Here is a 120,938-nt window from a genome sequence, read left to right as displayed (position 1 = left end):
TTTTACTTTTAATTCGACTGTAAAATTTCTTTCATTTTGACGTTATCGTGTAACCGTGTACGCCTAAGTCGCAAATGTAAACAAACACTTTGGTGGGTCCGGTGGTGCTGGTGAGTCTAGGACGCAAAGCAAAGCCGACCGCGGCAGCAGCCAGGACCCGAAGGTCAATTCCCGCGAGGACTTGGGCTAGATTATCGAAGAGATGTCTCTGCCGAAGCGTTGCATGAACAACGAGTTTGTGTTGAAGAAGATTAACGTCTGGGTTTTGGACAAGTACGGGATAGTTAATTTTTACGATGGGCCTCCGACGAAGAGGAGGACGACGAAAAGCTACATAATCGGAGGTGGTCAGCGCAGATGTTGCACTCGGAGCCGGCGGTTTACAGCACCGGTGAGTATTGAGAATGTGTGCAGTGGCTAGCCAACTTCACTTACTTTCCTTCTCTTTTAGCAACTTCCCGCCCACAAACACCCATGTCGTGACGGCGCAGCTTCAGCCGAATAAATTTCGACAGTGAGCCAAAAAAAAATCTGTGTCATTCTCGAAGTAGGATTACCGTGCTCAAAATCGAACTCCGTTCCGAGGGCCTCGTCAACTCCATGTTCCGGATGCGCTTCCAGGATCGGGAACTCCCCGTTCAGGCACTTTACTTTCCAGCCGGGAAACGTCGACCACCCTTCCCGAATCAATGGCCAACTCCTCCAAGACTGTCCTGACTGAGGCCGGAAACGTGACCATCGTGTTACACTGCTGTCGTGCGTCCATCCGGAACCGTCCAGCCCGGGGTATTCGGAAGTGACCGGTGGCGTACCGTATGAAGCAGAAGCTAGTGGAGAAGCGTTAAATACAAAAAAGTGTTAAAAATTTTTCAAATAAATGTAAAAAACCAAGCACATTTTTCTGAAATTATCCCTGTAGTGCTAAATGTTTTGTTTTCTTGCCATAAAAGGTTTCTTTTCCAATTAAAAGTAAAATACATTTACCAATACAACGATTTTGTTCCATAAATGCATGGTAGTATCAAAAACTTTCCAACTTTAAAATTGAAAAGTTTGAACTTTCCCAGTCACGACGTTCTAGCAGGATTCTAGCAGAATTCTTAGAGAGCTGGATATTCTTAGAGCATTCTAGCAGAAATGTTCCACCGTTCTAGCAGGATTCTAACAGAACCAGCTCTGCTAGAATATTTCGTGACGGGGTTCTAGGGTATTTTAACCATTAGTGGACCCCCTAGTAGAGCCGAAACACATTTTTTACAAATTTTTAATATTTTAAGCACTTTTTCATAACCCTCTGTACAAAACAATGAAATCTGAAGTCTTTTGAACAATTTTGACTATTTGTTTCATCAGTTATTCGTTTTTGAGCAGAAAAATAGCCATTTGAAAAAAAAAGTTTTGTTTGCCTGTTGTGGACCCCCTTTTCCTATAGTGGACCCGGGTCCATAATCCGATTGTGGACCCGGGTCCACTATAGGCAAACTGTTATTTTTATACCAAATTTAAACGATTTTGGATGTTTTGATGCATGGTGTAGGTCTAATGATAGATGTAATGAATGAAAGATGGATTGTGCTCACTTTTCATCATAAACAAATATGTTTTGTTAACAAATTTGGCTTTAAACAACAAAAAAACCTAACAGACATTTAAACACATTTATTTCCGAAAAAGATCAGAGAAAACGTTTCAAAATCCACTGTAAACATAAAAATAATTTAAAAAAGTAATTTTGATGCACATTTTTTCATATTAACTACATAAATGGTTGACCGAAACTATATAATAGATTTGTTTACAGTTGCTGATAAAACCACGCATATTTATTTAAAAAAATGTTTTGTTATTGATTTATTATTATAAAATATTATTTCAAACTGCAATTATGATGCTTCAGTTAAGTACAATTAACTATAGTTTTGATTAATTATAATTTTTTACGGCTTCAGCATTTTTGGTACTTTTAACATGAAAATATACTTATACTTATACTCATAATTGAAAAAAATATGCGTTTAGGTTGATAACAACAAGCATTTATTGTATGTTTAAGAGAAACTTTTGCTTAAATACACAGTTTTCTTCATTTTTAAAGGTTTAATTAACAGGGGTCCACTTTTGGAAAAGTTTGGATTTTCGTTGTCCTATATTGGACCCCCCTAATTTTTGCTCGAAAATGAGCAGTTCTTCGCTTTATTTTAGTAAAGTTCCTTAAACTTACATTATTTCGACTTGCTGAAGTTAAATGATCAGTCAAAAATGATTGGATAGTTAATTCAATAATAAAATATAAATGCTGTTTTGTTGTGAAAATGCTAGTGGCCATGGCTGATTTCAGATGTCGAACTCAAAACACTTATTTTGGTGAAAAGTACGATTCAATGTCAGTCAACATTGTTTTAAATGATGCTGAACATGCCAAATAAAAGATTTGTAGACAACAACACGCTTGAAATTGTGATTTTATTGAATTTTTCATCAAAAACGTTTCAGAGGGTCCACTATAGGAAAGGGGTCCACTAATGGTTAACGTACCCTACGAATATCCACCAACGCGAACTTTTAATCCAACGAACGATCTTTTTAAATTTAGAGTAATTTTTCTTTGTGTGAATTGGGTTGAATTTTCGAGTAAAGGGGCATCTGTCAAATTTTAGTCAATATCACCCAATTTGGGTCCTAAAATGAAGCTTAGATTGCTGATATTATTGTTTACAGCGATAAAGCTTATTTTTCTGAGTTCAATGACCCTTTGTACGTCCACAAAAAGTTTAAAATGGATTTTTAAATCAATTTTGAAAAATTTACCTCGCGGTCCTTCTTGACAGAAAAGCTTCTACTTGACAGCTCGTTCCAAGGGGACAATAGTTGATCCATCGAAAAAATGTTGTCTTGTCAAAAAAAAATTTTGCATTAAAATGAAAAAAAGTGATCAGAAATGGTTTTTAATCGTGTTTTTTACCGTTGTACATAAAAATTGACATAGGGCTTTAGTACCCAATTCCACGAAAACTGAGTGATATTCACCCAGATCTGAGTGAAATTCACCCAAATTGGACAGATGCCCCCTTTACTCATTTCTGAGTAGGTTCGGTTTTGACGAAAACTGAGTGATTTTAAACTTTCTCAAAAGCAAGCCCATGCAGCAAAAAACAAAAATTTCTCACCAAATTTTCCCCACCCCTGCAGAGAGTTCATCTCAACTGACAGAGGGAAATGAATTCGCGGTTGCATTTTGTGAAAGGTGAAACGTAAACATCTCGGTCGAAAGTGGAATCTCAATTTTTACCAGATTTCTTTGGTAAAATCATTTAAATCGCTATGTTATAAAGGTATATTACCGGTCATTGCAATCTTAAGTAGCTTATTGTTTTAAATGCAATCAATTTCAGCCGCAATAATCCCGAAATTTGCCAAAAATGAAAGTATCCGTTTGAGGTTAAACCAGCAAAAAAATGGAGTCAGCTAACGGGAGCAGCACCAGTGGCACCACCGACAAAAAGCCCGACCTCAACGCCCTGGTTCGAAACATCGTCAAGATCCTGCTGTCCACGTCCAAGTACTTCCACTGTCCGTTTTGCGCCGACGAGTACCTGTTCGAGTTCACCCTGCGCCACCACTTGCTAAAACAGCACGAAGAGGATCTGTCGAAAATTGTCCTCTCCCCGGACAACAGCATCCGGTTCTGCAAGAGTAACATCTGCCCGTACTGCGGCGCTCTGTTCTACTACATTTCGGCCCTGCCGAAGCACATCGTCAACAGCCACAGCCGGGACTGTTTGATCAAGTGGCAAACGATCGAGAAGGAAAACAGCCTCCGGAAGCGGTTCGCGGCGGAACCCAGCATCAAATGTATCCCCTGCTCGCCCGGCCTGAGCGACCTGTTCGAGGAGCTCAACACGGGCTCGACGTCGGGCCGGAAGAAGCGCAGCCACCGGCGTAAGTCCTCGCCGCTGTACAAATCGGCGCTCAAGAACGCGAACCGGATTTCCGCCTCGAAGCGGACCGCGTCCGAGTCGTGGGTCAGCTGCGACTTTGAGTTCACCATGGCGAGACCGGCGGCGGCGGATGGCTCGAGGAGGTCGACGGCACGCCGCGAGCTGCAGTTTGACGACTCGCCGGATTCGCCGGCCCAGCAGGAGGCTGGGATTTCATCGGTCAAGAAGCCCAAACGGAACCGGAAGCGATTCCTCACGTTGAAGGCGCTGAAGCCCAAGTTTGGTCTGCGGAAGTACGTGCTGTCGAAGTTTAACAAAAAGTATCACTGCAAAATTGTGACGAGCACGCCGAACAACTTTTTGGACGATAGCGAGGCGAACGGCGAGGACGATTCCCGGCTGCACAATCAGGAGCGCTGGAACCGGATCCACTACGATTGAGAGTATTATTGCTTTTTGAGTATTTTTTTTATATTTGTATGTTACCCAACATTTTTTGGTGTGGTATTTTTTTCGATTGAATGGTTCGTTTTTAAGAACCTTTTTGGTATTGCTTTTATATATGGTATTATAAAAATATAACACAAATCTCTAATATATTACGAATTTCAGCATCTCAATAACATAAATAAAAAAATGCCTTATTTTTATACGCAGCTTCTCGAAGGTACGAGAGTATTATTAACGACGTATTGTATTTCAAACTCGCATTTTTATATACAAAGTAAAAATTAACATCTACAAAAGATGTTGCTGTTTTTTGGAAATAAATTTTGACGCAAAAATCAAAAATTGCATTTTTATTACAACTTATCCTTATAAAACAAGTCTTCAAAAAATAATAATTAATCGTCTTTTTATATTTCAGAACCAAAAACACAATAAAGGTGCAATATAAGGATTTCCCGGTGACACAATCAGTCGCATACGCTCGTCAGAGAATAAGGATAATTTCTAGGAAAGGAAAATGTATAACCGTTGAAAGTAAATCGCGAACCAACCAACGGTACACCATAAATACTGATTGATCAGATAGAATTCAGTTTCCTAGAACACGATGTTAACGGCGGAATTCCTATATGAGCGTCCACGAGCCTGAAGTTCCGTGGATGTTGACGTCGTATGAATCCCAGACGGAGATATTTGTTCAACATGGTAACCATCCTGCGTTTACTTCAATTGATGCTGTCATTTCTGCCACCTTACTGCCCGTTCTATAATCCACTAGAGCTAGTGTTTGGCTAATTCAAAGCAATCTGCAACTGTACAACGTGAAATGTTCTAAGCAGTGAAGCAAAATCTAAGCTTTCTTTAACGACAGAGTATCGTAAACCGTAAGGCTAAGTGATCCGCATTTTGATACGAGATGTTCAGTATATTTGGCCCAACACTATTGGATGGCTACATAGACTCTTTGTTGCAAATACATGTTTTTTTGGACACCGAAACCACACGATGGTGCATCGCACTGACTTATCTGATAGAATTCAGATTTCAGGAAGTGTCAATGATGGAATTTTTAAAAGCGCGTGCACGCTTCACGTGTTTTTTTTTCGAAAGCTTTGCTGTGGCCAGCTGGTGTTATTTCTGCCAACATACTGCCCTTTTTTCAACCCGATAGAGCAAGGCGCTTAGCAGATTCAAAGCAATTTGCAACGGTATTGCAAAGAATGTTTGAAATTACGCAAATTCTGGATTTTCTTCGAAGACAAAATTTCGTAAATCCTAAGGCAAATTGATCCGCAGTTTGAAATGAGAGCTTCAGTAGTATATTTCGCCAAAAATTATTAGATATTCTGAGACACTTAAACATAAAAAGTCTCTACGAATCTATAACATCGACGTCCGTACTTGAAAAGTGGTTCCTCGGTCAAGTTCATTGTGGCGTCGAGGGGGGAAAAGCAATGGCTCTATTTACCAGACCAAGTACCAGACATAAAAATTTTTCTTTTGCAATTTAATTTTCTTGTGAAAATGATTGATTGTATTTTCTTAGTACGAACCGTCGAAAAATGAAGATGAAGATTATGTAGAAATTATTTGTTATATGTTTCTTGTCATTTCTAAACATCTCCGGCTCTGAATATTTAATTTCATCTGAGTTTTGGGTAATGATTTTTAACCTTATTTATTTTTAATATTATACTGGATTAATTCAATTCTTAATATTGTAAATCCGAGTGTAAATCAAATATTACAAACTTTTCCCGACATTGGAATGTGTAACAAAAACGATTATTGGGGCTTGTTCTGGTGGGCGCCAAATATGACCTTGATTGGACGTGACAGAAGCTGGCCTTCACTTTCGAATTTTAAATGGGATTTAATCCGTAGAAATATTTTTTTTTTTCTAAATTTAAACATTCTTGGCGAAAATAAAAAGATCAAAACATTCCAAATTCAAAGCTTCAGAAGTTAAAAAAATCTAATTTTTTTTTGTTTTAATAGTTTTTTTCAAACAACAAAAATCAAAATTCATATTAAATTTTTTTCAAATTTTCTAAAATTGTAATTGAAAAAATCTGAACATCTGAAATTTTTTTAAAAATCTGAAATTCAAAACACCAATAATTTGGGGAATCTAAAATTTAAAGATTAAAAAAAATCAAAATTGAAAACCAAAAAATATCAAATTCAGATCAATTTAGAAAACAAAAAAAACTCAAATCTCAAATAATATTAGAATTCTTAAATTCTAAAATTCTTATTTTCTGAAATTCTTAAATTATTAAATTCTCAAATTCTTAAATTTTTAAATTCTTAAATTCTCAAGTTCTTAAATTCTTAACTTTTTTTTTCAATTCGCTTCGAATTTATTCTTAAATGCTTAAATTTTTAAATTCTTAAAATTTTTAATTCTTGTATGCCAAATTTTTTAAAGTAATATTTTATGTTAGAAATTTTGAAATTATGAGAAGAAAATATTTTAAATATCGGAAATGAAATTTCTTTCGGAGTTAAATTTTAGCGAGGATTTTGGAATACAAACTGTATACAAATTCTTAGATTTTGAATTTTTAGACTTTCGAAATTTCAAATTTATCATAGTCAAGTGATTTTGATTTATTTTTGAGCTTATATTTTTGAAGCTATTTTTTTAGATTTTTAAATATTGTATCTTCTATTTTTGAGCCTTTAAACCTCGCTTTAAACATAAAACGAGTTTGATTTTTTATCAAATACTTTCTGAACTAGTTTTTCTTCATTTAAAAATAAAATTTCTTAAATGTCTTATATGGCGTGGATTTCGCGCGGTTTCGGGTTTTAGGTCGGCGCGGATTTTTTTCGACTCTCCCGTAACAACTCTGTAGTCGGGAATTCTAAGCATACCTGTTTGAAAATTATTTTTCAACTCTCGAATAATTTTGTAATATTTTGTACAAGTTCCAAATTGAATTCACTCAATTCTGCTTTGGCAATTAACTTTAAATTTTAGGTTCTTTTTACTATTTCAATATATTTGAGTATGGAAAAGCTGTTTAAGACATTCAAAATCCTAATGGGTTTTGGATGGCTTTGACACAGACAGTGTTATAAATGAGTGATAGAAAAGCTATCAATGGATTATTTCTGCACCAAAAACATCCGAGAGTATAGCGGCCTCTCTATAGCTTGTGAGATCACTTCTTGTGTCTCGTGATTCCCAGCGATGTCATTCTCTCTCTATCACTCCTCCCCTTTTCCTCGACTATGCGCTCTCACCGCTGAGTCTCTCAATCTCTCCGAAAACTGCAAACGCGAGATGGCGATTAGGAGTCGACCACGCATGACGTCCCGTTAAACTGCGCTTGCGAAATTGGTTTTGTGGCGGCTTTTGTGGTTAACCGAGCCACGTAGCCCAGTGGTAACGCTTCCGCCTCGTAAGCGGTAGATCGGGGTTCAAATCCCGGCTCGGACCAACACAACTGGTGATCTTTTCCCTTCTGGAATCGATTGCTTAGTAAAGGGAAGGTAGTGTATCGTCACAAACTGGACCTTATCACGACACCTTAGGGAGGCGACCTATGGAATGTTAACATTAACCTTAACATGTTAACATTAAGTTGAGAATGAAACTGCCACTGAATCCGCTTTGTAAATGCCGGCCCCGATACTCTTCAAGGGTGTTCCCCTCAGGAACTGGGAAAGATTTACTTTTACTTTGTGGTTAAACGTTGTTGCGGTTGGATGATAGTCAAAGCGGGAATGAGAGAGAAAAGGAAAATGCCAATCGCGAGCGTGTAAACACGAAAACGTGTTCGGCTATTTTCGGCGCTGAGAGTTTCAATAAAGAGAGAAGAGCAGTTGTATTTGAGGCATGAATGTTCAGGCGGGATAATTGTAGTTGCAGAGAGTTGATATTTTGATATTTTACCAACCCTGGACACAGATTTTCATAATATTTTTTTATGAATCAAATGATCTCTATTAATTTTTGTTTATGAAACTATAGGCAAAGTTTATGGCCAGCTTAGAGTTATGATTCTATTTAATGTTATCACATAGATTGAATATTTGAAAACAGATTGCGTGATTTTCAGGTTTTGGAAAACTTAAATATCGAATAAAATCCAAAATTGAAAAAAGTGTTAAATAAGTAGGAAAACAAAAAATCATATCAAACTGAATTTTCATTTACAAAAAAAAAACAATTTAATACTGACCACTAGATAAATTAACATTGATAAAAAAATTCAATATCAAAAATAAAAAAAATAAAAAGGGCACTGGCAAAAAACTTTTTTTTAATGAATTCCTTGACATTTTTCAAAATTCTGTGAAAGAATAATAACAGCAATTTTTGTTTTAATCGTTCTTTGATTTGAAATGATGATGAAGTTTAGATGATGAAAAGATTTAGAAAGTTTTTTGATAGTGCAGCAGAGGAAGTCAATCTCAAAGCATTCGGGAGCTTTGGTGTGGTGTTATTAACGGGCGATAACGGTAAGCTCGTGCAAACGTTGGTGTTTTAGACGGAAAAGCATACCTTGGTGAGTGTCTTATAACTGGAGAGGTCAGCGTGTATTATGCGACACTGGGAACCCTGGGTGAGTTTGCTTGTGTGCATGTATGTGTGAGTCGAGTGATGTGGGTGCATGAATGGTTTTGTGAAGAGTCATTTGTGAGTTTCCACAATTGGTGAACTCTATCATTTGGCTCATGTATGGATGGAAGCATGAATGGATTTCATTTTATTATAATTTTTTTATTGACCAATTTATTTTAATGCATCAATTTATTATAACTTATTCATACTTTAATTTATCCTAGTATGTATCTTATATTTTACATATTTTTCCTCACTTTCCCTCTTCTTTTTCTTCTTGCCTTCTTTCAAGTCGCGTAAAAAATAATATACCGGTCGTTAAACGAGAATGTCTAACTCGAGTTCATGCGTCGTTTTTACGGATTCGTTCTCCTCTTACTCTGATCTTATTTTTCCGAGAATTATAAATATAACGTAAAAGATATAACTACCTATAACGACTTCGGCTTAAAAATGCACCATTCGTAAAAATGTACCATTCGTGATAGTGTCACTTTGTTAATAACTGCTCGAAACGAAAACTTTCAGTTACTATTTTTCGCAATTCTGTCGGTCTCGTAGATTACTATTTTCGGATCATTTCGTCTTAAAATCCTGCAACACGATGAAATCATTGCAAACCTCACTATAAAGTTTTGATATAATTCATTTGGAAACCACAGGAAATACAATTTAATATATTGCTTGAATAGTAAAAGGAGGAGCCCTTCTCACAGCGTCGTTGCTCGGAAGGCACGCCGACGGGGGAATGAATGATAATTTGGCGCCGCGTTCGAATTAAAACTATTTCTAAATCAATGATTGTGTATCTTTCCGCAGCCGGCTGCCTAAGATTTTTAAAATTTCAAAAGATAAACAAATTGCTCATGCATGGTCGCATCACCTACCACAGTGAATCCTGACCTCATACCCATCTTACTAACCCCTCAAAACTCATGTGATACTTTGTCGGAGACGCAGTCGATTTGGCGGTCCCATCACTCAAGTATCGGACTAACATTCCCATCCACTTCCCCGTGTCTTACCACTGGTCGTGGCCGGCGTCGGTATTGATCAGCATGATAGGGATCTTTGAAAATTGCGAAGGGGTGATGATTGGTTCCTACTTTTCATCTGTGGTCCACGGAGCAATTTTTGGGGGTCCTGGTCAATAACGAAGTAGCAGCTACGGGTAGACACCAATGCTATGCTATGCTATGAAAAGATTTAGAAAGTTTTTTGTTCTTTAAATAAGAAACTTCATTATTTGAGCATTCTGAAAAAGTCTGGAAAAAAGTCGGGGGATTTTGAAAATGGAATTTTAGTGGTCACCCTGATTAAACAGCCTACAATTCCATCGAGCACCTCATATTTAGATTACAGCTTGTTAAATGCGGTTCCATCACCAATTTTGCGAAACATTTTGTTTAATTAGTCTCATTTGATGGAATTACATTTCCCGAATCCTCATCCTGCCAAACTAAGCGATTCATTGGCAACTTTCATCTTTTGCATGAAAATTTGGTATCAAAGGCAACCAATGCTTTTATGTCACCTCAGTGCAAACCTCAGTGTGGTGTTAGCGTTTCAATCTCAGTAGTCGATGATCAATGAATTGACATTCGGTTACCGTTAATGTAGCAACCTTGACGAACGGTTGTGCATCCTCACCTCGGTACTTGTTTACGATATTTTGTAAAAATTTGAAGATTCTGTATACCAAGTCTGAAAGGTTGTGTTTTAGGTGACTCTGTTGTGAGAATGTCGGTTGCCAAAAATAATGGTTAGAATTGAGCGCCGAGCAATTCAAAGGTTCTTTGTAAGCGCACTTTAGTGGATTTTTTAGCATCTCAAACTCATACGACGATGGTAGCAATCATCATTGGAAACAAGTGAAACACCAAATGAGTTTCTTTCAGCATTAGAGGATTTGAGAAATAAAAAATGCGATTTTGCGAGGCTAGCTGGCCATCTTTTTATAACTTTGCCCGAAGCTGCTTCGAAGACCACGTGTTAACAGTGCTAAGAGTTTAAAGCCAAAAGGATTTGCTATGTTCTTCGCGGTGAGTGTTCAAACTGATAGACAGAATAGATTCAAGCGATTTTGAGACGTTTGAAATCTGACGTCCGTACTTGAGAAGAGATTTCTCAGCAAGTTTCTCAACATATTTTGTGACTACTTTTTTCCAAACAGTTGGGCTTTCTTTCGTGTCCGGGAACAAACCAACAGCGCATAACTCTTCTGTATGTTACCAACATTCTAAGTTTATTCAGATGCCGGTCCATACCGCCGCGGAACATGCTCCAATCAATCTGCAGCAGCAAACTTTGTCCTCGCGTGAATGTTTTGTTTTCTTTAATTTATAATTGTGCAGTGGCCCCCGTTAGTTGGCCAGCCACCGCTCACTTTCCGGCTACTGTCTCTCTTGCTCTCGCACTCACTGTTCTTTTTTTCAAATAAGTCTCTTTTCTTCTGGTTCACAGAACTTTACCAAGCGGAGGGGTTGGGGGATCGTTTACTCGAACACAAACTCGTAGTACGACGCATCAAACACCTGAACTCGCACGAAACCGTCCTCGCCGCCCGTCGCGTAACTCTTGCCATCGGGGTGGAACGCCAAACTGTTGATCGGACCGAAGTGGCCCTTGACGCGGGCAAACTCCTCCTCGTACACCAGGTGGAACAGGCGCGAGTCGAACTTGCCGGACTTGGTCGAGGTCGTGGTGACCTCCATCGCTTCCTGACCTCCGCCGAGGACGACGTGCTCGTGGATGGGGCTGATGGCGGCCGAGTTGACCGGTCGCTCCGTCTTGTACGTCTTCAAGCACATCAGGGACTCGGAGTCGAAGAGCTTGGCGGTGGTGTCCTTGGAGGCGGACACCAGCATCGTTCCGTCGGCGGACAGCTGCATGTCGTTGATGACGCCGGTGTGGTCGTTGACCGAGTTGAGCTCCTTGGCCGTGCGCAGATCCCAGATGCGGATCGAGCCGTTCTCGTGCCCGGTGATGACGGTTTCGTCCAGGGCGCCCCACAGCATCGACGTGATCTTGGTCTGGATCGACTGGTTCATGGTCAGCTTCAGCACCGGGCTCTGGCTGCTGATGCTCGAGTCCACGTTCCGGACGTCGATGATGAACAGCTCGCTGTTGTGACCCATAGCCTTGTCCGTCGAGTACGAGGCCTGGTTGCCGGAGAAGCTAAAGTTGGCCGTACGCGCCGCCGAGTTGCACGGAATCGTCCCCAGCACGGAACCCGTCTCGACGTCCCACAGCCTACAAAGAAACAACAACATCAGTCACTTCCAACAACGCTAGGGGTTCAACACTCACTTGGTGGACATGTCACCGGCGCCGGTGATGAGCCGCGTCGTGGTCCAGTCGACGTCCACGCACCAGACGGCACCCTGGTGGCCATTGTACGTGCCGAGACGTTCGCCGTTCAGCGAGAACCACACCGACGGCTTGTGGTCCTTGGCCGTCGAGAAGATCAGATCGCCCTCCCGGTTGTACTTGATCTGCGTGATGGCACGCTCGTGCCCCTGGAGCATCAGCGGTTTCTACGGTGGAAAAAAAGGGTCAATTAATGTTCCGACGCAAAGTTTGAGGTTAGGTTCGACGATAAAACATTGAACCCGATTTACACCCCTCAAACATCTCTCTTCCAACAAATTTCATCACTCCCGACAGCACTCGAACCTTCCCGCACCGAATACGTACCATGTTGGCGTCCGGACGTGGGTTTTGGAGCAAGATTTCACCTAAAACGACGGGAAAACCTGCCCGTGTCGAGAGACCAGCAAATGTTTGCAACGAAGAGGCACGAAACGTCAGCGAGTTTGCGAACCGAAAAAGCGGCGCACGTCATTTGAGGTCGAACTTGACAGGTCGAAGTGCGAGTTCATTTTTGTAGCCCACGCAGCAAAAGTTAAGTAACACCACACTCAAAATCGAGCAAGTTTGCTTCTTCGTGCAGCTGCTGTCAAAACAGAAAAATAAACTGGAAACTCAAAAAAAAAACTGGTTGTGCTTTCAGCTGCACAAAGGAGATCCAAAAGAGTTGCGAATATTTTTGCACAAATTCAAAAACTCGTGCGCGTCGTCACCCAGTAGGGGTCGGTTCGCGAGATCCGGAACAATCGCGGAGTTCCGCTAGCGTCGCGTCGACCACCAACTCGCAGCTGGTTTCTTGGACGGGGCTATCGATTTTTCGTGTGTGTGTGTGTGTGTGCGTGTGTGTTTCTGTTTGTGTGCCCGTGGTGTTGGAATCCGTGGGGGCCACTTGGCTGGACCCGACGAGTGCAGCTGGGCCGAAAAGGAAAACATCTGGCGAAGACAGGACACGGTTAATGACACGGCAGGTGTTGTGAAGAGTCCGAAATCGATTGGGAGTTCAGGTGGAGGAAGGAAGGCCCACAACTGCCGAGGTCACCGGAGCGGGGCTTCGCACCTGGAAGGATCCGAAAAGTAGGTTGAGAACCAGTTTTTTTTTGTTTTTATGTTGTTTTTCTTTTTGTCCATTGGGACTACTTTTGCATTGTGATGGTTCTGGTTATTGGAACATCGAAAGACATTAAGGTAGAAGAAACACAAACGAGAATACAAAACAATAATGTAATGTATTTAAATTAACCATAACAAAAAAGAAACAGAAGGAAAAGGATAATGCGACACGCGATGGTAAAAGAAACAAGCTTTCTCTTGAGAGGGTATTTGGAATTGCATAATTATTGACCTGGCCTAGCCTTTGGTGTTTGGTCAGCTTTGTTGATTGAGAAACAGATTTTTTGTTCATTTTGCAGTTGAGTGTAATTTGCCAGTTGAAAATCTTTTTTTTTTTGTCAAATTTAAGTTTGTGTCATTCAACCAGAAAATTGCATTGTTTAAATAAACTTTTTCTTATCAAGCTTTAATTTTGTAGACATCCTTCATGTTCAAACTCAGAACCACAAATTGTAAAATGGATTATAATTCTCCTTTTGAGGAAATTCGATTTGGAATCGATAACCTTTTTTCATGATCAAATAATGTTTTTAGTGTACATATGCGCAAGAGAAACCTTGTTGCTGAATTTTCAAATTGAGTTTATATTATAGTTTAAAGTTTGTTTAGCGTTTTCGTTTGTTAGAAGGTAATATTCAACTAAAACTATGTAAATTTTACCTCAAACTTCGATCAAACCACTCAAAACGAGCAAATCAACAATGGTTCACAAAAAAAGGGTTAAAATGTGTCTATTTTTAACCCTTTACTGCTCAAATTTTTGTTCGAAAAATTTTTTTTTTTCCCTTGTTCAGGAGGTCATTTTGAACAACTTTTGTTCTACAAAAACATTAACTTCTATTGTTTTATGTTTTTCTTGTTTTATTTTTAATATTTTAATTTGCATTTATCTTGTTTAGTTTATGCTTGTTTTTGGTAGTATTTGGCCTATTCTACCACCTGATATAATAACATTTTACCTATCTATTTTTTTTTCACATTTTCATAGTCACTATTTCAATTTTTTGCATGTTTCACATTTTCTGTTATAGAATGAAGATGTCTTCATTTAAATTGCAAAAAATACGTAGAGGCATAGTCTGGGACACTACAAAAATTACTGTATACTTCATTTTACTGAAAATATAGGAAATGTTGGTAAAAAAACACAACCAAATTTGACCCTTAAAAAAATGGCATTTTTAAAAACATTGACAAAGTGACATAAAACATGTTAAACTTCCAACCCTGAAATTTTCTAAAATTTTAAGAGTTCTTCTTTACAATGCTTTTTAAAGATCAAAAATCGGTTGGAATTTTTTTTTTTTGCGATTTTTTAGTTCGAAGCCCGTCTAAAGTCTGGGTTAGGTTGAAGAGGGTTAATTATAAAAATATATTTAATTGATTGAAAATGTAATTTCAAATGTTTGAAATGTAACTTAAACATTTTTACCGAATTCGGTATTTGAAAATTTTAGATCGGTAAACCTTCTGTCAAAATGAACAAAATTTTACCGAATTTTGATTTACGATAAACAATAAGTGCATCTCCAGCGCTAGTGGCAAACATCGAAGCAAATCAAATTTGCCCCCGACGTCAACCCCACCGCAGTACCTGTCGCGGTAGCAAATTTGCTCTCTGTTCTTCGGGATTTCACTTTACTACGGTTTTCAGCCTGTTTGCTACCGCATCAAATGGAATTATGCACGGGAAATCGAATCAAGCTAGGAAAAATCGAATCAAGCACAAAAAAAACAGAAAATTTAAAAAAAATAAAAATATCAAAATATAAAAATAAAAAAGTAATTAAAAAATTTTAAAATGTAAAAATTTTAATTAAAAAAAATCATTTAAAATAAATTTAAAATCATGAAGAATTTAAAAATTAAAAAGATCGAAAAATCTAAAAAAGTTAAAAATTTAAAAATTTTGATAACTTAAAAGAAAATAAAAAATTTAAAAATAAAATCTAGAATAAAATTCAAACCAAAAAAAAATATATTAAAAAATTAAAACATGAAAATTTAAATTTACATAATAATATCTAGGCATTTTTGGTAACGTCCTATAATCAAATGTAAACATTTAGTGTATCCCGCTTAATCCGATGGAGTTGTGAGAGGGACATACTCAATGTTTGCATTTGTTTACAGGGCCTAATAAAAAACGTTACTTAATCCACCTTAAGGTGGTTGGTGCCTTCCTCGCATTCATGTTGTATTTTAGGTGGTATTTACAAATTAATTTAAGAGTTTTTTTTAATTTTTTTATTTTTTTTTCATTTGTTTTTTTTATTATTGATTTTACTTGAACAGCAATTTTCAATTCTTTTTCTACCAACTCTTCAAAATAAAGGTGAAAAATCTCATGAGTTATATATTTCAGTAAAAAGTTCGTGTAAATCTTTGTCGAGACAAAATGATGCAGCAACATAATTAATACAGATTTTTTCCAGAAGAGACGCAGACACTGCTTAAGCGATGTGGCAACCGGGCGATACGCATGCAAGGGGGTGTGGTTGCCAATCCCCCGTGTGGTCAAAAAGTCAAAAAAGCAAAAAGACCCGGCCTTTGAGGTTATGCAAAAATCACCCTTTTTTGTAGCTACAAAAAAACTTTTTCTTGGCATAACTTAAAGAATACTTCACTAAACAGAATAAAATTTAATAGGGTCTTAGGGGACCCCAAAACGAACAGAATAAGGCGGATCCGGCCAAAATCGGTACAGCCAGTTCTGAGATAATCGTGTGGAAAAAAATCATGTCTACACACATCCCCACAGACATTTGTTCAGAATTTGATTCTGAGTCGATAGGTATACGTGAAGGTATATCCAGGAGTCGTATTTAAGAAGTTCATTTTTCGAGTGATTTTATAGCCTTGCCTCAGTGAGGTGAGGAAGGCAAAAAATACTAAAATCAATTAATAAAAAAAAATAAACGATATTTTTTAAAATAAGAGCGAAAAAAAAAACAAATTAAAACAGATAAAAAACCGAAAAAAAATCGAAAAATAGATTCTCTGACATTTTTAATAAGATTTAAAAGTTTTATAAACTTTTAACATTTCTAGGAATGAATCAACGCATAATTATTGATTTTGAAGGTAAACGAGAGCAAAAAACCCTAGCGGTGGGGAAGACGGATTTTTTTCAAGGTGGCAAATTTGATCTCGGTATTCATGAGCCGAGTGAAAATTTGATTTGCACCCCAGCGCTGCAGATGCCCTAATGAACTTTTTTTTTACCGAAATTCGGTAATTTTGAGTTTACCAAACTTTTCAGCAGTTGAAAATTCTGTAAAATATACCGAATTCTTTACATATTGAGAACTGAATCGACATATTTCGCTAGGATTCTAGTTTTTAGTTTTTTTGTTCAATTTAATTTTCATAGGTTTTGTCGCTTTTGAGTCCACTAAACCCGAAAATGGATTTTACGTATATTTTTTTATTTGGCTCAAACTTTGTGGTGGCCTTGTCATGACCAAACAAGTAATTTTGTGTCATTGGTTCACCCATAAAAGTCTCCATACCATTTTGGCAGCTGTTCATACAAAATGGTACGTACACGCTTAGAATTTTTTACCGAATTTGATTTTGAGTTGAAAAATCGGTAAAGTTTAACGATCTAAAACTATCTGTCAACATGAACAAAATTTTACCAAATTTCGGTAATTTTTTACCGAATTTAGTTATTTTCAGTTTACCGAACTGTTCATCAGTTGAAAATTCGGTAAACTTTAACGAACTCGGTAAAAAAATGTGTAAATATTCGAAAATCTGAAACTTTTTAAGGAATCTTTTGATTGATTTGGTGTCTTCGGCAAAGTTCTAGATATTGATAAGTAGTGCCAGTAGAACCAGGGCTGCGGAGTCGGGTCATATTGCAAGCGACTCCGACTCCGACTCCGGCTTTCTGAGTTAAGCCGACTCTGACTCCGGCTCCGGCTTTCCACAAATTGTTGACTCCGACTCCGACTCCGACTCCGACACCTAATCTGTATTTTAAATGTTGAAAAAAAACGCATTTTCAGCACAACAACTTTCTGAGTAAATTTGAATTTTGTTGTTTGGAAAACTGGAACATTTTATTTAACTACTTTAAATTTACACTAATTTTTTTTAAAAATAATTAGCTAGCTACACTAATTTTCAATTGTTTTTTTTCAGCAAGTTTTCATTTACTGAAAATTTCAGTAGTGCAGATTTCAGTAAATTTAACTGCATTTAGTAATGAGAAATAGGTGTGCAGTAACTATCAAAGATTCCCTGGTTTTGAAATAAACAATCTCAAAGTAACTATTTTTAAAGCTTTTTTGAATTTATTTGAGAAGACGTACATGGACATTGTGTGATCCAGCCCAGTACACACTTTAAACATACAAATCATGAGAAAATTCTAATATTTGAAAAATAAATTAAATGAAATCAATCACTCCAATTCAAGGCATATTATTTAAGGATCAACACTTTAAGTGTTTATCTAATAAATTCAATGACTCGTAAATGCAAAGTTGCATGTGCGAGGCATAAGAGCGCTGGTTTAATTGTATTTCAAAATAATTTGCAACTTATTTTCGATATTTTTTGTCAGCTTGAAATGTTTTCAGCACGATACTTTGATTTGTTTTCATTTACATACAAAATGATCATGTTGCGTTTCAAGTAGAAGATTGATATAATAGTTGATAATGCTTCACAAACATAATTATTTTTGTTAAATACTGATAGTGAGCTTTCCAATCACAATACAAATGCTTCGAAAACATCATGGTATCTGATAAATATCTTGAACCAAAAAATAAATTAAACAAAAAAATGCCAACGCATTGCACGCAATTCAATAAATAAATTTAAAATATAAAAAATCGGAACTAACCTGAATTATAACAAATATTGAACAAAAAATAAGTTCGTAAATTATAATAAATTTTTTGACAACTCCGACTCCAGCTCCGACTCCGGGTCTATCAGAAATTTACGACTCCGGCTCCGACTCCGACTCCAGCTCATACAATTTAGCCGACTCCGACTCCGAGCTATTAGAGTTTTGACGACTCCGACTCCAGGTCCCCAAAAAGACCCGGCTCCACCGACTCCAGCTCCGACTCCGACTCCGACTCCACAGCCCTGATAAGAACTACACTCCAGACTCGATAACCCGAAGGTCTTGGCAAAATTTCACTTCGAACAAAAGCGAATCAAGAAAAAAAATATTTTTCCATTGTCTTATTGTTGCGCTTAAGTGTGACCTTTAAGCACAGAGAACATATGTACATCTAGGCTCGAACTTGTGAGTAAGCGAGTGAGTAAGCAATGTTGCACTAAAAAATGCGACCAAGACTGTCAGACCAAAGAGTAAAAAATAAACAATCTTGGTCTTTGACGAAGGTGCACACAAAATAAAAACAGAAAATTTGAAAAAGAATTTTATTTTTTTGGTTCAATAAATGATGAAATAGTGCGGCGTCCTGTACACTGACATTTAAATAAGCAGTTAAGAGCCTTATTCGTCCATTTTAATTTTTGATCTCGTTTTCGGTTTACACCTAAACAATCTTGAAATTATTTATGCGAATTTGTGATTTTTCTCGTTCAATCATTCCCTTGCATACAATCTTGCATGGCTGAGAATACTTGACTTAACAATATAAAATGGCTCAAAAATTTCGACAGAAAATAAATGTTTACCTCGTTAAAATATAAAATTCACTTCGGTATAATTCCTGTTAAATAGAAATAATGCAAAAAATCATTGACCTTTACGAAAACAGAACCGAAAATTCATTCAAAAAATATTTTTTTTAGCGACAACTTAAAATCTGGAGTTTTTTTTAAAAAAGGTCCAATAAACAAAATTTCCAGTTTTTGCTTTTTGGGTGTTTTTGAAACCGCCTTGAGTCAGGGGTATTAAAAAACACTCAAAAAGTAAAAACTGAAAATTTGGTTTATTGGACCTTTAAAAAAAAAAACTCCAGAAATAGTCCCTTTACACATGTTGTTCCGGCGCGGCGCAACAATTGTCACCACAAGAAGCCCCCCGGCGAGATGTAGAGGGCAAGGGTCGGTCGAGGTGCGACGGTGGCAGCAATGCGAAGAAACGTCAAAGCAAAGGACGAAACAAAACAAAACAACCCAACTCAAAGTGAGTGCGAGAAGTGTGATTCTTTCGGAGCGAAAAGTTTTGAGGAAATTGCTGGTGAATTTGAATTTAATTTGCTCAAACAAAACGCGTAAGATGTAGAAAAAAGGAAACTTATAGTCTAAACTAATCTTAAATTATTGTAAAGCCCACTGAGGCTGCAGGTCGGATTGTTGGCTGGATCGCTCGGGAACCGTCGGATTCCAGCAGGATTGAGGTTATCTGAAACGTGAGTTAAATATTAGATGCTAAATTAATAAGGAAAACCCTAAAATGTAAACTCACCTTACCTGTAGTACGCGCCATCGTATCGATCGAAATAATCAAGTTGTTGGAGGATTGTAAAGACTAGGGTGACCAAAGTAAGTCGAACGATTATGAACTTAAACACTTAATCTAATGAATAAATTAGCTTTTAGCCTTATCACTACTGAAACGCCGAGTGTGGCTCAAAAGACCCCGAAAATCTTCCCCAACACATGTTATCTTTGATTTCGTTTTGTATAAATTTTTTTCGCGCATAAAATTGCAATCCTTTGATTTTTTTTCGAAGATTCCAGAAAAATTACAATTTTGTCTAAGAAACATTGAAGATTAGACCTCTGGTTGCTGAGATACAACGGCATTAAAAGATTAAAGAAACAGGAAAATTGAAGTTTTGTAAGTCTCACCCAAACAACCCTCCAAATTCTAATGTCGATATCCCAGCAACTAATGGTCCGATTTTTAATGTTAAAAAATTAAATATTCGTGAAATTTTCCGATCTTGTCGAAAAATATTAAAAAAATAAAAAATAATCAAGACCTACATTTATAAAGGGCTACATATTGAATGTTTAATGAAAATTTGAAAATATTTTTTTTTTGAAAAGATCGGATTTAAAAAATAATAAAAACGAAAATTTTCGGACAAAATTTAACTTTGTGAATGGCTAACCTCTATCGCCCAATTTTTTTCCGAAAAATTTCATTTTTCCCGTGTTTAGGAGATAAATTTAAGCAAATTTTGTTTTACGCAGCGATGGAATAATCATCATCAAAAGAAAATCTTTGGATGTTCATCAAGAGAAAAAATCCGAGGGGAGCATGGCTCTCTTCTCTCGCGCACGAAAGATCGGTAAAAAAAAAACAAAAAAAAAATCATCATGTTGATTATTCGGCGGAACATCTGTTTCACTACTACACTTGCAAGTGTAACGTCACACGTCGAAAAAATTTAATGACCTGTGACATTTTGTAGAAAGACAACATGTGTAAACAAAGTGAAATAAATATTTTTGAGTGGTGCTGACAAGGAAATTCACAAAAAATCATTAGCAGATTGATTTTCTTGGAGAATTTCGGGAGCGATTTTCTTTTACGTGATTTGCCTCCTCTCTCTTTCGCGGGTGAAGAATGTTCGTTTTAGTTTTGGTTGAAATTTCTTAGATAAAGCTTATGTTTGCCAATTTTGCCACTCCATTCCCAAAAGCATAAAAGAAAACATCTCGTTATAATTCCTCATGACTCTGGCTTGTGCCAAGCCTTAAAATAGCTGCTGCACATCACACTTGTTTAATAACATCTGAGCAAAAGCAAAACACACACATTTTTTTACGCTTTTTCCATTTTGCTGTTGTTTAATCAACGACACAGACGACCCATTCTCTGACGTAAAAGCATCGAACACGAGAATAAAATCTCGACCCAACCCCCATCCCTCCTCTCTCACTCTCTCTCTCTCTCTCTCTCTCAGCTGATCAGATCAAATCAGCTTGTCATTATTCTTCCGCACTTCCTCCGCTGGCGACCGCCAAGAGTGTACGTCATTCCCGTTTGTTGACAGTAAAAAAATAATGATTTTTTTGATTAAAAGATAAAATTATAAAATTATTTTTTATTTATTTAATCCTTTTCGTTTTAATTTCAAATGTGTTTTTTTCTCAATTTTGAAGTTTAATTTTTTTACTGTATTGGAGAAGCTTTTTTTCATAACTGGTTCGACCAAAATATATAAATTCGTCGCCGGCATGTGGCTGCTGTGAGGCCTGGCCACTGGTTTATGTTTGTGTTTAGAATTCTGGTTTTTTAGTGACGCAATGATGGAGAAGGAGCACGATCACAGCAGCAAGTGCAGTCATAACGCGGAAATAAACGCGAAAACCTTAAAAATACAAACCAATTTTAGAATTTTAAGATTTTTTAGAATTTTAGAATTTTAGAATTTTAGAATTTTAGAATTTTAGAATTTTAGAATTTTAGAATTTTAGAATTTCAGAATTTTAGAATTTTAGAATTTTAGAATTTTAGAATTTTAGAATTTTAGAATTTTAGAATTTTAGAATTTTAGAATTTTAGAATTTTAGAATTTTAGAATTTTAGAATTTTAGAATTTTAGAATTTTAGAATTTTAGAATTTTAGCATTTTAGAATTTTAGAATTTTAGAATTTTAGAATTTTAGAATTTTAGAATTTTAGAATTTTAGAATTTTAGAATTTTAGAATTTTAGAATTTTAGAATTTTAGAATTTTAGAATTTTATAATTTTAGAATTTTAGAATTTTAGAATTTTAGAATTTTAGAATTTTAGAATTTTAGAATTTTAGAATTTTAGAATTTTAGAATTTTAGAATTTTAGAATTTTAGAATTTTAGAATTTTATAATTTTAGAATTTTAGAATTTTAGAATTCTAGAATTTTAGAATTCTAGAATTTTAGAATTTTAGAATTTTAGAATTTTAGAATTTTAGAATTTTAGAATTTTAGAATTTTAGAATTTTAGAATTTTAGAATTTTAGAATTTTAGAATTTTAGAATTTTAGAATTTTAGAATTTTAGAATTTTAGAATTTTAGAATTTTAGAATTTTAGAATTTTAGAATTTTAGAATTTTAGAATTTTAGAATTTTAAATTTTAAATTTTAGAATTTTAGAATTTTAGAATTTTAGAATTTTAGAATTTTAGAATTTTAGAATTTTAGAATTTTAGAATTTTAGAATTTTAGAATTTTAGAATTTTAGAATTTTAGAATCTTAGAATTTTAGAATTTTAGAATTTTAGAATTTTAGAATTTTAGAATTTTAGAATTTTAGAATTTTAGAATTGTAGAATTTTAGAATTTTAGAATTTTAGAATTTTAGAATTTTAGAATTTTAGAATTTTAGAATTTTAGAATTTTGACTTTTTGACATTTGGATTTTTTGACGTTTGGACTTTTGGAGTTATGTAGTTATGTAGTTTTGGAGTTATTTAGTTTTGGGGTTATCTAGTTTTGGAGTTTTGGACTTTTGGATTTTTTGACTGTTGGACTTTAAATTTTTGGAATTTTAGAATTTTAGATTCTTAGAATTTTTAATTTTTAATTTAAATTTAAGAATTTTCAACATTTTTTAGGAAATTAATTATGTTATACGTTTTAAAACAAACTCAACTGTATTAATTAATTTTTTTCTTTCTCCTCTCTACTTGCAGCTTCTGACCGCATTTTGTATTTTCGATCGAAAGCAAAACAGAAACTAAATAAATAAAACAAAAACCGGGCAGGGCCTTATCTGTTCGTGACGATCGTCCGTCCGTCACACACAACTGGACACTGCTGCTGCTGCTGCTGTGCATGTGCTTGTGGTGAATGCGGACGTTCTCCCTCCCAAGAGAGTAGTTCTGGACATGCGGCCGTAGAAGCTGCCGCGCGCGGCCGTCATTCGTCATTCTTGCCTCGCCGGAGCAGCACCACCAACTGGAGCAGCGCCAACCAAATCGTGGGAATCGAAGCCGACGCTGATAAGAACCGTTGATTTGTTGTGACTGACCGCGGTGGTCGTCATCGCCGTGCCGTGATTCCAATGTGCCGTGCCGGGCTGGCGACGCAAACTGTTGTGACGCACACGACGACGGGCGGTACGATTCTGTGGAAAAGTTTGAATTATTGACCACCTCTCGAGTGAAGTGTTGGAGAGTGTTGGGTTTAGTGAGCCCAAGTGATTGGGCTGCCAAGAAGGCAGCGAAATGGGGGGATCCGTGAGTCAGGTGTTCCGGTCGGGAAGTGCGCTGCTGTCGAACCGGGACGGCCACAAGGTGTCGGAGACGACCGTGGACAAAGTGAACACGATATTCGATGCGCTCCGGGCTAATCCGAAGATTTCGATACAGAGGCTGGAGCCGCTGCTGTTGCAGATTCCGAAGGTGAGTGGAATGAGAACTAGAAACTATAAATCTTCAAAATCTTCCTTCAATATAATATTCTACGTTGTTAGACAATGTTGGACAAATCTAACGCTAAATTCAAATTTGCCAAATTATGCCTCATACATACATTACTGCCCATCATTGAAGAAACGGCTAATATCCACTTCTTTCAAAATTGAGATTATCCCGGCATGTGGCAGAAGGCGCTCCAATGTTTCTTCTGAAACTTGAATTTAACTAAAAATTACATTTATCTAAAAATCAAATGTATTAATTTATAGTCCATTCGAAATTTAAGCATTTGAAGACTCACGAAACAGGTTTCGGTTGATATTTTAACAAAATATTAATTTAGTGAAGTTTTTTTTTAATCTGTGCACCTCAAAAAATGTCTGACACATGCTCTAATGTGAAACACAGACAAATCTATGCATCTGACATCCTTGCATTAGGGTGACCTACGCCGTGTTAAAGGGGTCCGAAAAATTAGAATTTTCGTAGATTTTTGAAAAAAAAAACACATTTAAACCGATTTTAGCTGGATTGGGCGCAACCTAAAGGGTAGTAGAGGTAGGCTTTTAAGGAAACATAGTTTCAAAAATCAAGCATAACATTTGAAAAGGGCGTATGAAAACCAAAAAATGGGGTAACAATGGATCTGGGGAGTGAGATTGGGTCATACAAAAGTGATGAAATTTGTATGACCCAATCTCACCTTCCAGACCCAATGTCATCCACGATGACAGTATCAGATTGCTCGAAAAATTTTACATAATGTATGCATGTATAAACGGTAAAAATCAACTTTTTACTGACACTGCGATAACTTTGAAATTTGCCTCTATACATTTTTAAGCAAAATTTGCGCCTTTAAATTACGGAAATTTTTATACCCAAAAAAGTATAGGTCATCGCTCAAATTTTAAATTTGTCGCAAAAAGAACAAATTTTTGAACAAACAGTTTTTTGCACATCATAAATTTTTCCAAATTTCGTAAGGCCGTTGCAAATATTTTTTGAAGTTTATGTCCCTCGACTCTGACCAAAGTCGAGGGGGAGAAAAAAGTATTAAAATAAAAATTACAAGCCATACTTTCACAATTTTCATTGAAAAATGTGTTTTTTTACAATCAGTTTTCAAAAAATCTATTTTCCGACGATTTTTTTTTCGCGGTAAAATTTTTTTTTGCAGTTCTGTACATTGGAATTTTACAAAAAGTATTAAATTTTCGACAGAGCCCTGGCATGCTAAATATGATTTTTAATGCAGGGAAATGCAATTCAAAGTGACATATACTTTGAAAAATATTTGAAACGGCCTAAAAAATTTTGCGTTTAGAAAAATCTTAAAAGTACATTGACCTACAAAAATGACAAAAATTTCTGCGCAGACTCAACTCGAGGGGAAGTATGAAGTTTGGGGTTCCCAGAAACAGGTGCACTTTGAGTTTTTCAAAAATATTTAGACAGGCCCGAATGGTTTTTCCCTCAAGTTTTGTAACGAGAATTAGGACGGTTCAACGCTGTTGCATACAATCCAAAAATTGCATGCATTATGTGGGAGTAGCGAACAGCACTAATTCTCCATACAAATTTTGAAGAAAAACCATCCGGCCTTGTCTAAATATTTTTGAAAAAATCAAAAGTGCACGTGTTTCTGGGGAACCCAAACTTCATGCTTCCCCTCGAGTTGAGTCTGCGCAGACATTTTGTTGGTCGGTGTATCAAAAAGAGACATAATTTCAATGTACAAGATGGTCACTCCTTTTTTAGTACTAAACTTCAAAGTTTAGGTTTCTTTCACTATTTTGAACTTCTTAGAATAAAAAGGTTTGTTTTTAATCATTGAAATCCTAATAACTCAGCCAAGATTTTGATTTATTTTTGACTCTTTTAAAATTTTCAAAGAACCTAAATGCATAATATTAAATGTTGCAATTAGCCTATTTTTTTATTCTCTTAATTTTATTAATAGCAGGAGTAAAAGAATGTGGATGCTTAGCATGATTTTTATTCTTCCAAAAAAACCTAAGTTCGAGGGAGGTCATGTTATTCCATCGGACACCTTATATTGGCATATCCGCATTTTGACGTTCAAACGCATCTTCTTTTAAGGCATTTTCAACTGTGATCGATAAATGAGCAGGCAAGGTTCCATCAAAAGTTTTGCAAAATAATAAGTTTAAACAGTGACCCAATGCAAGTTGATTCGAATATGACCGAATCCTTAATTTACCTAGCTCCAAGAATTTCTGCTTTTTTAAACAAAATCTAAACCTATCCATTTCATAAATTGAAAACATTTTAAAAATTCTCAAAAAATGTCAATATTTAAAAAAATCAAATTATAAGAAATTCAAAAATCAAAATTTAAGGGTAATTCTCCGCCAACTCACACAGCAGTTGCCCCGACCCCTCTTCGATTTGCGTGAAACTTTGTCCTAAGGGGTAACTTTTGTCCCTGATCACGAATCCGAGGTCCGTTTTTTGATATCTCGTGACGGAGGGGCGGTACGACCCCTTCCATTTTTGAACGTGCGAAAAAAAGAGGTTTTTTTTCAATAATTTGCAGCCTGAAACGGTGATGAGATAGAAATTTGGTGCAAAAGGGACTTTTATGTAAAATTAGACGCCCGATTTGATGGCGTACTCAGAATTCCGAAAAAACTTTTTTTCATCGAAAAAAAAACACAAAAAAAGTTTTAAAAATTCTCCCATTTTCCGTTACTCGACTGTAAAAATTTTTGGAACATGTCATTTTATGGGAAATTTAATGTACTTTTCGAATCTACATTGACCCAGTAGGGTCATTTTTTCATCTAGAACAAAATTTTTCATTTTAAAATTTCGTGTTTTTTCTAACTTTGCAGGGTTATTTTTTAGAGTGTAACAATGTTCTACAAAGTTGTAGAGCAGACAATTACAAAAATTTTGTTACATAGACATAAGGGGTTTGCTTATAAACATCACGAGTTATCGCGATTTTACAAAAAAATGTTTTGAAAAAGTTACTTTTTGCGTTTCTCTTTGTTTCGTCGTCCGTGTCTGTCGCGGTTGACCATGAACGGCCATGATCGATGATGACCAACTTTTTCAAAACTTTTTTTTTGTAAAATCGCGATAATTCGTGATGTTTATAAGCAAACCCCTTATGTCTATGTGTCATTTTTTTGTAATTGTCTGTTCTACAACTTTGTAGAACATTGTTACACTCTAAAAATTAACCCTGCAAAGTTTGAAAAAACACAAAATTTTAAAATGAAAAATTTTGTTCTAAATGAAAAAATGACCCTTCTGGGTCAATGTAGATTCGAAAAGTACATTAAATTTCCCATAAAATGACATGTTCCAAATTTTTTTACAGTCGAGTAACGGAAAATGGGAGAATTTTAAAAACTTTTTTAGTGTTTTTTTCGATGAAAAATACGTTTTTTCCGAATTCTGAGTACGCCATCAAATCGGGCGTCTGATTTTACATAAAAGTCCCTTTGACACCAAATTTCTACAAAGCTAAAAAAGTAGTAATCCAGCTGCGTGTAAAAGTGCTGGGTGTTAAATAAATATTGCATTATTTTATATAATTTTATGTAATTTTACACCCTTAAATATGTAGCCCATCAGTATGGGAAACCTATTTGGCCAAAATGTCAAGCTGATATATGCGTTTATCCTTTCAGCTTTTCATCGGTCTGAAGGTGCTGGGTTTGAATCCCGTCGGTTGCAACTTTTTTTTGTGTTTGCAAAGTTTTTACATGCAGTGTGTAATATTAAGTGTTTATTTTGACGAAGGTGATGTGCATGCTTTTGCATGCGATTTTACCAACGGATTTTTTGCTGCAAATTATTGAATAACACCTCTATTTCGCATGCTCAAAAATGGAAGGGGTCTTACCGCCTCTCCGTCACGAGATATCAAAAAACGGACCTCGGATTCGTGATCAGGGACAAAAGTTACCCGTTAGGACAAAGTTTCACGCAAATCGAAGAGGGGTCGGGGCAACTGCTGTTTTTTCATTTTTTTGTAATTTTTTTAAATTTTGAAAATTTTTGAACTTGTAAAAATGAATGTTTTTTTTTCTTTCTTTTTTTTATGGGACATTTATGCAAACATGAGCAGAACAACCCCTTTTTGGATCAAACATCATATTTAAGCGATTATTGATTTTAAACTTAATTTTCTAAACTTTTTGACGAAAGATGTAATTTGGTCCGAATAGCTAAAAAAAAATCGAAATTTCGAATACTTCATCTGTTGGGCAGCAAAAATTAAGATATTATGGAATGAAAATAAACTATTATAACTTTAAAACTACTTCGTATTATAAAAAATGTGCTCGAAAAAGGCAAACCTATTTCAAAAACTCGTTCAAAATATTTGAAAACATGGAGTTGTAATGTCATAAAAAATGTATTTCAAGTAAAAAGCAGATTTTTGAGGAATCTGCAATGTTTATTTATTTATTCATGGGCTAGAACCAGTAAGATTTGATCTGGTAAAAAAATATTTGCAATATTGGAAAAACATATTTCCTGGATTTTTTTTTTAATTTTTTTTGCCATGATAAACATAATTACTGCACTATTTCTTTTCGTTTCAGCGTAATATTATTCTTTATCATATTTTCTCTAACTGATCACAGAGACAAATTTAAAAGTAATTTTATGGTTTTGGAGCATTGATTAATTTTACTCACTATTCAAAAACTGTGATTAAAAAATAATACGTACCTACTTCTTAACAAAAAATACTAATCAATATTTTTTGATATTTTGAACGAATTAAAAGACAGCGTATAAATTTAGAAAATTTAAATATTTTCTTGAAGTTGTATTTTTTTTACAAGCAGTCAAGGCACTGATTGATCCTCATACTTAATTTGACCATTTAAGTTGCTATTCTATTCTATTTTGTTGTAAATATTTATCAGAACCAGGGTCAGAACAATTTTGGATAAATTTCAAATTTCCCGGGAATTCCCGGGATTACAGTGGACTCTCTCTATGTCGATATTGAAGGGACAGTCTAGAGCGGGAGGTATCAAATTATAGAACAAAAAATCAAAGCATGCTTTTGAAGAGGCTGAAAAATAATTGAAGAAGGTGCAATATTGATATCTAAAAAAAAGACAGCCAGAGAGTCGACTGTACTATAAAACCACGCAAGAATCCCGATTTTCAGGCCTCATTTTGGCATAACAAACAGGAAAAATAATTAAAAAATATTTCCAAAGCCAATTGATTCAATGTCTGAAATAGCGATCTCGAAAAACCGCAACTGACACTGATATGCATTCCTTTGCAGTTTTCTGCATCATCAACCATAAGGTGTCGTTTTTAAAGAGCCAGGTAGCAAAGGAAGAGGGGAGTGCTTCCCATTAGTTCCGACCACACGTCGTGCACGTCATCCGAACCCGAAACGGCATCAACGTCGTCGTTGGGTGGTGCATTCCGCGATCAGCGATCCCCTGCCTTGTTTAATTGCCATTTTTTTTTGCATGTGATCGCCACTGCCACTGCCCCCTTTAGTCAGAATTTGTAATCAACTTCTGGATCGCGCTGCTGCTGGTTTGACGCAATTGCCAGAGCGGGGAACCTTCTGCCACATACTCTTCCTGCTTCCCCTCTGGTTCGGCGGCGTTCCGTTGTTTTTTTTGTATATTACGCGATACGCGATCTTGAGTGCTAGGGTGGTCACCTGGAAGTATTAAAAAGTTAAGAACTATTTGTTTTAAAATTTACATTCGATCAGATTCCCAAAAAATACGACCACCCTAGCGCGGAATTCAAATTGAGCTGTCGGCCACTGTTAATTAACTCCGTTGTAGATTCACAGTCGTCGTTGGAGTCGTCATTCGCGGCGGTGGCGGTCGGGACGCGCTATTTATAACGATGTGTTTATTATTAATCATATTGTGAGTGGTGATACGTATCCCCGTCCCCACAGTATTAGGAGAGGAGAGGGGTATGTGCAACTGGAACATCGACTTGACTGGCGGTGGCAAAGTCGGGATTGACGTATTTGCCGGGATACGACACGTTTTGCATACCGATTTGCTTGGCATGCAACCCTTGCGATATCCCATTAACGCCTTTTAGCAACATGTGGAGTTGAAAAACGAACAATCGAGTCGAGAACTGCAACGAGATGAGATTTTAGATGAGATTCCACAGTGTTGTACTGGGAACTATGCAATTTGCATTGTTTTGGGAAACGTGAAAAGTAAAATGTGCCAAATCGGACCACTTATTAGCATAGGGTCGTTGATCGGGTTGCATGTGAACTTTAAGTATAGATCACAATAAACGTGACTAGCCTAATTACTAATATGTTTCTCTAAGGATTTATCTATTTATTTTTTGCGGTATTGTCCACCGCCCTCCCCGGTCCCCCCTCTCGACCTCACTAATAAAATAAAATATATTTAATATTTATTGTTCTTCAAAATTGTTTTACATTAAATCAAAATTCCGGAGGCATTTTTATTATTTTTTATTATATTTGCATTTGCTTAAATTCTTGAAATGCTCAAGCCAATTAATCCCTCAAAAGTCACTCTGAAAAAAATGCTTGCTCACTCTTTTAAAAATTATAAATAAAATCTAGGGTTCAGACTCTTTCACTTTTATTTTTTATTCTTATTTTTATTTTTTTTATGAGCACAAATGGAACGCGACGCAAAACTGTCTCTCTTTTGCTTTCCCTCTCACTCCAATCGGGTAGTACAGCGATTGGCTCAGAGAGACTCCAAATAGTCTACGATCTGCTTTGCTTTGATCATTTAAGAAATGGCTTAAAATCAATGTTGCCAACAATATTTTGAAAAAATCTAATTGACCTTAAATGTGGTTCGCGCTGGTAATTTGTGAAATTCTCTTCTCTCTGAGCATGTTCTTTTGAGACTCGAGTCGACGGACGGAGTAGGCCAAACGAATTCAAGAGGTAGGATTTGTATCGCTGTTAAAGCGATTGACCAAGACGCTTGCAGCTAGCGAGTCAGATTCGCTCGCGAATGGTTGGAAAAGTTTCGTTCGGCGATGAGTGAGTGATTTCTGTGATCTTTGAACCGAAAATCCGGTCTGTTTAGGGCGTCCAATTTTCCCGGGTTTTGAATTTCCCGGGAATCGGGAAAAAATATTTTTAAAATCCCGGAAATTCACGGGATTACGGGATTTTTTTTTTAAACTGCCGCAAAATATATGTTTTCATTAAATTTGTTATGTTTTCATCTTTAAAATCATATAATTAGCTCAATACTGGTAATTGATGATAATCTATGCTTCAATGTATACAAGAATAACAGTTTTTAGTTAGCTAAAAAAACATTTAAAAATTACAAAAGTTGAAAATTTCATTGAAACTAATCTAATCTAATCTAATCGAACACAAGCGCAGCCAGTCCGAAGAAAGCATCCTGGAAGAACTTGCGGTTAGATTACGCCTCAAGCCCTTTCTTGTCTATATTAATAATTGCAGTACATCCGAGTAACCCCAAAAATGTACAGCAAAAATTAATGCGGCCAGGCCTACTGCGTTGCATTAACCGCAGAGACAGATTCGGTGAACGGATCACATTTCATAGAATCAACAGGGGAGGAAGGATGCGTGGACAAACCGTACCAAACGCTCCGATTCAGTTAGGTGTGGTGTGTAAGTGTAAATTGGCAAATAATTATATTTTTAGGAGGGAAATGGAATTGGGCAAGTTAAAAATTTCATTGAAACTGTAAAAAAATACAAGAAACGAAAATAAATAAAATGATACCATTCAATGTAAAATTTTAGAAAAGTTCAGAATTTCATGTTTTATATAAAACTTATTGCGCAATTCTCACTAACTTGGACTTCGCACTAAATTATTGCTATCGATCGCACTATTGCGACTTGTCAAACTTGCTTGGGAAATTTTAATTTTCTCAAAAAATTATCAAAGCGATCCGATGTTGCTCACCTGTCAATCGCAATTTTAAAGTGCGAATGTCCAGTTTGGTGGAAACTGCGACTGGAAATGTAAATAAACAACTGCTGGTTGCCTAGTTTTTGGAAAATTGTTGTCAAAAGTGCGAGAGAAAAGTGCGGGCCAAATCCAAGTTACAGTGCAAGGATCAATATTTTACAAATTATCTTTAAGTCATTACCATCAAATCGGGGGAAATCGGAACTGTAGCCAAATTATTTTAGAGCAATAAATTTGAAAATCGGTGTACTTATTGTTTTGTAATATCAGAACATTATGCAAACAATATTTGCTCAACAGTTGTCTTAATTTGTTACCATTGTCCTACTATTTTAAGCGTTAGGCCTTTTGCGGTTTCTTAAATTTAAACCATAATAGTTTTCCCTTATAACCCAAATATATGTTGATATACGCCGAATACAAATTTGGTAATCATTTAACATTCTTATCGATTACTAAGTATTGAACTGTTCTTTTATTTCCTCAACCTTATCTGAGTTTCCAGACAGAAAAATGTTTTTTTTTCAATTTCGGGAATTCCCGGAACAAAATATAAAATAAATTTCCGGGATTTTGGTCTCGGAAATTCCCGGAATGGACGCACATAAATTTATTTCATATTCTTATTTGTGTTCCGGTGTTGTTAATTCTATGAGATTTTTGAATTTTTAAGTTTTAAAATTAAATTTGAAGGTGATGTCATGATTTTTTTTTCGTTCAAAATTTTTGTGAAAATAACCTAAAATGTCACAAAAAGGCTGAAAAAACCACAAAAAAACCTATTTTTGCTACATTTTTATTTTTAAAACCGCTGTATCTTCATAAGAATTGGACATAGTACAATGGTCAATATGAAGACTTTTATGTAACATTGTCTGGGGAATCGATTTCCATTATCGATTTTTGAAAATTTTGACGTTTAGACCACTTTTCAAAAAAAACAGTTTTAGTAAATGATTTTTGATTTTTTTAGGAGAGACATACCATCCTGCATTTTTCGTGAGCCTTTTTGTCTTTTTGTCGAAAAAAAATCGTGACATCACCTTAAAATTTAAATTGAAATAAAAAAAATAAAAATTGAAAAATCTCGTGCATTTTTCATTCAGTGTATTTTTTTCAAAAAGCTCGTTCAATTTCCTACAAGTTTGTCTTTGACCACTTTTCGATACGATTCAACGGCTCCGATATACAGAAACTTTTAAAATTACAAAATACAAAAATAACTAAATGAAGGCGTACCTTCTCAAATGTCATTTTTGAGTACAACTGGCTTGATATATACACAAAAATGGCTTATAAAGGCCTAGGATAACATTTCTAAAAAGTTTCATTGAAATCGGACAGGGTCGGGTACACAAGTACCAGAAAAAATCCTGATTTGAGCTGGAATTGCTCTATTATCTCATGAACAGCCAGTCAATGAACAATTTACAAAATCCGTTGTGGGCCGCATAAAATTGCTTCGTGGGCCGGTAGCCCTGCTTTAAAGTCTTCACCTAAAATTTCTGCTGACTTTGTCAATTTTAAATGCATGCAAGTACATAATTATCTTGTCGGAAATTTGTTTGAAATTTGAGGAAAATGTCTGAGTCAAACTGATCGATTTCGGGCCATGTAGAAATAATGCCAGTTCTGGGGGTTCTGAAACTCAAACAGAAATTAGCCACAAAAACTGGTTGAAACTTTTTTATACAATTATACTCCCCTAAATTCACTGCAAATAAAATAAAAATCAGTCATTGTTGCCAATTTATCCGTGTTCCGGATATCGGCAGTGCGTGGCCGAATGGTTACGCTGTCCGCTTTGTAAGCGGATGTTTCTGGGTTCGATTCCCATCTGCTGCAACCTTCCATCGGATGAGGAAGTAAAATGTCGGTCCCGGCCTTGGTTGTTAGGCCGTTAAGTCATTCCAGGTGTAGGAGTCGTCTCCATGCCATAAGTACAAACAACACACCAAACCAAGCCTACTCCGGTGGAAACGCTGGCGGCGGTTGGACTCGCAATTCAAAGGTCGTCAGTTCAAACACTGGGGTGTAAGGTTCCTTGGAGTAAAAAGAGGTTTGGGTGTTTTCTCCATTCAAGCCTTCGGACTCCTAGGTTCGAGCAGAAACTTGCAATAGAGACCACAAAAGACCCGGGGGTCGTTAATGTGGATGGTTTTTTTTTGATTTTTTGATATCGGTTTCCATGAGGCCATTTTTCAGAACCACTCAAAATGGCCATGCGACACTTCAAACATCGTGGTATCACCCAGATATTTTCCACAGAGTAATCCAGAGGACGCAGTCCGAACAAATGTCATCGAATTTTGTGGTTGCGTTACGGTTGTTGTTGTTGGATTTTCCTATGGGTAGCAGGCGTTATATTTTTTTTTCAGGCGTTTTGAACGGATATTTGAATTAAATCTAGTAGCCAATAATTAAAAATAATTTCCTGTCAAACAGACTTTCGTTTCGTTTTGTAAAAAAAAATCGACCGATCGTGACAAAATTGGGAAGGTGTCCTGTTTTGGCGAGAGAGATAGGGTACGTTATTCATTAGTGGACCCCTTTCCTATAGTGGACCCTCTGAAGGGTTTTTAATGAAAAATTCAATAAAATCACAATTTCAAGCGTGTTGTTACCTGCAAATCTTTTATTTGGCATGTTCAGCATCATTTAAATTAATGTTGACTGATATTTAATTGTCTTTTTTACCAAAATAAGTGTTTTGAGTTCGACATCTGAAATCAGCCATGGCCACTAGCGTTTTCACAACAAAACTGCATTTATATTTTATGATTGAATTAACTATTCAATCATTTTTTGATTGATTATTTAACTTCAGCTAGTCAAAATAATGTAATTCTAAGGAACTTTACTAAAATAAAGCGAAGAACTGCTCATTTTCGAGCAAAAATTAGGGGGGAGGGGGTCAATATAGGACAACGAAAATCCAAACTGTTCCATTAAACCTTCAAAAATGAAGAAAACTATGTATTTAAGCAAAAGTTTCTCTTAAACATACAATAAATGATTGTTGTTATCAACATAAACGCATATTTTTTTTCAATTATGAATATAAATAAAGCTGTTTCATGTTAAAAGTACCAAAAATGCTGAAGACGAAAAAAAAAATAAAATTAATCAAAACTATGGTCAATTGCACTTAACTGAAGCATCATAATTGCAGTTTGAAATGATATTTTATAATAATAAATCAAGAACAAAACATTTGTTTAAACAAACATGCGTGGTTTCATCAGCAAATGTAAACAAAACTATTGTTTAGTTTTCGGTCAACCTTTTATGTGATTAATATGAAAAAATGTGCATCAAAATTACTTTTTTTTTTATTATTTTTATGTTTACAGTGATTTTTTAAACGTTTTCTCTGATCTTTTTCCGAAATAAATGTGTTTAAATGTCTGTTAGGTTTTTTGTTGTTTAAAGCCAAATTTGTTAACAAAACATATTTGTTTATGATGAAAAGTGAGCAAAATCCATCTTTTATTCATTATATCTATCATTAGACCTACACCATGCATCAAAACATCAAATATCGGTTAAATTGAGTATAAAAATAACAGTTTGTCTATAGTGAACCCGGGTCCACCATCGGATTATGGACCCGGGTCTACTATAGGAAAAGGGGGTCCATAACAGGCAAAAAAAACTTTTTTTTCAAATGGCTATTTTTCTGCTCAAAAACAAATAAACTGATGAAACAAGTAGTTTAAATTGTTCAAAAGACTTCAGTTTTCATTGTTTTGTACAAAGACAAGCTACTACAAACGAGTATATCTCGAGCCACAAAATATATGCGCCAGCATTCTCGCGCCAGTATTCGAAGCTCAACTTGACAACTTGTCGACTTGGCGACGAAGCGTCGAAAATCAATGCAGTATGATTTTTTAGCGGTTTTTCCGATTAAAATTCATGCTGAATCGTCATATTGACGAACATGAAAATGATGTCCAGCCATAAAGTAAAACCTATACCTTTCTTTAGTAAGAAAGTCAAAAAGTAAATCGTTCTAAAAATTGGTCGAGATTGCCGATAGATGTCAAATTCGTTTCAGATGCTCACTCATGGTCTGTACTATGAATGTAAGAAGAAATTTTGTATAAAATTAGAAACGAAAAATGTTGGCGAAGGTCACCAGGCGGGGTTTTACCTTTTTTTAGTGATTTTTTTTCTTATGGTAGGTTAGTCAAATGGCTCTAACTCCAGAACCGAATTATGAATCTCGATGAAAATTTTGAAGGTTGTAGAGCTCGAAAAATGCAATTTTTGAGACAGATAAAAAATATGAAAATTAAAAAAATTGGCCATATTTTCATTTGAAAACTGTGTAATTCGTTGGAAAATCTTATCACATCCAGAAAACGGATGGATGTTTCGAAATTTGAACAGCAACTCGCCCAGGTTCAGCACACTAGCTTTCATCTGCATTCAGAAGAATCAATATCGGATTCAGGGGAGCTGAGAACGACGCGACACAAAATTTGGCAAAATTTAACCACACACGAACATCACTCGATCTCTACGGAATTTATTTTCTCAAAATTCGAGGATTGGAGATAGACGAGTTCTGTCAAGATGAAGCGATAGAGCGTCAAAAATCGATGCAGTGTGATTTTTTAGCGATTTTTCCGATTGAAATTTATGCTGAATTGTCATATTTACGAACATGAAAATTATGTCCAGCCATAAAGTAAAACCTATACATTTCTTTAGTAAGAAAGGCAAAAAAAGAATGGGCTCTTGTTGAAATATACTATCCACAGTAGAAGGTCGAGGCAGAACTCTATCAAATTTAAATGAGAGAAGAAAGTGCGAACAAAGAATTATTGTGTAATCGATCTTTAGTAACGGTTGAAGTTTTATTCCACATCCAGTACAACCATAAGCAGTTCCGGGGACAGAAAGTACAGCCTTCTACATCCCAACCTTCTTCTTGCTCTTGCCCCTCCCCCTTGCAGTACGAGAACATCCTGGCGATCCACGACGAAACCGGGTACAACCTGCTGCAGAAGAGTGTCGGCCTGAACCACATCGAGCTGGCCCGGTGGCTGCTGCAGCGCCACCGGCCGGACGTCAACCGGAGTTCCTGCTCGCTGCCGCTGCACATTGCCTGCCTCAAGGGGTGAGTGATGAAGATATTCTAGTGGGGATTTGATTGGATTGTATTGATTGTTCTTTTTTTTGTAGATATGAGGAATGTGTGGAGCTGCTGCTCAAACATGGTGCCAGAATCGATACCGAAGCGAGGATGTGCTTCCCCGGTGCTCACTCCCACAACTGCGAGGAGAGTGGAAAGTATAAAAGTGAGTTCGGTTGTTTCCATCAACATCTTAGAAATAGGACTAACATTCCCTCCCTTTCCAGATCAAGGCGACGACGTGGGCGTCTGCGAGCGGTCCAACACGAAGCTGCAGAACGCGGTCTGCTACGCCATCGACGGCGACCAGATCAACGTCCTCAACATCCTGGCCCAGAAGATGGAGGAACCGTGGATGCCGTTCCGGGTGCGGAAACCGCTGCTGCACATCGCGTGCGAGCGGGGCGCCTGGAAGTGCGTCCAGCACCTGGTGCAAACGCGCTCGGACGAGATCAACCTCATCAAGGACGAGTATTACCCCATCCACCAGGCCGTCCTGCACGACGGACGCTTCCTGGAGCTGCTCATCCAGCACGGTGCCATTACGACAGTGCGGACGTGCACCCAGCAGATGACGCTGCTGCATGTTGGTAAGTTGTTCCGTCCTTCCGATTAAAGATCATCACTTGAACAACGACCCACCTTCTCCTTAGTTATCCTGGGGGCGCGCAAAACCGCCGAGGACACGCTCAACACCATCCGGATACTGCTCGAGCGGGGCTGCAAGGAGCTGATCAACACGCCGGACTCGATCGGCAACACGCCGCTGCATGCGATCATCATGCGGTACGCGCTGGAAGAGGCTAGGTTTGTATCGCATGATCTTCTTTGAAGAAATTTCAATTTAATTGAATGACTCTCTCTCTCCATGACAGGTACGGCTACGACAAGTGGAACAAGTGGGACGTGCTGCATCTGGTGCGCTTCCTGCTGCAGAACGGTGCTAAAAGCTCGATCAACCAGGCCGGGAACAGTGCGCTGGCGAGCGTCTTTCGCCACATCCGCGACTGGGAGGTGTGCTACGAGCTGCTGAACATGCTCATCAAGGAAGGAGGTAGGCGGTTTTGTTTTGTTGTTTTTTTTGTGTGTGGAAAATCTAGAAATTTGAGTTATTTCAGGTGATCCTAACATTGTGGGAAGGGACGGGTCCGTTCCGATCATGGTCTGTCTAGTGCCACTGATCAACAAGGATCCGCTGCATCATTTCACGCACTCGATGAAGGTAAGTTAAATTCAAAACAATCGAGAGTAAAGCCTGAAGGGAGACAGCGGTTTTTAAAGCATTTAAAAGCTTTAAATTTGGCAATCGATGTACTAACTTTGTTGTTCAGAGTTTATCCTATCAAAGGTTTCAAAATATTGGGTCAAACGGTTCAAACTTTAAATTTGTTGTTGCCTTTTCTCTTCGCAAAAATAAAAACTTCTGATGTAGAAAACTGGAAAAGTAAACAAACATCATAATCTGGGAAAATTGAAATTCAAACTAATGAAATTTAATAGATTTTATTGATTTTTTTCATAGACAATCTGAACTGACATTTTGGCTGTATCACGAAGATGACATGCGCAAATATTTCGATTTTCTGAAAAAAAAACTTTAAAAATAATATTAAACTTATTTATTTAAGTTGACCAGTAAATTTTTCATTTGAGGAATTTTTTAAATATCTCTTTTTTTATTTCAAAAAAAAAATCATAGCCTTGAATTATAGAGTTCTAAACTGGGTGCTGAATAGACAGAATGCGTAACGTGATTTCCGAATGATCCTCACTTCAACAGCTACACCACAGCTGTAAACATAAACAAGGTATGAAACTATGTTCAAGCTCAAGCGTGACTTAATTTTTATTGCTGAAGTGATCTGTTTTTAAACATTTTGGGCATATTGAAATTATACTTTCTGCCAGTCTCGAGATAATCAAGTGCAATTATTTTGATCAACATCCAACCACCTGTACAGACATTTGCTCATAATTTGATTCTGAGTCGATATGTATACATGAAGGTGGGTCTAGGAGGTCAAATCAAGAAGTTCGTTTTTCGAGTAATTTTATAGCCTTTCCCCATTGAGGTGAGGAAGGCATAACGCTCCCTAAGCATTTTGACAGTTTGAAATTTTTTGCTAATTGTCAAGCTTCAGGAAACTTATTCACAAAACTCGAAGTGTAAAACAATAGCTGGCCTCCCCGGTTACCTCTCAACACTTCGGGGTTTACTAAATAGTCACTCGTTGTCTTGGAATTTTCAAAAAAGTTGCAGCTGTCGAAATGCATTTGCGCCCCTTTCCAAACGTTGCTTCAGATTTAGAGCATATTTTTTGAAGTTTGCGAGATTATTTTTAACAGTGTAGCAATGTTCTCTAAAGAGCAGTTCTGTACGAAATCGGTCTATTTTTTCTTAATTTTAATTTTTGTATTTTTTAAATCCGGCTGAAACTTTTTTGATGCCTTTGGTATGCACAAAAGAGCCATTTTGCATCATTAGCTGGTCCATATAATTTTCCATACAAATTTGGCAGCTGTCCATACAAAAATGATTTATTAAAATTAAAAAAATCGGTATCTTTTGAAGGAATTTTTTGATCGCTTTGTGTCTTCCGCAAAGTTGTAGGTATGGATAATGACTACACTGAAAAAAATGATACACGGTAAATTTTTTTAGTTATTTTTAATTTAACTTTTTGTCACTAAAACTTGATTTGCAAAAAAAAATATATTTTTATTATTTTTTTCAATTTTAGTTATGTTTAAGGGGGCATCAAATGCCAACTTTTCAGAAATTTCCAGAATGGATAAAAAATCTTCGATTGAGTTATGATTTTTTGAATCAAAAATGATTTTTTCAAAAAATCGAAATAGCGGTCGCAAAAATTTTTCAACTTCATTTTTCGATGTAAAATCAAATTTGCAATCAAAAAGTACTTGAGTGAAATTTAGATAAAGTGCACCATTTTCAAGTTATAGCCATTTTAAGGTAACTTTTTTGAAAATAGTCTCAGTTATTCTTTTTTTTTAATTAGTGCCCATGTTTGGCCACCTTTGAAAAAAATATTTTTGAAAGCTGAGAAAATTCTCTATATTTTGCTTTTTTGAACTTTGTTGATACGACCCTTAGTTGCTGAGATATTGCCATGCAGAGGTTTAAAAACAGGATGATTGATGTTTTCTAAGTCTCACCCACTATTTTCTATTGTTCTCAGCAACTTATGGTCCGATTTTCAATCTTTAAATATAAAACATTCGTGAAATTTTGCGATCTTTTCGAAAAAAATATTTTCCATTTTTTAAAATAAAGAATAACATTTCAAAAGGACCTAATATTGAATGATTGACCCTTTTGAGATAAAAGTCTTGACTTAATTTTTTTAAAATATTGTTTTCGAATCGGAAAATTTCACAAATGTTTCATATTTTAACATTGAAAATCGGACGATTAGTTGCTGGGATATCGACGATAGAAAATGGTGGGTTGTTTGGGTGAGACTTAGAAAACAACAATTTTTCTATTTTTAAACCTTTGCATGGCAATATCTCAGCAACTAACGGTCGTATCAACAAAGTTCAAAAAAGTAAAATATAGAGAATTTTCTCATCTCTTCAAAAATATTTTTTTCAAAGGTGGGCATACAGTATCTCGATTTTTTGAAAAAAAAGTTGGCATGTCTTCTAAAACATATCAGAAAATGAAAAAATAGTGTTTTTTACAAATTAAGTTTTAGTAACAAAAAAATCACCAAAATTGTTTTTACCGTGTATCATATTTTTTTGCATAGTCATTATCCACACCTACAACTTTGCCGAAGACATCATCATTTTTGTATGGACAGCTGTCAAATTTGTATGGAAAATTAAATAAACGAACTAAAATGTGACAATGTGGGAAAGGAAATTAATATGTGATTGTAGACGGTATTGTTTTGATTCACAGAATGAAGAGTCCACACTTTACACACTTTACAGCACTTAACTAATAACCATCACGAGTTATTTCTTTCTTTACGAAATGAAAAAAATACTGTTATACATCACATTATGTTTAATTGTCTGCTTTACCAACTTTGTAGAACTTTGTTACACTGTTAAAATATCCCTTCAAAGTAACAGAAAACATTACATTTTAAAATTTACATTTTTGTTCTATATTAAGAAATACCCTTCTGAGTTATTGAGTTATTATTTTTTTAAAAAAAAAACCTGATCACCTCAATTCTAAAACTCCTTCTTCAGTTTTGAGTTTTCGAACGTAAAAATACAAAAGACATCAATGGACACATATAAAATACATTAAAAAATAGAACGCTCTTTAAGTCGACCTGGTCTTATATACGAATAGTAATCTAAACTTCGGATATTCAAGTGGATTTAAAAGAAGGCTTTTTATGGCATGAAGTTTCTGTGTACAAAAATTTCTTGGAAAGATGTCCTATTGCGCCTTGCAGCAATTTCTAGAGTTTTGTGTCAATCGTGCTAGGCCTAAATTTTTTCATCACACTGCTTTGCAGGACTGAGAACTGTCAACTTTGCGCACTTTGCACCTCAGTAGAGTGCTGCGGGAAAATTTTCATCACAGTTGGCAAACCGAATTTCCATCACACCATCAAAACAAAACATGTGTACTACATCGACTTCTGACCACAATCTAGTCATCAAGCTGTGGTGGCCGAGGCAGATAAGTCATTGAGGTGGTCTGTTAAAGGTTCCTGGATCGATTCTTGTGGTTGCCACTGTTTTTTTGGCGGATTAAGGGCATAATTATATCGACCATCTCGAGCTATGTTCAATGAGTCAGTAAACGGTACCATCATTATCTCGACCCGAGGCCATGAATTGACTGAAAACCTGGCTAAAAACCAATGTAGACGAAAGAAGCCTTTTTTGTTATTTTTCGGTAAAAACAGTAGTACATTCTCTTAACTACCGTATTTATGGTAGAACCGGGAAGAACATTTTTTTCGAAAGACTTTATTAGGCAAGATTACATGTCCTATATAGCATTGGTAAAAAGTTTGAACAAACTCCAGGGTAGCCAATGATAACAAATCGCCCTCTCCGACGGCGAAACTCCGGACATCTGTCTATCTCAGATTGATCCGCATGGGTAGCTTGAATCCCGGGCAGTTGCTTCTGCTCCGCCGTCTGTCACCTTCCCATCCCCTTCCCCAGGAACATAGAGGACGATAATCACTGGCCTTCATCGCCATGAAGGGACCACTCTTAGCAGCGCCGGATCAGCCGGATGTTGTACCGATCCAACAAGTAGTGAAGACGTTCGCTGGTTGTCCACCATCCGCCCAGCAAAAAGACAAAGATTCACCGTAAGTCAAGATCCCGGCGCAACACCGCTGCATCCCGGTACCGAAGACCACGATTCCTCAGTCGAAACAATACGTTGTCCCTCCACTTAGCCGGTCCAAACACTTTTTCGAGCTTTTTGAACTTCCAAAAATAAACAAATAAATAAACAGTCTGCCATAGCAACGGATATCGTCGTCATCACTGTGAAGAAAAATCACTGTGATGAAAAAATACTGTGATGAAAATAATTGCGCAAGACTCTAGTAAAGTGCAAAATGCGCAATATTTTATCTAGCTTGTTTTGAACCTTCGTACGAGCTCATTTCTGAGCTACAGTAGTTGTTCGGTAACTGGGCGTTGTTTAACTGGGCTGCTTTTTAACTGGGCGCTCGATAACTGGGCCGTAGCCCAGTTAAAAAGCAGACAAACGCCAAAAAGCCAAAACAAACCGAAATCACCGAGGGGTTAATGGATGCAAAAATCATGGTCAACAAATAAAAAAACTTTTTTCAAACTTTTATGTAATTTCAAGTAACAATCAAAGAATAATGAAAAGTAATCATTGTCAACAAATTTGAGTAACTTTTATTTTTATATTTCATCAAATATATATTCATCGGTAGTCCCCTCGTTATTTTTCGTTCAGCCCAGTTAGCGAACAGCATTCGATGACTGGGCTACGTTCTCAGCCCAGTTACCGAACAACTACTGTATTCGCTATTTTTGCTTTACATTGCCATGTAATTACATAACATGTTGGGTAATCCTGTTATAACAGCAACGGTCTATCTTTAGACCACAATGTCACCCACTTTTTTGTATGGCTTCTAAGTCACACCATGCTGCATAAACGTAGTAGAATAAGTCGTCAACCTATCCAAACTTACATTGGATTGTTTTTATTTATTTCCTCAACGCCTCTTCCCGCACCCGTCAGGTGTGCTACCTGAACTGCATCCGGATACTGCTGCAAAACGGTGCCAACCCGAACTGCTCGTACCGGGCGAACCTGACGCCGCTGCACGTGCTCATCTTTACCGTGTCGGAGAACTTTACGCTGAACTGTGATACCCAGAAGCGAGCCAACTTTGACTTTATCAAAAACATCCTGATCCTGCTGCTGCAGTACGGGCTGGACTGCAACATTACGTCGCAGCACATCCTGCAGTCGGTGATCGACATGATCGTCAACGTGCGCACGTGTCCGGATATTCTGTGCGTGTACGAGCTGCTGCTGGTGCTGATCCAGTACGGGACGGATCCGAACATTACGTTGAGCAACAAGCTGATGACGAACGGCAGCAGCAGTTCGTCGATCAACTACGTGAACGATTTCATCAACTTGGGTGGGATGAGGGCGGTCGCGGGGGGCAGCGACATCGGGGCCGGTCCCAGTGGAAGTCAGGTGGCAGGACCATCGTCCGCGGCGAACGGTGCCGGATCGGCGGGAGTCGCCAATGGCAGCGACAACCTGCGCAGTTCGTTCCGCAACAACGCACGCAACTACCTGCTGTTTTACTACATCATGCTGATCACCCGGAAGGAGTTCATCCTGCTGGACCGGGAGCAGACCTATCAACGTATTATCCACCTATTTTACTACTCGATGCGGCACGACACGCTTTTCAACTGCCTCAAGTCGCTGCACAACCTGTTTATCGCGCAGGTCCCGAACAAATCCATCGACAACCTGAGGCACCTAATCATCACGCTGTACAAGAAACCCCGCAGTCTGAAGCAGCTGTGCCGGGTGTGTATATACAACAGCCTGAACAAGAAGCTGGCCCCGAGCATAAACCGGCTCAACCTGCCACTTCCGCTGAAGGAGTACGTACTGAATTTTGAAGGGTAGAGAACACCCCACCAACCCCTTCCCAGCTGGCTGTTTTACCCTATCTCACTCTCTATGAACATAAATGTCCACGTTTTTTCAGTGTTAGATATCGTGTAAATAAAGTTTAACAAATCGACGAATCTTTAAGCGAATGCGCCGTTATTCAAATGAACAATCACTACCGATGCTAAAACAGGATAAAACAACAAACAAAAAGTGTAAATCTCTTATAAATATAACTGATTACAGGTCAAGACAAACAGTTGTCGTTGTAGGGTAGTTGATGCAAATATTTTGTCCAACCTCTTCTTCACACACAACACGCACGCGTCTTTGCAAAGTCAAAAAACTTTTGGTCACACACAGAGGTCACAGCAAAGGTGTGTGCGTGACCCAGTTTGGCCGTCGTCCCGTCTTTTGAACTATTACAATAGAATACAAACCAGTTAGAAATATTAGCTCGGATTGGTGCAGTTTACTGTTTTGGTTAATGATGACTTCCTTACTTTTTACCAATGGGGCACGCATTATTTTATGCAAAAACCCTTATTTGTACTTCAATGTTTGATGCTTTCAGTTTGTATTTGAATTTATTTGGGTTTTTTAAAATAGTTTTTTTTTGCAATTTCGAGCAATTATTTAATTGTCAAAACTGTCAAAATTGTCAAAATTGGCAAAATTGTCAAAATTGGCAAAATTGGCAAAATTGTCAAAATTGACAAAATTGTCAAAAATTGGATCATTTAAAAACATGTATGGAGCGTAACACGGCCTCCGACCCCCCTCTCCCCCTACTGCTTTACGTAATAAAAGAACGCTCCCTAAAAAGTGACAAACGTTTGATAGTGTGTATGAACTCCGAGTAAAAAGGGTGTCAAAAAGTTAAAAATACAGTCCAGACTCGATTATTCGAAGGCTTTGTCAAAATTTCAATTCGGATAACCAAAACTTCGGATAATCTAATCACAAAAAAAAAATCGTTTTCTTATTTTTGTTTGACGACCTTAACTGCCGTTCTACGCATAATTGTCCCATGTCATTTTTGGTCGATTCTGACTTTTTGTCATTTTTAGGTTTAGTTTGACGTTTACTTTTCGAAAAACACATAAAATCTAGTACTTTGTTAGGAAACTCATAAAAAACAACACCAAGTCTGTTTGTCCCATCGTGGTACTTCTACGCAGAATTGTCCCACCAAGTATTTTCTTTCGCGGAATCATTAGTTTTACAAAGCATTGTGTCTTGTTTACCTTTTGTAAAGCAAAAGAATAACAAATAAGAGTGATAAACTGCTAACTGGGGCAATTAGGGACATATAGGGTGAATAGGGACCTACGGGACAATTATGCGTAGAAACACAAAAAACGGTCGAAAAATTTCAATCGCGTTTTTCTCAGTTGCACTTTTTTGAACATGGGACAATTATGCGTAGAACGGCAGTTAAGTATGACCAATAAACTACTCTAAGGTGATTTGGTATTTTTTTAAATCCAAGATGGCAGCCAAAATGGTTTTGAAAAAATATTGAAAAAATACATTTTAATTAAATTTGATTGAAATGGGATAGCAGAACTCGAATTTGATGTTATAAATAAGATAATAAAAAAAACACGAAAAAAATGTTTTGTTCATGATTCGATTATCCGAAGTCCCACACAAACCTTCGGATAATCGAACTTTGGATAATTGAAACTTCGGATAATCGAGTCTGAACTGTATTCCAAACATTTTTGTATTTTGTTAGGCTGGTTCCAATTTTTTAAAAAGTTTTTGTCACTCTTCAACACTTGCATCAAAAAGTACCATTTTTCAATTTTGTTTTGTTTTGAACGTTGAATTTACTAAACACATGAATGTTTGACATTAAATTCCATTCAAAAAGCGTTTTTCGGGACTGCAAAAAATGTTGTAAGCAACTCGTTGCGGAACTTGATTTTTTTCGTTGGATAAATGTACGACTCGTGCTGAACTATTAAAACAATTTTTCCATGCACATGTTGAAACTATGGCTTGTTATTTCAATATTTATATTAATCGGCGACGCTGACACGACTTTTTCATCTTCATTCACTGAATCGCAAAACCGTGACATAAACAAACCCGGCGCAGTCGTGAGTGCCCTAGCTCATTGAACAGCTGCAATGCGTGGCAGTAGTCGACCAACGCTCATTCGACGTTGCACGCACACACATAAAGAAACAAGTTTTTACACAAAAAGTTGGTATTTGAGCGTGGAAATGTAATTTTGAATATAAGTTATGGTTGTTTTAAGTGTTTTGCACAGTCTACAACCATTCAATTGTTTACAAATACAGTAGTTGTTCGGTAACTGGGCTGAGAACGTAGCCCAGTCACCGAATGCTGTTCGTTAACTGGGCTGAACAAAAAATAACGAGGGGACCACCGATGCATAATATATTCCAGATGAAATATAAAAATAAAAGTTACTCAAATTTATTAACAATGCTTACTTTTCATTTTTCTTTAATTGTAACTTGAAATTAAACAAAAGTTTGAAAAAAGTTTTTCTATTTATTGAATATGATTTTTGCATCCATTAACCCCTCGGTCATTTTGGTTTGTTTTGGTTTTTTGACGTTTGTCTGCTTTTTAACTGGGCTACGGCCCAGTTATCGAGCGCCCAGTTAAAAAGCAGCCCAGTTAAACAACGCCCAGTTACCGAACAACTACTGTAGTCAAAAAAGTGTTTGAAGAGGAGTTTACGAGTCTGTCATATGACACAAATTGAGTGAGTGTAGCTCATTTTTTCACGCCTCTCATTCTCCAGCAGCCGACCGGCACGAGTCAGATGGCAGTGGTTGAACAGACACAGTAGGCTTACACATCAAATTCTGATGTTCGTTTTCAGTTAATATTTACTGAAAACTGCACTACTGAAATTTTCAGTTAGTTTTTCGCTGAACTTCAGTAAAAATTTGTATGGAGCTGTCAAAGTTTGCTGAAATTTCAGCAAGTTTTCATTTACTGAAATTTTCAGTAGTGCAGATTTCAGTAAATTTAACTGAATTCAGTAATGAGAAATTGGTGTGTACAGTCACATGCTAGCAGTGAACTGACATTTTGGTTTGCTTCGTGTGTACGCTGGGTTGGAAACTTTTTGCAGGCTTGGGTGCTGATAATATCGCGTAAAAAATACGTCTACACACACATACTTTAGCTCAGAATTTGGTTTGTTGAGTCCATAAGTGTATGTGAAGGGATAAGCGCTTATTTTAGAATGTAATTTTTGAGTGATTTCTTAGTCAAGAAGGCAAACTTCTACATTTTCATCCCTCAAGAACAAAATTTCAGCGCATGTTTCTTGCATATTCTGACAAAATGGTTATTATTTAATGCCGCTAGAACAGTGTGATAATTTCTGCAGCCACTGCGTGTTTTCTAGAACAACCATTTCAGGGAGAAATAGTCATCGCAACTTTCAAAAGTGTCTTAAAGGAAATTTTCTCAGCTTTCCAATGCTTCTAAGAGCAAAATGTTTCATTGTGAAATTTCTGAGATATCTTTATTTTAAGTGTTTTGGTTTAAATTCCAATTAAATTCCTTCATGATTTATTGGAAACATTGTAATGACAGTTCAGGAAACTTGTCAAGTTATGTGTTTTATGTGTCATTTACTCATCAAAATGTGGAAAATAAGACAAGAAACAAGTTTGTAAAAGGTTGCAAATCGCAAAACATTTTGGAAATTATATTTTAACTGAGTTTTTGAATATGCGGAATTTTCCAGTAACTTAAATCATAAAACCGTATATAAATAAAAAAATACTAAAATTAATAGATTATTATATCATTTTTGTGTACATATATCACGTGTCTGCTTTGATTTAGCTGATACAACCAAAATTTTTGCAGGTGTTAGATTGGTAAAGGTGTTATTGTTATTGGATTTCTATGAATAAATATGATATTTCCTTAACCAAAAATGAACCAGCTACAAATAACTGTTGTATATTTTCATGAGTATGAAGCAAAACTATTTTTTTTAATATTGTACTGTAGCAATAAAATTGGTGTGTTTCAACTGAGAATGTTTCAAACACCTTCAAAAACATTTTTTTTGATTTAAACAAAAATAAAATATAAATTTAACAAAAAAATCAAACAGAAGCCTACATTACAAGCTATTTGAACAAAACTCAAGGTACTTGTAAATCGTTTTAAAAAAAGATAAGACTTCTATAATATTGCTGATTTCTTAATCATTTTATACAAAGAAACTAAAAAAAACCTTTCATACTCATGAAAAGTATTTCTCCTGAAGCTTTCCACAGTAATTTGTAGTTCAATTTCGAGTAAATAACATGTTTTGGTATTGGTATTCATGCAACTGGTTAATGTTAAGATAAGAAAATATCATATTTATTCAAAAATATCTAGAAATACCCTTAACAATCTCCAACCTGCAAAAATTTCGGTTATATCAGCTAAATTCAAGGTAAATCAATGCAGACAGCTGATATTTGTACACCAAAATGTGTAATAATCTATTTATTCTTGTGAACATATATTTTAATACGATTAGTTTAACACGGTTTTCCACATATTCATTAACTCGGTTAAAACTTAATTTTTAAAATGTTTCACGACTTGCATTCTTTTACAAAGTTGTTTCTTGTCTTATTTTGCACATTTTGATGGGCAAATGACACACAAAAACACATCATTTGACAAATTTTACGAACTGTTATTGAAAAGTTTCCTATAAATCTTGAAGGAATTTAAACCAAAACACTTAAAATAAAGATATCTCAGAAATTTCTCGATGAAACATTTCGCTCTTAGAAGCATTGTAAAGCTGAATAAATTTCCTATAAGACAAATTTGAAAGTAGCAATGACTATTTTTTCTCCTTGGTTGTCCAGAAAACACGCCGTGCAGCACTTCTTTCGAATTGGTGTACCATTTTTGCCTTCCTCACGTTACTGAGGAAAGGCTATAAAATCACTCGAAAAATGAACTTCTCAATTAGACCTTCTAGACCCACCTTCATGTATACCTATCGACTCAGAATCAAATTCTGAACAAATGTCTGTGTGTGTGGTGGGATGTTGATCAAAAAATTGTCACTCGATTATCTCGACATTGGCTGAACCGATTTTGTCCGTTTTGGCGTCATTCGATCCGTCTTGGGGTCCCATAAGTCGCTATTAAAAATTATGTAGTTTAGTTAAGTACTTCAAAAGTAATGCTAAAAAAACGATTTTAACAAAAGTCCGGAAGATTGTAAAAAGGTTGGTTTTTGTAAGAAAACCCGTCATGCATTTTCAGAAAGGAATTTAAAAGACCTTTCCAACGCGTCCAAAACATTGAAGATCTGACAACCCTATCAAAAGTTATAAGCACTTAAGTGTTATTTACGCACTTTTTCGAGGCCGGATCTCAGATATGTTGATGAAAACGTTGTCCGGATCTGTCATGCGACCTATCGTAGGATGGGTATTAGGGTGGGTACGGAATTTGAAAAGTTCTCAGATCAAGTTCTGGTGTGGTTCCCCTTGAAGGGCATACCCATAGGGACTCTCACGCCAAATTTCAGCTCATTTGGTTGAAAACTGGCTTGTCTCAAGCGAGTTCAAGTTTACATGGGATTTACTATGGGAAATTTTGAATTTTCGTTCATTCGCTCCTACAGGCCTGGGAAAAACACGTAGAAACTTCTAGGATGGCCAGAAATGAGCGGAATCGTCTGGAGAACAACTTTCCCTAAGAGACCAGGTCCATTCGTTCAACCCCCATCGAGCTCCACGGCAATACATCCGGGGTTTTCGGAACCAACGGTTTTCCCCAGAAAGCAACAAATTTTCCTTAGCATGCTATGAATGCTTGATGAACAACGCGACGCCACATGTCAAACAGCTACCACGTGGACTAGCATCGCCTATGAAAAATGACTTTTTATTACTTTTTGAACTATAGAATTATCATTTATGGTGATCCTGTTACTATTTAGCTGTATTCTAAACCTCCAAATAAGAAAAAAACTGTTATGGTGCAAATTTTACAATCACGTGGTAGCTGTTTGACATGTGGCGTCGCGTTGTTCATCAAGCATTCATAGCATGCTAAGGAAAATTTGATGCTTTCTGGGGAAAACCGTTGGTTCCGAAAACCCCGGATGTATTGCCGTTGAGCTCGATGGGGGTTGAACGAATCGACCTGGTCTCTTAGGGAAAGTTGTTCTCCAGACGATTCCGCTCATTTCTGGCCATCCTAGAAGTTTCTACGTGTTTTTCCCAGGCCTGTAGGAGCGAATGAACGAAAATTCAAAATTTCCCATAGTAAATCCCATGTAAACTTGAACTCGCTTGAGACAAGCCAGTTTTCAACCAAATGAGCTGAAATTTGGCGTGAGAGTCCCTATGGGTATACCCTTCAAGGGGAACCACACCAGAACTTGATCTGAGAACTTTTCAAATTCCGTACCCACCCTAATGGGTATTCAAAAGACCTTCTAGCGCCTAGAAAACATTGAAGATCTGACCACCCTATCAAAAGTTATAAGCACTTAAGTGTTATTTACGCAATTTTTGCATTTTGGATGGCACCCTTTAAATGTGAGGAAGGCGCCAACCACCTAAGGGTGGATTAAGTAACGTTTTTATTTAAATTTAAAGTAACCGACCTTGGTGATCGAATACATATAATTGTAGACTTTACTTGAAATGTGATATTTTAGCTAAATCAAACAGAGCATTTCTTTCAATAATTCGTACATTTATTTAAAATACGTACAGGTCATATTCGCTAAACCACAATTCGGCAGTGTGGCGCGTCAGGTTGTCTTTCGCGCTTACCAGCGATTGTCTGAATAGTTTCGTTTCTCTGCCTTTTATTCAGCGGTGTCTAGTTTACGGTATACAATCATAAATATTAGGTTAAATAAGTTAAAAACGACATTTTAGCTGCCAATCGATTTTCGCCTTTCCGTGTATCGATTCACTCCAAACGTTTCGTCCTTTTCGCACAGCCTGAGGGAATTTTCCTGCTTTTAATACGATGCTTAGTGGAATTAGCTTGGTAGCGCGCGCTCTCTCTCTCTTCCTGCGCTACCAATTGTCGAAATATGTAATACTTATTTGGCAAATAAGGTTGTTTCGTTGGTTTACCAGCTTATGGCCTACACTCGTCCTACGGGTTTAGGAACTGTCGTCTCATTTCACGCGCTTTCGCTCGCTCGCTCTCACTCACACTCGATCCGATTTTTGGTTTTCAACCGTTCGTCGTCCATGAAAAAATGCTCGATGGGTGCTAAAATGTGCGGCTAATATACGAGTACCTAAACTAATACATCATCCGATACGGTTGACTAGGTTACGGGTAGTTCTGTTTCCCTCTGCGGCAGCAGCAGCAGCAGCAGCATCAAGAAACAAAAGTCTATTAATCTATCTCCTATTACGAGTTGAGGGGGGGACCTGCTATCGTTCTCACTTTCTTCTGTACAAAAGTGCGAAGCAGGTGTGTAAATGTTAGGATACAATAGGCGTCACTTTTTGTTTGTTTAGACACAAGCGGACATCTGATCTTGCCGCTGCTGCTGCAGGGAACGCACCGAAATGCGCGATCGGATCGAGCGATTGAGCATGCTGGAACGAAGTTCGCCACGCGTCGATGCCCGCAGCGAGGCGCCGACCGAGGTCTTGGAGGTAGCGCGCGTAAAACGCTCCACCGGAAGGTCGTCCACGCGGTCGTCGTCGTCGTCGTTGATTTTCCTAGAACGAAACGAACGCGGAAGTGATTAGTTACGGGGAACTGCCGGGTGGGGTTAGTTCTGCTTACTTGGCCAAGCACGGGAAGTCCCAGATCTTTTGCCCACGTCCAAACTCTTCACCGTCGACCAGCGTTTGTGGCAGATCGTGTCCAAGGGTTTCGGGCAGCATCAGGGACAGCAGGCCACCGATAATGCCCAGGATTCCCAGAACAATCAGGGGCAACGATGGTGACACGTGCGACAGATAGACGACGAACGGCGCCACGATGCTGGCCACGTAACCCATAATGTGGATGAAGGCCACGCCCTGGGCACGGACCACCGTCGGGAGCAACTCGGCCGCGTACTGAAGCCCGATGTTGTAGGAAATGTTCACGCTGAAACGACCCAGAATGGCGAGAGTAGCGGAGAACGCTCCAACGGGCACGGTCGTAGCGAGCAAGCTGAACACTCCACTGGCCACCATCGTTCCGCAGGCCAACCAACGACGTCCCCAGCGGTCCAGCGTCAGCGTCAGGAACGTATCGGCCGGCAGTTCAGTCGCAGCGGCCACGGTGAACGTGAAGAACAGATCCAGTCCCAGCGAGCCAACGTTACGCACGTGGCCATCAAACACCAACGAAATGGCCATCCAGATCAGGATCAACAGGATCGTGATGTTACGCAGACGGGGCGTCTTGAACAGATCCAGCACCGAGTAGTTGTTGTTGGCGGCTTCCTCCTCCTGCAGCCGGACGCAGCTGTCGCTAAAGTCCTGGTACACCTTGGGGTCGATCGTCTTCTTGTTGATCTTTTCGAACTTCTTCAGAATTTTAATGGCTTTGTCCACCTTGCCTTGCGAGACCAACCATCTGTAAGAAGCAGAACTCGTTAATCAGCACCCTTAACACAAATCAAACCTTAAATTAAACCAACCTAGCGGATTCCGGTACGAGCAGCGGCGTGAAGATGGCCAAAGCGAGCGGGGCCGACGTGACGATCGCAAACAGCTTCCAGTTGGCGAGGTAGTACGCGATCCAGGGCAGCGCGCACGAGGCGGTCGTGAAGAACAGCGCGATGGACATGTTGGCGACGAAGGTGCGCCATTTGGGGCCGACGTACTCGAGGACTGTGAATTTCAAGAAAAAAAATGAAGATTTAGAAAAGAGTTTTCTTCATGCTTTGACTAAGTTCTGTCTAGTAATAAAGTACCCCAAAAAAGACAATTTGAAATGTATAAGCGATCCGGAAACAGAAACTTCCAAAGTGGTTCTAGGTACACTTTTCAACATAATTTCAAAACTCCACATTTTTGAAGTTGATGTAATTAACCCTCTAACGACCATGGTTACTCCAGAGCACCACTAATTTTTGCGTTCAAAATTAAATTTCTCTGCAATCATACATTTTTTCAACTTGCTTCAACCTACATTTGTTTATATAGAATGTTAACTTATAATCATCAAAATTTCAACAAATTTGGACGATCCAGTTACAAGTAATGTAGAAAAACTTAAAAAATCTCGATTTTGCTCTGGGCGGGAAGGGGTTAAAGATCATTTTTTTTGCTGCTCCCACAGTTAACAATGGGTGCGCATAAGGGTGCCCAGAATATGGGACTTTTTTCAAAACCTCGCTCCACAAGCTGAATATCGTTCCTTGAACTATTTTAAGACTTAAGGCCAAATATGAGCAAAATCCGTCAACATTTACCCATTGATACTCGGAGGTGAAGTTTGTATGGAAAAAATCGAAAAAAATGCATGGAAAATCCAAGTTTCTTATGGGTTGGTCTGTACGGTGCGCTACTTCCATCCAAATGTTCCCAAAAGTGAAATCCCCCCGAACCAAAATTCTGGCTACACTCCTGCCTACATCTTTGTATAACATATCAAAGCTGTAAAACTAGATCTTGAAATTTAAATTAACGATTAAAAAAGTCATTTTGCATAAAAAACATGTTTTTCACCAGCTTTGGGCTCGAATACCAATGGTAATTTCTTTACCTCTGATAATATGTAATTTTACCCCTGATAATTTGTAATTTTACCACTTTTCTGGTGTAATATCACTTTTTCAGTCTAAATTAAGGTAAAATTACATCATAAAAGAGGTAATATTCAACCTTCCAAAATTACTCCTTCCACAATATTTTGCAGTGTGTGGAACTTTTCTCACAAAGTGATGTGCATGCTTTTGCATGCGATTTTACTGTCAGATTTTTTACTGTGTATGCGGATAAAACAATTTTTTATGGATCGAGAAAACTACCAATTAAATCGTCCTTCGTTTTAAATGGAACAGAATGTTTTGTTTTTACAAAATAAATTCAAGAAATCATGCAAAACAACCTAAAAATAGGCTATTCCGTTGATTTTTGCATCAGGAACGAGCAGGATAGACTTTTTTTACCCTTCGACAATGACCCATGTACATTGTTTTGCTTGAAATTTTCATTGAGGCTGTAACCAAAAAAAAATGAATTTGTCTTTCGAAAATTTCGCATAAAAAGTAGAGTACCCAAAAAAATGACCTTTTGCTTCGGAAGCGGAAAAATCGATTGCGGTGAAAAATATTGTTTCAACGCGTTCAAGTCCTTCAGATATCATCATAACTCATCAATAATTAATTGGTCGCTCATCTTATAATAATTTAAAAGTTTAAATAGTCTCAGGTCAACTCTACGTATATATAGGTTACGCTGAGTATAATATTTCACCTTTTAATTACAAATAGTTTTGATTCTATCTTTCCACAGCTGGCTGTCTAAGATGGAGAAGAGGTAAAATAACAAATTTCCAGAGGTAAAATTACACATTTTTTGACATAAAAGATGTACCCCTTCCCAGATGTAATTCCGGCACACCCGGGGGTGGATATCGTATAGAACCCACCCTTGGTAGCAGCCTGTGCTAACTAACATTCCCGTCCCATCCCCTCGAGAACTACAAACTGACATGGCGGGCGCCGTTGGTGGCCAACGACTGTTTCCTATAAGCAACGGCTCTAGTTTTGATGATCGAGATGTTTTATCTTTTCAGCGCATTCATGCATGCTGTTGATAAGGGAAGGGGTTAAAGCGTATGACCGGTTGTGTTGATAGGATATTACGGTCCTGTTCTGCAACGGAGAAGGACAACCATGCTCATGTTCATACAAAAACGACTTTTTTTTTAAGATCGCTGATAACTTAGCAGTATCAAATTTACACTTGATCTCTTCGATAAAGTTTTAGTCTTAAATGTGCACAAGAATTACACATTTGGGTATATTTGAATGGAAACGGTGCTATCTGCTGGTACAATCGTAGACAAATTAGTCATGAATTCGTCTTTTTCCATACAAACTTCTCCCTTGGATATCAATAAGAAATGTTGCTATGAAAAAATGTCCCATAACCTGGGTACCCTTAAAAAACAGAGATGATTTTTTATGGAAAAAAAACTTTAACTTGAGGATTTTGTGAGTGGTCCTTAAACACAAATAAAAAAAAGGAAACATGATCAAAAGATTATTTTTTCAGATGTGATTCACAGCGATCATGTTTTTAGCGTATATCGATTTAAAATAAAGAGTATAAAATTTAAATCATGTTATATTTGAAAAAAAAAAACAATTTTGTGTTTGTATGTAAAACTTTTAATATGTAAACCCAAAATATGACAAAAACCCGTTTTTTCGACACTTTGGCTCAATTCTGAGGACAGATTCAGATTCAGCGAGCAAAATTACATGGAAAAACAAATAATTGGACAATTTTCGAATTTCGTTAGGGTGGTCCCACACATTTTCCCTTGAAAATTAGACATTTTCAAAAGAAGATATCTCAAGTTAAAAAAATACCCCTGGGATTTTTCCAGCGTTTATATGCTAGATCTGCTCTTTCGAGATATGTTAAATTTGCATCTTTTTAACCTTAAAATGGTTGTAACACCTAAGTCAAAATGACATGACTAAACTTAAACCTGAATTGCTACGTTTAAAAAACTGGGTGTTGCTCCGTTTTTTTCTGAATTTGGTCGTAGAAGGCGCAGATTGCGAGATAAAATGTTGGTGTCTTGGACAAGAAAAACCTCTAGAATATTCCTTAAAAATTAGATCGCCCTAATCGTGAACCACCCTAATTTTCAACCAAACTAAAAATTGCCCCTTTCCATTTGCAACAACTCTTCTGAAGACACCATAGCCCAAAAACATCCCAATTTTCGGAAAATCAATTTTTCACTTAATTTTGCGTTCTGGACCACTGTGCAATGATAGTTTTTTTTAGTACACAGAAAATAAGAATCTTATCTGATATTTGATTTTAAATGAGAAATGGAAAAAAGAGCTTTGTGTCGTTTTTAATATTTTGACACAAGCTAGACAAGTAATGAACTTTACAAAAAATTGGTATCTACTATGTTGCTGACCCATGAGTTTTGAACGCCTTTGGCGGCATGTCTATGTTTTTTTTGCTCCCTCAACTAAATCCAACTAAATATCATGTTTGATACAAATGCCACCTGTCTGAATGTCGAGTTATAAAACATCGTCGAGTTATTTTTTTTTTGCTGCCGCATTAATTGTACCTTGCAGGACTCAGCCAGGCGCTCAACGCGCGCGCCCGAGAGGATAGTTGATTGTAAGTTTCTTGAACACTGATCGCTGCGTTGTGGAGGGGGTTAAAACAACATAATTTTAGAATGTACTTACAAACTAAACGTAAGTTATTGGTTGTTGTTCACGCTAAACGAACGAGACGTTTACCGATGCCATGAGCAAAGGGTCTGCCTTCATAGCTAACATGAAGGAAGGTGTACTTCCTGACCGGCCTGCCTGCAGTGCAGTTCCGACGCAGTTCAACACCACTTTTTTTTGCTGCTACACGTGAATGCCGCCTCAAGGAAGTACTCCGCTATGAAATTACGGTGGAAAATTTTCATTGATGACTTTAAGTGTAGAAATTGATCTAATAGAGCACACCGCCGATAATCGTTACAGTCAATCTGTCTGCGGTCATCAAAGTCACGTTTGATCTATTTTTTTGCAGGTTGAGTCGCTAATGAAATGTACATGACCACATTAGCGCCGATTGATTGATTAATGAAAGTTCGAATAAAATATTCATAGAGGAATGTTTTGATTGCATTGATCCCGTGAGCGAGCAGGACTTAATTATTTCCAGGTCTCAAACCGTGTAACAAGCGGTCAATTAGCTTCAGGGTTGCGTGTGGCAATTTGTTTTCGCGTAGGAAAATCGGACGTCGGATTTTCTGTACGACGCAGATCTCTCGCGCGAGAAGGTGTCCTTGGAGTACACCCGAGATGGTGGGCAAGTGTTATTTATAGGGGCAAGGATCTGCCGGCTGGCTGGCGTGCTGAATGTAAAATAATAGCGTTTATAGTTATGATTCGAGCTGTGGCGGGAAATGTAAACCACATTTCGTGCTTAATGATGTTTCCGTGTACGACTTAATTTGCCATTCCTCAACGGGTTAATCAGTGCAAAACATTCGCTGCGTGAGAGCAAAAGTCCTTGCTCACAGCTAGAAATACATTTGATCTTATAAAATACAAGATTCAGTTAAATTTGAAACTACCTTATATTTATTACAAAAAAAAAATAAACCCTATAAAATTGCAGTAGCACACCTGCCACCGTACATCAACTGCTGAATCTAATTACTGTAAATCTCAATTAATAATCGCAAAAATCAACATTGTCTCGCAAACCGCCTACCGGACTGAACCCAGATGTCACATCATTTATGATATCGTAACAAGTAGCAGGGTTGGCAGCAAAAACCGTGCACACATCCCACCTGTATAATTGAACGAGTAATTTTTCACAGAGTTGACGATTAAAATGGGCCCCCCTGTGGAGTGCACCAACCCATGTAGAGGTCCCCCGAGGGGACCTAACCTATAATCGTATACCCGGTGTCCCGGTGATTAATGTTCTAAACCTGCTCGCCAACTGCTGTGTGAGCTTTAAGCTCGCAAGCTTAGCTTAGCACAGTGGCGTGACTGCTGTAGTGTAGATACCTGTCCCATTGAGAGATTCGACAGAAACGTGCACGCATCCTGGTGGCGAGTAGAAGCACTACGCAACGATGTTCGGAATGACAGCGTGCTTGGAAATATTATTTTTTTTGCAGTTTTTGATTTTTATTTCCTTCAAATATTTTTTAACGTCGATGAAAGTTATTGTAAAGTGTGTCAATCGCATAAACGAATCGAATGATGTATAAATCATAGGGGCTAAGTTAATTTTTCATGTTTTTTCCTCAAATTTAACAAAAAGATCTTTTGAAAAATTGATTTAAATAAGATTTATTTGATTGATAATGCTCCTTATGTGTGTATTATTGATAGAACAAACTATAAGAGTCATATTACAGCATAATTACAATAATTTTCTTAAAAAATTGCTAGTTATTCGAATTTTTCCAAAAAATTCCAAAAAATCACCAAAATGCATTTTTGAGGTCAATATTTTGGTCAAACGAGAAGAAAAGTAAAGTTTAAACACTTTTACATAATATTTCATCATTACTCTTAACTTTTGCAACATTTAACTCAAGTTATCCAAAATATCGATCATCTTTTTAGAAAAATCGTTTAAATAAAATACCAGTCACAATTAATCACTACAAATCATTACGCATTATGATCGTTAGCGAAATTGCCACACTTTGCAATACCCCACTTTTCTGAAAATGCTTGATTTTTCATTTTAAACGCGATTTTTCCCAAAAAACTGCTCAAACTGTATGGGGGCTGTCATTCCGAACACCGCTGGAACAACAGCGAACCTAGCGGAAAAAACGTCATCGAATTCTTCAATTGTTAGTGTCAACGCGATTTAGCACTTCTGGGTATGGTAATTGGATCTATTAGCACCTTATCAAAAGGTTTTAGTGAGTCTTACTACCTTGCGTGACATTTATCGGTGCTAACTATGACTAACGAACTCGACATTATCGTAACTTCACACTAGTTCGATGCATGTTTCTGTCGTGTTCGCGACGTCCTAAAATTACTAAAAATTACTTGTTTTAAACAATAACACCTCAAATAGTCCATCAAAACGCTTTTAAATGACAAATTCCAACATGTAATCCGCGCAACCGATACGGCAGCAATAAGATATCTCCGTTGCCAGTAATTGAGATCCATCAAAAAGTCATTAAATGCGTTGTGCCATTTGCATAACAGGAACTATAAAGTCGCGTTCGGGTTGGAATCTTGGGGTGCGAGGCGATCTGATTGGAGCGACCCGTGAGGACCTGATTTTAAGAGCGCGATAAAGTGTCATATATCAACGCTTGACTAATAGGGCGATTGCGGAATGGTCTAGATTTCAACGAAAATTGTTAAATAAAAATCAACATCATATTTCTTTGATTGTGACTTTGAATTGAATAAATGTTTGAAAAAAGTTTATTTATTTATTTAACATGATTTTGGCATCCATTAATCCCTCGGTCATTTCGGTTTGTTTTGGTTTTTTTACGTTTGTCTGCTTTTTAACTGGGCTACGGCCCAGTTATCGAGCGCCCAGTTGAAAAGCAGCCCAGTTAAACAACGCCCAATTACCGAACAACTACTGTACTCTTAGATGATGCTTTTTTAAACAAAATAGTAGTTTATGCAACAAGTTGCAAAAAGAGGATTTTTTCAGCACGAGTCGTACATTTATCCAACGAGGTTCACCGAGTTGGATAAATACGACGAGTGCTGAAAAAATCAGGTTTTGCAACGAGTTCCATACAACATTTTTTGCTATTCCGAAAAACGCCCATTGAGTGAAATTTTAAGTCAAATTTTCATGTATTTCGTCAATAAATCGTTTGAATCAAAAAAATGTTGAAAAGTGTTACTTTTCGAAACAAGTGCTGAAAAGTTCAACTTTTCAGCACCCATTTCAATGCTGAAAAGTAGAACTTTTCAGCATTTATTTAGAAAAGTGTTGCTATTTGATTCTGTTATGTTTGGTACAGAAAAGTAGGCTATTTCGTCGTTCAAGAATGACAGAAAAAGTTAGTAGTTTCACGACGGAATTGCAAAAATATTTTTTTAGCACTCAAAACATTATACAAAACCGCATATTTTTTGAAAAAATACTCATACATTTTTTTTTCTTCCGTATTGTATGGGTATCTAATTTTTAAAATATGGGTATCATTCTTAAAAATATGGAATCGGATATTTGAAATGACATTCAAAAGCTGCAATACTTTTTTTAGGAGTAATTATTTTTTTACAAAACTACATATTTTTGAAGAAAATACTCGAAAAGTTGTTTTTTTACAATATCATTGATTCATTGATTGACATCTTTGATCGAAAACTGAAATCACTATTTTTGTAAACGTAAAGCAACAATTTCATCGATTTAATTTATGGATATTTTTAGATAATGATTTTTGCTTCTTTTAAACAATTATTTAAAAAAAAATGAAAAATACTTCAAATTTTGTTTTTTACAATATGAATAATAAATTATAGGGAATTTCTCCATAATGTTTCGATGGAAATATTTTTTAAATACTCACAAAAATTTACAAAACAACATTTTTTTTTAAAATGCTCATTCATTTTAATCTTCTATACGGGTATCTAAATTTTACAATATGGTTATCATACGATCGGATATTTTGAATATCATTCAAAAGCTATTATACTTTTTTAGGAGTTATCAAATTTTCACAAAACTACGTATTTTTGAAGAAAATACTTAAACACTGTTTTTTTTTTCAATATCATGTATTCAGTGATGAGGATTTTTTCATACATTTTGATAGTCATGATATTATTTTTTTCGAAAATTTCGCATGATTTTCGAAAGCTATAATACTTCATTTGAAAGCACTAACATTTTTCACAAAACTGCTTATTTTCGAAAAAAAAAATACTCAAAAATTAAGTTATTGTTATATAGGTATCACTTGAGCGGGATTTTTTCATACGTTTTGATAGTAACAATCGAACTTTGGATAATCGAGACTTTGGATAAACGAGACTGGACTGTATATGAAAAATTCCCGACCATTTGACACCAATGTTTTGAAAAGCTGGAACAATCAGGATTTTTTTCAAAAAAAAAAACGTAGTTTGGTGAAAATTGAAAGAATTTAAAAAATAATGCTATGGAAATGTATGAAAATTCCCGATCATTTGATAACTTTTTTTTTGTAAAAAACTGTCATTTTGAGTAATTTATCAAAAATACGTAGTTTTGTGAAATTTTCTAGAACTTTCAAAAAAGTATTATAACTTACGAATTTTATTAAAAAATCCTGATCGTTTGATACGTATTTTGATAAAAACTCATATTTTTAGTATTTAGAAAAAATATGTACTTTTGTGAAATTTCACAAAAAATATTACTACTATCGAAATGAAAAATATAGTATTTAAAAATAGGTGTTATTGCTTTTGAAATGTTTGAACAAATTACAATAAAAAAAATGTGAAAAATTCCTTGTAATTATGATTGAAATGGATAGCTGACATCAACCCAATTCATAACCTTTAAAAATATTTTCAACGGCCTTACACAAAAAACTATCCGGGACCGTGGTGTAGGAGTAAGCGTGGTTACCTCTCACCCCGTCGGCTTGGGTTCGATCCCAGATGGTCCCGGTGGCATTTTTCGAGACGAGATTTGTCTGACCACGCCTTTCGTCGGATGGGGAAGTAAATGTTGGCCCCGGTCTAACCTAAAGGGTTAGGTCGATAGCTCAGTCCAGGTGTAGGAGTCGTCTCCCTGGGTCCTGCCTCGGTGGAGTCGCTGGTAGGCAGTTGGACTCACAATCCAAAGGTCGTCAGTTCGAATCCCGGGGTGGATGGAAGCTTAGGTGTAAAAAGAGGTTTGCAATTGCCTTCGGACACCTAGTTTCGAGTAGGAGTCTTGCAATCGAGAACGCTAAGGCAATTCTGTAGAGCAAATAATTTCCAATCATAAAATTTTATATATTTTACTGTGCGGATCTCAGCATTTTTGATGAACTTGATGTCCGGTTCCATTATAACATCCTTTGTTGGAGCTTACAAATGGGCTCTGATTTATGAAGATTTTGCAATATATCTAAAGGCAGAGTAGTGAAGTTATATTGATAGAACAATTAAAATCAACAGCAAGAAAATTACATATTTGGATTTTGTATTATTTAAAAAAATTGTATGTTTTTTATGTGTAATTTTACTTGTTCCACATAATTTGAGGTAAAATTACATCGGAATAGTGTTTAACTCAATAAAAAAAACTTTTAAAAAATAAATCTTTTGACAGTGTTTATCAACTCGTACCAATTGCCTAAATGTATTTATTTATTTATCATGATTGAAAATTATATTTGTTGTGTGTTATTTTTTTTCATTATATAAAGTTATTTGGAAGAGCGTATTATGAAATTTAACAAATTATGACCTCACATTATAATATTTTTAAAATTGACCAGAAACTTGATTCAACATGCATGCCTTCTCATATGTACACAACTCATTAAAATTTTGAGGATTTTTTTAAGCTATTCTGTTCCATACGTTTATAGGACCCTTTAAAAAATCCCTAGAAATGTTCTAAGTTTAAGAAAGATTTACTTAAGCAATTTTGCCATTTAATGTAATAAAGAAGATAATAAAAGAGTTCCCATGTCAGCAACAGGTGCTCGCCTCCCAGGTGCTGTGTGATTCACCCAAGATCCACCCCCTCGTCCGTTAATTTCCCCCATCAATATTCCTAACAACAAAATCAAATTAAACCACCCCTTTCGACGGCAACCAGTTTGTAAATGAGATCTCTCTCTCTCTCTCCCTCTCTCGTGAGGCACTCAATTAGAGCACGCATTCGGTGCGCTTGTTTATCTGGGCAATTCCGGGCCGCACTTTAGCTGACATCCCTAGGTCACCTGTTGCGGGCCGGGATTGACTACAAATTGGGTGTGAATAATTCAGCAGGTGGAGGTGTTGTCACGTTGATTACGAGCGCCGGCCTGGTCCGCTCAACTTGTGACACCTGGTGATGGTGATCCGTCATAGAAATTAACGATTTGATTTAGTTGTTGTTAGGTGCCGGATTAAAATATTCAACCCAGGAAGGAATTAAAAACTGGATCACCTACGACAGGTGGAATTTGCGAGTTGCATTTGAATGAGAAAAACAACATCTGGCTGGTTACCTGTTGAATTGAAAGGAATTGTAATTTTAAAATTGTTTGTTATTCAAGAAATGGGATAAACAGGTGCATAATTTACAAGGATTTGATTAAAATCTCGTATAACTTGATTTTACTAAATTTTATCTAAGTCAATTGTGTCTAATTGAAGTTTCTCTTACAAGTTATGGTAACTTGTACCAGTTTTATGGCTATTTCGCCATCCAATGCAATACCTCCTCCAAGGTTCATCTGCTTATCGTGTGCCGTTCGCATATCATCGCAGACACACTCCATCCATGTGGCGGGCGATGCATTTGCTGCACACATTCACCGTGGTCGTGGTCGACCCTGGCCTTGCCCGGGAATCGCCAAACCCAGCCTGAGCCGGGGCATGCTGTCACCGCTGCCGGGGCCTTTACTCGATCCATACAAATTAGCCCCCAGCAAGCAAGCCTTCTTCGACGAACAACACACCGCGCTGGCGCTGGGGCATTAAACTCCAACTATTTGCCCGAAGTCCGACCGTCCTGGGCCGTTCTCTTTTTTCTATTCCACTCTACTGGCTACTGGTGGACGGCTTCTGGTTAGCTTGTTCTGTGAAAAGAGGCCCGTTTTTGCAGCTCTAGTTCAAGTTCATTGACTACATCAGAAGGAGTGGGCTTCTGGTGCCGGTGATGTTGGTTGTTGTCATGCGGGGGACAATCGGATCGGTAAACCTGTCATTAGGTCTCCGGTTGGTATGCTCTGGTTGTCCCTTTCGGTTCCAGGTGTCACGTGACTTAACGTATAACAAGTCAAAGTTTCAATCGAAATTTCCTCAAAAAAAAAGAAATATGAAATATTTCATTGAAAAAATTATACATTTTTGTTAAAAATATTAATTTTCATTTCATGAATCAATCGATTGTTAACAATTTGGAATATATTCACAGCAAAAAATCCAATGGAAACATCGCATGTACATTACCTTTGTGAAAAAAGAAATTTAATATTGCACCCTGCATGGACAATTTTTATAAGCACAACAAAATGCGACCGACGAGACTCAAACCCAGCACGAACAGTAAGAACTGGTGCCTTAGCCCGCTCGGCCATCAGACCGATGAAAACAGAAAAGGATAAACGCATATATGCGCTTGACATTTCGGTTGTGTAGGTTTGTACTGATGTTTACATATTTCAGGGTGTAATATTACATAAAAATTCATAAAATAATGCAAAATTTATTTAACGCCCAGGCCTTTTACACGCAGCTGGATTAGCACTTTTTTTGGTCATTTTGAATTAAATGGGGTACTAAATTTGGTTTCACGAATTCGAGACCACAGAACGGAAAAAGACGTATTACTTGCAAATTTTCAAACTTCTTAAAAATAGGGAAAAAACAGGTCAACACGAATTTGCAATTATTCCGATAATATTAGAATAAAAAATTGAAAGCCCGTATAAAAAATACAAAAATACAAATTGTAGTAATAACCTCACGCTAACAAGGTAGTTATTAACTATAATTTACTAAGCAATTAATAAGCATGTTTTTCTCTTACTGGCCATCTAAATTTAAACTATTTTACGATCTTTAATTATTTTATTTTTTTTAGACAAAATGGTCAATATTGTCAAAAAGAAAAATGTCAAACTGATCAAATATTTTTTTCATTATTGACTGGCTGTAAAACTAAAATATCAATTTTCGAAGATTTTAAATCGATTTTTTATCCCTATCTCGACTGATAATTTGAGCTGGAATACTTTCATTTCAATAAATTTTAATGTAAAGCAGAAATAAAAACTCAATGTTAAAACGCTGAATTTAATTACATTTGAAGCTATTCTGAAATAAAAAAAAATCCCAAACATTTTCATTAAAATTGTCAAATAAACACCTGCAGCACCTAGGTGTTTCAGCCGGAATTTTAACTTTCAACAACTGTATCTCAGTCAAATATTATACAGTTTCGATGATTCTTGCCACATTTGATCCTGAAGAATCTCTAGAATGGTCAAAGTAGATCCAATGGCTCCAGAATACAAACCATTTCCATTTTTATATGCTAGAGAATTTCGCAAATAAAAATGTTATCAGCAGGGTTGTAAAAATATCCAAAATTTCATTTCCCTTCTTCGTCGCGAGATTCTCAGCACCAAAACTGTCTCGTTTTTACGCAATCTCGTGTGACGTTATTTTTTTCTCGTTCCTGCATTCCACATCCTCTCTCAACTTAGCGTAAAAGTTGCCCTCTCGAGTGCTTTCCTTGTGGTTTTCTGAGAACACAAAAGAATCTTCGGCGAGTGTGCAAAAACGAGTAAAAAAGCAAGAGTGATAGAAATAGAATGCTCTTGTTGGCATTCACGAAATAAAAGAAGTGAACCCACAAGCTTTAGTGACGGTCGCTCTTCCTTCTGATATTTTGATGCATGAATCATCAAATGATAGTTTTTTTTTCTATCACTTATTTGGAACACTGGTTATCAGTTAATTTAGTGTTCGTGCATTGCAATCTTTTTAAGATTCGTTTCGATTTTTTTTACGATGAGGATTGTAATTTTGAATAACTTGACTAAAACAATCAAAACATAGAAAAAAAAACTTGATGTCTGTTCTTAGGATAAATTAATCGATTGTAAAAAAAAGAAAACAAATATTAAATTGCAAATCAGGTTTTCAACATTTCAATAACAAAAGAGTTGAAAATGCATTAAGCACCAGAATAGCTGCGAAAAAGAATCACTAAAAATATAAATATATTTTGATTGATTCAATCTTTCTTAAACTGATTATCGACGCAGAAAAATGAATTTTTGATTGTTTTCAGTTGATTGAACGTATTTCCATTGAACTTTTTGGCCCCTGAATTTAAGACCCCGCGTTGAATAGGGAAAACAATTTTTTTTGTTATTTGAACAAATTGGTAACGTCATGATTCGAAATCCGGACACTTAGTACCATATTATTTTTGTTATAGCTGACAAAAAATCATGTAATAAGTTGGAAATGAAGAAATATCATCAGGATGTAGTATTAACAGTCAGTTTTAAGAGAATGCATGCAAAATATGTCTTTTCTAACAATTTTTCATCAGAATTTGAAAATTTAAATGATTTGTTGTGCTTCGAATCCCGGACACTGATAAAAGCTGATTCGAAACCCGGACACTTTTGCATCGAATTCTGGACACTCGTTTTTGCTAATGAATCGCACAAATTTGAACTGAAATGTTAGTGAATGGCATTCTGTTTGTCTCAAATAAGCTGTTAACATCAAAACAAACGATATTTTATAAAAAAAAAATTGCTAGAATTTAAGGAAATCAAAACCATAAATTTCTGCTTTGCCTTCCCGGTGCTTCGGACGCCTATGAAATATTTCACGTGAAATGTTTCGCATTTTTGGTAATCTCATAATTTTATTTTATTTTATTATTTTGACATTAACTACAGCGTTCAAACAAACTTTAAATGAATGTTGATGTTCGAATTAATCAAATAACACAGTTTTGACATCCATAATGCGAACTTATTTCCAAATAATTGATAAAACAAGATGAGGGGTCCGGGTTTCGAAGCGTCCGGGAATTCGAATCATGACGTTAATAAAATAATACTAATTTCAAATATTTAGATAAAAATACAAATACAATATACAATTTTGTGATAAAATGAGTACAAACAAATAACTTGTGTCTCCTTGAAAAAAAAAAAAGAAAATCTTAGTAAATGTTTTGTAATATTATTATTCATTTAATTTTTAACGTTGACTTTTCTTATTAAGTTTCTACAGCCCTAATTTTTTCTTCGATTTTTTTTTTATTTTTCCCGTGCTTAGGAGGTCAGTTTGAACAACTTTTGTCCTACGGAAAACTTTACTTCTCTTGTTTTATGTTTTTCTAGTTTCATTTTTAAGTATTTTAGTTTTCATTTATCTTGTTTAGTTCATGTTTGTTTTTGGTAGTATTTGGCTTATTGTACCACCTCCTATCATTACATTTTGCCTATCTAATTTTTTCACGTTTTTACAGTCACTTTTTCAATTTTTTGCTTGTTTTTCACATTTTTGCTATTAATTGGCACCATTATCATTTAAATTGTAAAACAAATGCGTAGAGGCATAGTCTGAGACACCTTAAATTTTCTAAAATTTCAAGAGTTTTTCTTTCCAATGCTTTTTAAAGCTTAAAAATTGGTTGAAAATTTGAGTTTTGTCGAGTTTTTAAATCGGGTTGTAGAGGGTTAAACACAAAAAATGAATCTTCAAAGGGTTAAATTGTTATGTGAAACATGTTCTACGGTTGCAAAAGATACGTCAGCAATGTTGCGCATGGTCCGGGACGGCAAACAGCGAGATCAAAACAAGAAAAACCCCTTTCACTTTACGGAAAACGGTTGCAGCTTTAAATTCCGTTGGCAGAGCAAAACACAACAAGCTGAAAAAAAACAATCACCACACAATTCGCAATCGTTAATTTTTCGGAACCAATCCACCAATCATTCATTTGGCAGCTTCCAGTCAGTAGAAGAAAAAAAAACCTGAAGCTGCACGCGGATGATGAATGGAGGAAATAGTCGAGACAGCAAATGGCCATTTGCAGCCGTAATTGACCGTACCGCAGCCTGACCTTGTCACCGCCGCCACCGGTCGCGACTTGCGGTAGAAGCCGCTAGAATCGGAAGAAGAAAATAGGAACTGAAATCTTGAACTTGAACGCAAAATCGCCGCAAACGGAACCGAATAGCACTGTACGGTACACGCTACTCAGAGATGCGTTATGGCGCATTATTGGCGCAACTTTGCAGCTTCTTTGCAATGTCAAGATCGCCATCAGCCATCAGCAGTGTCAGCCGTGGCAGTACTTAGCGGTTCAGGTCGGCTCTAGAATTGCCAACGGATGGAGATGTCAATGGTGATGATGATAATGACGATGGTGAATCATGAGGGTTATGTAATGAAGGGGCAATTACCGAGCCCATCAGATGTGCAATAATTGTTATTAACGGGTTGAGTTATTACACACTCATTATTTTGTGGGATTCTTAGGTGCTTTCATGTAGCAGTACTTGAAGAAGTTATTTCAATTGTCGCTTCAAAGTTATCTGAGACGTGTTATAATTTTTATTAATTACAAACGTCTTTGAAACTTGTCATTCACAAAAAGGGGCCAATATGTAAAAAAATCTGACACTCTTACTCGGGCTCACAAGCATTTTCCTGTTTTCTTGTTATTTGTTTTGAAAGAAAAATATGATTTAAAATAACAAAGCAATCACTCAAGGAAAAGTTCAAAGCTTTTAAAGAACTCCTTCAACTAAACTTTCTTGGGGTTTAACCCTCTACAACCCAACCCAGCCTTTAGGCGTGCTTCGATTAAAAAAAATAACCGAAAATCCATTTTTAACCCATTTTTGATCTTTTAAAAGCATTGGAAAGAAGAACTCTTAAAATTTTAGAAAATTTTAGTGTTGGAAGTTTAATTTCTTTAAGGTAACTTTGCCAATGTATTTAAAAATATCATTTTTTTAGGGGTCAACTTTGGCCGTGTTTTTTACTTACATGTTTTAAGTAATAAGAAGTATGCAGTATTTTTTCTAGTGTTCCAGACTATGCCTCTACGCATTTTTAAAAATTAAAATGATACTGATGCCATTTTATAGCAGAAAATATGAAAAACAAGCAGAAATCGAAAAAGTGACTGTAAAAACATGAAAAAATTAGATAGGCAAAATGTAATGATAGGAGGTGGTAGAATAGGCCAAATACTACCAAAAACAAACATTAACTAAACAAGATAAATGCATATTAAAATAATAACAATGAAACAAGAAAAACATAAAACAAGAGATGTAAAGTTTTTCGTAGACAAAAGTTGCTCAAAATAACCTCCTAAACACGGGAAAAATGAAAATTTACGAAAAAAATGGGCAGTAGAGGGTAAATGTAAATTTTGGGCTTATTGGTCAATATTGACACCACAAAATTGCTTGGGAAACCCATAACCAATTTCAAAAACAAAAAATGCTTGACAAGCATTTTTGTCTCAAAATTGGATAAAATTGTCGTTTTTGAATTTTGGTCATTTTAAAGATTTAGTGTTGAAAATAACTGCACAGCAAAAAATTTTCGTGTAAATTTGTATGTAAAAGCATGCACATCACCTTGATATTGCATGAGAAAACGTGTACATAAAAAGCATGTACGCAAGAAAAAAAATTCGCACACCCCAAAAATAACATTAATCCGGTGAGAGTCATCTCTAGACTGCCAAGTCCGCGAACCAACTCTCTCGGCTATCTATGTTAAAATGCAATACTTAGAAGTTCTGGATACTAATGATTTCAAAAATAACTAGACTGGCGTAGGCGTAAACACTTCGGATAATCAAAACTTTGGCTAATCGAACCATTAAAAAAATCTTTGTCTTATTTTTGATTGTCGTGCTTAAGTGATTTAGAATTTTTAAATCCAAGATGGCGACCAATATGGCGGTGGCGAAATATTGAAATAAATGCATTTTATTGCTTATCCATATAAACAAACAGGAACGTGAGCTGGGGATCCTCACGTTTCTTCCCCCCCTGTAGATTCAGAAATGTGCTGTTGTTTGAACATTCGTGCTCAAACTCAATCCACTTCAACGAATCATCTTTGCGGTTAACTTTACGCAGTTGGTCTGGCCGTTTTAACGTTTGTGATGTTTTTAAGCAATTTATTGCATTGGGGCACTGCAATTGTTAATAATGACAAGAGGATGCTAGGCGTTAATCAACCTAAGGCATTTTCCAGGATGCCCTCGAAAGACTGGCTGCGCTAGGGTTAGATTAGATTAGATTAGATTAGATTTTATTACTTATCAGGCCATCAACTATTCAAATTTTTCATGATTCGATTATCCGTCCCATACAAACCTTCGGAGCGTTTACCGAGTTCAAGAAATATGTTTAGTGCTGAAAAATCAAGCTTTGCAACAAAATACATACAACATGTTTTGTAATTTCGAAATACGGGACCATCCATAAACCACGTGGACAGTTTTTTAGAAAACTCGTACCCCCCCCCCCCCCCTCGTGGACAATTGTCCATACAAAAAAAAAAAACTTTTTTTGTATGGAGCGTGGACAATCGCCAAAAAAGAGGTAATATTCAACCTACCAAATTTTCAACATTGGAATTAAACTTTTTTTTTGCTGTGAGGGGTGACCTTTGGTCTGGGAGGAGAAATTGCACAGAAAAAAAGTTGAATTTTGGAAGGTTGAAAATTTGGTTGGTTGGCGGTTACATGCATGTAAAAAGTCATTAAATTTTATATTACAAAAATGTTATTAAATCCACCAAAAAGAAGATTTTCAATCACTCCTGAAAGTTATATTAAGATATGCCATGATTAAACTGAGTAAGAGTCCATTGAAGTTCAAAATTTTGCCATGCTCAAAGTGGTGTGTCAAACTTTGTTAGCGCTTTTCTCCAAACACTGAGTTGCCAAATTGGTTGTAATTTGAGGTAAAGACTCCCATGTACATGACGAAGCCCGATTTTTAAATTTGGCTTTTTTGACGATTTTTTATAGGAAAAAATAAAAAAAAAATAACTTTTTTTAAAATAAAGTTTTTAAAAATCGGCCTTCGTCATGCGTACGGGACTGCTTCAATGAGTCTTCACCAAAATTTTGAGCCGATTTGGTCAGTGTTCAGATATCGTGGAACCTGTTTTTTTTTAAACAAATAGCTATATCTCGGCAATGATACAACCAGATGATTTCAAAATTGTTTTTTTTTTATAGATGAATGTATATTTTAATGCCCCACAAAATCTTTAATTATTTCCTGATGAATATTACCATCTTTTTTTCTGTGTAGAGAAATGATGCTTTGAGTAAAGAGCCATTCTCTACAAAATCGGTCTCTTTTCTTATATTTTAATTTTTGTATTTTTTAATCCGACTGAAACTTTTTTGGTGTCTTCGGTATGCCCAAAGAAGCCATTCTGCATCATTAGTTTGTCCATATAATTTTCCATACAAATTTGGCAGCTGGCCATACAAAAATGATGCATGAAAATTCAAAAATCTGTATCTTTTGAAGGAATTTTTTGATCGATTTAGTGTCTTTGGCAAAGTAGTAGGTACGGATATGGACTACACCGATAAAAAAAATTGGTGATTTATTTTTTATTTTTTTGTTACTAAAACTTGATTTGCAAAAAAAACACTATTTTTATTTTTTTATTTTTTGATATGTTTTAGAGGACATCAAATGCCAACTATTCAGAAATTTCCAGGTTGTGAAAAAAATCTTTGAGCGAGTTATGAGTTTTTGAATCAATACTGATTTTTTCAAAAAATTGAAAAATTGGTCGCAAAAATTTTTCAACTTCATTTTTCGATGTAAAATCAAATTTTCAATCAAAAAGTACTTTAGTGAAATTTTGGTAAATTCACCGTTTTCAAGTTAAATCCATTTTTAGGTGACTTTTTTGAAAATAGTCGCAGTTTTTCATTTTTTTAAATTAGTGCACATGTTTGCTCACCTTTGAAAAAAATATTTTTGAAAAGCTGAGAAAATTCTCTATATTTTTCATTTTTGAACTCTGTTGATACGACCCTTAGTTGCTGAGATATTGCCATGCAAAGATTTAAAAACAGTAAAATTGATGTTTTCTAAGTCCCACCCAAACAACACATTATTTTCTAATGTCGATATCTCAGCAACTAATGGTCCGATTTTCAATGTTAAAATATGAAACATTCGTGAAATTTTCGGATCTTTTCAAAAAAAATATTTTCAAAATTTTTAAACCAAGACTAACATTTAAAAGGGCGTAATATTGAATGTGAACAAAAATTTTCATTTTGAAATTTCGTGTTTTTTTTAATTTTGCAGGGTTATTTTTTAGAGTGTAACAATGTTCTACAAAGTTGTAGAGCAGACAATTACAAAAATTTTGATATTAAGACATAAGGGGTTTTGTTGGAAACGGCCGGAATGTGGGCACGAACACCGGGATTGTGAGCGTGACAAATAAAACAACTCAATTTGTCGATCGCTACAAAGCTGTAAATTTATTACAACAATTAATAACACATATTTCACAATAGAACACAAAACTTACAACTTCGGCGTCCGCACTACCGCTCGTCCCAAACTGTTATTTACTTCTGTTCTTGACTGAGCGATAGCACGGGCACCGATCGTGAGCACAAACAATTGAACGGAGCACAAAGGGGTCAGCAGTAGTGTCCGAGGGGTGCGACACTTGCGTATTCGCAACAGGTTTGCTTATAAACATCACGAGTTATCGCGATTTTATGAAAAACAGTTTTGAAAAAGTAACTTTTTGCGTTTCTCTTTGTTTCGTCGTCCGTGTCTGTCGCGGGTGACCATGAACGGCCATGATCGATGACGACCACCTTTTTCAAAACTTTTTTTTCGTAAAATCGCGATAACTCGTTTTGTTTATAAGCAAACCTCTTATGGCTATATATCAAAATTTAGGTAATTGTCGCCTCTACAACTTTGTAGAACATTGTTACACTCTAAAAAATAAACCCTGCAAAGTTAGAAAAAACACGAAATTTTAAAATGAAAAATTTTGTTCGAAATAAAAAAATGACCCTTCTGGGTCAATGTAGATTCAAAAACTACATTAAATTTCCCATAAAATGACATGTTCCAAATTTTTTTACAGTCAAGTAACGGAAAATGGGAGAGTTTTTAAAACTTTTTTTGTGTTTTTTTTTTCGATGAAAAATACGTTTTTTCGGAATTCTGAGTACGCTATCAAATCGGGCGTCTAATTTTACATAAAAGTCCCTTGACACCAAATTTCTATCTCATTACCGTTTCAGGCTGCAAATTATTGAAAAACACCTCTTTTTTCGCATGTTCAAAAATGGAAGGGGTCGTACCGCCCCTCCGTCACGAGATATCAAAAAACGGACCTCGGATTCGTGATCAGGGACAGAAGTTACCCCTTAGGACAAAGTTTCACGCAAATCGAAGAGGGGTCGGGGCAACTGCTGTGTGAGTTGGCGGTATTTTGTAAATAAGTCCTTGTGCAATATTTTCACAGATACATTATTAAAATGAAATTACTCTCATTTTGTTAAGAAAAAAACGTTTTTAAACATTGAATAACACTTAGATCCAGATTGAGAATTCGAAGTATTTTAGCAAATTAATTTCTCAATGTCATATAAGATTTAAGTTGATAAAAATATTCGCAGTATGACACAAACAATACGGAAGAGGACTTTGCTTTGAACAAATAAATCATTCCAACATCTTGATTGCAACATCAGCAAGGTTTGATCGTCGCCGGCCTGTGGACAACCCTGGTTGACCAACACGTTCAAATCAGATCGCATCATCAACAGGAACATCGCTCCTTTCAAAACCGCGCGTGTACTCACGCTTCAAGGACCCAATTACGCTCTAGTTACAGACTGCATCCAGTTGTCTAAATAAGCTCTTCCCACGAAAAAAAAACTTCATCAGACACGAGCCGAGTTCCTTTTATGGACCTAGCAAAGTGAGAAATGTCCTGTCAAAGGTCACCCACATGTTTGTGCGGTGTCCAACACAATCGACTAAATTAGTGTCACTTACGACGTGACGTCGTCCTCACTAAATTCCTCGCCGTTAAAACATTTACGCCACCCCACGTCACACATGTGTCGAAGGGTAAGGGAGAATGATTTGTCCCGACTTGTCACAAAGCATTAAATCATCGATACTGCTGAGTGCGTTTTATTGATCACCATAAATTGCACCCACATTTTTTCATGCTTAGTGTAAGTATCTCTCTCCGAGGCCTATATCCTGGAGTTGTGAAGCTATTCTAACGTTCAAAGTCCGGGGTGGCGTGACTAAACCCCCCCTTGCGACCTCCTCGCACTAATTGCTCTCTAATCGCGAGCACTTTGAAAAGGGTCACGACCGGCGGCCTCCTTAACCGGGGGCACAATCTGATCGGCGGCTGTCAATTAGACTATTGCTTAACAAATCAATTGTTTCTTGTCAGTCTCCCCCTCCCCCCATTGAGTGGCGTTAACCGTGGTGTGCATAAATTAAAATTAATTAATTTGTATCCTTTAGGTGTGCTGCGCGACTGCAAGATCGAATTTCGCGATATTCTGGCGAGCACCCCGTGCCAAATGACAACGTGTTCGTTTAGCTCGCGAGTGTCACAGGTGGAAGAGTCGTGTTTTCAAACGCTTCTCACGACTTGAGGCGTACATGATGTTAAACATGTTGTACATGCTCACAAGGGGTCACCCTACATGTGAAGGGACAGGGGTGGGGGAGGTTCTAACTGCAATGTAAACTGACTGACTGTGATTTATAACAGCAGGTGGGAATTCTGAATAGTGAATCATTAAGATTAATCCACATAAAATGGAGTTTTTTGCGAGTAAAAAGAAGAAAATTGTAAAACTTTTGTTTTTGTAAATAATAAATATTTTCTGAAAAAAATATCAGTTTTGCTCCTTTCACGAATTTAACAAATATCAATTAATTTTTGAGATTTTTTTTCTCTAATTGTACGTCTTTTTCAGATTATTTCAGATTTGTAAAATGCATAAATAAACGTTAGACAGTCGACACTTTGGTTGAACCCCAAACTACTTATTTCGTCCTCGACGTTCTCTTGGATTCTTTTTGTTTTAAAAATCTTCTACGGTTGTCAATAATTTCACTTTCTCGTGCGGCTTACAAACCCATTTTCTTTTCGAAACGAACACAGAAAACAATTTGAATTTTGGAATGTTAAAAATTTGTTACACAGAAAAAAAAGATTTTTGGAACGTTGAAAATTTGGTAGGTTGAATATTACCTCTTTTTTGAGTAATATTACATAAAAAATGTGTAAAAATATGAACCTTATGAATATTCATCAAAAACTGATGAAAATTCATCATTTTCTGGGGTAAAATTAATCATATTTTTGACACAAAATCTGTCACCATTTCCTGATAAATATTACTATCATTTTTTTTTCTGTGAAGCTTTGAAAAATATTTAACAGTTTTTGTTTTTGTTTGCTGGACGTTGCTCTTATTCTCATGCTAACGTAATGTTTACAATCATGTTTTTTGCCCCCTGATTTTTTAAATATTTATCTCAATTTAAGTTTTTTGAACATTCTGTGAATTTAAACATATTTTCCAGTACACAGTAAACAACTGTTTGAATTTGGAAGGTGTAATTTTGGAAGATTAAATATTACCTCTTTTATGATTTAGACTGAAAAAGTGACATTACACCATAAAAGTGGTAAAATTACACATTTCAGAGGTAAATTTTTTATTTTTTTATCTATCTTACAGAGAAAAAAATGATGGTAATATTCATCAGGAAATGTTGACAGATGTTGTGTCAAAAAAAGTGTAATAGTTTATCAGAAAATGATGATGATGATGGTTCACATTTTTACACATTTTTTAGGTAATATTCCTCAAAAAAGAGGTAATATTAAACCTACCAAACAATCAATATTCAAAATTCATTTTTTTTTGTGCTGTTTATTTAGCAAAAGTTTGTTTTAAAGCTCCGGTTATAAAATTCTCAAGCAGCCTGAAATATCCCAAATTTGACTACACAGAAAAATAATGATGGTAATATTCATCAGTAAATGATGACAGATTTTGTGTCGAAAAAAATGTACATCAGGAAATGCTGAATATTCATCAGGATCACATTTTTACACATTTTGCCTTCCTCACTGAGGTAAGCCTATAATCCTGCTCTAAAAATGAACTTCGTATAAAAACGTCGTAGACCCACCTTCATGTATACATATCGACTCAGAATCGAAAACTGAACAAATGTCTGTGTGTATGTGTGTGTGTATGTGGGTGTGTATGTGTGTGTGTGTATGTGTGTGTGTATGTGTGTGTGTATGTATGTATGTGACCAGCAAACTAGCTCATGTTTCTCGGCACTGGCTGAACCGATTTGACCCGAACTTGTTGCATTCGACTTGGTTTATGGTCCCATAGATCGAGTTTTATACAGATTGAAGTTTCGATAAGTAGTTCAAAAGTTATGTATAAAAATGTGTTTTCACATATATTTGGACCTCACTTAACTGTATGTAAACTATGTCCGGGTCCACTATCCGACCCATCGTTGGTTAGGTTATCAAAAGACCTTTCCAACGAGTCCATAACATTGAAGATCTGGCAACCCTGTCGCGAGATATGGCCACTTAAGTGATATTGATATACTTTTTTGAAGCCGGATCTCACTTAAATGTATGTAAACTATGTCCGGATCCACCATCCGACCTATTGTTGGTTAGGTTCTCAAAAGACCTTTCCAACGAGTCCAAAACATTGAAGATCTGGCAACCCTGTCTCGAGATATGGCCACTTAAGTGATATTGATGTACTTTTTTGAAGCCGGATTTAAAAAAATAGATGAAACTTGTGTACAGCCATTGTTGTGAGGAAGGCTCCAATCACATAGGTGGATTAAGTTAGTTTTTTTATGTTTTATTACTCAAAAAAGAGGTAATATTCAACCTACCAAATTTTCAACCTTCCAAAATTCAACTTTTTTGCTGTGTAATAATTTAAACATAAAAAGTTGAAAGCATGTTTTAAACAAACAATAAACGATTGACACGATTACAATCGTTATGATTAGGCTTAGTGATTTTTCACGCTCGAAAATTGCAAATTTCACGGGGACCTCAATTTCAAAACACCAAATTTCACGCAAATTTCGCGGAACGTGAAAAATGTTAAAATAACTATAAAAACCTTATGTTTAAATCACAGAAACTGCTTTTTATGCTTCATTATATATTATTTAAATAACCTAAAAACAATTTGAATAAATTTGAACCTGACACAAAAAAAAATTCTCCTGATTTTCCTAAAAGATTCCACCTGGTTAATGGATGGGCTCTATATATATTTTTAAACAAAATGTAGGGCATGCGTATTCTCATTTATTGAACTGTTTTTTTATATTTGACTAATAAAGCTCAAAAGTTTTTGTGAATTTCCTTCATTTTACTGAATTTCATATCAAAGCAAGATTCAACAATCTTGTCCAGCCAAAATAAGTTCAAAACCAAAAAGTTAAATTTTTTGCGACATTTATCACATTAAAAATAAGTTTAATTATTTTATTCAAAATGAAATTTTTAACATTTTTAATTTATGTTACTTGCTCTTGTTAGTGATTTAGTTATAGAAGTTGTTCCAAAATGGATTACGATGCAACACACAGCTGAAAGGAACTCCAAATCTCTGTTAATAATTGCAAAAGAACTGATTTTATCTTGATTATTCACCAAAAAATCCGAATTGAATTGAAAAAAAAATCAAAATGACTCAGAAAAATTAGAAACGTTTTTAAAAGTTTATTTCAAAGCAAAAAATGCCCTTCATTTTAATTTGAATAAAACAATGCTTGATTCTTTTAATTTCTTCGAACTTAGAACTTCTTAACTATACCTTTCAAATAAAATGCTGTAAAAATTTTATTACAGCCAATGAAAATATTACTAAACTAACCTAAAGGAACCATCACAACGTCCTTCCTTAATCTGTTTCCAATAAATTACAAATTACTATACTTAATAAGTTTCTAAAAAAATTGAACAATTCCTCAAATGGTTCATATCAAGCATTTCAATTGTAAACTAATAAAATTTACTTAAATAGTCTGTATGGGTAAAATATTTATTATGCTGTTATTTAAAAAAAAATTTGAGAAAATTGATAGATTTCACGTTACGCCGTCTTCGAAATCTTCAAAAATCATTGATCCTATGTTAGTAATTAAACCAGGGTATTCACTCGCTTATTTCTACAGTATTTTATAAGATTATTTTTATTCTCATTCTAGTTTCATAAATCATTTTGAGAAAAATAGTTACAGTTTTACACAAACATAAAATTTCACGGGATTTCGCGGAAAAAGCCAAATTTCACGGATTTCACGCTGTCCGCGAAATCGTGAAATTTCACTAACCCTAGTTATGATTTAAAAACAATGTTTTGTTTCTTGAATTTTTGAGAATTTTTTTAAGGGGTGGGTTGTAAATCATTTTCATAAATTCATTGATTTTTGCAAATTTTTTTGGTACACAGCAAAAAAAAGTTGAATTTTGGAATGTTGAAAATTTGGTTGGTTGAATATTACTCATTTTTTGAGTGATATTAATCAAAAATTATGTAAAAATGTGAACCTGATGAATATTCATCAGAAACTGATGAAAATTCACCAATTCCTGATGTAATATTACACATTTTTTTCGCCACAAAATCTGTCACCATTTCCTGATGAATATTACCATAATTTTTTTTTCTGTGTAGTAGAATAAATGTTATACAAATTCAAATTTAGAAAATAATATAATCATATAATTTGAAATCAAGTTTCATTAGGACAAAAATACTTCATAGTAAAAAAATGGTAATTTTGGAAGTTGTAAATTTGAAGGTTTGATATTACCTCCCAAATGATGTAATATTACCTTAATTATAGTGGAAAAGTTGAGTTTACTCTACACATCATAAGAAGTAAAAATAAACAAAAAAATGTAATATTACACATTTTCTGAGAAAAAAAAAATACATCTAGGAATGGGTACATCTTTTCTGAACTATTGTGGCAGAAAAGATGTATACATTCCTAGATGTAATTTTATCTCAGAAAATGTGTAATATTACACTGTTTTGTCTATGATTACCTCTGATGATGTGTAGTGTAAATACAACTTTTCCACTATAATTTATGTAATATTATATAATTTAAGAGGTTATCTTATAAAATGTGTAATATTACACATTTTCGTCTATTTTTACCGGATATGATGTGTAATTTTAATTTTTCCACTTTAATAAGGGAATATTATATCATAAAAAGGCAGTATCAACCAATTCTAATTTTAAACTATCGAAATTTTCTATTTTTTACTGTATGGATGTTGAATAAAGTATGAGATCTTCTGTTTGTTTTTTTTTTCTGTAAATATACACTCAACCCCTGGTGGTTGGTCACTTTTTCGTTTGACACGTTTATTATTTTATATTCCGTTGATTGGTCAAACTCAAACTAAAAAGTGACGAACTGTCACTTTTTACACGGGACTCACACTTACTATCAAACCAAACGTTTGGTAGTAGTTGTGAGCTCTGTGTAAAGAGGGTGTCAAACTAAAAAGTGATCCCGTTCGTTTGACAATAATTAGTGTCAAACCATCGGGGTTTCAGTGTTTATATATATTATATTAAATAATATAAAAGCAGAATCGTCAAAAACAATAACATGACATAAATATGCGACGAACGGCAACAACTTGCCGTTCAGAATATTATAAGCGAATATTTCAAAAATTGGAAAAAATAGGTGTTAACAATTTCCTGACTCCAAGCTCGATTGAGTCATTAAGGGTTAGCAGGTAAAGACAATAATGATCAAACGACAAAGCACCTCCCCATAATTAATGTATATTCTCTTCCGAGAATGTGCCCCGACATGCCGCCGTGAGATATGCTAATGAGCGCAAAGCTTTAATAGGGGGCAAACAGTTTGTCAATGTGAGACCGCGAACACACCAGGTGATAGCTGATTACGTTATTAGACAAGCGTGCCCTGTTCCATTGTGTTAAAATGTGTGTATGTTTCGGGACCATTTACGGGTTGTACCCCGCCAGTGACAAAGTGAGATTTACAGCTCTGATTAACGTTTCTCGCGTACGCAGTACCAGTAGCCAGCACAGTGTTGTGGGATAATTTAATTAATGACTAAGGGATTTCTTAAAGGAAACGCATGGCCCTTAACTGGTTTAAGATATCATGCGTCCGCGTGGAATTTGATCTTTAACAAACAGCTCCACTTAACCAGTTTGTGGAAGCTAATTGGCACTTAACGACAGGGATCAATTTCAAACGTTCAAAATAGTAGCCCGCAAGCTAGCATTTTTAAAAATAATTATCAATTTTCAAACAAGTTTTTGCTGTGCAAGTTTCGACTCAACACAACTTTTTTTTTGCCAGACTCACCGATGGTTTTTGCAGCAAACAAAACCTGTTCTCCCAAATTGATATTAATCAAGCTGGAATGACTCGCGTATTGCGCTCCACTGGACGATTAGGTGCTATCCTGGTCCCACCAGAAACCCATTAGCTTAGTTTATTCCCCCATAAAAAACGCCCCCCCATTAGTCATGCTGGGTGCGTCCACCGAGTTACCCCGGTCAAATTAAACCTAAATCAATTATCCTCGAACAAAAAGCAACAATAAACAAGCCAAAAACTCACCCAAAATGTACATCATGGTGAAGCAGTTGTCGAACGCGAATCCGACCAGGAACCGGCACAGGGCAAACTGCCAAAAGTTGCCGACGAACGCGGTCACGACACCGGCCACGAAGCCAATCACGTTGCAACCGGCCAGCGCCGGGATGCGGCCGTACCGGTCGGCGATCCAGCCGAACAGCAGCCCACCCACGATGGCTCCCACGAAGAAGATGGACTGCGACAGCGTCGAGAGGTAGGCGTTTTCGCACACCCACTCGAACTGGAATAAAATGAGATTGAAAGAAATGATTAGTTTGAATTAGTATAGTAGTTTAAGCAACAAGTTGCAAAAAGAGGATTTTTTTCAGCACGAGTCGTACATTTATCCAACGAGGTTCACCGAGTTAGATAAATACGAAAAGTGCTGAAAAAATCAAGTTTTGCAACGAGTTCCATACAACATTTTTTGCAATTCCAAAAAACACACACTGAGTGAAATCTTATGTCAAATTTTCAAGAATTTTGTCAATAAATCGTTTAAATCAAAAAATGTTTAAAAGTGTTACTTTTCGAAACAAGTGCTGAAAAGTTCAACTTTTCAGCACCCATTTGAGTGCTGAAAAGTAGAACTTTTCAGCATTTATTTTGAAAAGTGTTGCTATTCGATTCTGTTATTTTTGGTACGGAAAAGTAGGCTATTTCGTCGTTCAAGAATGACAGAAAAAAATAAGGAGTTTCACGACGGAATTGCAAAAATACATTTTTGATATTTGTTTAAAAGTTTTGATATTACCTTAACATTCATGCTTTAGGCTGATTTTAAATTGAACTCAAAATTTCATATTAACTTGTTATGAAAAAAAAAAATATATGTATCGTCATCATCAAACTTGCATAAATTCAAATTTTATTGAGAAAAAAAATATTGTGACTTTTTAATGCAAAAGCTTTGTTTATTTTTTCCCTGATTTTTGAAAACAAATTTTGTGGATTATCTCCTATCCATTAAAAAGAACACAAAATGTTATAAAATATTTGAAACTATGTAATAAACGGCTTGAAACTATGTAATCACGGCTTGCTCATAAGAGGAAATTAGACTCTCTTATAAGTACCAAAAACTACCGGGTGAGATGGAGTCATACAAAATTTCTGATACAATAAAATTTTAATTTCTACAACTTTTAAATTAGCGAACTTCTAGGAAAAAGAAAATGATTAGAAATAAACATAAAACATTAAAATGAAAAGCAATATTCGACAAATTTTTAGAGATCTCTAAATCTACACAAATATTTTGTGTTCTCACCAAACAGAAAGCCATATGATATCGAATAACGTCAAAAGAGTTATAAATTAAGCTCAATTAAGAAAATATTAGAAAAATACAAAACACAGGAAGTTGAGTAATTTTGGAACAAATGTTGCTTTAAATCAGTGTTTCTCAACCTCTTGCGTTCTATTCCCCCTGATTTTCAAGATCATAATTCCCCCTCACCCAACCACAATGTTGAAGTTGTTGGTTTCAATGCACAAATATAATCACAATTTTAAGATGTTTACATAAAGATTGCAATTTTCATAACAAATCAATGTGTAAATATATTTTTTTAATTCTTTTGAATGAATTAAAAATTACAGAAAGTTTTATTTTTAATATTTTGTTTTAACTGATCATGTGTAACTGAATACATCTCACAATAAATATCTTGTGACAGTTTTATTAAATTTGTTTCTGTTTATTTCCACTAAACTACTCTTGTTTAACATGCAATTCAGTGTTCTGCTAATAATCATAAAGAAATAATGATATATGAAAAAAATTCTTGGAATGTTTCTAATAAGACAAAAACTCACAAAAATATAACTTGTATAACTTGAAATTTACGTTTTTTTCTAAACTTGTATTTACAACAATTGAAAAAAATCATAAGCTCTAAAATAATATTTCAAAACCCAACTATTTCTGGGGAACTGTCCTAAAAATAAAATTTATGAAAAAAAAAACTAATGTCGTTCTTACTAATAAAAGACACTGAAAGTTGCATAGATTGATTAACTTTTTTTTTGCAGATTCTATTGAATCCTCATTCCCCCCTAGAATGGCAAAATTCCCCCCCAGGTAGAGGTTCCTCATCGGTTGAGAAAACCTGCTTCAAATCGTCTGGCCTATAATATTCAACTGACGATATCTCGAAAATTATTGGTCCGATTTCATTGTCTTTTTTTTCTTTTGTGAAATTTTTTCATCTTTCATAAATTAAAAAATAAATAAAATTAAGTTTAACTTTCGGAAATGACTAAAAATAAATAACTTTCCTTATTTCATATTTTAGACGAAATTATAATTTTTTTGGAATATTTTTAATTGAAGAGATACGAAAATTTCTAAAGGTTTCAATTTTTATATTGAAAATCAGAGTTTCAGTTAACAATTCGTCGCTTGTGTGCTGTCACAAGAAGCACGTCCTATCTTTTTACAGCAGACGTGTCACAAGATAACACACAAGCGACTAATTATAGGCTAATTAGGTGATACGTGTTTGTTGATTTTATTAGGGGAACTTTAACCCTATTAGGGTAGTAGGTGAGGTGATGTTTAGAGGAATTATTTTCATCGATTTGAATTATCTGAAACTCCTCGCGAAACTAATTTTCCCGGTTTTCAAAGATCCATAGAGAAAATTACAAGAAATTCTCTCAATTTTTCTATCCAACATTATTTTTTAATCTCAAAAAATAATTTAAAATCGAAAATTTATACATAAAAGTAGCTTTTCGATATTTTCCAAAAAACAGTATTTTTTTAAAAATGTAAATCTCCTAAACCAGATTTTGCACTATCACGCACTACGGCTAAAAAAAATGTCTTTTTTAGTCCCCTAAAAATATCAAAAATTCCGAAAAAAAATTATGTTGCGTATTTTGGGAATTCTACTTTTCTTCCAAAAAATGTTAAATAAAAAAGATTTTTCTCTCCGTGTACCGTTTTGTCTTCCTCACTGAGGTAAGGTTATAATCCTGCTCTAAAAATGAACTTCTTATTAAAAGCTCGAAAACCCACCCTGATGTATACTTATTGACTCAGTTTTAAAATCTGAAAAAATGTCTGTGTGTATGTGTGTGTGTATATGACCAACAATGTCACTAAGTTTTCTCAGCATTGGCTGAGCCGATTTTGACCAAACCTGTCGCATTCGACTTGGTTTATGGTATTTTTTGCATATTTTCGGAAGTTGAATAAATGGCAGGAAATTGCACCAAATATCATTATCTTTTGATAGATAATCGACCTTTCCAACGAGTCCAAAATATTGACAATCTGGCAACCCTGCTTCGAGTTATGACCGCTTTAGTGATATTTATGTACTTTTTTTAAGCCAGATCTCACTTAAACCTAGGTAAACGATGTCCGGATCCATCATCCAATCCATCGTTGGTTAGGTATTTGAAAGACCTTTCCAACGAGTGTAAAACATTGAAAATCTGGCAACCCTGTCTCGAGTTATGACCACTTAAGTGATATTTATGTTCTTTGTTGGGTGCCGGATCTCACTTAAATCTATGTAAACGTTGTTCGAATCCATCATCTAACCCATCGTTCGTCAGGTAATTGAAAGACCTTTCCGACAAGTCTAATACATTGATAATCTGGCAACCCTGTCTCGAGTTCTGACCACTTAAATTCCATTTAAGTTATTTTTTTACTCAAAAAAAAGAACAGAAATTGGTGTCCAAACCACTCATATTTCCCATTATTGGTAAAGGTAAAGTGAGGAAGGCATCAACCACATAAGTGGATTAGGTCAGTTTGTTGAATAACAGCTGAAACTTCCGGTGATCAATCAAATTTCGTTCTCCCTTGCAAAGATCCTCAACGTCCTCAAGTTACAACTCACATCGGTAGCCGCCGTCCGGTATGGCACATCGGTAAAGTTGTACTCCCAGCCGCTGCGGCAGGGCTGCGTCGGCCAGCTGGGGTCCGCCTTGCGGATGTTGTTCGCGAGCACCTCCGTGAAGTTGACCGCATACATCGAGCACTTGCTGTACACGGCGCTGCCGTCCTCAAACTCGTTCCCGTGCTCGTAGTGGACCGGGATCGCTAGGGCACGTCTGGAAGGAAGAGATGAAACAAGATTAATGACAATTGTCGCGGAAGCTTAATGATTGGTTGTTTGAAATTGTTGGTGACATTCCTGTCACGATTAGATTCGTAAAACATTAATTTTTGGAAACACTCCCACTTGGAAAAAAGAGAGAAAGATAAACCAGTTGAGCAACGGGTTGGGTTTTGATTTATTTGGACACTGTCTGGACGACGATTCACGTCATCCACTCTGGATGCTGTCAGAAGTCAGAACAGGTCTTTGTGATCTTTAAGAAAAGTTACCTTTCAAGTATTTCAGCTGTCGAGTAAACCTGTCTGGAAGATGTCTAATCTTTCAACCAGTTATTGTTTGGATTTCATATGGCTTGTTTTTCGTATTGCGAAATGTGTGTTTTGAGAAATTTCAATTCGGGTAGAAATAGGGGTAGACTATAATTGAGATATCATGCGCCTCCATAGATTTCAACTTGATGTTATCCCAAAAAGTTGAAAATTAGCCCACCTCCGGACTAAGCAAAGCTCACTTCTGAACCCACTGAGCAAACAAACGCCGGCTCTCCTCTCAAAATGCTTTCAAGCATCAATCAGCATTATTTATTGTGCCACCTGAGTGCTAAGTTGATCGCGAACAGCGACGTTCGGGTAGGTCATAAAAAGAGGTTAGGTTGGTTGGTTGGAGGAGTTCCGGCATGATGCCCGGAGTCAGGTCAGACGTCCAGAACGTTGTGTAAAATCCGGGAAAAAATTACGTAATTTGCTGTTGAGCACATGAGCAAGCTTCAATTTGTGCCTGATTGGTATAATTTTGAAAGGTGTATTTTTGGATGAGCTAATGGCCACATCCAGGATCTGGTTCAACGGCTGCGCGCTTCCTGAAACTTGCACGGTCACTCGCACGTTTTCTCAACAAGGAGAACGTGAATCTTTTGACAAAGAAGATTTTTTTTGAAGAGGGAATGGAACGAGGATGCCAGGTACAACTGGCTAGCAAAAAAAAAGACTGAAATCAAGTTTGACTACTTTTGTTCTGCTTAAGCAGCTATTACAGGCTATTAGGGTGTGACTTGAAAGATTGTCCTTCTGGATTGTTTCAAAGTTGTTCAGCTGGAAGAGTAGACACGGATGAGCAACTCTACCAGGAATGAGCCTTTTTTAGAATTTTAGTTATTGTATTTTTTATTTGCCTTAAATTGCACAGGGTTGCTGCAATTCTCTCAACATTTAGCCTTTTTTATCAATTTATTTTTGTATTTTTGAATTTAGATGAAACATTGTGTGTACTTTTTCTATGATCAAAGAAGAATCAACACTCCCTGTGCTCCTAATCCTTATTCCCTCCTAACACTTGTACCATCAACGGGGTCAAAACTTACGCGAAGCACCAACCAGCTGTATCTCGGCTAAAACTAGAGCGTCCAATTTCCCGGGGTTACAAAATTCCCGGGAAACGGGAAATTTTTAACAAATTTCCCGGGAAATCCCGGGAATTCCCGGGAAATTTGAAATTTAACGAAATTTATTCTAATCCTGTTTCTGATTGATATTTTGGAACAGAATTGTATAGAACAAAAACTTCAATGGTCAAAATGAGTCTGAGGATCTGTCTGACTTTGAGAAAATATATAGATTTACTATTTTTTTTATGCTGTCTCTCAAATCGTACCAAATCAAAAAAAAATATTTTCAGTATTTTTTGTTGAGTAGCATTTTTTTATTCAAAATGTTTGGACAGTTAAAATCCATGCTCCACAACAATAAAATTGTTTTTAAATTTGCCTAAATGGTCACTGCATAAAGTTGAAAGTGAAAAAATCATGCAAAAATATTGTTTTTCATGGCAAATAACTTATTCCAAAACAAGTATTTTCAACTTGTGAATAAAAAGATTATCATTAAATTTGCATTTAAAAAATGAAATCACAATTCAAAGTTTTAAAATATTTGGAGCATGTTTTTAAAATATGGTTGCATTCTTTGGGTAAATTTCATATGATACGAAGTTGTTTTTAATCAATTTTCATGGTTTATATGGTAATATTGCCCATGGTTACATGGTAATAAAACCTAATTAATTAATTAGATTAAAATAATTTTCATAGTGTAAAAGAAGTTAAAATTAAACGATATTTTATTTATATTTAACCCTCTAATGCCCTTGGTAGCTCACGTGCTTTATAAATTTATAACAAACAGTAATTTCTCGAATACTTTTAAACAAATTCTTAACGAACAACTCTTTTTGAATAATTTATTTATATCAATTCAACTTTCAACCAATAAACAAAAATGTCAAACAAATCTCAATTTTAATACTGGCTGGAAGAGGTGAATATATATGAATGAAATAACAAAAAAATAGTTAAAATAGGTTGTCGAAAATAAAATAGTTTATATTCAATCCAAAATAGCGTAATTTTCGTAACCCATTTTTGTTCCTAAATAATAAATGAATAAATATTATCTGAATTCAACCTTGACATAAAATTTACAGAAAGCTAATTAGTTCATTATGAATAAGAAGGTTGAAATGAATTAAATTTTCTCATAATTATTTTTTGTATAATTTCAAAACATTGATGCCAAAAAGGTAGGAAAATGTGTACTACCGCTTGTATTTCGGGAATTCCCGGGAAATTTACAAATTTCCCGGGAAACGGGAAATATTTTTTTCCGGGAAATCCCGGGAATTCCCGGGATTTTTTTTCCCGGGACGGGAAATTGGACGCTCTAGCTAAAACCCAACCGATTAGGATGATTCTTGTTGCATTCGATCGGAAGAATGTCAAAAATGTCTACCCTACGTTAGAATAAAAAAAAGACATTTCCAACTTTTTCCAAGGATTCAACTTTTTTGACACTGTTGGGTCTACAAGTGTTGATCAATTTCTAAGCAACCTGGGCTCGACAACCATCACACACATACACATGACGAAATCCAGTCTGCAACTCGCTAAGATCACAATCTCCATGCGAATGCGAAACTTTTTCTGTCATCAAAGATGTAATGTAGTGTCGGGAAAGTCGAGAAAATTCGGGAATTCGCCAAAATCCGCAAAAAAAAAACTGGAAAAAATCAATTAATGATTTTTTTTGTCAAAAAGTCGGGAATTCTCGGCAAACTTGTTTGAAAATTATTTTTCAACTCTTGAATAATTTTGTTTTTTTTTTACAATTTTCCAATTGAATACACTGAATTCTGCTTTAGTAAGTTACTTTAAATTAATGGTTCTTTCCACTATTTCAATATATTTGAGTATGGAAAAGCTGTTTAAGACATTCAAAATCTTACTGAATATTGGATGCCTTTGACACAGATTTTCATAATATTTTTATTATGAATCCAATGATCTCTATTAATTAATGTATTATCAAACAAGAGGTAAAGTTAATGAAAAAATAATATAAAAATCAGCTAATGGCCAGCTTAGAGTTATGACAACTTGAGTTTGGCAATGTTTTTTTGTTATTATTTTTAATTGTTTAACTAAATTCATTAGGTAATTTATAATATATTTTTTTAATGTTGCCCTTGAACTTTTTTTGAGAGTATGGAAAAATAACCTAACATAGATAAAGCTTGATTTTCAGTTTTCGAAAAACTAAAATATCGGATAAAATCCAAAATTGAAAAAAATTTTACGTTCTAAAGCCATGAAGAAAATATTTAAATTGAAAAAAATAATAATTCAAGAAATTTTGAGTTTATTGCAAAATTGTTTAGAAAATTTGCCTCTTCAAACATTTTGCTTAAAATAAGTGGGAAAACACAAATCAAACTGAATTTTCATTGAAAAAAATAAAGTTAATTACTGGCCACTAGATAAATTAACATTGATTAAAAAATTCATTATCAAAAATTACAAATTTTAAAAGGGAACTTAGCAAAAACATTTTTTTATGAATTCCATGGTATTTTTCTCAATCCTTTGAAAGAATAATAACAGCAATTATGTTTGAATCGTTCTTTGATTTAAAATGATAATTAAATTAAAAAAAATAGGAACGAAATTTTAAGTTCAGTTATCTTTAACTTTTTATCATTTCCAGTTGAAACGAAATATCAAAAAGTATACGTTTGCCAATTTGAAAAATAACATGGAAGTATTGTTGATCTTTTGATTATATTTCAAAGACTAATTGGTTGTGTTTCTACTCTGAATTATAATAATGAACTTCCATTTTTGATTGTTTTTTTTATGTGTTGTTCAGTTTCTGTCTTTAGAAAAATTGTTGGATTTTTTTTAATTAATTTAGATTTTTTTCTCGGTGAAAAGTATTGACTTTTATTATAGAAAGTGTTTTGTTTGAAATCATTCTGGAATAGTCGGGAATTTTAAAATGGGCATTTGAGTGGTCACCCTGATCATTTGTCGTCTCCAGTATCTATACAAACAAGAGTCCATACAAAAAGGTTTGAAAATACAGTCGACTCTCTGGTTGTCAATATCCAAGGGACCGTCGAGGAAGAGAATCATCAGTTTATAGAACGATGCAAAATGAAAACTCGATTGAAAATATGTTTTTCTTGGTACTCAGCTATGGAAGAGAATCATGGCAACGTCCAGCAAACAAAAACAAACTAATGTCAAACACCCTTCAAAGCTTTGTTTCGCAAAGAAAAATGTCTATGTAAGCCATGAGATAGTGACAATATTGACAACCAGAAAAGAATTTTAAAGCAAACATAATCCAAGGGACCGCCGAGGAAGAGATCCTTCAAGCAAGAGAAAATATCGAGGAATAAAACCAATCGAAGTATGCAGTTTGAAGGGACTGAATAATTCATCGATAGATGGAGCAATATTGATATCGAGAAGATCGACAGCCAGAGAGTCGTCTGTATTCAAAAATCTGTGCCTTCAGAACGAATTTTCTGATCGATTTGGTGTCTTCGGCAAAGTTGTATTCATGTAATGTAGGGTGTTCAGGAAAAAGTAGCTACTCTCTAAACAACATTTCTTAATTGGCTAGTTGCAAAAGATGCGTTGCAAATTTTTCGAAAAAGTCATGAATTTTAAAAAGTGGAAAAAGTATTTTCGTAAAAGGCTGTGGTTCTGACATTGATGACTACAGTGCTGAAGATTAAAGATTTTTTCCTAGTGTAAAAAAAATCATCCAAAATAAACCGGATGAGTAGAGAGGTGAAATCAATTGAGATGATGAAATTGGAAACCGCAAAAAAGTTGTTCTGTTCCCGGCGAAAAAAAAACAACGATCACGTTTCTGACGAGTCACAATGGCTACGTGAGAAGAACCTATTTTTTTTTTTTTTTTTGAATTAAATATACTTTATTGAATCTTTCTTATAATAATTACATTTGGTTTACATAATAAGTGGTCAGCTGTGGCTCTTCAGCTTTAGTTTGCTTTTCGTGATTTAAACACTGTTCATTTTCTTAACTTTAAAAGTATATGATTTATCATTTTTGTAACACTAGGTACAATGAGGAAAAAAATTTAAGAAAACATAACCTAACCTAAAACTAACTTAATCTTACCATAAACTAAACCAATCCTTGAATCAAGGGGTATTCAGAAATAGCACATTTTTCCCTGAATTTCAAACATTTTTCTTGAATCTTCTGATCCAACATTTTTACTTCTGCTAATTCATGAACCTCACTTGATCTTGTCCAGCCAGGAACATTCAAAACCATTTTGAGTACCTTGTTTTGGACACGCTGGAGCTTCAATTTATGAGTTCTAGCGCAACACTCCCAAACAGGTACTGCATACTCAATAACGGGGTAAATTATTTGTTTGTAAACTGCTAGCTTATTTTTCAAAGATAGCTTTGATTTTCTGTTAATTAAAGGATACAAACACCTGATGAGAATGCTGCACTTGTTCAATATTTTGTCTACATGCTGCCGAAACAATAGTTTCGAGTCAAGTATGAGACCTAAATAGACAACTTCCTTTGACCAGGGTATCGAAACATCATTCATTTTATCAAAACATCATCCTTTGGGGCAAATCTGGCCGATTTGGAAAGTGGAAAAATGATGGTTTGAGTTTTGGCTGCATTAATGCGAATTTTCCAGTCGCCAAAGTATTCGGAAAGAACGTCAAGACCCTTCTGAAGGCGGCCAACTAAATATCTGGTTATTTTACCCTTATAAATAACGGCAGTGTCATCAGCAAAAAGTGACAACACACCATTACCAGGAAGAGTAGGCAAATCAGATGTAAAAATATTGTACAGAAGTGGGCCAAGAATACTTCCTTGGGGAACCCCAGCATCAATGTTGAATAATCCAGAAGCAATCCCATTCAGAAAAACCCTGAACGATCTCTCCGAAAGATAGTGCTGGATAATTTTGATAAGATACATTGGAAAACCGTATAAATACAGTTTATGTATCAAACCATCATGCCAAACATTGTCAAAAGCCTTCTCAACATCCAACAAAGCCATAGCAGTTGATTTAGACTCAAGCTTGTTCTGCTTGATGATTTTAGTTACTCGTAAGCTGATGAGCAGTATTATGCCCCTTTCGGAAGCCAAACTGCTCATTCAAAATTATATTATTATCATTGGTAAAATCCAAAAGCCTTGAATAGATGACCTTCTCAAAGAGTTTGGACAGACTACTCAAAAGACTAATGGGACCATAACTTGTTGGCGATGGAGAAGAACCTAATTTTGCTACGCTCTCAAGAATTTTAGACAAACTCGGCGCGGTCTAGAGTCACCTTCATGGGCCTAGCCGTACCGTGAGTTAATTTGATGATATTTTTAGAACGCTCCGCTCAAAATCGAAATCAAAAGGAATCATTCAAGCGCGCGCGAATTAAGCCAACAACACACATAAATTAGCCCGATTCCATTCATTACGAAGTGGAACAATCAATTTCACGACCTGCTGTCGCAGGACGACCCCCACATATGACAGAGGGCTGTCCGATAAATTACGACGATTACCGTGGCTCCTGAATTGATCAGGATTCGCTACTGTAATTATCGCGACACTTGATCATGATCGGAACTAGACTCTCCAATGAAGCTCAATCGATCCAAGCAGTCGACGATGCGTTCTAAATCAAGCCCGAGAACAAAACAGGTAATCGACTCAACTAAGAGGGGGCATAAAAATAAAAGCGATTAATTAAACCGGCTAACTTTGGAATCTGCTTGGTCACGACTTTGTCGCGGTCTGGCTTCCGCAACCGGCTGACGACCGGTCATCTCAAAGAGTCCAACGCCGCGTAGATTCTCCCACTGGAGTTGTGCGCCAGGATTGATGATCGCTGCTGACACATGCCCGCGAGGTCACGGATTAGCCAGAATCGTGTGACAGGCGGGTGAACTTTCGAAAACAAAAAAAAAAAAAATACCGCAAATCTAGCGCGGTGACCTTGCGCGCACAGATCTACGCGATCCGGAAGAAACGGTTCAATCTAGCAGGCGCTGAATCAGCGCGGTTGATGACAAAATTAAAGCTTCGACGAAGGGCTTTGAGTTGACGGGCGTTTTAACGGCTTTGTCCGGTGCTGGAGGGAGTTGGGTTAATAAGGGTCACACGAAGCGGGTGTTAAATTTAATTATCGAGCGCGGGTTGAAGAACGAATTGATTGGATCGTGCCCGTACGGTACTAAGTCGTAGTTTTGTCTAGAAGGGGTTTAAGGCGCAATGCACTGTAATTTTTGAGGAAAAATCTAATCGGAACTTCGCAAGCTAATTGATGTAAGCCACATTTCAAAAGAGGTGTTAATTGCTTACTTAGTTGTGCTACTACATTACTGACTTAATTATTGAACTGAACATTAATTGAAGCCAATTATCTAGAATGTTATGTCTGTGACGTAACCAGAAAAGTGTATAGAAAAAGTGTGTTGTTCTATGGAAAATTTTGAGAACATTTAGTTCTCTGTTATTGAATTGTTGGACTTGTGACAAGAATGTTTCAAAGATCACTTTAATCTTTAAGACTTTACTCAACCGAGGAATGCCACATCCTCTGGAAAGCAACGTACTATTCACACGACCGTTGAGGTTTGTAAGTTTTTGAAGGATTTTGACTGATATAGAATCTTAGAATCGGATCGTATAAGATTACAAAAATATAAGCTTACTAGAAATTAACGAAAAATCTACATTACTAAGTTTACCACATTCAAAAATTAACAAAAATTAAAACGGTCGTTACTATCTTCCTAATAAACAGGGCTGTGTCTTTTTGGGGACATGGAGTCGGAGTCGGAATTTGTAATTTGTATTCTTTCAATTCAAATTTGACCAAATTTAATCAAACTCTTGCTTAAAAAAGTACACTCTCATTTTGTTTAGTCGAAGTTTTTAAATTCTAGTAGTAACATTCTAAAATTTGCAGGACTTATAAAACTTATTTTTAATAATTATGAAATTTTATTTTAAAAATCTGTAAAATATTTGAAAATTCATTTTTTTTTGATAATACTAAAATAATTCAAATTCTTAAATAATTTTGATTTTTTTTATTTAATTGTTATGGTTCTAATCACTGGACAGGTGTTATAACCATGGCTCGTAAATTCAATTTTTGAACTTTATTTATTATTAACCCTTCCCCCCTGACTTTGGTCAGCGTTGAGCGACATAAACTTCAAAAAATATTTGCAACGGCTTAATTACAAATATTTTTTTTATTGAAATAATACTCAAAATTCTTGAAATTCAATCATTTTGAATTTATTTTTAATCTTAATATTTTTAAATTAAATGATACTTAAATTGAAGAAAAAAACCTAAATTTTCGAAACATATCTAGAGTTTTTTAAGGTCCAATAAACATATGAAACACAATAGCTTATGAGACCTTAAAAAAACTCTAGATTTAAAGTGTTTAATAAATTAAAAAAAATCAAAAGGTTCAAAAAAACTTAAAATTTACTTAATGTTTATCATTTTTTTGCAAAAATCTTAAGGGGTCGGCAAATATGTCAGAGGTTGGTATGAGCATACATTTAAACTTTTTTTTAAATCCGTTTTCAGGGCATTCAAATATACATGTTAATCAATTACCAAAACATGTTTGAAGACATTTGGTTGTATCATTGCCGAGATATAGCTATTTGAAGTTAGCTGTTTCTAAAAACGGGTGCCTTAATATATCAACACTGCTTTGTCCAAATCTGCTCAAAATTTTGGTGAAGACTCGTTAAACCGGTCCTGTGTGCATGACGAAGGCTGATTTTTGAAAAGTTTATTTAAAAAAAAAGATAAAAATATGTTTGCTGTTTCTCATATAAAAAATCGCCAGGTTTTAATTTTTATATAGAAACAAAATTCAAAATCGGGCTTCTTCATGCACACGGAATATATCTGGAGAGTCTTCACCCCAAATTTCAACCAATTTGGTCCATCCCATTTCGAGATATCGTGGCACCCGTAAATCAACTCGGTGTTTTGAGAAAAAACGTTCACAAACTTTGACAGTTCGCTTTGCGCATGGCAAAATGTTGAACTTAAATCGCCTCTAACTCAGTTCAGTTACGAAATATCTTCATTAAACTTTCAGAAGTGAATGAAAATGTTCTTTTAAGTGAATTCATTGAATTTTCTGTATTACAAAATTTTGCGAATTTTAACATGTATGTAACCCCTTAAAGTGTTCATCAAAATGGCTAGGTTTCTTTTTTATGTTTTATTCGAAAACAAAATATGAGCAATGAAATATTTGTTAAGCTAATTTATAAATTTTTAATAAAATGAGTGTAAATTTGAGGTTAATTGATTATTATTCAAACAACAAAATCCAAATTTACTTGGAAAATTGTTCTACGGAAAATGTGTTTAAATATGAAGGTATTTTTGATTTTTGTGTCAATAACGCTTAAAACGTGTGTAATAGAAACTTATAACGGCAAATAATCCAATAATGCAGTTAGAACTTATTTTGATTGACATGACACTTTGAGTGTATTTAAATAGTCATATTTATCAATGTATTCATAATTTGCTAAAACAACTTCTTGAGCTTAGCATGATTCCATACCATTATGTTTGTAATTAATTCTTATTTATCATTTTGAAAAAGGGTATTGTGAACTAAACATGTGAGTGATGTTCACAGCAAAAAAAAGTAACTTCATGATTCGAATTCCCGGACGCTTCGAAACCCGGACACTTCATCTTGTTTTATCAATTATTAGGATATAAGTTCGCATTATGAATGTCAAAACTGTGTTATTTGATGAATTCCAACATTAACTTTCATTTAAAGTTTGTTTGATCGCTGTAGTTAATGCCAAAACAATTAAATACAATAAAATTATAAGTTTACCAAAAATGCGAAACATTTCACTTGAAATATTTCATAGGCGTTCGAAGCACCGGGAAGGCAAAGCAGAGATTTATGGTTTCGATTTCCTTAAATTCTAGCAAATTTTTATATAAACTATCGATTGTTTTGATGTTAACAGCTTATTTGAGACCTAAAGAATGCCATTCACTTACATTTCAGTCCAAATTTGTGCGATTCATATGTAAAATCGAGTGTCCGGATTTCGAATCAGCTTTTATCAGTGTCCGGGATTCGAAGCACAACAAGTCATTTTAATATTAAAATTCTGATGAAAAATTGTTAGAAAAGACATATTTTGCATACATTTTCTTGAAACTGACTGCACAGCAAAAAATCCGATGGTAAAATCGCATGCAAAAGCATGCACATCACCTTCGTCAAAATAAACACTTAATATTGCACACTGCATGTAAAAATTTTGCAAACACAAAAAAAAGTTGCAACCGACGGGATTCAAACCCAGCACCAACAGTAAGGACTGGCGCCTTAGCCCACTCGGCCATCAGACCGATGAAAAGCTGTTAGGATAAACACATATATCAGCTTGACATTTCGGTCAAGTAGGTTTCCCATAGTGACGGGCTACATATTTCAGGGTGTAAAATTACATAAAATTGCATAAAATAATGCAATATTTATTTTACACCCAGGCCATTTACACGCAGCTGGATTACTACTTTTTAAGCTGTGTGTTTTTTACTACATCCTGATGATATTTCTACATTTCCAACTTATTACATGATTTATTGCCTTCTATAATAAAAATGATATGCTACTAAGTGTCCGGATTTCGAATCATGACGTTAGTAATCCAGCTGCGTGTAAATGGCTTCGGTGTAAAATAGTTTGTGCATTATTTTATGAAATTCAATGTAATATTTCACCCTGATATATGTAGCCTATCAGTATGGGAAACCTACATGACCGAAATGTCAAGCTCATATATGCGTTTATCCTTTCAGCTTTTCGTCGGTTTGATGGTCGAATGGGCTAAGGCGTCGGCCCTTACTGTTGGTGCTGGGTTTGAATCCCGTCGGTTGCAACTTTTTTTTTGTGTTTGCAAAAATATATATGCAGTGTGTAATATTAGGTGTTTATTTTGACGAAGGTGATGTGTATGCTTTTGCATGCGATTTTACCATCGGATTTTTTGCTGTGAATTAGTAATACAATTTTTTTGATATTCCTAATACTGCGTAGGTGTTGGAGTCAGAGTCGGAGCCGGAGTGTTAAAAGCTGGAGTCGGCTAGAGTTGGTAGGCTGGAGTCGGAGTCGGTAAGAGTTTAAAGTCGGAGTCAGCTTAACTCAGGAAGAAGGAGTCGTTTGAAATAAGATCCGACTCCGCAGCCCTGCTAAAATCCGTACAACTCCAAGTGAAACTTGCTTGGGAATACCGTGGAAAATTTCCCGTATCCCCTTAAAAAGGTGGAGCATCAACACTCCATGTCTCCAAATTCTATATCCTTGACCCCTGGTCACACGATGGAGGACAGGAGCAGCATTTTACAGAAGTTTGTATGGAGAACTAGAACCTAAAAATGACTCATTGCATCTCATTGGTATGCGACCCCAAAGTCCCTGATATTCATTGTGACGCCCACGTTTACTGAATTTCGGTTAAACAAAAAAACAAGTGTACGGAAACGAATCATGCGGAAATGTTTCACTACTGCACAGTCGCTGCAACAATGAATCGATCGGTCCATTCTTTAAATGTTCTCAATGGTTAATCTCACCGGCTGCTGACTGGATCGCCAGATCGTATACATAAAATTTATTAACAACCTGCCCTACTCCTGAACCGTATCGCACTGCGCTACCCTTTGCCGCCAACTGTGGCAAATTTGAACGAGTAAAAAAATAAATTGCATATATCTAAAAGGTGTCCCGACACACACACAACAAAAAAAACCGTAATCTGATTGGTTCGCTGTCAGCGAACAACAACGGTCAACTGCGGTCACCGACTGTCATATTTATCAGAACATTCCTCTCACTTTACCAATTAGAGTCGAGCTGATTTGGATTTGCTCTAATTAATAGCCCAGGTCGTATAATGGCGGGTTTGGTGAACCGGAACGGTTGACCGCTCTCGGCGAACTTTACGAGCACGCGATTCTTGACACGTTACAAAAGTTTTGGAATGTCTTCTAGACGCGCGTTGCTATAAGGAACAGAGCGGCCAAATTTCCTGATTGAGCCTTAAGTGGTTTTACTTTCAAACGATGTAAAACGAGGTGCCCTTCACCTGGAAAAGGTCCGGGGTACCGTCTTGCCCAAAAGGGATTTGAGTAATTGCTGACGCATCCACTTCTGGGTCGCGACATGTCCGCCCGACGCTGGACATGCTCGCATGACGCACTTGCGAGCAGGCTTAAACTGGTTTTTGATGGTGAGGATTTTTGCATGCTGGGGATTTTTTCCTCGCCGGTTTAACCCCCCGCATGTCTCGTTATGGAGCCTAGATCTTTGGGGGACTTCCCGCCAAAATTGCGCCGCGTTTAGTGATGGTCGTTCACTTTCACTAGGAGATTCCCAAAACTGGCCTCACTGGCAGCGTCGCGTGCTGCAGATTGCAACACGCTTGCAAACGTCAGATCGGCACGATCTGATTAGGTCAATGTCAACGCGCGCGCGCGCTAGTCGCGACCAATCTGGAGGCACCAAACCACCAAGGTTTAAACGCAAAGTGACCACAAACTCATCTCATTGCGCGGTGTACAACCCTAGGGGAGTTCCGCGTCGTCATCGCGCGATTAAAACACACACAATAAACCTTGTCTAAGCTGTAGGGTATAGGTTTAATTGACTGACCGGCTTCACGTTAATCAAAATGACCGCACGTGATGACGGCGAGATGCGCCATCATTAATTTGCACCTTTGTCAACAGGGGTACGACGCGCAGGTTGATTGCGATCTTGAACTTGCGAACGACTACCGTTTCAGAGTCGAGGTACAGAAGCTTCTGATTGTGTACAACTCTTTCCTCGATTGGCTAGCCCTTTTGGCGGAGGTTCTTAAACTTAATTTTTGTTTAATTTTTTTACGGAATGACTGTCACTAACTGTATTAAAAAGCGTATGACATTAAATGCTTCATTTTTTCCCTGTGGGTGTAAACGAGTTTAGTCGTTGAGAACCACTGATCTAATACATTTCACAGCAGGGCAAGTGCAGTTCTAGGCGCACTGTTTTAGGCAGTTCGAACAGGTTCCGTGCGAAACCCGTTCATGTCCGGTATCAGACCGACGTGTGCCGTGCCACACAGACATAAGCACCAACACAGCAAGTGTATTATTCACTTACCAGCCGGCACTCGCGACTTGGCATCCGAGCCTGCGACCAGCTCAGTCAGCACGCGGGTATTGGAGGCCTGATTTGGGTCAAGTTGAAGTGTGATCGTACGTTCCGATCGGACACTGGCTCAAAAGGTGCAACCCCCTGTGCAACACTTCATTCATAACTCATACAGGTGTAGGAGGCATTCGGGGGGTTGATTGTGGTGGTGCGATTCACAAAACTAATTAGATTGACCACCAACCACGGTAACCGGTCAGGAGTCCCTGGAGTATAATAGGTACAGAGGAAAAAAAATATTAACAATCGTCGGCAGCCTTACCCGAGGTGAATCGCCACACGAACGTTGCTAGGTTCCTGACGGCGACTAAGAGATAATATATGGACTTACATTTAATTGGCACCCAATAAAACGATTAAAATGTGTACCAATTAGAACCGACATGCTGCTTCAGACTTCACAGTTAGAACGAGCATCGGAACTGAAGCATTTTGAACCGATTACCATCTAATTTTCAAGACGAATCATAAGAGGTAAAGTTCAACAACTCTTCGCTCGGGTTGCCTTCTTATTCCTAACGTAGCAAATGGCAAACAGGAAGAAATACATTGATTCCCACATTTTGATCTATACAGGCCGGATCTAATTTGATTTAAACAAACCAAGATGTAGTTTGTTGATCGCAATCCAAAGACATGCCGAATCAATAAATTCAAACCAAATAAGCTGGCATCACTGGTTCAAAATTATTAAGCCTCATCTACAATCAAACTCTTGCGAAAACAATCATCAAGTTGATCCAGATGTCAGTCGAGTATCGACCATCGGGTTGCTGCGATCCCTGTCTGACATCGAAGTAAAAAAGTAAACAGGGGCAAAAGTGACAGACGTAACATTCTGCGATTTGCCATTGTAGATCTGGCTTGACAGTTGACGTTCTGGTTGTCAATATCCAATGATGATAGATTTTCAAAAAAGTGAAAATTGGACCATTTTCCAGGCAAACTCCATCAAATTATTTTCTGTTGGGTTGTTTAGCATGCCTTATAAAGTGTAAACATAGTTTCCCAAAAAACAAAATGCAAATAAAAATCTCAATATAAATTGTCGCGTTAACTTTTTGCCTTCCTCACTTCACTGAGGAAAGGCTATAAAATCACTCGAAAAATGAACTTCTTAATTCGACCTCGTAGACCCACCTTCACGTAAACCTATCGACTCAGTATCATGTTCTGAGCAAATGTCTGTGTGGACGTGTGTAGGTGGGTGGACAAAAAATTGTCACTCGATTATCTCCGGATTGACTTCACGGATTTTGATCGTTTTGGTCTCATTCGATTCGTCTTGGGGTCCCATAAGTCTCTGTTTAATATCAGCAAGTTCAGTAAAGTACTTCAAAAGTTATGCTAAAAAAACCCATTTTGAGGAAAGTCCGGAAGATCGTAAAAAGGGTGGTTTTTGTAAGAAACCCCGTCATGCTATACATTTTTAGAAAGGTATTCAAAAGACCTTTCCAACGAGCCCAAAACATTGAAGATATGATAGTCCTATCAAAAGAACTGGACATCGGCATACGAGGGGATAAAGAGCACGATTCGGTAGTAAAATGGTACTGTGTGCGGACTGAGAGGATAAACCCCGAAATTACCGAGAGTACTTTACTCATGGGTTCATCTTCAAAAAAAAAATCATCTATCAAAAAAAAAGTAATGCCGAGACCGAGGGTTTTCTATGCAGATAGGACCTTTTGAAAATTCAGTCTAGATTTCAGCTAAATCTCTGCTAAATCAACAAGTTTTTGCTGGATCAGTTAAAAAACTACTGTTTTGGGAATGTTATTTTTCTGGCTGAGCAATAGCAAGTTTAAGTGTTAAAGAATCGCCTCTCCGTGTACGATCAATTCCTCTTCTACTTGTCGATTCTCAACCAGCAGTCAACATTGCAACTGAAACCGCCCATTTCTACTACCACAGGTCTGCGGCGATGCAGTGCTGCCAGCCGTCGTCGACCTTCGCATTACCTGCCGCTGATCCGTTCTCGATTTCTTGGCAAAATGCTGCCACCGACGGAATGGTCTAACACCCAGGCAAAAAAATGCAGCTCCAAACTATTACAAACTTGGAGACTAGCATATCTCGTATGCATACCAGCAACCGTTTGGTATAGTCGAAGACGTAAACAAACGTCGAACAGTACTTGAACGGCGCCTCTGAAACGGGCTATAGGCTTAAAAAAAAGGCGCCAAACATGCGCGAGCTTAGCCTTATCGGGCTAATACTTGACTAAGCAGGTAGTTGAATCCTGAAACTGGGTGACAACGGCGAATCTTTAGGTTAATTCGATGGAGACACTGGAATTGGGATTTGCATAACTATAGTCTATGGTTCTACCGGGTTGAGCATGCTGATTAAGCGGACTGTGGGCAGCTTAAATTTGGCTTTTGTTAAGTTGACTTTGAAGACTACAACATTGATAAGGTCTGTTGAGGTTGAACGACTAGTTCAGTTAAAAGAGTTGTTTTGAATTTTGCAAGAATTTGCATGTGTTTAATTTATAAAATTGTATTTGTGTTACTTGATTAAATATGCTTATAGTTTACGCACACAACGAAAATTTCAAATTGCAAAAAAAACTACCACTTAACAACGTTCTTTATGTCTTCGTTAATCTGCCCTTTTATACATGCTGCCAGTGTTCGTGCTGGTCAGTCGGTGATTAAACCATCAATGTGATAACCGTATGGGCAGATCTTTATGCTAGATGTAGGCTAACCCTTAGCACGTATTTCTCATTAAATTTAAAAATTTGATAAGAAATATCTTTACGATTATATATGTCTTAATTTTGACAACAAACTTAAATTTAAAAAAAAAACATGAATGCTCCTGGCTATCCAAGCTGATATCATAAAAAAAAACCTGCAAGAAGTGACGCGTTGACCGCTTTACTCCGTCACTTAAAAAAAACTGTTAACCCAACCGGTTGAACCGTAAAGAGTTATATTGCCCTGGACGACCGTTGCGTTGGCTGTGTGGTCACCTGGCGGGCAGGCAGGCCAGGCAGGTAGGTTCCGCGAGTGTAAACATGAGCAGCACACCACTCGAGGACCCACCGCGCAATGGTCAGTGCACGGGTCCCCCACAGACCGTTATTATAAATAAAAAATTTCCACCCAAACCAATGATTGGACATGGTTCCTGGGACCATTCTGCACCTCTGGGCCAAGTTTCAAAATATTTGCCGGCAGAAACTTCGAATACGGTCAGTTTTAGTGTTTTGAATAGAAATTAAGGGGAAATCACATGTAAAATGCGTAGGAAAAGATCAAAGTTTCAATGTTTTAACTCCAAAACATTACTGGTCATGGTTTTAAATTGTATTGACATGTAGCAGAATGATATAAAAACGATTTACAGCACTGACTTAGCCGGATTAAGCCGAAGTTAAGTGGCTTAAGTATATTATTTACAAGTTTATACCTTAATATTAAAAAAAAACTCCTACATCAAGGAATTTAAAGTTAAGGAACACTAGATAGCAAAAAATAACTTAAAATGGGGTGACTTTGAGCCAAGAGGTGACATTGTACCAAATTTTACGATTTTATAATAGCCAGATAGCTTAACACCAAGCTCGATAAGCTTGAATTGCAAAGTATAATCGTTGCAAATATTGTTCTTATGTTGTCCTCTGCCATAAAAAGTTCAATAAGTACGCAACACTAAAAAATAGATAAAGCTTTAGTTTCATAAGCCTTACTGTTTGACCCCGACAAGAGTTTTAGGACACAAGTCACATTGAAATCCTACATCGCCTTACATACTAGACTATACCGGGTTCGGTGGTAGAGTGTTAAACGTGGTTGCCAATCACCCCAGTTAGGCTGGTAATGTTGTAGAGCGAACAATTTGATTTGATTTGATATTTAACTGTACTATTTTCATGTTTTCATAAGATATGCCAAGCTTGTTAAAAGATTGATTGTGTTTTCACATTGGGCAGAAGTAGGATTTGTTTTGTTGAATACATTATTAGTGAACGTTCTTGATGATCAACCATATGTTCGATTGAATTCTAACTATGACTGTTTCGACATTAATTTAATCAATTATAAAATGTTATTTTATTTATTTTTTTATTTTATGACGATAACTGCAATGTTGAAAAATAATTGGTTGGTTTGAAATATTAATCCTGTGGGAAGTTGTGCCATTAAACTTTTGCTAAGTATAATCATTACTCAGGACAACAAAAATATATGAGCTAAATGATAGCTGGAGTTGTCTCCAGATTTCATTCATAAGTTTGAAATTTGTAAACGATTTAAAACAAAAAAGAACAATTTTATTCTAACTGCTGTGTCACAAACTTGCCACGTCAAAAAAAATTGTTTCCCTAATATTTTGATTGTTTTATTTGATTTCAGATAGAATTGATTCAGAACTGAAAAATGTGAGCATAATTTTCAAATTTGGAGGATTCCAGGAGATTTTAAATTTATTTTAATTAGTTAAATTTTAAATCAACAAGCTTTATTCAAATAGAATAATCAGATTTGCGTAGCAATATCATCAAATTGCTTTGTGGGAACATAAATAGACCAAATTAATCCGTCTACAAATAAATAAGTTAACATAAAATTCAAGCTTATCAAAGCAATTTTAATGCATTTATTGGTACAATGTCACCTCTTGGCTCAAAGTCACCCCATTTTAAGTTATTTTTTGCTATCTAGTGTTCCTTAACTTTAAATTCCTTGATGTAGGAGTTTTTTTTTAATAATAAGGTATAAACTTGTAAATAATATACTTAAGTCACTTAACTTCGGCTTAATCCGGCTAAGTCAGTGCTGTAAATCGTTTTTATATCATTCTGCTACATGTCAATACAATTTAAAACCATGACCAGTAATGTTTTGGAGTTAAAACATTGAAACTTTGATCTTTTCCTACGCATTTTACATGTGATTTCCCCTTAATTTCTACTCAAAACACTAAAACTGACCGTATTCGAAATTTCTGCCGGCAAATATTTTGAAACTCGGCCCAGAGGTGCAGAATGGTCCCAGGAATCATGTCCAATCATTGGTTTGGGTGGAAATTTTTTATTTATAATAACGGTCTGTGGGGGACCCGTGCAGTGGTGATTTGCAAATCGTTACGCGCGGCCGTCTCGCAGGTATGTGAGAGTGTGTTGGCTGTGGGTAATTAGTGGTCGCACAAGCACGTGCCCAGGTGACTTGAAAGGTTGGGTGGATTTACTTTGGTTGATTTCGTGTGTGTTCTGCGTTCTGTTGACCCAGTGAATCGTTTGAACTTTACCGATAACTGTTGTCGAGTTGCTGATGATAAGCCAGAAGATGGGCAGATCCCAACTGAGAGGAAATGGCTCTCAATCTGGAAGTAAAATGGTACAGAGTGCGGACTGAGAGGATGACGTTCAAAACAGGATCGATCCGGAGATCTTTGAATTATCAGCGGAGTCAAGTCTTTGGAAACAGGTCGAAACCGGAGTCGGAGTCTCAGGAAAGCTGCGCATCACTGGTTTGAGCTAACTATAACCAATTATTTGTAAATCTCTTGAGTGATCTTGAAATAATCACCTCAAGAATGGCTATCTTCCACAGCAGAACTCAAGTTCTTCGCTGCAATTTGCCAATTACAACCGAATGTTTCTAACATTCCAAGAAGAACTAGGGGAAATATACTCATTTTAAGCCTAATAAGCGGTCGTGATGCTGGATAATCTGGAGTGTTCCTTGAAATTCACTCAAACCAAGTACACCAACGAGTAGGGCAACTTTTTGTGAACATTTCTGTTTATTTTCACTATTATTCAAAGTTATGCTATTCCTTTTACAAGCATTTAAAAAATGTATTTCCCAAATGCATTCTCATCAGTCGAGTGCATTGGGCCACGCCCATTTTCCTATTTTCAGCTTAGCACTTTTTTTCTTCCAGCGCTCTTTTGGGTCTGCTTAGTGCTGCCAAAATTGATGAAATTGTATGCAAACACTCACGAAAAGTAGCATTTATAGCGAAAGTTTCCTGGCATCACTGGCTCACTCCAACAGGCGCTGCACCAGCATGTTGGTGGTGTTGGTGGCCACCCTTTCTTCTTTATTTGCCTTCGCTTCTCGCTCAGTTTTCTTCAGCCTTCGATTGGAATGGGACGTCAAAAGTCAAACGTCAAAAGACTTGGCGCGTTTGTTTTTTTGATGGCGCTTGCTACTTATTTACATGTTTCGGGATTATTTTTCAAGTGAGTGAATAACTAATGTACAAAAGCATATGTTGCCGGTAGTTGGAAGCAATTTTATATCTTAAGCGCTTTGAAATCGTTAGCGCAAGTGAAAATATATTGATGGTGATTTTCGTTAAGCAGTTAACCTCTCATCTTGCGTGTGGATGTGTGTGTGCCACCAAAATGATGAGAAATGGTCTCGCAAGGTAGAAATTATGATCAAAAGTGCATTAAATTTGATCTTTTAGGCCAGTAAATGGCATAAATTTGCGTGCTTACTTGAGGCGGTGCTGTTGCTGGTAAGGTTATAGCCTAAATCGTATTTTTGGAGCTTTGATCGAGCATCAAACTATTCATATGACGAAGATAGGTGTTTGATTGAAAAGGGTATATTTCCCCTACATGCCTCTCGCACAGCTGGAACGGATTCGATGAGCAATCAAAAAATCACTCATGTTCCGACTCATCGTTGATCGTACGAGGATCGCGCAAGTGTCTATGACCTTGCGGCTCCGCCAAAGGTGCTGGGTTTGGCTAAAGCGCTTTGCATCTCCTCAACAGTCGTTTTTTTTCTCTCGCTTTTGTTAGGCGAGCTTAAAATAACATGGTTTTATGAGGCAATCAACTAAAGTGAGTGATCGCAATCGATCCGTCAGCTGCACGAAATTCGTCCACTCTATACGACGAGGTGGCACGAACCGCACTTGACGCGTCAAACGGGAACCGTTTAGATCCTCTACCGCATTCTCAGGGGAAAGAGAATCCATTGACCTGAGCGCAAGTTCAGCAGCAAGTCGTGACCAAACGCGCGCGCTTTTTGGCAGGTCATCGTCAAGGGAAGTTCGCGGACGTCATCGCCTAAGCGTCCAAGTAGCCAGTCATAAATGCAAGGATAAGCCCTTGGATAAGCCCATAAACCTGCCGAGCGACCTAACTGCGCCGTACACCGCCAGTTCAGTCAGTCTTGCACGTCTGCCAGCGGCCATGCCCATCCGACGCGATGACAGCTGTAATGCAAAAGTAACAACTAATTACACACGTGTAGAACCAGGGGGGGGTTCCATGCTGTACTTGCATCAAACGTACATAAACGATACGATCGCGCAATGCGCGCGATTTGCCATTCAACGCGGCTTGAACGCCCGAACCAAAGTCAAGAAATTTTCAAGTTCAGCTCGGACGGGGTGGCGGTTGTTGTTGTTGTTCAACACGCCGAGCAGAACAGAAGCAATCAATAAGTTGGGCAATAATATCCGAAGCAACAGCAGTGCACTTCAGGAACAATCGATCGCGTCGAACTTGGCTGATCTCGACGAATTTTAATGGTTGTTGCCGAATTTAATGCGCGTTCATTATGGCGTCTGGCTGAAATGTGATACCGGAATTAAGAGTCGGGCAGCGATTGTTGTGACGAGAAAGTCTCACGATGGAGTCTGGTGGTGGTTCAATGTGAACGAGTTTACATAACAATATTTATTTGGCGTTTTCCAACACCTTATAGAACATTTAAATAACAAAAGTTAATCCTGTTTCACGGTTCGTCTCCTGTTTAACGAATGTCGTGCATTGAAGTCTCAATCAATACAGTCATGCCCCGAATTTGCACGCCCCGGTTGTGATTCGTGCAGTTGCCTCGGTTAAGCACAGCCCAGTGCTTGACTCAAGCACAGTGGTTATGGGAATTTGGCTATATGGGAGACATTACAATGTCATTGGCTATAATCCTATGAAAAATCAACCAAACCTAACAAAATATAGTGTTTTGGAATCGGGATGATGTCAGCTATCCATTACAATTATCATTATATGATATTTTTTCTCAAAAATACGTATTTTCCTGTATTTTGAAAATGCAAGAAATGATACTCAAAATTGTTGTTTTTGCTATACGATTATCAAATGATCGGGATTTTTCATACATTTCGAAAGTTATAACAAACATTTTTGAAAATACTCAAAACTTAAAAAATACGTATTAAGCATAAGCATAAGCAGTTGCTACTCCGTTATTGACCAGGACCTCCAGAAATAACATCAACGAGCCGTGGAAGATGAGTGGGAGCTATCTTTCCTCGCTTCGAAACTTCTCAAAGGCCCCTATCATGCTGACATAACTTAAAAAATACGTATTTTCGGAAAAAAATACTCAAAAATAAAGTTTTTTAAATTATGGGTATCAAAGAATCAGAAATTTTTCATACATTTCGAAAGCAATAATTTTTTTGTGGAATTCTCAAATTTTTCACATAACTACGTATTTTCGTAAAAATACTAAAAATTTTAGCATTTACAATATGAGTATCAAATGATCGGGATTTTTCAAACATTTCGTAAATTAAAACACACATTTTTGAAAGTACGCAAAATTTTCACAAAACTGCGTATTTTCGAAAAAATACTCTAATTTTCAGTATTTTACACTATGGGTATCAAATGATCGGAAATTTTTCATACATTTCAATAGCAATTAGGGGTCGTGCATAAACCACGTGGCCTTTTTTTGGGAATTTTTGACCCCCTACCCCCTGGTTTTCGTGGTTTCTCGCCAACCCCCTTATGGCCCCGTGGCTTATTTCTCTGAAAAATAAAAAAAAACTTTCAATTCAAAAAATAAATTTACAATGCATTTGTCTGCATCAATCTGACCTCCTTTTTTCACTAAATACATTTATTTTACAGTATACAATTTAATTGTAATGTCACAGAAAAAAAAGATTATCAAAACTAAGTTTTTTTTCTGTTAACCCTATCAAAAATAAATTTGAGAAAAAGTTTGTCGATTACAAACTGGAAACCAAAATTATTTATTTTATTTATTATTATTATTATTATTATTTATTTATTATTTTCAAGCAATGGAATGCATCTAAAATATAAATGCTTTTAGAGTATGAATTGTTCTCAAAAAATCAAACCAAATAAACGGATAAAAAATATTACATAAACAAGTGAGCAATGATTCCATGTGTCCAAAAAAGTAATTTTGTACCATTATTTCTCGGATGTGCGACAAAAGGTCAAATGGACCAAAGGTCGTATGCCAAAAGGTCGAAAGAAATAAGGTCGAAAGACATAAGGTCGAATGGACAAAAGGTCGAAAATGGACAAAAGGTCGACTGGACAAAACGTCGTAAGGGTAAAAGGTCGAATGTGAAAAAATGAAACAAACAATAATAATTATATAAACTTCTTAAATATTCTTGAAAAACATATTTTCTTACTAACAAATCCATTTTTTTCTGTGAGTGAGATATTGTGAGTATGAGAATGGGATAATTCTTTCAAACATGTGCAGTTCTTTGAAATAAAGGCGACTTCTCAATGTTTTTTTATTCTAAAATTAACCTATTCTTGATTGTCGTAATATTTTTGTGAATTTTTCTATTCTTTCAAACATGAGCGGTTCTTTGAAAAAAAAATCGCTTCTGAAATATGATGGAAATTTATTTTTATTTCTAAAAACAACCTTTTCTTGATTGTCGTAATATTTTTGTGAGTTTTTCCATTCTTTCAAATATGAGCAGTTCTTCCAGGAAAAAGTTTGACTTCTAAAATATTTTTTATTTTATTTTTAAAATCTATTCTTGACTGTTGTAATGTTTTTGTCAATTTTGCCATTCTAATATGAGCAGTTCTCTTTAAAAATACTACGTTTAAAATATTTTGTAAGTTTTTGATTTATTTATAAAAAAATGGTTGGAATATTTTAGTGACTAATCCAATCTTCCAAATATAAACAGTTAAGAAAAATGAGAATGTTTTTTTTCTTTAATATTGTTGCAAGTTTTTTATCCTTTCTCAATCTATGTTTCATAGTCACATAAGATCCTTAGAAAAATCTGACTTCAAAAATATACCCGCATGTTTAAAAAAATCGATCGCATTAATTTATTATTAAATATGATTTTTTCAAAAAGTTAAATTTGGCAAATGATTTATCCTTTTTTAAAATTGAAAACAAAACTAGCTGAAAGATCAGGAAATTCTTTATAATTTTACAATTTTCATCATACTTTTGGTTGCTGAGATATTTATGTTGAAAAAAAAAAATAAGGATGAGTTTTTTTAATATTAATAAATATTTCTTATTTATATTGATCTTTAATGGCGTTACATTAAAATTTTATTCACGAATACTGCCCATGTTCGCAAAAATGTCCCATATGCAAAAACAGCATGCTGAGAAAAACGCTTTTGAAGTTTGTCCCACATAAAAGGCTACGTGTTAAATTTTCGCGAAAAAAATGGATTTCCTCTTGATTTCTAAAACAAAGTACTGGATGTTGTAGGCTTTTTAGAGCGTTCAATTTCCCGGGGATTCAAGTTGCCCGGGAAACGGGAAATTTGCGACAAATTTCCCGGGAAATCCCGGAAATTCTTGAGAAATTTGAAATTTATCAAAAATTTATCCGATCCTGGTTCTGATTTATATTATGCAACATCATTGTACAGAATAGCAACTTAATTGGTTAGAATATGTGTGAGGATCGATGAGTGCCTTGACAGCTTGTAAAAAAAAAACAAACAGTTTCAGGAAAATATATAAATTATCTAAATTTAAAAGCTGTTCTAAAATTCGTTCGAATGAATTGTTATAACACCCCAAATTATGGACTATCTCTTAAATCAAAATGCCTAGCTCATATTCACTTTAATCCTTTTCTCGGGGAGAAGAAAATGGCTTTCGCTCATACGAAGGAATATCAATCAGAAAACAATTTTTCGGTGAATTTCAAAGTAGATAAGTATCGTTTGAAAAGAAAAATCGTGACGGGTTATTTTCTAATGTTAGGCAATTCACCTGCAAATGTAGTAGTGAAACCGAAATGTTGAGCGATAATCCTGAAATTGATTTTTTTTATTCACAAGACACTACAAGGTATCTTGAGATTGAAGTGTATGCATGTAATAAAATTTAATTAGCACAGTTTTTGATGTTTTTTTTTATAGAAAATATTTTTTTGATAGGCCACGTGGTCAGCCGTCGACCCCCCCCCCTCCCCCCATGGCATTTCGTGGTTTTTTCGGTCAGATTTTCAACCCCCCCCCCCTTCCTAAGGAGGCCACGTGGTTTATGCACGACCCCTTATATTTTTTTGTGAAATGCTCAAAATTTTCACAAAAATACGTTTTTTTCGAAAAAAAATACACAAATTTTCAGCAATTTACAATATGGGTATCAAAAAGTCATGCATTTCGATAGCAATTATATTTTTGTTGAAATACTCGAATTTATTACAAAACTACGTATTTTCGGAAAAAAAACTTAAAATAAAAAATGCAATTTGGGTATTGAATGATCGGAATTTTTTCATATACTTCAAAAGTAATAAAACATTTTTTGATAATACTCCAATTTTTTACAAGACTACTGTAAAAAAAAAACTTAAAAAAAATACTTAAAATTTCAGTTATTTTTAAATCAAAAATATTTAAATTTAAAAAAATTGAAGTGTATGAAAAATTCTCAATCATTTTATGCTCATTTTGAAGAAAAAAACACTATTTTTTATATAATTTTCAAAAAGACGTAGTTTTGTGAAAATTTTGAGTATTTCATAAAAATATATTATTTCTATTGAAATGTATGAAAAATTTCCGACCATTTGATACCCATATAGTAAGATACTGAAATTTTGAGTATTTTTTTTCGAAAATAAGTAGTTTTGTGAAAATGTTGAGTATTTCACAAAAAAATATTATTGCTATCGAAATGTTTGAAAAATTTACCCATATTGTAAAATACTGAAATTTTTTGTATTTTTTCCAAAATACGTAGTTTTGTGAAAATTTTGAAAATTTTCAAAAATTTGTTTTATATCTTTCGAAATGTATGAAAAATCCCAATCATTTGATAGCCAAATAGACAAAAAATGCATTTTCACTATATAGGAAAATTACGTCATTTTGTGAAAATTGCAATGGATAGCTGACATCATCCCGATTCCAAAACACTGTGTTTTTTTGATTTTTGCATGATTTATCATAGGATTATAGCAAATGTCTCTCATATAGCCAAAATTACAGGAGCTCTGTGCCACGGTTATGCACGCCTCGGTTTTGCATCCCCCATATGCGGGGCTAAACCGAGGCATGACTGTACATTGGTCTAACGAAATTGGATTTGAAATTTATAAAAAAAAAAAACAAAACATCAAAATTCATGCATGAATTAAAAAAAAAGAAATAATGCTTTCAACATGGGGCGAATTGAGACAGACACAGACCAACGAAAATGGTGCATCGTATTCAAAAGTTCGAGCTTTTAAGTCCTTTTATCACAAATTGGCAAAATATCAATGGTTTTAAGAACATATTGTTGATCTAAAGTTTAAACTTTATTTAATAATAATATTAATATTTTTTTTGTCCCGGATTTTTATAGGAAAATTTTAAAATGAAAATATTTATCATCGATGCTCTTCAAAAATGTACTTTTCGATTGTAAATTAGGTTTTACTCTTGAAAATGATTTTTGGAATACATTTCCATTGTTCTTGCGAAAATATTTGTTTTTTCAATAGTTTAAAGCTGCTTGAAAACATTTTGTTCGTAATTTTCATTGGCCCAAAAGTTGCCACAATAGAAAAATAAATATTCAAAAACCGAAAAAACAGAATTTCCAGCGCAAAATAGTAGTTTATGCAGCAAGTTGCCAAAAGACGATTTGAAAAAAAACAAGTGAATGGAATTTCATGTCAAACATCCATTTGTTAAACTAAAAAACATTGAAAATGATACAAGTGTAGAAAAGTTCAACTTTTCAGCACCCATTTCAGTGCTGAATAGTAGAACTATTCAGCACTGGTATTAAATGGTATTAATTTTCCATTCTGTTATTTTTGTTAGGGAAAAGTGGGCCGTTTTGTTTCTTCAGAAGGACAGGAAAAGTTGACAGTTTCACAGCGGAATGGCAAAAAAAAACACATTCATATTAAAAATAAATCAAAATATTTTAAAACTGGTTCAATCATACCAAAAATTATTATCAAGGAAAGAAAATGTATTTTTAATTGTACTCAGTTGATGAAAAATCTTGTTTTACAATCATTAACTTTCAAAAGTCTAAGTTTTAACGAAAATTATCATTAAAAATATGTTTTGACTGTTTTTATTATATTAAAAATGCATTTTGAAAAATGTTTTTCATTTAACAATTGTGGTTACAAAAAGGACAAAATTGTCAAAATGTTTTTGGCCGCTTATGTGTAAACGAGACCAACAAATAAAAAACTGTAAAATGCATTTATTAGGAAATTGCAATATCCCAAATTTTCCAGTCGGTGGTAATAAAAATAAAAAATTCTCCGATTAAAAGCTAATTTTGACATTTTTGAAGTCGTAAAGCACATGTCAGTTTCAAAATTCTTCATCAAATTTGAAAAACCATAAAACAAATTAAATGCAACTATTCCAACCAGACTAAACAAGCATTCGGTGAAAGAGAAAAGAGCCGTTAAAACACCTTACACACAGCCCAAACGGCGACGCGCGCCTTAATTAGCTGAATTGTTTTGCACCCAACTCGTAACTCGTAGTCTACGGAGTCTCTACCGATCCACTAAATTTACTGTACCGCGAAGCGCAATTCGGTCCGAGAAACAAAAATGAAAATAAACCTTGAAAATGTTATAGGTTTTCCAATAGCTTTGTGGTCGCGCGGTGGCTCCTCATCGTGCACGCCCGCCAAACTCTAGGCGGTGTCTTCCGACAACACTTTTGATTTTCATTGTTTTTGATCGCCGATCAGCAGAACGCCATAGGCTTCAGGGTAGATTAATTCCACGAGCTTTTTCGATAAGTGCTGAACACACACTGCACGCACACAGTCGTACGCGATTCGGTTTAGACAAAGGAGTACGGTCAGCCAACCGTTGAGGATCTTCACCACTACACGGACTCTTCACGGAAGGTTCTGACTTACCTTTCTTCCACGGATAGCTGCTCCAGCTCGGGGACCCAGCACCAGTGTTCCTCGGGTACGATGGTGATGAAGATTTGCGAGAAGTAGACGAACGCGACGAAGAAGGCAAACGGGATCATCAGCAGAAACAGGATCTTCTGGTATCGGCCGAACTCGCCAATGTGCGGCAACAGGTCGTCAAAGTCTACGATGGGTTTCTCCTGGACGCCACTTGGGCTGGTGGTTCCGACCGTTCCATTGGTGTTCTTCTTCTCTTTCAGCTCGAGATTGTCCTTTGTCTGCAGATCTTGGTTCTGCTTGTCGTTCTGTGCGGGACAATCCGAGACGAACGCGTTGTTGATGAACCCGTTCAGCTTGAGGTTGTTGCTAAGGTTTCCCAAACTACTGGCATTGTTGAGCGATCCGGGCATGTCCTGGTCTTCGCCAGCGTGCACCGCCGGAATGCTTTCTTGTGGTTTCGGGGTCATGGTCACGACTTCTTCCAAGTTTTAACACTAACACTTGTTCGCACACTCTTTGTTTGCTGGGAATAGCTCACACGTTATGACCTTGACACGCACACTCAGGATTAGAACATTCACTGGTTTTGAACAACTATTTCAACCTCCTGACTTGAGCACATGCTTTGCCACTGATCAAATTTCACTTTTATAAAAACCGTTGGAAACCTTTCCGCAAGCGTATTCGGTTGTCTCGTTTAAAAAGGCCACTTTTCGTTCCGCCACTTCGGGGTAGGACGCCAGGGGCCAATTCTGGTCTGCTGCTCTTCTCGGGGAAGGAACTCAACGGTCCTAATCTACGGATCACACTGGATTGAAGTCCTCCACCGTTGACAGCTTCAATATATAAAGTATTGCGACAGCAGCAGGAGAGCACGAAGATTTGCGCTCACAGCATCCACCGTCGCGCGATCGCGAGAGATTTATCCCAGCTATTGCGAAATACAAGAACACATGCTCTCTGTCTCTCTCGCGAGAGCGGCTAGAACTTTACCCCGCGCGAATTCTTACACACCCGTTCCGACAACGTCCGTCAACGGGGCCTGGAAAAAGGACACACTTTTCCGCGAGTAAGATCACTCTCACGATCGCCTCTCCATCAGGGTAGGCGCTGAACGCTGAAGCTCTTGCCGCAACACTTCTTCACTCGTTCCGTCGTCGATCGGCACTAACCGCCTGCTCCTTCGTATGGGGTTTTACCAGTTTTGCTGGAAAATGTGCGCGAAGACTTGCCTGTAGCGCAGCTACACCCAAAACCGGAGTCGTTTAGACTCAAGCTTGAACATTTTTTTCATCACGGTTCATGAACAATGTGTGGTCATACAGATGTCATGCTTCAAATTGTTTATAAATTAAATTGAACATATAAGGTTCAAATGCTATACAATTTTGTTCATATCAGTTATATTTTTAATTTTGTGTGTACCACTATCGCTTTGGGTTAAGCTTCTTGCAACCAACACGATCGCTCTCTTTGTTCTCTCTCACGCTCTTAGCGCGCCAGGCTCTCTCAAAGTTCTCGATCGGCGATCGGATTTTCTTGAACGAGCTTTCGGAACTCTTGCAAGCTTCCCCACCCGGCGGCGTATGGAAAACCAAGAAGCGCGCTCTCAAGCAAGTGACATTCGCAAGTGTTCGCGCAAGAGGCCCCGTTAATGAGACATCAAGTGCGATCGCGATCATCGGCTTCAGTCTGCCTAATCAACCGTACACGATGCGTCTTAAGCAGCTCACGTGCGACGGCCGCCGGTCGAGTTAAGTGGATTTAAAATGCCGGCCCGTTTGGCGACGATTGTCAATGACGGGGAAGAGCTAGACAAAAAAAAACAGAAAGGATTGTCGACGAAACAAAATCAATGCGACCTTGAGGGCTGTTGGAGAATCGCACCGGTGGCATGATTCACAAACTTGAATTCGGGATTATCCGCCGAACAGAGTGAACTAGCGAAAATTGTAAGCGTGGGCCGGAAGTAGAGTGTTGGGTTGAACTTTGTATTTGTTTTAGTTCTTGATAGCCTGTTAATATTTTAAAGTTTAAAAAGCAGAAGAAATCCCATATACGTATGGGGAGATCTACGCTAGCAGGTAGAGAAACTATGGGAAAGTATAACCTGTATCAGACTTGGATTATGCTGATACAGCTTATCTTAGTGTCAGAGGACCGGCTCCGTGGCTTAATGGTTACGACTTCTGCCTCACAAGCAGAAGCTTCAGGGATCAAATCCCGGCCGGTACCTTTGAAATTTGGAATCAGGAATCTGAACTTTGAATCTGAACTTTGAATATGAACAAAAACGAAAATGAATCAGGTGGGATTCGAACTCACACCTCCGGATTGGTGGTCTTGGGACGCTAAGCAGTCGGCCATCAGAAGTTTTACACTCTAGCAGTGAATTGATCCGTAGTGTTGAAACATGTTATTATCTCTTTCTCATATTAAATACGCGCTGATCCCTGATTTGCCTGAGGGGATTGGAAGTCTAAATATAGATCGAGTTTCCTTCAGATGCTTGCTTCTATGTTTAGGCGGGGCCGAACAATGCCCAGCGACCTCGGAATTGGATCGCAAGGAGCTCTGTCATTCTGAAACGGGTCGTTGGAAGCAGCGCGAGGGCTATCACCACCTAATACCCGGGACTGAGATAAGTTGTATCAGCATTCGGCATATACAAAGTCTGATACAAACTATACTTTCCCGTAATATCGCTACCGGTTAGCGACTCGATTATCCGAAGGCCTTGGAAAAATTTTATTTTGGATATTCGAAACTTTGGATAAAAGAATCACAAAAAATAATGATTGACTTGTTTTTGATTGTCGAGCTGAAGTATGACCCCTAACTACTCTTAACCCTCTACAATCTAACCCCGCCTTTAGACGGGCTTCGATCTAAAAAAAAGCCAAAAATCAATTTTTCAACCAATTTTTGATCTTTAAAAAGCATTGGAAAGAAGAACTCTAAAAATTTTAAAAAGTTTTAGGTTTGGAAGTTTTACTTGTTTTATGAGATTTTGCCAATGTTTTTAAAATATGATTTTTTTTTGGGTCAACTTTGCCTGTGTTTTTTTAACTAACATTTCCTGTATTTTCAGTAAAAAGAAGTATGCAGTAATTGTTGTAGTGTTCCGGACTATGCCTCTACACATTTTTTTTAAATTTAAATGATGATGGTGCCATTCTATAGCAGAAAATGTGAAAAACAAGCAAAAAATTGAAAAAGTGACTGTAAAAACGTGAAAAATAGATAGGCAAACGTAATTATATCAGGTGGTAGAATAGGCCAAATACTATCAAAAACAAACATAAACTAAACAAGATAAATGCAAATTAAAATACTAAAAATAAAACAAGAAAAACATAAAACAAGAGAAGTAAAGTTTTTCGCAGAACAAAAATTTTCGAAAAAAATGGGGAGGGGGGGGTAGAGGGTTAAGTGATTCAGAATTTTTAAAATCAAGATGGCGCCCAAAATGGCGATGATGAAATCTTGAAAAAATGCATTTTGTTTGTTTAATAGGCAATCAACAATTTAAATTTGACTAACATGGAGTCGTAGAACTCGAATTTATGTAAAAAGTAAGAAAATAAAAAATAAGAAAAAAATGTTTGATTGTGATTCGGTTATCCGAAATCCCATACAAACTTTCGGAATCTGGACTGTATATCTAAATATTATATACTATAGACAAACTAAGATATCTCGAGTTTAAAGAAAAATACACCTGGAAGAAAATATCCAAGCATGGCCTACTAGTTAAACGAAATTGCAAGCACGTGACTGAGCAATCAGGATATTTTTTTCTTTATGTACCGTAAAACGGGGTGACTTTGATAGGTTTGAGATTTTTTCACAAAATGAAGAGTACAAATAAAATACGTACGAAATTGTATGGAATCATACTGACCGGGGTAGAGAAAGGTTCAAGGTACTTATAGAAGAGGTTTTCATTAAATTTTGAAAAGTTTAAAAAGTAAGTTAACTATAACTAAGAAAACATTGATGAATAGCATTATTTTCATATTCTCAAAGTGTCATGATTTTCTCAATGAACATGATTTCAAATCGGAAAACGGATTGCATTTTCTGATTCTTCAGACAATTTTCCACTAGCAGAAGGTAAACGAAGTTAGTAAATAATTAAAATTGTGTTCCAAAATATTTCCAAATTTGAAGGCATTTTCAGTAGAACAAATTTCATACAAAATGTGAAAACTTTTGATTTGTGCTTCAAATTCAGTTTAAAATGCAATATGAATTGATAATTTAATGAATAAAATAAAAGAAGAAACCCCCCAATGTTATTACATATTTGGAAAATTAATTCATTTTCCTACAAGGAAATATCATGCAGAATGAACCATATAGTCCCTGTGATTCCCCTGAAAAAAATTGTAGAGTGACGGGACAACATCATAAAACTGGACTTTTAAAAGGCACACTACAAAAATCGCTACAGTTTTGCCAGTTTGATTTTTAAAAACTTTTGCTCTTCTACACATTATCACAAATTAAAAAACGAATCTTTTGCTCCTTGAACCGAAAGAATTGGTCGAAATTTGAGTTTTTGCCAGCCATATCTGTTCGTGACGAGACAATGAAAGGAGCAGATTTATGAAAAAACAGACCATATTTGGTCAATATGCTTGGCTATTAAGGTAAGAAAACGCATTTAAGGCACATTGAATCATAATAAAAATGTTTTTTTTTTTTTCATATTAAAAATCACATTGAAAATTGAAAAATGTGACATTTTGGTGTAGCTTCGCTAAGAATCGGTCAGCAACAAAAACTTTGACTATCAAAGTCACCCCGATATTCAAAATATGAATTTTCAACTATTCTTTTAAACACTAATGAAAAAACTTTTTTTCAAAAATAGTGCATGGACCTTGTGTGGCCTACCCTAGTACATGTTTTAAAAATAATAGTCTTGAGAAAACCCTTACCAGTTAGAAAATATTCCAAAAATAAATTCAAATCCTATCAATGTCACCCCGGTTTACGGTAATTTTGTTCCCAAAATCGCTAAAAATACTCATCATACATTTTGTGTAACGATATAAATTAGCCAAAAATAGGACACCCGGTTGTTCATGAAAAGGGTAATTTATTTATAAAATTTCCCCTAAAATTATTTTTTTTTCAATCACTTTTAATTTGTATGATACTCGGGCATTTACTGTGACAATAACTGAGCATGCACTCAAACCAAATTAAACAATGCTACAAAAACCTGTTTCCCACGCTTGTTTATACAAATTTGTCACTTATTTAAACCTGAACGTTGGTGTTACTTTTAGAATTTCCCACCTTTACTTCCGGTGTTGAAACTAAACCGTAAACGTTCTCAACGCCCTATATAACGAACCCTATCACTTACCGCTAGAAACTGGTTTTGAATTTTACCTGCCCAAGGTTTCGTACCTTCTAATTAACTTTTAAATTGTTCCAGTTTTTCAATGCCCTTGAACTTGCTCAAATCAACTTAGTTTGAGTTATTGGCTCCAAATTCAGCAGTTTGGTGACGCAAATCTCAAAAACTAAAGCATTAATTTGACTAAATTGTCTGGATTTTTAATATAGTGACGTAGGTTGTTCATTGTTCCTGAACTGTAGAATGTGCATAAAATAAGCCTTATTTCAACGATCACGTTCTCACACTCCCAATTCTTTTGTGTGTAAGCTTTCAGCCGTTTTAAAAACGCGATCTCACAGCCGGACTTTTATGTCCTAATAGACTACATGTTCTCCCCCGTCCCCGCTGAGTGACGAATCACGCTTATATTATTAGCCACCGATAAGATCGTCCAATTTCATTGTACACCACCAATCACTTGCGGGATCGTCCATTCTCGTGACCTGAACCCGACCTGAACCTGGCAGTCTATCCCCCTCGTCAGGTCAGGCCACCAATCCGCACAAGTAGACATCTCATCCAAGAAGTTTCCTCCTTTTTGCCAAGCGCTGGTGCTGCCGTTCTCTGTCATTCAGCTGGTCATTCACCGGAACCTCGAAATTCGCCGAAGCCACCACCGCGGTTGAGACCTTCCACGACGATCGGTTGGCAAACGATTCCTCAAACTAATGGCTCATTTACATCGCTCGGTCTCTTTCGCCGGAATTTGCCCAAAATCGTGCTACTCACGCTGTGCAAACACATTTCTTCGCAATAATATGGCTCTATTAAGTTGAATATAGAGGATAACAAAAAAAAAAGCTCCATCGAGCTCTATATCGACAGGTCTAACCTCGGAAGTACCTTTGGTTGTGATTTTTTTTTTCGCCTAGCCGTGGGAGGTCAGGGGTTCGAAAACTTTGTTTGTCCTCAGTATGTTTAAAAATTTGTGATTTTCTTATACAGCCCAGACTGTATTAACCGGAATCCTCGGAAAAAATCACTTCAGATAATGGGATCTCCGGGTAGGAATGGAATCACGAAAAAAAAGGTGTTTTCGTTATTTTTTGGGCTTTAACAGTTGAGCTTGAATATGACCCCAACAATGCTATAGAGCAGTTCTCTAGAATTTCGGTCAGTCGATTTTTTTTTTGTATTTTTTAATCCGACTGAAACTTTTTTGGTGCCTTCGGTATGCCCAAAGAAGCCATTTTGCATCATTAGTTTGTCCATATAATTTTCCATACAAATTTGGCAGCTGTCCATACAAAAATGATATGTGAAAATTCAAAAATCTGTATCTTTTGAAGGAATTTTTTGATCGATTTGGTGTCTTCGGCAAAGTTGTAGGTATAGATACGGACTACACTGGAAAAAAATAATACACGGTAAAAAAAATTTGGTGATTTTTTTATTTAACTTTTTATCACTAAAACTTGATTAGCATTAGCATTAGCATTAGCATTTGGAGGACGCCCCACCACCGGAAGGCTCCACAACGCTTATCCCACTGTTTGGTGTGGTTGTGTTAGACCCTCATCCGGAACAATAATCCAACACGGGAGATACCATGTCTTCATCTTTTGATGAGTGTGTAATACAGCCCAGGGCATAAGGGGGTCCACGCCGGGTCCAAGCTATCCTCAGGGAAATGAAGGAATGTTAGTAAACACCTATCTAAAATGCGCAGGGACCCCTACGTCACCTTAGTGGTATAGATGTTTGTAGGGAGGTTTTGGACTCAATGTTAGTAGAAAGGTAAGACCCTAGGATATACCTTGACAGGTATTGCGGGCGTGACAAAAGTTTTTAACTGATTGTGTATTGAGCAGTACCTGCATTAACATTTAAAATTTAAACTCAAACAGCCGGCTGTAGAGTAAAATTTACTGTTTATTGTGTAAATTTTTACTGAATTTTATTTAATACGTAGAAAATTATTTTTAACTAATAGTGTACTGGTGATAAATTTAGTTCAGGATTGTTTTTTAGTTGTTGAATTGTTTTATTTTCAGTTTAATATATTTAAATTTAGTGTTGATACTAAGTTGAAATAGTTATTGTTTTGATATGTTTAAAACGAGATTCATAGTATTTCGAACAAAAGACCGACGAAGATGTCACGAGCTCGAAAAACCCAAACAAAATTGTCTTTAGATGAATTATAATACTGCTGGATTTAAAGTTTCAATCCCGAACGCGTTATTTAGTTAAATATGAATGTTCACAAGAGCTAAACACAAAATTACAAACACGCGATTAAACTACTGGATTATTTGTTAATATAAATCCTATTTGAAATGCCGGTTCAAATCTTCATAAATAAATAAAAACATTCCATTCAAGAACAACCCTACTCAAAATAAAACACACTTTGCACACATATATAAAAAATCCAATTGGAATTCTCTCACCCAGCTCTTTTGAAGAATTTTCGCTTGCGCACTCAACACCAGAGTGTTAGTAAGTGTGTGTAAGTACTGCCATCTCTGCCAGCAGAAAACATGCAAGTTGACCGCTGCGCTCAAGTCACACCACCGAGGCCGCTTCACTCGCAAATGTCAAATTGCTTTCTCGCCGTCTCACTCTTTCCACATACCGAAAGCTCACCCGCACGCTGGGTTGCTATGCATCACATTTACACACACAAAGGCGTGCGCGCCGCCGAGCCACATCGTCATCGCCAAACCAAAAAACACAGACACACTTTGAATCGCACCACTCTCGTCGACGCTCTTTGAGAGAAATAACGTGCCAAGTTGGCACTGCCAACACCAACACCAACGCTACTTGGTCTTCTCCTCTCACGAAAATAGAACTCTCGCGAAATACCTCGGCTTGGCAAAAGTGAAAAAAAAACATGGCCGCCTTCAAAACATCAAATCTTCGACTAATTCAAACACTAAATTCTGGATTAATCCCAGGAATTTCGCGAAAATTTCTTCACGGCTGCATGCATGCTCTCACTGCACAACACGTAGCACTAATTTCAACCCAACGCGTCACTTTTCACACGGCTTAAAACCAACTTCCAACACTAGCCCCGGATAAACGTGACTGTACCACACAAGAGCACCGCTCTCTCCCCACTTTTTATCACTAAAACTTGATTTACAAAAAAACACTATTTTTAATTTTTTTTTATTTTTTTGATATGTTTTAGAGGACATAAAATGCCAACTTTTCAGAAATTTCCAGGTTGTGCAAAAAATCATTGACCGAGTTATGAATTTTTTAATCAATACTGATTTTTTCAAAAAATCGAAATTTTGGTCGCAAAAATTTTCAAAATCATTTTTCGATGTAAAATCAAATTTGCAATCAAAAAGTACTCTAGTGAAATTTTGATAAAGTGCACCGTTTTCAAGTTATAGCCATATTTAAGTGACTTTTTTGAAAATAGTCGCAGTTTTTCATTTTTTAAAATTAGTGCACATGTTTGCCCAGTTTTGAAAAAAAAATATTTTTGAAAAGCTGAGAAAATTCTCTATATTTTGCTTTTTCGGACTTTGTTGATACGACCTAAGTCTCACCCAAACAAACCACCATTTTCTAATGTCGATATCTCAGCAACTAATGGTCCGATTTACAATGTTAAAATATGAAACATCCGTGAAATTTTC

At 36.1% G+C, this 120,938-nt stretch overlaps 4 protein-coding genes and 1 long non-coding RNA gene across 7 annotated transcripts; 2 read left to right on the top strand and 3 right to left on the bottom strand.

Annotated features, from left to right (window-relative positions):
• The first annotated feature begins 3,233 nt into the window (after positions 1-3,233).
• LOC6052209 lies at positions 3,234-4,540 on the top strand. Its single transcript, XM_001868473.2, has 2 exons — positions 3,234-3,332; positions 3,393-4,540. Exon 2 carries the CDS (start codon positions 3,456-3,458, stop codon positions 4,377-4,379), a length of 924 nt encoding a protein of 307 aa, XP_001868508.2. The 5' UTR covers positions 3,234-3,332; positions 3,393-3,455; the 3' UTR covers positions 4,380-4,540.
• Positions 4,541-11,181: 6,641 nt separating this feature from the next.
• On the bottom strand, positions 11,182-12,822 carry LOC6052506 (eukaryotic translation initiation factor 3 subunit I). The gene is made up of 3 exons (XM_001868726.2): positions 12,661-12,822; positions 12,274-12,500; positions 11,182-12,216 (listed from the first exon to the last, which is right to left on the bottom strand). Exons 1-3 carry the CDS (start codon positions 12,661-12,663, stop codon positions 11,460-11,462), a joined length of 987 nt encoding a protein of 328 aa, XP_001868761.1. The 5' UTR covers positions 12,664-12,822; the 3' UTR covers positions 11,182-11,459.
• A 104-nt stretch (positions 12,823-12,926) lies between these two features.
• Positions 12,927-44,413, top strand: LOC6052507 (ankyrin-3). Of its 3 annotated transcripts, XM_038259376.1 has the most exons (10): positions 19,713-19,793; positions 19,861-19,926; positions 23,015-23,725; positions 36,648-36,811; positions 36,877-36,992; positions 37,054-37,416; positions 37,480-37,633; positions 37,702-37,880; positions 37,945-38,048; positions 43,059-44,413. In XM_038259376.1, exons 3-10 carry the CDS (start codon positions 23,549-23,551, stop codon positions 43,971-43,973), a joined length of 2,172 nt encoding a protein of 723 aa, XP_038115304.1. In that variant the 5' UTR covers positions 19,713-19,793; positions 19,861-19,926; positions 23,015-23,548; the 3' UTR covers positions 43,974-44,413. The 3 variants fall into 3 exon arrangements, with proteins under 3 accessions (XP_038115302.1, XP_038115304.1, XP_038115303.1); XM_038259374.1 differs by lacking the exons at positions 19,713-19,793; positions 19,861-19,926 and adding an exon at positions 12,927-13,407; XM_038259375.1 differs by lacking the exon at positions 19,861-19,926.
• On the bottom strand, positions 19,616-20,043 carry LOC119768711. The gene is made up of 2 exons (XR_005278174.1): positions 19,850-20,043; positions 19,616-19,786 (listed from the first exon to the last, which is right to left on the bottom strand). It is a non-coding gene; the product is annotated as an uncharacterized LOC119768711 (long non-coding RNA).
• A 6,260-nt stretch (positions 44,414-50,673) lies between the features above and the next one.
• LOC6054772 (organic cation transporter protein) lies at positions 50,674-113,069 on the bottom strand. The gene is made up of 6 exons (XM_038262984.1): positions 111,921-113,069; positions 83,960-84,173; positions 80,082-80,340; positions 52,600-52,792; positions 51,753-52,535; positions 50,674-51,685 (listed from the first exon to the last, which is right to left on the bottom strand). The coding sequence occupies exons 1-6, from the start codon at positions 112,385-112,387 to the stop codon at positions 51,475-51,477; spliced, it is 2,127 nt and encodes a 708-aa protein (XP_038118912.1). The 5' UTR covers positions 112,388-113,069; the 3' UTR covers positions 50,674-51,474.
• Positions 113,070-120,938: the final 7,869 nt, after the last annotated feature.

Source organism: Culex quinquefasciatus, chromosome 3 (assembly GCF_015732765.1).
Source record: "Culex quinquefasciatus strain JHB chromosome 3, VPISU_Cqui_1.0_pri_paternal, whole genome shotgun sequence".
NCBI lineage: Eukaryota > Metazoa > Arthropoda > Insecta > Diptera > Culicidae > Culex > Culex quinquefasciatus.
The sequence above is the reverse complement of the archived record's forward strand: the minus strand, read 5'-3'. Positions and strand labels throughout refer to the sequence as shown.

Excerpts from the sequence above, each read along its gene's own strand:
- LOC6052209 (XM_001868473.2), top strand. The coding sequence starts at position 3,456 with ATGGAGTCAGCTAACGGGAGCAGCACCAGTGGCACCACCGACAAAAAG.
- LOC6054772 (XM_038262984.1), bottom strand. The coding sequence starts at position 112,387 with ATGACCCCGAAACCACAAGAAAGCATTCCGGCGGTGCACGCTGGCGAA. Across the intron at positions 84,174-111,920 it reads CAGCTATCCGTGGAAGAAAG|ACGTGCCCTAGCGATCCCGG; the intron begins GTAAGTCAGAAC and ends TCTTCCTTCCAG. Across the intron at positions 80,341-83,959 it reads ACCGGACGGCGGCTACCGAT|TTCGAGTGGGTGTGCGAAAA; the intron begins GTGAGTTGTAAC and ends ATTTTATTCCAG.
- LOC6052507 (XM_038259374.1), top strand. The coding sequence starts at position 23,549 with ATGGGGGGATCCGTGAGTCAGGTGTTCCGGTCGGGAAGTGCGCTGCTG. Across the intron at positions 37,417-37,479 it reads GATGACGCTGCTGCATGTTG|TTATCCTGGGGGCGCGCAAA; the intron begins GTAAGTTGTTCC and ends CCTTCTCCTTAG. Across the intron at positions 38,049-43,058 it reads ATTTCACGCACTCGATGAAG|GTGTGCTACCTGAACTGCAT; the intron begins GTAAGTTAAATT and ends CGCACCCGTCAG.
- LOC6052506 (XM_001868726.2), bottom strand. Across the intron at positions 12,217-12,273 it reads GCCGGTGACATGTCCACCAA|GCTGTGGGACGTCGAGACGG; the intron begins GTGAGTGTTGAA and ends GTTTCTTTGTAG.